The 138,748-nt window shown below is 41.8% G+C and overlaps 2 protein-coding genes across 2 annotated transcripts; one reads left to right on the top strand and one right to left on the bottom strand.

Moving 5' to 3' along the window:
• The first annotated feature begins 20,443 nt into the window (after window positions 1–20,443).
• Window positions 20,444–66,159, top strand: LYSMD2 (LysM domain containing 2). Its single transcript, XM_063445695.1, has 3 exons — window positions 20,444–20,783; window positions 39,662–40,005; window positions 65,195–66,159. Exons 1-3 carry the CDS (start codon window positions 20,547–20,549, stop codon window positions 65,235–65,237), a joined length of 624 nt encoding a protein of 207 aa, XP_063301765.1. The 5' UTR covers window positions 20,444–20,546; the 3' UTR covers window positions 65,238–66,159.
• An 18,103-nt stretch (window positions 66,160–84,262) lies between these two features.
• On the bottom strand, window positions 84,263–137,808 carry SCG3 (secretogranin III). The gene is made up of 12 exons (XM_063449042.1): window positions 137,276–137,808; window positions 136,573–136,625; window positions 135,775–135,814; window positions 135,459–135,674; window positions 132,169–132,311; window positions 127,841–128,002; window positions 126,716–126,887; window positions 125,694–125,810; window positions 99,415–99,495; window positions 96,141–96,272; window positions 92,370–92,450; window positions 84,263–85,970 (listed from the first exon to the last, which is right to left on the bottom strand). Exons 1-12 carry the CDS (start codon window positions 137,364–137,366, stop codon window positions 85,852–85,854), a joined length of 1,407 nt encoding a protein of 468 aa, XP_063305112.1. The 5' UTR covers window positions 137,367–137,808; the 3' UTR covers window positions 84,263–85,851.
• Window positions 137,809–138,748: the final 940 nt, after the last annotated feature.

Here is a 138,748-nt window from a genome sequence, read left to right as displayed (position 1 = left end):
TGGAATGCACATTTTTGTTATAGTAATCATGTTCATTACGTTTAGTTATATTAGCTGAGTTAGTGAACTTAATAAAAACAGTGAATAACGAACAGGCTATTTCAGGCTGGTCTTGCTTATCTGTCAGGGTGCTTATACTGAATCAGATACTGTGCAATCTATATTGTCAGTGACAGGTTATTATTATCCTTGTCCAAGGCTAGGTAGTTAAATGACAGACAAGAGGACATGCATGTAGGTGGCTGTGCAGACTGGTAGTAGGTGCTTACGACAAGGTATCACATCTGTCAATAGGAAATCAACTGAGGTATAATATGTGCACTTTGCTTCCTGACAGCAGGCATGAGAAGAGGAAGTGAAAACAAAAAAGGAAATCATAGTTAAAGTAGTTTAGGTGAGAAAGGCAAGTGTGCTAAGCAAAATGGCATGGCTAGTGTATGCATAAAAAAAACTGAGGAAATCATGCCACAGTGATTAAAGACCCCTGGGCCCCTGAACAGAGACTCTCTTCCCAGTGGGAAGGTGAATGTGACCCTGATATTTACTACTCTGTAGTCAGAGTGTAGGCAACCCCAGTCCTCGTGCAGAGAGCAACTAGCTCCCATCACTGGCAGGCCACAGTCATTTGCTTCTCAGCTCCATCTGCGAGTGGTTCCCTGATGCCGTGGTATGGCTTGTCAGGTGGTATCAGCCGTTTGCGGTTGGGAACTGGATATGTGCAGAGGCAGCTATCGGTTGTGTATCTCGGCATCGTGGGTCCGTACCAGCTTGCAGCCTGATCACCTCGGGAACTGCTTTGCCAGTCAGATGATCTCTGCACAAGGTACTCAGTGTCGATTGGTAGCACCCCAGGCCGGGTCTCAGGATAGGTAAGTTGCTCAGACGATTTCTTCCAGAGTTGCCCACTGTGAGCGCCAAGAGCCCTGAGAGGGGGTTGGTCACCTTCTCCACAGAGTGCCGGTCAGGCTCAGCCGCCATCTTATAGGTTAGGCGACGTCTCCGATCAGAGTAGAGCACCAGGGTAGGCCGGGATGACCCCCACCGGCCCAGAGGGGGGGAAGCAGGGCCATCACCCCATTGTATTAGGGGACCCCCATTTTGCAGTCAGGCAGGATAGCAGGGCGGCGGCCATCCACCCTACTCACCACCTGGGTGTCACGCCACTCCTTAGCTGATTTGCCCTTGTGCAGTACTCCTACTCACCACTGTTTCTGTTTGGCACTGTTCCTCATTTCTTTTCATTTAGCACTTCACCTGGTCCTTGTTTAGCACCTATTTAGTTTGGGTTCTCCCCTCACTCCTTGCCAGATTATTGTTTCTTGTCTCCTGTTTCCCTGGTTCCTGGTTTCCCATGATTCTGGCTCCTGCCTCCTGGCTCCTTGATCCTGCATACTGTTCTTTGTTCCTGTGTTCTCCTGGTCTTCATCCTGTGTCCTCCTGGTCCTTCGTTGCTGTGCCCTCCGATCCTGTGTCCTGGTTCTGTGATCTCTGCTTTATTTCCAGTGATCCTGACCCTGCAGCCTGGTTCATTTATTTTGCCTCTGGTCTTGCTTCCTGGTATATCTGCCTTGTGATCTTTGGATCTGTGTCCTACCTATTACTAGTGGTGCCTGCACAATCCTGCCTTCATACCAAAGGACTATTTAAGTATTCACTGCCAGCACTATTCATGCTTATCCTATATTGTTATATACATTTTGTTCTGTGACTTTGTATTATTTATTATGTTGTTTTGTTATCTTTTTGTACTTTGATTCACTATAATATATATTTCTTTATTTGCACTATTCATTGTGTCTTTTGCATTTATTCTTTGCTAAATTGGTTCCTACATTTAAAGGGATAGTGCTGTCTCTGGCAGCACCCCTTCATGCCCATGACACTGGGTAGGCTTGACTAGGCCTTGGTCACGGAGCTCAGTTTTCTCCCCTAAAGGGGCCAAGAATCGAGTCACTGGCTGATCTTCAGAGCTAGCACCTCAGCGCCAGAAATTGAGTTTTGGGACCAAAATGCCTGTAAATTGCAGGAGCTAGAGTACCATGCATCTACTCTGCTTGGCGGTCCGGCCCCGTCCCCGGTATGCAAACTTTTGAGCACAACTGTTCATTTTATTATAAAGAAGTCTTATAAATATAAACTTTGTCTATATGTTGACATGCCAAAAGTATAAGCGCATAGAACACAATCACATAAGGTATTGGGGGGGAAATATTGCAAAATCAAACAGGTAAAAGAAAATATAAGAAGTGAGCACTCATCTCCATTTTTTCTTTGTTTTGAATAATCAACAAAAGAGACCATATTATTAAAAATAATATCAATAGCAGGGTTATTTTCTAAAGTGAGAATTGTTGGGAAGTTAAAGTATAAGGCAAAAGTACCAAAACTGGAAAAATCTCAAGCCAGCTAGGAGCTTTTTTTCAGTAGCAACACATGGAGTCAGGGCCGGATTTACATAGGGGTGATGGAGCTGAAACAGTTAACTTTCTTTTTTTTTTTTTTTACTCCTCACATGCTCTTGCTTAAGTATGGAAACTTAAGAGGGATGTAGGGGAACAAAACTTGTGTTGACTGGCTGACAATGAAATTAGTAAAGGTAAAGCTGACTTTACCTACTATGCAAATGCTCTTGCTCCTTCAGTCTGTGGCATGTCCCCTTTCTTCTACACTCATCACATACACCTTTCCTCTGTCCCTGACTGTATAACAGAAGCTTTGCCTGCTAGTAAGAATGTAAGGAGAGCAGTGGACAAGTGTATGCTTGGGGACAGTCCTTAGAAAGCTGTAACAGCTGACTGAGGAAGCTCTTTTGAGAGTGAAACGCATATTGGCTATTTATTCAAGGACTTTTTTTATTATTACATATTTTATATTGTTATTTTATACATTCAAATACATTTTTATTTGAATTTTATTTTGTCCAAGAAATTTTATTCAAGCCCTTTTTGGAGCCTCCAGGAATCTTCACAGGGGCAGTGCCATCCCCAACAAAATTGGCACAGTACCTGCACACCTCAGAGCCGGGATTATTAGGCTAAGAACAAGGTGATCACCCCATTCATTTTCTATATTCTCACCCCCGGTTTCAACAGGCTACACATTGGTTTGTTTCTTTTATGTTTTATTTATGAGAACCATCCCACAACGAATTGAAGATGAGGTGCTGCCATAAAAGCACACCAGCTTGATTACGGAACTAGTGTCCTGACTGCAATATTATATACTATGTTCTATTTTAAGTACCATCTGCACTATTTTTTTGTATCCTTTGTTTTTTACTCTTTTACATGTACTTCATACCATACTTTTAATCAAGTAACGTGTGGTAAGTTTATTCCACATATATAAAAATTTGTTTGGCGCTCCACTTATAGCTGTAGGTTTCTCACTTACACCGGTTTATAATTCTTGTAATTGCCTTGTGGATAAGAGGATATTTCCACAGAAGTGTATAGAGCTGCTCTTATTTCATTCACGTTTTAGCACTTTTTTTTTGTTACACACACTCCTCTTTGAAAGAGGGATATCTTTGATTTGCACACAGAGAGTTCGTAGCGGCTAATTGTCCTTTTCACAGACTTGCGCTGTATAGAGTGTAGAGCCGTCATGCGACAAGGGAGACTCTGGCACAGGCCAGCAGTTCCATGCTTGGGTATGGTTCCCTTCTGGCCCCAGGCCTGTGAGAGAGTTTGCACTAGTCAAGGGGTTGAGCCCTGCGTGTGAGGTCGACCCTGGACGGACTGAGGCTCAGGTAAGTTGCGGCTACCAACAGTGTTGGGCCTCTGGGTTTGAGGTGCCCGCCGCTTCTTTTTCCGCCTCCTTCTTGCTCTCGGAGCCAAAACACGGCCATGTAAAGCAGGCTGTGGGTTGAGGACACTTCCAGTGAGTGTCAGTGTGGAGCATGCCAAAACTTCCTTCTCTGCTCTCTGGCTTATGACAGAATTCAGACAAAAAGGCGCTTGAAGGCCTGCTCTATCCACACCTCGTGGAAAGCCCAGGTTTTTGCAGCGTCTATATTGTAAGGCTTGTCACAGCAATTAGATCTCACAGATTTTGCAGCCTTTATTTGTTCTCCTCTGCTGTTTTCCACCAGTGGGGACTGGGATATCCCCCACCGGTCCAAAGGGGGAGGAAAATGACACAGAAACAAGCAGGAACTGTGTGAGGTGGAGGAGCGGCCATCCCCACCACTCCACTGCTGCAGACCTCGGACACTGGCAGTGCTGATATCGCGCAGCCTGTTTTCTCAGATGCATTCACCCTGCTTACCTCGCGCAGGATTGCTGTTGGGAATTGGGTTCAATACCCCTGAATTGTGGTCAGATTCAAGCTTTTCATCGAGGAGCTCTAGCTTCACACGTCTACCTCGGTCAGCTGTCAGGCTCCACCCCCCTCACCCCCCCATTAAACTGATTTTGATTCTTGCAACAGTTTTTTTTCTTCAATTTCTGCCATGTTATAAGAGAGGTCTCCTGAAGTTAACCATGCCTGAGACATGTTGAGGATGTATCTCTATAGTGTTCTCTTCTGAGGCTCTAATGTGGCCTACTAGCTTATGATCTTGCTTTCAGATAATAGATAGGCCCACTTGAATGAGCCATTTGATGTCTGCAAGGACTGTCCTGAGTATATCTGTATGGGTCATATCATGCACATGAGCCCTTTGTTATGAGGGGAGAAATAACATCACATCTCCAGGATGTGCAGTGGTAGGCAAACCCGATAGAGGAAGAAAAAACCTTTGGATCTGGATGTTGCTGCTTCCACTGGCTGTAGAAGAGATGGACCGTGGTACCAATGGCCAGTGACATAATACCAGTAATGGTCATGAGATGCTGCAAGTGCAGATGGGACCCAAAGTCACAACATTATCCTTCTGCTTCTGGTGGAGGCCGGATGGGTTATGGCAAGTTAATAAGTATATGTGAAAGCAAACAGTATATCCAATTATCATGCACTTGCCAACAACCTATTTTAGCCTCAGTTGAGATTACATATGAACATTAAAGGACCACTCTAGGCACACAGACCACTTCAGCTTAATGAAGTGGTCTGGGTGCCAGGTCCTTCTAGGGTTAACCCATTTTTTCATAAACATAGCAGTTTCAGAGGAACTGCTATGTTTATGAATGGGTTAAGCCTTCCCCCTATGTCCTCTAGTGGCTGTCTCACTGACAGCCGCTAGAGGCGCTTGCGTGCTTCTCACTGTGATTTTCACAGTGAGAGCACACCAGCGTCCATAGGAAAGCATTATGAATGCTTTCCTATGTGACCGGCTAAATGCGCGCGCAGCTCTTGCCGCGCGTGCGCATTCAGCCGACGGGGAGGAGAAGAGGAGGATCGGAGGAGGAGAGCAGGAGGAGATCTCTCCGCCCAGCGCTGGAAAAAGGTAAGATTTAACCCCTTTCCCCTTTCCAGAGCCGGGCGGGAGGGGGTCCCTGAGGGTGGGGGCACCCTCAGGGCACTCTAGTGCCAGGAAAACGAGTATGCTTTCCTGGCACTAGAGTGGTCCTTTAAGTAAACTTGCACATAATGGCTGTGTTCACTCCATAGACATGTAATGTAGAGTGTAACAATGTGTAGATAAAGCATACAATTGCTTTTGATAAAAGAGATATCTTTTCAGTGATTCTATCTATCTATATATCTATCTATCAATCATTTAGTTCACTGACATACTAAGCATTGACCCTAGGTATTGCGCCAATAAGCAAACAATGCTGATGTCTTCATGCATGTTACACATAAGGCTGGGAGCACTTTGGAACATCTGTGATTATTTTCACACATGAAATATTATTCAGATGTAATCTACCAAAACAGGAAGGATGCATTTCATGTTCATCTGTCAAATCAAATAGCTTCTAACAAGTCAATAGAGGGTACATGGTGCGTAATACCAGCTGGTCATTTATCAAGATAGGTTATTATCAGGTGTCCTGTCAATCAATGTGTTCCTTTGGGTACACAGTGTGGTGACTTAGATCATAGAAACATGCTTTAGATTTCATTTATAGTGGTGACACTGGTGAGAAACATGTGTGAACTTTTTTGATTTTTAATATAATACAATTGATATAATACAAATATAATACATTGATATTTACCTAAAATATAAGTACCCTCTAATCTATTAAATTTAAGCTTTATTCCTAGCCCTATGTATAGATAATTTCTGCTCATTCAGAAGAGCCTTAATCAGTGTACCCATGACATTTTTCACCCACCAAACGCTTTTCACAGAAACTACCACTCCCATCATTCGTGACCTTGGGCATTAGCTCTGTGCCTAGGCTATCACCCATACTGTTTGAGCCACATTTTGCTGCATTCCTGGATTGAGCATAACACATGCAATTATAATGCAAAGATGCACAGACACTTCGCGTATAATGTGCGGCTTCAAAAACGAAATGTGAAACATATTTGGTGCGTGAATAATTGTCTTGCAAACCTAAATCCTGAATTACAGTATAAAAGCAAAACACACATTGCAGGAACATTTCTCAGTCGTAAATAAGATTGTCGTTGTACAATATGGTTTTGTATTATGAGTTTCCCTCTTGGTTACCAAAACACTGAGCTAGATGGGACCAGAGTGTTCTGACCTGTATTCATTCAGGAACGAGGCGAAGATTAGAGCTCATTGTGATGGAACAAAAACAAAGAACTCTTCTGACTGCTGGCACATGACATTGCTACTCTGTTATTACTGTCACATTAGAGTGGCAATATCACGGGGAATAAAATGGTTTCACACAGTTCCTGTGTCTCTGAAAGTGGGAGAACAAAGCATTTCATTTCAATACTTCCAAATCTTCTTTGCGCATTTTAAAGCATATCAAGCCTGCAACAATACTTTATATTCAATAAAATGTCTTAAAATGTGTAGATGCCAATGGATGTCTACACAACTTTTTTAGCCTGTACTTTATCCCGTTGGGCATAGAGGTAAAAAACAAAAACATGGTCAGTGAAAGTAATCATCCACCAATCCCTTGATATACGTTTGTCTGCTTCCATTCAAAGCAACAGCTAAACCGCCAAGCTCAGTCCTACTTGGCGAATATAATGTTATTTTCAGAATGGCTGATTCTATACAGTGGGATGATTGATACCTTTTGAAGAAAAGTCATATGAGTTAGGCTCTGCAGGGCACTCCATCTAAAAAGTGTTCACCGACAACAGATAAAAGACTTTATTCAAACAACAGAAACAGGCAACATTATGGAGTGTAGGCAAACCCAGGACTCCAAACAGACCAGACGTCACTCAGTCCTTATTCATAGGCATCATCCTACACAGAAGAAAAGACTCCCTTTTGAACTGTGCATTTAGAGGTTGACAACTCCCTTGGTTTGCTTTAAAGGACATATGTGTGACAACCCACTGGGCTCTGTTTTTCTGGGATCTGGAACCCAAATGCAACAGAACAGCCGTCCCTTACAAGCACAACCAACACGATACTCTCGAGGTGGAGACAATGTATTGGTGGGTGTATGATGGCACGGGTGCTTTATTGAATAGGAGAATATCCAGGAATCAAATCCAAATGGGTAAGGTCAAAGACAGTCAGAAGGTCAGGGCAGGCAGCAGGAGGGGAAGTTAGAGAGAGCCATAATACTGGTAACCAGGAAATCACACGAAAGCTCTATGAACACAACGAGTACAGGCAACTGAGACTCGGCTACAGAACAACTGAGCAATGATTTGAGGGAGGGAGCAGAATTTAAAGGGATGAACTGTCACATGATTGGCCTCTCGCCTCTGTATATGGAGTCACATGACCCTATAAACTTGCATAATGCATAATATTGCAATAATATATTGCAAAAGAGAATTTTATTAATAATGTGGAAATACATTTGCTTCTTTCTAATTTAAATATAAATACAATAGTTCACATTAACAATGAAACAGAAAACAAAGGATAGGGTACAGTATTTGAACAGAGATAGAGTTACATAAATAATGACCAGGGACATGAAAGTTTAATCAATGTGGAGGCCCAGGGAGACAGTAACATAGCAGAAGGATGTTCTATGACATGAAGGAGTTTCCAAGAAGAACCTTATTCATATCCAAGGGGTTAATTCTAAAGAGGATTTGGAACATTTGGTAAAGAGTAAGTAACGGTTACCAGCATTAAAAATTTTTTTTTAATTTTGTAATATTCCAACCAGTCATTCTAAATGCAAAGGCTAGGAAAGGTGTAGCAATCTGAGAGTGAAAGCCTTATTATGTTATGGGGCCCATAACAGATAAATTACCCTAGGCTAGGGCCTAGAGGAAGCCAAAGTCATTGTATGGTACAATTTAACTTACAAACCAGAAGTGGATAGTGAGACAAACTGATCATCAAATTAGTGCAGGCAAGCCACTATAAATAGGGATGCACTCCCTGTATCCCTTAAACCACAAGTGCAAAAGAAAACGGTATATAAAATACAGAGAATAGGGCGCCACTTATCACCAAGTTTAAAAACTGGATATGATTACCCTCCAGCGAATGGGGTAGGAATATTCACATAGAAGATATAAAAGAAGAGAACATCATAGTGCAAACTTTTAATATTCAAGTGATAAAAGATACATAAATTAAAACACTCACAAACGGTGTGGCACAATTGAAAAAATCAATATGTGCTAAAATGCTGATGCCTTAAATAGGCTAAATCTCCCGGTCTGGCAGTCTGTAGAGGTCTGTGCAGAGGCTGCAACAAATATGGACCAGATGATGCACCATCCACTGCTTCAGGTTTCCGGGTTGATAACTGCTCGACGCGTTTCGTCTATTCCTGTTCAGACTTCCTCAAGAGCGTTTCCATGTTCTCCCCGGTTCGGCATTTAAATATGCCGATGGCGTCTTTACTGTGCAATTGCGCATGCGCGACCGGGCGCCGGCGTGATGACATACCATCCGTCGACTTCCGTCGCGCATGTGCGCTCCACCATGGAACGCACACAAAATAAACTTTATTATTCTAAGCACCAGGGACAATGTTCGGACTTTATAAAAAGAAACAATATGTGCCCCAATGCTACAATATCTTGGGTGCACATATAGGAGTGTCTTGATAGTTAAAAGAGAAAAATAAAAATAAAAAGAGGGAAAAAAAAATAAAAAATATATTTCTTCATTCTTTGTGTGTTATTAGTTTAAGCAGACTGTGATTGTCTATTGTTGTGACTTAGATGATGATCAGATCACATTTTATGACCAATTTGTGCAGAAATCCATATCATTCCAAAGGGTTCACATACTTTTTCTTGCAACTGTATATATATATATATATTTCATTAAGAGTAAGAAAATATATCCATCCTTTCATCGGTCAATCAGCTCTTTACAGAGAAGTTTCTTTGCAGAAAACGGAATGATGGGCAAAGCAGTAGATTTCGATTCTAGTTTTTTCTCCTGCAAGCAACTACTGTGCTTGTACTGGCATTGCTTTGATAGTCCTCGGGAGAGTACATCTTGCACTTTGCTAGAAGAATATAATAAAAAAATTATATACTCAATGCTTTGGTAGATATTATAATTTAGATTAATTTACTTAATTTAGTTATGATCAAGTAAAAAAAAAAAAAATATATATAACATTTATCTGTAATAAAAGGTTTGTTTTAAAAAGATCTGTTAATCGTGTGTTATGGATATATAAATGATATATACTTCAGCCAGTCAGTGAGTCAGCCTGGTTCTCCTGTCTGTTATCTGTTGGATCTATTTGCTCCACTGACTTACCATCTCTATGCTTCAGGCAATCCCTCCATCCCTTCAATGTATACATAATTGATAAACACATTTTCTCCAGCGTCCCACAAGCTTCCAGTTACTGCAGATTCAATTTGAGCACATGATCTAGCTGCACATTCTCAATTTACCAGCTGCAATCTGTCCCCATTAGCCACTAATATATTTGTCTGTCTTTTATTAGTTACTTTTTAATAAGGATATTTAAAGGTATAGTAGTTATATACATTTATAGCAATAATAACAGCGTATTGATCCAAGAAGAAATGTAATTGCCATTATGTTTTCCAGAAGGATAGGCCTTCTAACTGTCCCAATTTAGGCCTTTGTTCCTCTGTCAAAATTTAGTTCACTGGTTTCCTGCATCCAGGCAACTGTCCCTGGACAGCACAAAACAAGTGCATAAGTAGATGCACTAGTGCTATCCTATGGGCACTAGGGCCATGCAGAGAGTGCTTCTACATTGCGGGCTTGCCTGGAGCCGGGGGTCGCTTCGCAAATGTGCATCCTGCTGGATACTTTTGGTTCTTAGTCACGTCAAAACCATTGCTTTGTGAATCTTACTAATCATATACTGTGTGTAGAGTTCAGATGCAAAAGCATTGATTTGAATCCAGACACCAAATGCATCAGGGCGGTTGCAGCAGATTTGCTCGGACCGACCTAATTCCAACTGTATTGGCTTTAGTAAATATGAGAATTACCATTGTGGTCAGAATTTGGTAATTTTTACTGGATTTTTCCATCCAAACAAAATCCGGTGTTTAACTCCTTAACGACTGAGGACGGTTCAGGACGTTCATTGGCATTTTAGCGTTGCCGACCGCTGACGGTCCTGAACCGTCACAACGGTGATCGTTACTTACCCGGTCACCGTCGTTCCCCCGGCGGCGATTGACGGTGCTCCCGGTGTGGGGAGACTGCCTGCAGCCCAGGCAGTCTCCCCACGGCGAATTAGGACCCCTGGGGCCATGTGATCGCTAAACAGAGTGATAACATGGTCACAATAGGTGTCCTAGTGTCTGCCTGCAGGGGGACTGCCTGTGCTGACAGGCAGTCTCCCTGCTAGTGTAAAATAAAAATAAAATAAAAATGTAAATGTTAATAGAAAATATATAATTATATATGTGTATATAAATATGATATATAGACATATTATATATATATATATATATATATATATATAATATATGTCTATATATCATATATAATGGCATACTAAGTGTATTTTTATATTAATATAAAAATACACTTATAATTAAATTACACACGTATATATAATAACTTTATATTGTATATATATATATTATTAGAAAATACAAATAATAGGTAAATTGAATTAAATAAAAAATGTAAAATGTAAAAAAAATTATATATCTATATGAAATTTTATTGTAACTGTATTTTGATATTAATATATATTTATATCAAAATACACTTAGAATGAAATTGTATATATATCTATGTATATATAAATACATAAAAATAATATGAAATATACATATGTCCATTTACAAAATTACATAAATAATTATATAAATATACACATAGACTTCAAATATATAAATATGCATATATATTTAAATTCTATGTGCATATTGATGTAATATTTTTACATAATGAAGTAATTTTATTGATTGCAATTTGACGGACCTGTCTGACAACCCAGGCTGAAAGGCCAGAGAATTTAATTTGCTAGCACTGTATTTTACCCTGTAACTTTCTATGACACCCTAAAACCTGTACATGGGGGGTACTGTTGTACTCGGGAGACTATGCTGAACACAAATATTAGTGATTCAAAACAGTAAAACATATCACAGTGATGATATTGTCAGTGAAAGTGATTTCTTTGCATTTTTCACACACAAACAGCACTTTTACTGATTATATAATTGTTGTGATATGTTTTCCTGTTTTGAAACACTAAAATTCTATCCTAGGCACTAGGGCCATGCAGAGAGTGCTTCTACATTGCGGGCTTGCCTGGAGCCGGGGGTCGCTTCGCAAATGTGCATCCTGCTGGATACTTTTGGTTCTTAGTCACGTCAAAACCAATGCTTTGTGAATCTTACTAATCATATACTGTGTGTAGAGTTCAGATGCAAAAGCATTGATTTGAATCCAGACACCAAATGCATCAGGGCGGTTGCAGCAGATTTGCTCGGACCGACCTAATTCCAACTGTATTGGCTTTAGTAAATATGAGAATTACCATTGTGGTCAGAATTTGGTAATTTTTACTGGATTTTTCCATCCAAACAAAATCCGGTGTTTAACTCCTTAACGACTGAGGACGGTTCAGGACGTTCATTGGCATTTTAGCGTTGCCGACCGCTGACGGTCCTGAACCGTCACAACGGTGATCGTTACTTACCCGGTCACCGTCGTTCCCCCGGCGGCGATCGACGGTGCTCCCGGTGTGGGGAGACTGCCTGCAGCCCAGGCAGTCTCCCCACGGCGAATTAGGACCCCTGGGGCCATGTGATCGCTAAACAGAGTGATAACATGGTCACAATAGGTGTCCTAGTGTCTGCCTGCAGGGGGACTGCCTGTGCTGACAGGCAGTCTCCCTGCTAGTGTAAAATAAAAATAAAATAAAAATGTAAATGTTAATAGAAAATATATAATTATATATGTGTATATAAATATGATATATAGACATATTATATATATATATATATATATATATATATATATATAATATATGTCTATATATCATATATAATGGCATACTAAGTGTATTTTTATATTAATATAAAAATACACTTATAATTAAATTACACACGTATATATAATAACTTTATATTGTATATATATATATTATTAGAAAATACAAATAATAGGTAAATTGAATTAAATAAAAAATGTAAAATGTAAAAAAAATGATATATCTATATGAAATTTTATTGTAACTGTATTTTGATATTAATATATATTTATATCAAAATACACTTAGAATGAAATTGTATATATATCTATGTATATATAAATACATAAAAATAATATGAAATATACATATGTCCATTTACAAAATTACATAAATAATTATATAAATATACACATAGACTTCAAATATATAAATATGCATATATATTTAAATTCTATGTGCATATTGATGTAATATTTTTACATAATGAAGTAATTTTATTGATTGCAATTTGACGGACCTGTCTGACAACCCAGGCTGAAAGGCCAGAGAATTTAATTTGCTAGCACTGTATTTTACCCTGTAACTTTCTATGACACCCTAAAACCTGTACATGGGGGGTACTGTTGTACTCGGGAGACTATGCTGAACACAAATATTAGTGATTCAAAACAGTAAAACATATCACAGTGATGATATTGTCAGTGAAAGTGATTTCTTTGCATTTTTCACACACAAACAGCACTTTTACTGATTATATAATTGTTGTGATATGTTTTCCTGTTTTGAAACACTAAAATTTGTGTTCAGCAAAGTCTCCTGAGTATAACAGTACCCCTCATGTACAGGTTTTATACCATTTTTGAAAGTTACAGGGTCAAATATATGGGTCAAATATTTTTACATTGAAAATTGCCAGGTTGGTTACGTTGCCTTTGAGAGCGTATGGTAGCCCAGGAATGAGTGACCCCATGATGGCATACCTTTTGCAAAAGAAGACAACCCAAGGTATTGCAAATATACAGTCTTTTTTAGTAGCCACTTAGTCACAAACACTGGCCAAAATTAGCGTTCAATTTAGTTTTTTACTTTTTTCACACACAAACAAATATGAACGCTAACTTTGGCCTGTGTTTGTGACTAAGTGGCTACTAAAAAAGACTGGACATACCCCATATTAAATACCCTGGGTTGTCTACTTTAAAAAAAATATGTACATGTGGGGTGTTATTCAGAGATTTATGACAGATAATAGTGTTACAATGTCACTATTGATAAATTTAAAAAATTTATGTTTTGAAACCGCAATATCCTACTTGTACTTATAGCCCTATAACTTGCAAAAAAAGCAAAAAGCACGTAAACACTGGGTATTTTTAAACTCAGGACAAAATTGTGAATCTATTTAGCAGTTTTTTTCATTAGCTTTTGTAGACGAGTAAAAGAATTTTCAAGTAAAAGTAAAAAAACATGTATTTTTTTCAATTTTTCATCATATTTTTTCATTTTTTTAAATCAAATTACATGAGATTATATAAATAACAATATGTAAAGAAAGCCCTTTTTGTCCTGAAAAAAACAATATATAATTTGTATGGGAACAGTAAATGAGAGAGTGGAAAATTACAGTTAAACACAAACACCACATAAGTGTAAAAAGAAGCCTGGTCGTAAATGTACAACATCGCAAAAACAGTCCGGTCCTTAAGGGGTTAGAGAATAACCCCGTATGTCTGCCCAGCAAGCAGCAAATATAGATGGAAATATCTGAAGTTTTCCAGTCCAGGCAGACCGTGTCCCTGGAGTATATCAGAAAGATTAAAGAAAACTAGGACCATTTAATGCCAAGAATGGTAAACCCTCACAACTAAGTCCCTTAGCTTAATCTGGACTTTACAACAACTAAATTAAAGGGTTTGTGCAGGTTGTTTAATCATATTCATAACTAATAGAATACCAAATTGTTAGAGCAGCTCCAGTAAATGGGATTTGCAATAGTGAGATGGGAAGAGAGGATTTGTCTAGCCAGAGTGTAGAAGGTATGGGGATATCAGAGGCATTCTCTCACACTACTCAGCTAGCTCTTTTGTAAGTTAGGGACGCACCAATCAATAATCCTAAGTAAATGAGAAGCATAATGATATTTTGTTAAAAGAACACTATAGGGTCAGCAGCACAAACATGCATTCCTGATCCTATAGTGTTAAAAACACCATCTATCCCTCTTGACTCCCTAAATATAGTTTAATCTTTTTTTTTTTTTTTGTCATTCTTTGTTTTATTGAAGCAATGTGAGAGCATTACAGAAAGGAAGAAAATATCAGCGGATACATACTCAATTACAATAACCATTAACATTGATATATACTCTCCTGAGTGTCTGCTTCATTTTATATGTTATGGGTTGTCGCTATGTCTAGTAGATTAGGCATATATATTTGTGAATCATGTTTGTAGTGTGACAGTAGCTGCTTAATATATAATTATATAATTATAATTATATAATTATATATAGCTGCTTAATATATTAATGTATAAGTAAGTTGCGCTGCATGTATATAGGCTAGGAGGCATGGAATAACGGTTAACATTGCTGAATCTTGCCTATCACATAGGGTAACATTGCTGTGCTATCTGAATGTAGAGTAACATCGCTATTTGTTTTAAACACAAAATTAGGTTTACTTTGTATTAAACCACTGGGAACAGGTTTCAACGCAATTAACATTATTATAACAGGTGCTGGCATGGTAGCCTAAACTGTGTGGGATATGCATTAGATATCTGAGTCTGGGTGTCTAGTTGATGTGAGAGTTCGGGACAGTCCTGGCTAAAAATATCCTTGTGAAGCGGTGCGGCTGGTGGTTCAGCCTATACCCAACGCTGGTAAGTCCCGGGTGCTATTGCTGCTTGTCGTTCCGTTGTAGCCCCTGAACTGAACGTCTCTGCTTCGGAGATCTGCTCCGGTATTGCTTTGCGGGGTGTGTATCCGCTCTGCCACATGCGTTGCAGCGTTGGCTGGGAAGATTTGAAACTTGCTGCGTTGGATGCCGGGGTTTTGGTCGGTGAGGATACTCGTGTGCTTGGATTGTTTGGTAATCCCGGTGTCATTTGATTGCGAGTTGCAGCGTGCGCCCCAGAGGTATGGCACCATTTCCCGCCTCGAGGCCCGCTGGAGTCTGCGTTGCCGGACGGCCTCCCTGGAGGCTCGTGGTACTTGCATGTAGTGGCTGCGTCTCGTTGCCGGTCTTATCCACAAGACCACCATGGTATCCGCTTGGCGGGGGGTTGCTCCACGGCTTTGCAGAGCATCCCTGAAGCTTGCGCAGAGCCGGTGGAAAATCTCCAGTGGGGACATGGGTGGCTGGATGCGGGTGTTCCGCTCTCTAGGTTTGTGCCGAGCGGCCATTTTGTCTGTGCCCTGTGGGCCTGGTGCTTCAGCGTGTCGTGTAGCTGGCGTTTCCAGTCTGGTCGGTATGTCCAGTGGGGACCGGGATAACCCCCACCGGTCCGGGGGGGGGTAGGCTGAGGTAAATTTGCTTGAGGGCTCTTGCGCCGAGGAGAGCGGCCATCTCCCCCCGGCTTCAGCCCCAGTAGGCCGCATTTGGGTCTCTGCTTTCCTGGTCTTGACGGGCCCCGGGATGGTATCGTTAGGTTCAGTGGGGCACCCCCGACGTGGGTGGTGCACCCTCGGGTGTCTTTGGGCTATATAACCGCCGCTTATGTCCCGGATTCTGCCCGCCAGGCAGGAGCTCGTGTCAGACACTTCTGCACGGCTCAGCGGTCAGGCTCCACCCCCCTATAGTATAATCTTACCTTTTATTATTATTATTATTAAGATATTTATATAGCGCCGTCAAATTCCGCAGGGCTTTACAATGGGTGGACGAACAGACATGTAGTTGTAACCAGACAAGTTGGACACACAGGAACAGAGGGGTTGAGGGCTCTACTCAATGAGCTTACATGCTAGAGGGAGTGGGGTAAAATGACACAAAAAGCTAAGAATAGTATTAGACTAGTGACAGTTGCAGAAGAGGAATCAGTTGGGAGCTATTAACAGTTTAATTGATACGCTTTTATGAAGAAGTGGGTTTTTAACGATTTTTTTAAGGAGTGGAGACTGGGTGAGCATCTAACAGAGGAGGGAAGCGAGTTCCACAGGAACGGTGCAGCCCTCGAGAAATCTTGAAGACGAGCATCAGAGGTGGGAGTACGGACAGAAGATAGACGTAAGTCTTCAGCAGATCGTAAGGGCCTAGGCGGGACATACTTCTGTATAAGGGAGGATAGATAGGTGGGAGCAGCAGGGATTTGAAAGCAAGAACCAGAATTTTAAATTGAGCTCTATATTTTATAGGAAGCGAATGTAGGGACTGACAGAAGGGTGAGGCATGGGAGGTGCGGGCGGGCGGACAGGAAAATGAGCCTCGCCGCCGCATTCATTATGGACTGTAACGGCCCAAGTTGGGAGCACGTAAGACCACTGAGAAGCGGATTACAGTAGTCAAGGCGAGAAAGGACAGTGGAATGGACCAACACCTTAATCGCATCTGGCGTTAAGTAGGGGCGGATGCGCGCAATGTTTTTGAGATGGAAATGACAGGTGACAGATTGAACATGAGGCTTGCAGGAGAGGTCGGAGTCAAAGAGAACACCTAGGCAGCGAGCCTGCATGGTGGAGCTGATGGTAGCACCGTTGACTTGGAGGGAGACAGACACAGGAGTAACAACACTTGAGGGAGGAAAGACCAGAATTTCAGTTTTGGCCAAGTTTAGTTTAAGGAAGTGGGCAGCCATCCAGTTAGAAACAGCAGAGAGGCAGTCAGAGAAACTAGTCAAGAGGGACAGGGAGAGATCAGGAGAGGACAGGTAGATTTGCGTGTCATCTGCACAGAAATGATATTGGAAGCCAAAGGAGCTAATGAGTTTACCAAGGGAGGCAGTATAGATAGAGAACCAAGGACTGAACCTTGGGGGACACCAACAGAGAGGAGTTGGGGAGAAGAAGCAGAGCCAGAGAAAGAAACACTGAAAGAGCGCTGGGAGAGGTAGGAGGAGCACCAGGAGAGAGCAATATCTTGTAGACCGATATTGCGGAGGATGAGAAGAAGCTGTTGATGATCAACAGTATCAACCTTTATTTCAGTCTGCTGCTGCTGCCTCTGCCTGCTTGGCTGACATCATCAGAAGTGGTGATCTAAGCTAATCCCAATGTTTCCTATAGGAAAGCATTGGATTGGCTGAGCTTGTCAAGGAGACAGATCATGAATTTGACTGGAACACTTCTCAAAGGCAGGTAATATTCAGTCCGGCCACATTGGCCTTATATTTTAAATGAACACTATAGGGTCAGGAACACAAACATGTATTGCTGACCATATAGTTTTAAAAAACACCATCTATCCCCTCCTTGCCCCCCTCTACCCAGACTGATAGAAAGCTGTTCAGTTTTATCACTGAGCACTTCCTGTCAGACTGGATGGAGAATAAATATCCGCTACAATGGTGCGTTCCGCTCGGCCACGCTACATGAAGTGACCGTCAGGAGACAGAGCACTGTGCGCTCTCCACCTGCCGACCTCTCCACTTTCTCATTCACAGACACACACATTGCCTAATACACACACTGCCTAATGCACAGACACCCTTCCTAATACACATATATGCTGCCTAATACACAGAAACACACACTGACTAATGCACAGACAAACAAAAAATAAATAATAATAAGTGTAGACCGAATAAAAAGGACGTTGCACTTTAATAGGTTACACTTACAAAATTGTGGTGGTATCAAGGCACATCAAGTCTGGTCTTGGCACTTCAACCCCTTGCTATTCCAGGCAGAATCCATTTTAAAGAAGACAATTGTAAACCATATAGTATTCTTGATTGTATAATATTGTGATATTTTTTACTATTATTCTGATATCTGTTTAAGTTCCTTTATATCTCCTTAAATATTTTTTTTGAGTTATATTTGGGACTTTTAGATGACTTCGAAAATTCTCGGCACGCAGCGCTGGCAATGAAACGCAATTGCTGTGCCCTACAATGGAACGCATATACATCACGTGAACGGGGAGCCGGAAAAACGTCATACGAGAACGAAGCCTGAAACACACTCACATTCGGATGGAAGACAACTGTACTAACACACACACTGTCTAATGCACATACACCCAGCCTAATAAACAGATACACTGCCTAATACACACAGACACACACGGTCTAATACATAGACACACTGCACACACATACACAGCAAGCAGCCTCCCTTACATCCACAGGTGGGGGTTGGAGGCACTCAAAGCAGCCCATTATAATCAGTAGCCTTTCTGGGTGCAGGAAAGCTGTGGCTTTGCGGTACCCTGTTTTTCAGCAGTTGTGCCTGGATGCCTGGCGGGCGGTAGATGAGCAAGGTAAAATACCGCCCCTGTCAAAGTGCCTCCTGGAGCCATGGACCTGCCTCTACCAGTCCTTCTCTTATCTTTGGGGACTTTAATATCCCAATCAACAACCCATACAGCTCTGATGACTCGCAACTGCTCTCTGTAACCTCCTCCTCTGTAACCTCTAACTCGGCAAAAAAGGGAAATACTCCAGAACTCATCTTCACCAATCTGTACTGCCTCTAATCTCCCCAATGTTCAATTTCCTATATATGACCACCATTTCCTGACCATTGTCATCAGCATACTCCGTACCCAAATGATACCACCCCCGATACATCAATCAATCAATCTTGCACAAACCTCCACTGTCTCGACCTACAGCGATTCTCCATCAACCTCCAAACTCAACTTTTTCCTATCTCAAACCTCACCTGCCCTAACTCTGCAACCTCTCCTCTGAACCAGATATCATGGCACCTCCTGCATTTAAACATGATAAGTGACCCAGTTACAACCTTCTCACAACAATTAATCGGATACCTAAAAAAAGGTTCCAGAATTGCTGAACACGAATGCTGCTGGAGAACGTCTCATTCTGCATCTGACTTCCACCACTATATGCTTGAAAAGTTTGGCTCTTTCCTCTGCAAAAGAAAACTACATCAATCACATTTTCTCTCTTTTTTTGTTGCTGCTTCTCCTCCAACTAACTTGACCTCTACAAACTTTGCAACTCTCTGCGATCTCTCTCCTACTCCTACCAACACTTCCCATAATCCCACTCTCTCCTGTATGCTCTGCTTCATTCCTCCCACCCCACCACCTCAATCCCATTCCCTTACATCTCATTCGCTCCATTAGATTCTCACTTAGTCTCCGTTCTTATAAACAAATGATTGAAAACTAACCTCTTTAGCATTCCTTCCTGCACCTTGGTAACGCACCATGCATCCTCTCCTGCAACTGTGCCATCAAAAAAAAAGGAACAAAAAACTATGCCTTTCTTGTAAATTATTCTAGCAACCTGCTTTTTCCGCACATGAAATACATCCTACACTTACCCATACCTCCTGAGAACTGGCATGCCAGTGGAAGTGGGGTAAGGGGGGCAGGCCAGCTACATGATTGCGTCACTAGCTTTGCCCAAGTTTATGGCAGTCAGCCTGGTGTCCATCAGGCCCACTGAGTGGAAAACATGCACTGAGCACTGAAACCGTGCTCCCTGCAGAGTCCTAGTGCCCTGGACACAGCTCAAGCCCGTCTAATGATGCGCTCATGCTATGATTGTTGGGGACAGTTTGTTCCCAAAAGCAGAGCAGCAGGAAACTAAGGTGCACAAGTCATGATAAAGACATGAAATTAGGACTGTCCCGCCGATATCAGGCACAGTTGGGAAGCATGCTTACGTCTTGTGCCGATTTACCCATTTGCCCTAAAATGTAAGCTCCTTTGAGCAGGGCCCTCAACCCCCTCTGTACCAGTGCCTCCAACTCGTCTGGTTACAAATACGCGTCTGTTAGTGTACACGTTGTACAGCGCTGCGGAATCTGTTGGCGCTATATAAATAATAATCAGCCCCTGGGGTCACAGTTCTATGAAAGCACACACACAGTGACTGGCAGGGCTAGCTCCCAGCATGCAGTGTGGCGCCCTCTGGCGGTGAGTGGCTGCGATGCACACAGGGGGCTCCGGGCTGATCGCGTTGTCCTTCCCATAGCCCGAGCTCTCTCCGCAGCAGAAGATGGCGGACCCTTCGCCGGTGCTGCCGCCGCACAGGGAGGGGGGCGGTCGGTGCGGTTACAGCATGTTCCCGGAGTGCGAGTCTGAGGCCGAGCTGTCGCAGAGCCTGGCCCGGACCAAGACCCGCTCGTACGGCAGCACGGCCACGGTGAGCGCTCCCTGGGCGGAGAGACACATCGAGCACCGGCTGAGCCCCACCGATACCCTGCAGGGCATCGCTCTCAAATACGGCGTGACGGTGAGCGGGGCCCGGGGGGGACTTACCGGGGGATGGGGGGACTTACCTGGATAGGGAGGGGGGCATGGCCGGGGCCCTGTATTATCTATCCCGTTAGTTAGAGGGAGCATGACCCACCCCGGGGTATTCATCATCACACGGGGTGTATCACAGGATATGGCTGGCAATGACATATGCTGGGGAGAAGGGGTCACCCCAGAGTGGCTAGCATTGGGGGATTGTGGGAGGGGGACTGGTCCCAGAGTGGCTGGTATGGGGGTTTGTGGGAGGGGGACTGGCCCCAGAGTGGCTGGCATGGGGGGGATTGTGGGAGGGGGACTGTCCCCAGAGTGGCTGGCATGGGGGGGATTGTGGGAGGGGGACTGTCCCCAGAGTGGCTGGCATGGGGGGATTGTGGGAGGGGGACTGGCCCCAGAGTGGCTGGCATGGGGGGATTGTGGGAGGGGGACTGGCCCCAGAGTGGCTGGCATGGGGGATTGTGGGAGGGGGACTGGCCCCAGAGTGGCTGGCATGGGGGGATTGTGGGAGGGGGACTGGTCCCAGAGTGGCTGGCATGGGGGGATTGTGGGAGGGGGACTGGTCCCAGAGTGGCTGGCATGGGGGGATTGTGGGAGGGGGACTGGTCCCAGAGTGGCTGGCATTGGGTGAAGGGGACTGGTCCCAGAGTGACTGGCATGGGGGGATTGTGGGAGGGCGAGTGGCTGGCATCGGGGGATTGTGGGAGGGGGACTGGTCCCAGAGTGGCTGGCTCTGGAGGATTGTGGGAGGGGGACTGGTCCCAGAGTGGCTGGCTCTGGAGGATTGTGGGAGGGGGACTGGTCCCAGAGTGGCTGGCAAGGGGGACTGGCCCCAGAGTGGCTGGCATGGGGGGATTGTGGGAGGGGGGCTGGTCCCAGAGTGGCTGGCAAGGGGGATTGTGGGAGGGGGACTGGTCCCAGAGTGGCTGGCATGGGGGGATTGTGGGAGGGGGACTGGTCCCAGAGTGGCTAGCATGGGGGGATTGTGGGAGGGGGACTGGCCCCAGAGTGGCTGGCATGGTGAGACTGACTGGCTGGCATGTGAGGGGGAATGACCCCAGACTGACTGGCATGGTTGAGGGGGAAGGGGTGTGGGGCGTGGCGAGAATTACACTGACCCTATATTGTCTGGCATGTAGGGGGAAAACTGTCCTGTATGGGACAGCAGAGAATGGTCTTTTAATTATTGGTGTAAAATGTGGTCACCATCACACATGCATATCTGGTGTCCATCTAATTATCTGCAGTTTTATATCTAATGTCTGTCCACTGCCTTTCAACTGTATACTATCTTCTGTTGAGTCTGTCTAGGCCTGTCTAGCTATATATAATATATAAAATTTTATGCAACACTAACCTGAATTAAAGGGACAATATAGTCACCAGAAGGTGCCTATAGCCCATCCCTGCAGGCTATTTGCTGTAAAAACTGCCTTTTCAGAGAAAAAGCAGTGTTTACATTGCTGCCTAGGGACACCTCCAGTGGCAGTCACTCAGATGGCCTGTAGAGGTTCTTCCTGTGTCAGTGCTGCACAGTGTGCAGCACTGGCGTTTAGCACCTCAACGCTCTGCATGGGGGCACTGAACATTCCTCAAAGAGATGTATTGATTCAATTCATCTTTATGAGGAGATGCTGATTGGCCAGCGTGATGTTTTGGCTCTGTCCCGCCTCGCTTCCTAGGCTGAGAACATTAGAATTGACACACTCAGCCTATTCAATGCTTTCTTATAGGATCATCAATACTGGATGTATGAGGTATGTTTTTGACCAAATGTAAACATTGCTCTTTTCATAAACAGCAATGTTTTAAACTGTCTAAAAAAAGACTGCATCTATGCATCAAAACCACTACATAAGTGGTTGCCACCTAGACCATCTCTTTACTTAATAATAATCCCTGTGCCGCTGAAGATCTCAAACTAATCCTTGAGAACAAAGATTGTGCCTTTATAAATGTCTTGGAACTCTGCATTATTTTCTCCTAATGTGCACTTCAGAGTTCCCTATAAATCTATTTTATTATAAATGGTTTAGGTTAGACTTTAATCACAGTACAGATTAAGGAACAGCATACACATAAAAATACAGTTTTACATTTTATAAGGCTACTTGCCTATCTCACTTGCACCATTCCTGCAAAATGCATCTTCTGGGTGTGCCCCCGATTCCCTTTATAGGCTTTGATCATAGCACAGTAGTTGGTATACATTCTTACAAGAGACCCTGCACACTGGTTCCTCGCTACGATCCGACCATTAAACCAAGAGGGGCTCCATACCAAAATGTATACCGCAACTCCAGACAATCACAAGAGGAAAAAAAGAAGAGTATATGCAACACTTCTTAATACATGCACGATTAAGGCTCATTTGAGCCAAAACGTCGCATTATTTTAGTAGGTTAACTTACCCTTAAATAAAGCTTGCACCATCAGTATCCAGGAGTGTTTCCTGTACTCTTCTTTTTCTTTTTTTTTTTCTCTAGTAGTTGTACATGTGTCTTGGTCTGCCTGAGAATGGGATTTGCTGTCCCAGGCAGAAGCTGCTACTTGTGGCTGCTGTCATTTATTCAGCTCCTCTTCCCTTAGTGATATGCCAGGAAAGTATCTAGGTGTAGAGAATAACTATCTTCAATTGTCTCCCCAGCTGTTCTCCTAGCATATAGGAACACTGCTTGCTGAAGTTTTTCAGTGTCTGGAGTTTGTCTATTTATTTAATACTGTTCAAAAAGTGCTGATTTCAGTAGTAGTCAGCTCTTTTTAAAGTCCACACTGGAATGGTTTTCCTGCTGTCAATCCACAGAGTTTACTGAAGTGGCAGGGGCACTATGCTGGAGCACGCCTGCGTTCAACATTTCTACAGCTCACTGTAAAGCGATAGGAAGCTGTGCTCGTGGCTCCAGCACAGTGCTTTCTCGATGAGAAGCCTCTTACTGGTCCGTTTACTGGCACAGACTGAAAGTTAGTGCTGGGGATGAAGTGGAAGGCTTACAAAGAGTGCAGAAACAGGTCTGCAGCGGTTGCAAGATGTTTTTCATGTAACCCTGTAGAAGTAATGCAGACAAAATAGTTCCATGTTTTCATTGGGGGTACATCTAATAAATGGTGAAAAATGTTTTCAGTGACATGTTCATTTTCATGGTGACAATTGCAGCCTGGGAGTGCAAATCTCACTAATCTTGGCCTGCCAGTGGCATGCATGTCCTGGTGCAGCTGAGAAATCTGTATTCATAACACTATAGTTACCTCTGCCCCCAATCCCCGGCATTGCAAGGGTTAAAAAAAAACACCTTGTAACACTTACCAGATTCCAGCTTCGAGGTCCGTCGGCCTTCTGACATCATCCGATGAGGGGACTAATGCACATGCGCGACGAGTGCATTAGGCCATCCCTAACGCATTAGGCAATAACTCAATGCTTTCCTAAGCTAATTTAATGGACAATGGCAATGTTTTAGATTGCAGGACTACGTGTGACAGGGACACAGTGCCCAGTACACATAGTTACATAATTACATAGCTGAAAAGAGACTTGCGTCCATCAAGTTCAGCCTTCCTCACATTTGTTTTTTTGCTGTTGATCCAAAAGAAGGCAAAAAAAACCCAGTTTGAAGCACAATTTTGCAACAAGCTAGGAAAAAAATTCCTTCTTGACCGCAGAATGGCAGTCAGATTTATCCTTGGATCAAGCAGTTATTACCCTACATTGAAAGATTATATCCTTGAATATTCTGTTTTTGCAAGTATGCATCTAATAGCTGTTTGAACATCTGTATGGACTCTGATAAAACCACTTCTTCAGGCAGAGAATTCCACATCCTGATTGTTCTTACAGTAAAAAAACAAAAACAAAAAAACCTTTCCTTTGCCTTAGACGAAATCTTCTTTCTTCCAGTCTAAACGCATGGCCTCGTGTCCTATGTAAAGTCCGGTTTGTGAATAGATTTCCACACAGTGGTTTGTATTGGCCCCGAATATATTTGTATAATGTTATCATATCCCCTCTCAGGTGACGTTTTTCTAAACTAAATAGGTTTAAATTTGTTAACCTTTCTTCATAGCTGATATGTTCCATTCCTTTTATTAATTTTGTAGCCCGCCTCTGCACTTTTTCTAGTGCCATAATATCCTTCTTTAGAACAGGTGCCCAAAATTGCACAGCATATTCAATATGTGGTCTTACCAGTGATTTATAAAGAGGCAAAATGATATTCTCATCCCGAGAATGAATGCCCGTTTTCATGAATGACAATACCTTGCTGGCCTTAGCCACTGCTGATTGACATTGCACATTGTTGCATAGTTTGTTGTCTATAACAATTCCCAAGTCCTTTTCGTGTGCTGCTATTCCTAATTCGCTCCCACATCAATGAGATAAAGTGGTCTGAGTGCCTATAGTGTCCCTGTAAGGGATACACACTGAGTAGTATCAGCATATTGTGCATAGCACTGTCACCATGTGGGCACTTGGCATAATTTGGTGGCTGGTGGGGAGCAGGCAATGGTAAATTTAACTTACCTGAATCTGTACCTCACGGGTGCTGCCATTTTATTCTTGCTGATCCTCTTCTGCTCCTGGCACAGAATCATGCGCAAGAGTACCACATTGAGGTCTATGTAGGGTCCCGCGGGATCCTCCATGGACAGATCCAGCTCCCTGCAGCTGTCACTGGTGATGATTGGGTGATTGGGGTATTAACGATTCTAGACAGCAGTAGCCCAGTGTCTAGAAATGTCAGGTGTAGGAAAAATGCTGGGACAAATTAGTACCTACTTTGCCTTAGTATATATCTTTTAATTTGGTTGAAATTTCAGTGAAATTCCAACACAGTCTATGTGTATTTCATAAAGATTCCATCTCTATGAAATGTTCATTTTGCAGAGGTATGAGGGGGAGAATGGGATTGTGACACTGCTGCTTTACTGCCACAGTGTGTTTCACCTTCCATGCAGTATTGCCTTTTTGTGTATTTTTTTTTCTTTTTTTTTTTTTTTATATATTTGTATTTTTCAGTCTGTGCTTTTTGTATTGTGTCTCTTAATAGTTTAACATTCATGCTGCACCATACTCTCTCTAGTTACCGAATGAGCTCTTAGCTTTGGGGAGGTTGTCTGTCCTTAGTGGTTACAATCTGACTATTGGTGTGTTAAAACCACAAATAAACATGTGTCAAAGGGAATTCGTTTATGAAGAAAAATGTCATATAAACTCTGTAAGTAAAACCTGCTACTTTTTATTACTGCAAGATAATACTCTGACAGCGTTTTCAACCAAAATGAATGTCTGTTCTTTGTGATTTGACAATTAGCTTGTAAAAATATTGGGCGCAATAGACAAATTGAAACAATAACTCTCCCCCCAGCCCAACTCTGTTATGGCCTGCATCTTTTACATGTCCGCACGGAACTCCCTGTTTATATTGTATAGACCCTTGAGTTGGAATGTAGTTGTTGTTGTATGTGGTTTTGTGGTTTTGTGTGTTTGCAGGTCGGATGTTTCGCAGTTCCTAGCTTGATTTAAAAAAACAAACAAAAAAAAAAAAAACCTCCCAGTATCTGGAGGTGTACTTGGTAACAAATGCTAATGTGGAGATAAGGATCTGAGCTGAAAGTGCAATTCACCCACAATGGCCCGTACATTGGTGTTTATTACTTAAAGGGATACATTGTACACCAAAGCATTACCTTAATGAAGCAATTTTAGTGTATAGATCAGGGCTTGACAAATTTGCTTTTAATATTGGAGCCGTTTTTTTTTTTTTTAACTAGCAAAGCTTTATTTTCAGGTACCTAAATAACCGATCTTGAATTTACAGATAAAGATGACTAGAACCAAACATAATGGGCATTTCACTTCTGCAGATAATGTATTCTGATGTGACACACCAGATGTTTTATGAAATGTATCATTTTTTTTTCAGTTGGCTTTTTGTGGCTATGAACATGCCTTGTATTTTTAGAATTAGACTAATACTCTCTGATAGACACTCACACTTACTCACTGATTTTTCACATACTGACAGACAGAGCTGAAGTGGATATTTTCCCTGCAGTCCATTGGATCTGCTATGATCCTGTAATCTTCAGGCAATTCTTGCTCTACTCCTTCGTGCGCCATTTAGTGGTGCCTTACCCATTCATATCCTGACCTCACAGGAGGGTGCGCAAGGGAGCAGAGCGGGAAGATCGCAGCTCCCTCGAACGACTGCCTCCATTGCCCACAGCTGCCCGCCTTAGGAAAGCCTCAAAGTGGCCAGCCGGCCAGCTCATGGGCCCTCGGTGATGAACACAAAGGGCCCAAGAGAAACCTCAGCGACCCCTGTAGTTCCGCCACTGCATGTTACTTCAGGGCTCGTCAAATCCCAGGTCGCCACAGCGACTAGAAATCTTGCCCTGGTGCTTGGGATTTGCCAGCTCTGCCGCCCTGAGGAACATGGAGACGGCCAGCTGAGGCAGCATAGAGCTGGCCACCTGCAGGGGGCATTGTAGGCGGCGTGCGAGGGAGCAGTACTCTGTCTGCAGCCCCTTTCTGATCCCTTGCTCTGTTTAATGATGCCGGGAGCTGGAATATGACATCACTTCGTCCCCGGCATCATTACAGAGAGCGTGAGGGAGCAGAGAGAAGCTGCAGTAAGATTAATGCTCCCTCGCACGCAGAATGATAACAGCCCCACTGGACTCCAGGGAAAGACCCACTCTGCTCTCCCAAAGGTAGGTTTTCAATTAAAACAAAATTGTGAGAGAGAGTGTGTGTGTGTGTGTGTGTGTGTGTGTCTGTCTGTCAGAGTGAGTGTGTGTGTGAGCCTGCTGTCAGTGTACATGCAAGCCTGCTGTCAGAGTTAGTGTGTGTGCGCATGTGCGTGTTTAGGCACCTACCCCCTCTGATAGCATGAGGAAGGTGTTTTTACTTACAGGTTTTCCTACGCCGTGCCAGTTTCGCTGCGGCTGATCCCACCTCCATGGCAGAGATTATCAATCTTTATGATCTCAACTAAGCCAATGCTTTCCCTCAGCAAATGTGCCAATCCGCATCTCCTCATAGAGATGCATTGAATTAATGAATCTCCATAATGAACATTCAGCGCCTCCATGGAGTGCTTGGAGACCCTGAACATGGGTGCCGCACATGGTGCAGCAGTGACCCAGAACTCTCTAGTGGCACACTGAGTGACTGTCACTAGAAGTGTCACTAAACCGCAATGTAAACACTGCCTTTTTGTTGAAAAGGCAGTGTTTACACTGAAAAGCATGCAGGTACAGGCTATAGACACCAGGACAACTACATCAAGCTGCAGTGGTTCTGGTGACTATAGTGTCCCTATTGCTTTTTTCCCATTGAAAATGACTGGATCCTAGATTCCAAACAAATTTGTCAAGCACTTTGTAACTTCACAGGCATTGGTGCAAACAGTATTCAACAGGCCATGTGCCAGGCTAAAATTCCTAGTTGCCATGACAACCTGGCGCCTGGGATTTGTCGAGCCCTGGTATAGATCATGTCACTGCTAAGGTCTTTGCAGTTTTAGGAAGTAAAGGAATACTTCTAGTAACCTAACCACTACAGCTCATGGCTGTAGTGGTTATGGTACTATGAGTATTCCTTTAACTTAGCACACACAGCTGTAGCTGGTGTGTAGGCAGGGAGCAGTGAAAGGCAGACTCAGATAAGAAGTCAAACTGTCCTAAAACTTTTGATTTATTAATTAAGAGAAGAAAGCCAGGGCACTCCTGGTACCATTATCAGTAGTTTGTTGTGGTTATGGAGCATAGAATGTTCCTTTAAAACACTGTGTGCAAACCCCCTCATTCTGTGGCTCACAAAACCTTCCAAAAATAAATGTAATCTTCAAATTGATCTTGAAGCAGTGTATTTACTCTAGAAGTTATTTATTCTGCTCTGATAATTGAACTACAACAGGATACTGCTGCAGGCATTTAGCAGAGCAGGAGATAACCTCTCAATAAGCACACTATGAAATAAGTTATTGAGACGGGAACTACCCTGGTCTGGAAATACGGGGTTCCAGATTTACTGTTGGAATTTGTGGGTGTTACGGTTACCTCCTGAGAATGGGGTAGGTTTGAGATTGGGAGGGGGCCGTGGCAGATTCAGGGGAACTCCCTTTCTCAGCTTCCCAGTCCCCACTTATATCTAAGGCACCCTGTACTAACTAGGGGCACAGGAAACCCAGTCTGGCCTACCCAAACCGGACTTCCACTATGAGAGCCCCATGCGCCTGACCGGGACAAACCTAGAAACTGTGGAATTGCTGAGCGGATAGGAACTTTGGCACAACCCTCTGGAACTTTAACTAGATTGAGCTCGGACCCTGTGTAACGGATCGTGTCATATTTTGAAAAGAGGGTCTGGAGCTTTCAAATTACACCTTACTTGTGGAGGAGTTCCACAGGAAACCCAGGGGCAAAGCATTCATATGCCCCAGAACTCCTCACTGGATATTTTTCCTACTTCTGGAATTGAAACTGACCTTTGGTCCATTATCTCTACGCTGGACACCCTCACACTCTGCATGACCTCCAGCGTTAGATTTTTTTCCCCATAGGAAAGCATTGAATAATGTGAGTGCGGTCATTGCCCAGCTGACAGCGGGAGAGGAGTGTGGGGGCGGGGCCTAACCCAGCGACGAGTGACATTAGTGCTGGATTCAGGTGAGTTACTGATCAGGTTCTAACCCCCTTCATCCACGCGGAGAGGAGGGGGGGTTGTGAGGGAGGGTGCACTGTAGGATTCTAATGTGCCATGAAAAGGGGGGGAGGCTGAATGCTGCGTTAGGACTTCCCCCATAGGAAAGCATTGTATAATGCTTTCCTGTGGGATTTGAACACTGGATGTCCTCATGCGTAATGTGCGGACGTCCAGCGTCAGGCAACCGGAAGTCCCTCTAGTGGCTGACTGGTAGACCGCCACTAGAGGTGCAGTTAACCCTGCAATGTAATTATTGCAGTTTAGGGCTAAGGTGCTTGGGACACTGCACCCAAACCACTTCAGTGATCTGACGTAGTCTGGGTGCCTATAATGTGCATTTAATTGGAGAAGCTGTAGTTAGTGCGGTTATTGGATGTTAGACTGTGTGTGGCTGTCAAAGATAGTGAGGTAATGTTTAATTGAGAGCTTGTACATATGTCTGTGTCTGTGCATATTAACATAATTTAGAGAAGACTGTGGAACAAAGCCTGTAAGAAACCTGTGTCTTCATTCCATTCTTATGAAAAATAACCTGGTAAGTATATATCCTGGCATACACATGTGTTAGTCTAACTAGGATCCAGTCCTTCAATATGAAAGAAGTGCTGATAGATTCAGCAGAGATCCTGGAAACATTCACAGGGTTATTTACTGAAGTGGAAATTCAAAGTGAATTTAAAATTTGAATAACCAAACTAAAAGCACAGCTGACATGGAGAATTTTTCCAGGTTGGCTATGATCTTTAAAATTAAATTTGAAATTCACTTTGAATTCTCATTTAGTGAATAGCCCTGTCACTGTGTTTGACCTGAATATTTACCGGAGCCTCTCCTGCAGCCTTTCTATAAAGAGTAGGGTTTCTTGCAGTGGTTAAATGCAAAACTTGCAAGTCCCATGACCTATAAAATACACGTGCTAACTTGTCTCATTATGTTCTTAAGTCAAATCACCAGAGCGTTGCAGCTTCAGAAAATAATTTCTTTCTTCATTTGATTATTTATTTTCTTCTTTGGAAAACTTGCATTTTAAAGATATAATCTGGGGACTTGAAGCTGAGCTTCTCCATTTTTTAAGGAACACTATAGTGTTACCAATACAAACATGTATTCCTAACACTATAGTGTTAGATTAACACTTTAATATTATTCCCGCCCCTCCACCACTATCCCAATGAATAGAATAAAGTTTTGTACTCGCCACTCAACTTTCTCGCTGCACCGGTCTCTTTGCTGAGACCATCAATGCTGATAATCTCAGTCAATCCAATGGTTGTTCATAGGGAAGGAATGGGAGGCTATTGCTTATATGTGGTAAATCACCTTGCTGTTTTAGGAGCAGCATTTAATTGAGAACGGAGTTTGACTAATCAACGAGAAGCCCTCTTTAGTGGCTGGAAATCAGAGTGACAACCTCTAGAGACAGCTTAGACCGCAATGTAAACACTGCCTTTTCTCTGAAAAAGACATAATTTACTATGCTCAGCCTGCAGGAACAGGGTCCAGAACCATACATTATAGAAACACTCTCTGGCATTCGGAATACGAACCCTTCTAGTGCATTAAAATTGTAGATTTACTTGCTTTTTCACCACCACCGTGGTGCCCTCTCTGCGGCCCACCCAGGCTCATTGACTGAGATGATCAAACCATATGATTTCAGCCAATAAAACGCCTCCCCATGGGGAAGCATTGGGAGACTAGTGCGCATGCATGGCAAATTGCCACAGTGCTCTAGTAGTAGTGTTTTATTGAGAACTGAGTGACTCGGTTCTAACCACGGATGCTCCTCTAGTAGCTTTCAGGAAGACAAGCCACTAGAAGTGTTTAACTGCAAAACCCCAGATTTGTATTTCTAAAACTACAGATTCCCTTTTATACTAAAGTTGTTTTGGTGCTAAGAGTATGCCTTTAAATGTAAAGTGTCATGTTTTAGTTAAATAGCCTCAAGGATAAACTTTCTACAAGTATTTACTTTTGTGTTGTAGTTTTGGATTCTTTCAGTACTATTAAAATTGCAATCTCAGCATGCCAATTTCCTAGTTTCAAAACCGTATTTGTTCTATAACCTCTAAAAGGAAAGGAGTATTAATTTCATTACATTTTTCATTTTTTAAACTATATAGTACATCTACTTGCTCAAGGGACTAAAGTGGTAGCCCTATCTATTTGCCCGCATGAGAATCTACTTGTCCAGACACAAAATAATTTCAAATGCCAAGATCCCATAGCACTGACAGAGGTATTTGGTGAGCTGCAGTGTCCCGGTAAGACATTTCTGAGTGAGTAGTCTGACTCTCCTTCTGCCGGAGATGCACTCCCTGCCCAGCACCATCTCCCTCAAGGCAGCCCTGATGCTGCAGGGCTAAAAGAATAAAAATAATCTGTCCTGAGTGTCTGGCAATATAAATTTCACATCCCTGTAGTAGGTATGCCCTCAAAGAAAATGTGTTTTGCATGCTTTGTTTGGGAGGGGAAAAAAGACCTCCTGTCTGCTGGTTTTGGAAGCCCTTCCTTTTCCCAGGCACAGTCTTCCACTCCCTGTTAGAGAAATTACCAGTCATAAGCATCTTATTGACAAGCCACTGTGCTGCAGACGCAAAGGGCTTTCCAGTGCTTCTCTATGAGCTGTAGTACATTGAGAAGGGGAAAAGGCATGTGCGTTCTAGGCCAATGTTCTTGCCACTTCTATTAAATCTGTGGACCTAGCAGAAGCTTATGATAGTCTCCCTGGCAAAAATACCCCCAATTAGAAAAGTTCTGATTTCTATTGAAATCATCACTTGAATAAACTGTTGGAAAAAATTAGAATCCAGACACACAAAGCACATTGTCTGGAGTGTTCCTTTAACTGAAAGCCTAGACATATTGACCATTTTTATTATTCGGGATTATTTAGTGAATATATTTGACTACTTTTTCTAGCATGTAGGTCCTGATGCAGGTACCATCAACTTGAAGGCAGAGCAAAAGAGTGGGATCAGTATTATGAAGAAGATAAATAACAAGCTCTGTTTTAGAGGGATTGAGTTTCAGAAAGCGGGGGGGGGGGGGACATGCAATCAGAGATGGAAGCAAGGGAACCAGTGATGCGTTGTAGGACAGTGGGTGAGAGATCAGGGGACGAGAGATATATTGCTTGTTGTATAGACATTATTAAATGTAAAACCGAGAAAACATATTTTTTTCTCCAATATTCAATGTTGTGTGTATTTTTATATACAAATAAGGTATTTAAAAAAAAAAAAAAAGAATAACCAATGTGACTGACACAGAAAAGATGTGCATCATGTAATCCGATAATGTTTCTCTGCTAATAATATGCTTAGCAATACTACAAATGTAAGGCAAGTCAAATAAAAACAGCACTGCCACAATTCAGAGAAAATGCAACATAAAGTAATATTAACCCAAGCCCCTGCAACCGTTTACATCTACTTACTCTTATTCTGATACAGGAAGCATGTTGTGCCGCCAGGCAGGGAAACCAAGAGAGGCCAGCTGACGCTCTAAGCCAGCTTTCATAAAGAAAATGTACATTTTAATGAATGGGGAGCAACTCTTCGGTTTTGAGTATTTATGAAGGTCACTGGCGGCAGGCCTTGCTTCCTGGGGAAAAAAATTATAGTTCTAAAGGGTTGGGTTAACTTTGCAATGCATTTTCTTTGGATTGTGGCAGTGCTGTTTGTATTTGTTTTACCTTACATTTTTAGTATTGCTAAACATATTCTTAGCAGAGAAATATATAATCTAATTACATGCTGCCGATCTGTTCTGAGTGGCAGTCACTGCGGTTGGTAGGTTTGTATGTAACTTGCAGATAGTGAAAGGTTTTATTGTTTATGTGGGAGGCAAACAAACCAAAAATAACTAGAGGGTAGAAAGCATCACTGATATAAGAAAAACACACACATAATTAGATTTGTGTGGGCCATGCAGCTCACAAAGACTTTAAGGCAGGGCTTCACAAATTTGCTTTAAATCTATTAGCCAGGTTTTTTTTTTTTTTTTGGTTTTATTTTAAACTAACAAAGCTTTTCAACGACAAAAACAACATATCTTAAAGGGACACTATAGTCACCAGAACCACTACAGGTTGTTGAAGTCATTCTGGCGTCTATAGTCTGCCCCTCCAGACTTTTCAATGTAAACACTGCCTTTTTCAGAGACATAGCAGTGTTTACATTGCGGCCTAGTAACACCTCTAGCGGTCATCACTCAGACGGACGCTAGAGGTGCTTCCTAGTCCAGTGCTGCACAGTGTGCAGCACCTACTTTCAGCATCTTCACTTTGTACATGGAGGCGCTGACATTCCCCTTAGATATGTATTGTTTCAATGCATTTCTGTGATGGGATGCTGAATGGCCCAGAGCAGCATTTTGACACACATTTGTCTCCCAATATTTTCCTAAGGGAAAGCATTGGATTGGCTGAGATCGTCAAGATAGATCTTAGCCATGAATCAGGGCAAGCTGCGTCAAGAGCGGGGCAACATAGGGAAAAAAGGTGAGTAAAACCACCTGATCAGAGTGGGGCAATCACTTAAACACATTTGTTTTTTTGTAACCATGAACATACCTTGTATTTTTAGAATTAAAGTACCAATACTTGCACATACTCACTGGCAGGCACTCACTAACATTGTTGTTGTTATTATTTTTGGCATTTTTATAACATCAACTTATTCCAAAGTACATTACAATATTAAAAAAGGGGAAAACAATAGATGTTCCTGTAACATTTTGAAAAGGTCTTAATAGGTTGTTGAGGATCCTGCTCAATTGAGCTTACAGTCTAGGGGAGGTGGGGAGAGATAGAAACCAAACGATAAAGTGGGAAAGTAGCAGAACTTAAAGGTGAGAGTGGAGTGTGTCCCTTTATGAGATAGCAAGAGACGGGTTTGTGAATTAGAAGTTACTCGGCGAGGCCATAAGCTTTTCTGAAGAGGTGGGTTTTAAGGGACTTTTTTTTTTTTTTTTAATTCTTTATTTAATAGATAGACATAATAGTTCAAACAAGCGCCACAACAGCGTAATACAAGTTGCTTTCACTATATGTAGTGGCTTGATAATTTGCACAAATTTTATATTAAACAGAGTATTGAAACGGTTAATAAGTCCAAGTAAGACAAATTTAAGTAAAGAAAGCGTGAGTAGACATTGCTTTGTTCGTCACATTGAAAGTTACATGTTACAAGGTGAGTCTACACTAAGTCATCAGCTTTAGCGAAATGATATTATGAGTCACATACAGTGAAGCAAAGAAATTCAAAAGGAGACCAAATTTTACGCTCAGTAGTGTTGGACTAAGTATATCAGTGATGTTAAAACAGCTGTAGTGCGATAGTGCGCCGTGCTGCGTGGTCCAGGTGGCCTGCATGCGAGGTATATACCGGGCGTGTTGCTTCAGTGTGGACTAATTGAGACCTGCGCATCATAATTGTGGTGGGAGTGAGACTTAAGTTTGGTTCGGCATGGCATGCTAACCGTGGGTTGTGATTAGACATACTATGTGTGTCGTGGTGTGAATTGGCTAGGTCAGGCTAGTATAGATCGTATATGCAACTTAACACGACATGCCAGTGGGATTAGGCGTGATTAGGAGTAACAAAAATGAAATGCAATATTAAAAACAAACTAAATTAGAAATAAGCTGGGCCCAGGTTTATCATGTTTACTGCAGTGCGGTTCAGGGAGGGCAGGCTATCACAGACCGTTTGTTTAACATAATACATCCCGTCTGTGGCACTAGGTGTGTCGAAAATCAGACGTAAACTAGATAAAATATACAAGTTAGAAAAAAGAGCGCGTATGCTGTACATCAGCCGAAAGTGTGACCGATATAAGATCTACACGGGGCATTGCCTTGAAACAGGTGCTCTAGTGGCCCCGATCAGTAAGCCTCTATAAGCCAACATGTTAACTTCCACTCTTGTGTGGTAACTTTTGGACATACAACAGATAACTATTGGGTCATTGTGATCCAGAGTAAGACATCCCATATTATGATACATGCTAGGTAAATGAGGTGAGCGGTAACATTTTAAAAAACAGTCTAAGCTAGGTCCACGGTCATATAATGTGCAAGGCAGTTTAATAGTGTTGCCTCAATAGGTGTACACGTTGGAACACAGTGTATTGCCACAGGGTCACCTCCTAGCGCCGCGCACTGCTAACATTCAGACATGTTTCGCTCTAGAATAAACAATTTTAAGCTCATTAAAGTCCGGGGACCACCAAAATGAACCATAGGAAAAACAGGCGGTAGGTAGCTCAGTAAAATAAAATAATGAGGTGAGAGACAACATTGGAAAATTAAAATACACTGGTAACTAGAAACGGTTACGTGAGTCCAACAGGAGCTTGTCAACGATCTCTGGCGTTGGGGGGCTTGCAACTTGTATAGCAGAGCTGCAGTGAGTTGTTCTGCCGTTATCAAAGTCGTACTCCCCATTGTGAGGTGACAGAGCCGTTCAACTGTGATTAAGTCCAGTTATGGAACTTCAGTGTCTCTATTAGATGGGGTGTCCAAGGATCTCCCAGAGAGCCACCAGAGATGTCCGCAGCGCTTAGGTGGTTACCATTGCATAGGAGTCCGGTGTTGCGCCCGTGGGGAAGAATGGTGTGATGCTCGCCGGGTCCCAGCTGCAGGTGATAGGAGTGGGGGTAGGTGGTCCCCCCTGTAAGAGTGAGTCCTGCGGTAGGCCCAGAGTCTTTAGCAGGGTTGCGGCCTCCTGGATGTTGTGGAGTTGATGTGTGTCTGCCCCCTGTTGAATTAGGAGAGCTCTGGGGAATCGCCAGCGGTACTCGACCTTGTGGCGTTGAAGCAAGGTGGTGAGCGGTCGGAGTGACCGGCGCCATGCTAAGGTGCCACTGGATAGGTCCGCGAAGAACGTCAGCTCCATGGATTCAAACTGGAGAGGCGTCTTCCCTCGCAGGGCCGCGAGTACTGCAGCTTTGTCTCGGCCATTTCGGAACGCTAGTATGACGTCCCTGGAGGCTGTGGCTGGTGCCTTTGCAGGCTTGGGGATCCGAAAGAGGTCTGCAGGGTTAATCTCTTTGGTTTGTCTGGTCGGTAGGATGGTTGTTAAGATGCGTTTTATGACTTGTGGTAGCTCATTTTCTGGCACTGCCTCAGAGACCCCTCTGATTTTCAGGTTGTGTCTCCGTCTGGAGTCCTCTTGTGCCGCGGAGCGGCTTTCTAGTATCTGGGTCTGCAGTTGGATGTCGTGTACTGCCTGCTGTAACGTGGCAATGCTCTGTGCATGAGCTTGTGTGGACCCCTCCAGCGTGCCGATGCGGCCTGTCAGGCCCTGTAGGTCGTTTCGAAGCGCCTTACATCCGCTAGGATATTTCTCTGCAGGTCCGCTAATAGTGTCTTGAGGATCGCCGTGGTGACCGGCTCAGAGTCTGTGCTCTTATTGCAACGTTTAGGCATTTGTGTTAGGGCAGGAGCAGGTAGGTGTTCGTCTTATGCATCCTCAGACAAGTCCTCCGAGAAGTCGGAGCAGCCGCCATGTTGGGCCCACAGGCATAGCTTGCTTGCCGCCACATTTCCCCGATCGTTGGCCCTGGGGTGGGCTTGCCCGGTATAGTTTTTTTAGTTTTTCGTCCCATGTAAGCTCGGGGACCTTTTCTGCAGATTAAGGGTGAAGGGGTGAGGGTCAGTCGTTGATTTCCCCGGGTGAAGCACGGAGCTACAAGCACATGCGACTGTTCACATCGGCGTTCAGCAAAAAATATCTTAAGGGACTTTTTAAATGATTGAAGACTAGGGGAGAGTCTGATGGGATAGGCCAAAAGAAAGGAAACGCTTGTGAGTCCCGCAAGGGCGAGTTAGCAGTAAGGGTGTAAGTAGCAGACAGGAGATGGTCACTGGCAGAGAGGAGAGACAGGTGGCATACCTACAAATTAGTCATGCAATGTAACAGGGGCTAGAGTTTTTTACAGCTTTGTAAGTAAAGGTTAGTATTTTGAATGGACTCTTATAGGAAACATTAGTGGCCTTTAGATTTGCCAGCGATTTTGATAATTACTTTAATCAGTGGTCTCAGTAGAGTGGAGGGGGCGTAAGCCAGATTGAAGTTGGTCGAGGAGAATGTTGGAATTGAGAAAGCAAGCCAAACTGATAAGCACAAGTCGTTCTAGAACCTTTTGAGGAAAAAGGGAGCAGGGATATGGGATAATAGTTTGAAAGGAAAGAAGAGTCAAGAGATGTTTTTTTTTTTTAAGGATGGGTACGACAATAGCATGTTAAGGGAAGCAGGGACAATGCCTGAAGAGGGAGAGCAAATGAACATAGGCATTAGGGAGAGCTTGATCTTCCAGAAATGTTGCCTTTGCATAACCTTTGGCTGCATGTCTTAACAGCAAACTTATGAATGCTGTTGTTTGTTTTATGGGACACTGTAGTCTCTATAATCATTTAATCACTTTGAATTGGCTTTACTGCCTGGAGTCCACTGGCATTGTCCCTCCATTCAACGTGAAACCATTTTTAGAGCAGTTTAACACTAAAACATGGTCCTTGGTTACAGAGTCTGGCCTTTACTGTAGGTGTGGCTAGGGCAGACATCGCACACTTCCTTATAGTCATACCATTCATACTGGCAGTTTGAGCTGTAATAACCTAAAAGCAGTCAGCTGACTTTCTCAGCCAATCCATCTGCCTATTACTGCTACGGCTAATACTTCCTCATTACACAAAGCACCACAGAGAATATAGGCTGGCTCTCATTTAGCGTTAAAACTTTAAATACTGTTTAATGCTGAATGAAATGATGGCACTAGGGACTTCAGATACTATAACCATGTAAAGAGATGTAGCAGATACAGTGTCCCTTTAAAGGACATATGTCCCCTTAAAACGTTGTTTTAATATAATGATCCTTTCATCAGCTTTTGAAAGGATATCAATTCGTTGTTACATTAAGTATATGAGAGAAACTCAATCCTTTAGCATTTTATGTGATGATCCTGTGGCCATATGCATGCACCTTGGGTCAGATGGTGTTTGAAAACCTATGTTTAGTCTCTGCATTTAGTCTCTTCACATGCAGCTGAAGGACCCTGTCATATACTATAGGTAGGGATTAGCTTCTCTTCAACCTTCTAGAAACACTACAGTTTCTAGTTTACTGTGTTGTGTGAGTTTTACCTGCCTTTCTTCAATTGATGCGCTGTTGGGATAGCTCCGCATCCTTCGCTGAGATAATTGAGAACATTGATCTCAATCAATCCAATATTTTCCCTAGGAAAGCATTGAGAGGCAAGAACACATGCACTGTAAAAAGTCACGCTGCACCAATCAGTAGCTCTCTGAGACCATCTGATAGAAATATCAGTTTTACAATGTCTTTACTTGCAGTGGAAAACAACTGAGAGACATGGCACCCAGATCCCTGAGATGAAGTGGTAAAGGTGCCTGTAGAGTCCCTTTAAAGACAGGATGTTTTTTTTTTTTATGAACCTAGCGCTTTGGGCTATGGTGAAATAAAATTGATAGCTAAAGCAGTTTTACAAAAATATTGTTTAAAGTCTGTCAATGCTTCCTACTGCATTGCTTGGATTTTAACAGGATTTATTACTTTGTCCAAATGTATATAATTATTAAATATATATATGTGTAGATGCTTTCTGTAATGTTATAGTGTTGTGTTTTTGTATTGGAGTGGCACTATCCCTAATGATTTCAGTGGAATAGGTCCAATCTGTCAGCTCAATAGTTAGAGGTTGTGTAACATTACGTGTGGAAGGAGTTTGTGATTGCAGCACTTCAGTTCTTTTTTTCATGTTCTTCCTCTGCCGAGAGCAGACGATCTTTACATCCAGTGGCATGGTTCCATCTTCCTTGTTACTGTTTTTGCCGCCATCTACCAGTACACTGATTTATGATAAGCAATGATTGCACATCCACACTCTGCAAAGTATGCTGCTGCCGTAGGCAAAATAGATTGTTACTAAAGCTCTTTTAGTTTGAAACCACAAACGGCTTTTTCTCAGATACTGCACTTTCAACTACAAGGCTGCAGGGGCAGCATCTATGGCCCAAATTCACTTCATGTGATATGCTGTGATTGTGTTACTTGGCTTGTCCTTTTAACTTTCATGTTTAACACACTAATATTCTTGTTCTTGTCCCCATCCCTTCCTTCCAGATGGAACAAATTAAAAGGGCCAACAAATTATTTTCTACTGATTGTATCTTCCTGCGGAAGTCCCTGAGTATTCCAGTTATACCGGAGAAGTCAAGCTTGTTTAATGGACTTGAACTGTTGGACTCTCCAGAAAATGAATCCATTGATAGTTGCACTTCTCAGACTCAAGAAGCTTTGGTTGCACAGGCAGACAGTGGTTTATCACCCAGCTCTCCTGAAACAAAGCGGCCTGTGGTAAGACTTGATGAAGAGCTATCTGCTAAAGATTTCCTACATAGACTGGATTTGCAGATCAAGATGTCTACTCAGGCTGCTAAGAAACTAAAAGAAGAAGATGATCACAGGTAACTAAACTCAAATGAAAGTCTGTCTGCTGAAATGTAGTTACTGATTTTTTTTATTGTTTTAAAAATATTTATATAATATGAAAATGTTAATCTCAAATTACTGTTTTTTAAATTTATTTTTTTATTTTCACTAATCTCACCAATTTCCCTATTTATTTACGTTTTATTTCTCTTTTCGCCCTCGAGTGTATATGATTATACTCTGCCTACCGTCACACTAATATCTTTTCTTTCTTGCTCTGAATATCTGTATGCAAACACTGCCATTTTTTCCATGATGTCTGCAGATTGCCCTTTTGTGGCATTCTTATGACTAGTGGGTTGTGGGTAAATCTGATTGGCAACTGAGACAGAAGCTTGCATAAAGGAACACTATAGGGTCAGGAACACAAACATGTATTCCTGACCCTATAGTGTTAAAAATACCATCTGGCCCCCTTGCCTCCCTAAATATAGTAAAATCTTACTTTTATTCCAGTATGCTGCTGGCTATGCCCATGATCTGCCTGCTTGGCTGACCTCATCTGAAGTGATTCTCTCAGCCAATCACAATGCTTTCCCATAGGAGAGCATTTGATTGACTGAGCCTGTCAAGGAGGCAGATCAGGGGCAGAGCCAGCACAAGCCAAACACAGTCCTGGCCTATCAGCATCTCCTCATAGAAATGCATCTCTATGAGGAAAGTTCAGTGTCTCCATGCAGAGCCATCTGAGAAGTGGCCAGTGGAGATATCCATAGGCTGTGATGTTAACACTGGCTTTTCTCTGAAAATACAGGGTTTTTAATGCAAAAAGCCTAACACAACTGATTATGCTCACCAGAACAATTACAAAAAAGCTGTAATTGTTTGGGTGCTATAGTGTCCCTTTAATTTTTTTTATAACAATTTTAATAGATATAATGAAAAAATGCATGAATGTTTTAATTGGAGGTATATCTAAAAAACTTGTCTGGTGAAGATCTCTTGTCTGGAGCCTTTGCAAGCCCTCCCCTTCTAAACTCGTCCAAACTTTCTGTGGATATCCAATCACAGACTTTCCAATGTACCTCAATGAGTCTTTGCAAAGCAGGTGCTCTTCAGCAATATCTCGTGTTGAGCTCTTCTGAGATAAACTACCAGGAAGTAACAGGACCAGTTGTGTGATTAATATCCAATGAGTATAACAAAGTTAATTTGTAGGTGGGCCGATTTCTATTGAAATATGAACTTTGTAAAATGATTTAAAAGGTCCTACTCTTCAGAAAGCTAAAATGCTTCAGGTGTTTGCAGTGTTCCTTTAAGATCAAACCATTTCATACTCCCCATAGCAATGATTAGTCCCTATATTTTCTTATGTGTATGGGGGAAATATGGATTTCATAAAATCTTTATGAAATTCTCATACTGAAAGTGTTGGAATTATAATAACGTTACATGGCACCTGTTGTATGCTGTGTTGTTTGTAGAGCTATAAGATGCTATGAAGGTGCCTGTCATGGAAGGTTGAGACGTGTATAATATGTGCTTCCTACTGCCATTGTTAAATATCCAACCATGGGCAGACCTTCTTTTTTTTTTTCCCTATTATTATTTTTATTATTATTAATGTTTTTAAAGTTATACATAAGGGGGAAGTATGGACTACTTCCCCGTATGTATAATCTGCAGGTTGATGTCTTCTTACCTCCCACATTGTGCCACTTCCAGCAATGTTGCGTAATCATCGGTCTGTGTATACTGGACATGCACATGATTTTACGCACATGCCTTTGGAAAGGAAGATACATTGATTACCATTGACAGTCATCTTGGAAATGCTAACAGTGGTGCCATGAAACAAGATCTGGCAGGCCAGAAATGTCTCTTAGGACTAATAAATGATATGAGTGGTTGAGGATCTTGAAAGGTGGATACATGGTTGGTGGACTGGGGGGAAGGAAACTAAGCAACTTTAAGGGAATATGTATTGTAGGAAAGAAGAATGGATTAAAAAAAAAAAAAAAATACAATTTACAAAAAGCAGTATTACTATTTGCAATGCCCACTGATACCTTGATGTGGTTTCCTAATGTGCAGTGATCCAACCATGTTTGTGGAGCTATAATCTAAAGCTAAAGATTGTCACTATGGCTTTATGTAGAACGGTATTTCAGAATGCTGCACTGTAAGCCTACCTTCTCAGCTACACCTCATCCCTCATCAAAAATACTTCCTTATGATTTGTGCGTACACAGCTCAACAACTGACCACTCTGAGTGAGTGATCTGAACTACAATGCAACCTGCATTAGTAGCAGGACACCGTGGGAGACGATTTCTGAATGTCTGCAACCAGTTGTGAATAAAAAGCAGTTCAGTTAGTGCTGATAAGCTGATAAGAACGTCTTTCTGGCATGTGGAGGCATAGCAAAGGTAAAACGCCTGTTTCTGCAAAACATTTATTTATTTGTGTAAAAACTATAAAGATTTGATCATTCAAAACAAAACTGCATATTTGGACAGTGGGTAGTTGAGGGGGGTAAACTGTTAGAATCTCCTACAACTAATACATCTCCCATGTTGGGCAATGGTGTTTTACGGTTCTGATTCCTGGCGCTGTGTCTGAAGAGGAGTCAGTGGTGGATTGACTATTATCAGTTTAAACAGAGTGGTGCATAGGATAGGATACTGTATTTTCGTACTAATCACCCCTGGAGGGTGAATACACATTGTTTTTCACCCTTCATCATCCCTTGACTGATGTTTTGGAAACTGCTAAATAGGCTATACTCACTCTGGACGTTTTATAGAGAATAATCGAGGTATTCTGGCTGAGTACATGTGGGCTGTTACAGACTCAAACCATTTTTTAACAGTTTTGACTTCTTACTTGGGTTTTGTCGCGCTCTGCTCCCTGCCTTCATTACCATCTCCTGAAAGCCAGAGGTTCTTAAGTAGGAACTTCCGTTAGCTCTCTTCAGTTAAGCCCTACAATACAGGTTGTAGTGGTTATAGTCCTTGGAGTATTCTTTTTAATGAGACCGAAACCACATATATTAAAGTTGAATTGGTACTTGGAGTGCCCCTTTTAATTGCATTAAGTGACAGAAACATATAATACTGTAATCTTGCTTCTAAGAATGGTTAAAAGACAAATGCTCTTTATTTAGTCCCCCCCCCCCCCCCCCCAATAGCCTCTTCTCTGAATCCTTCATTTCTTTCACTATCTGGCAGATTGTCAAATAATGCGTTCATGTGTAAATGTTTCCGTATTGTGGGCACTTGTCCCTATAAATGTGTCAAGACCGTTTTTGGTTTTATGCATTATTCTGCTGTCAGGGAATCAACCTAGATTTATTTATTTTTGTTTTGCCCAAACCAAAATATCTTTTTTTTTTTTTACATTTTAACACGCCACTAATTTGAGCGCTAATATAATCGTGATGTACGATGTCGAGGCATCGTACAATACCCCCCCTCACTGCCGAGCACCCGAGCGATCACTTCTGGGTTGCCGCATGTGGTGCCCGGCAGTGTAGAGCAGAGCATCAGAAGCCATCATGCAGTCTTCTGATGCTTTGCCTGTACTGAGTGCCTTAAAGGGGTTGAGGCACTCAGTAAAAGGAAAATAAATAAATAAATGACATATTTTTTAAAAAAAAAAAATTAACCCCTTCCCTCCCTCCCCATGTACTTACCGATCGCCGCCGGCGATCGGTTGTCTTCTGATGATCCTTTATATATAGTAAAGTAATTTAATTTGGAGCGCTCTTTAAAAATTTCATATACCTAGAGTTGGTATGAAATGCTGCTGACACACTCAATGTGTTATACCCCTAACACATAAAACAGAATCAAAACAGGAAGAAATATAGAAAAGAGTGGAGCAGTATGAAATGGATGTTTAGGTGATAAACCCACAACCAAATGTTAATTATAAAGGTATGGCAGTAATACTCAATGTTCAGTAAATGGCTGCCAGTTAACACAGCTCATGCACATGTAAAGGGAATACATAAAAACACATAATTGTGCAGATAGTTTAAAACAAAAAAAAATGCTTTCAACGCCATCACTACTGTAGATAGAGATTCCCATAAAATTCCCCCAATTGTTAAAGTAAGGAGATCAGGTATCTGTCATACAGTGATGGAACTCTGATATTGGCAAAGTATAAACTAATTTATTTAAAAAAACTGTGTTTAAAAAAAATCAACAAACTGTCTCTTACAAGAGAAAGTGGTGAGCAGGCTTGGCATACGCCGTTACTCACGGCCCAGCTTTGTAAAATATGGAGGCGTTGGAGACACTGGCTCTGCAAGGCTGGAGTGTAGTCTCTGTAGTCTCCTCCCACTTGATGCCGTCAATGCGTTTCTCCGGTCTGTCAGGCTTCCTCAGGAAGTGGCCATCACATCCTGAGAAAGCCAGACAGACTGGAGAAACGCGTTGATGTCATCAAGGTGGCGAAGACTATGGATACCCGGAAGCACCACGCTTGTACTACTCGGGGTGCACGTGTGTATGTGTGTGTGTGTATGTGTGTGTATGTATGTATGTATGTATATACACATAATATATAAATAAAAAAATGGAAAAAAAAGAAACATTTATTAAATAACAAATGAAAACGCTAAGTTTGTGACTAAGTCGCTATCTAGACAACACATATGAGGATGTTCTTTGGCAGTAATATTTAACAGGAGCTGAGAAAATAACACAAAAACTTACCACCCCTTAAGTTTGACAAAGACTGGTGGTAGAATTAGTGCATGGAAAGTGTTAAAATACCACCATTTGAAATACCCTAGGGTGTCTACTTTTCAAAAATATATGGTTTGATGGGGGTAAATTACATTGGCAGGCTTCAAAAATGTCCCAAATAGGACATGGGTGCATGATGACTGGCTGTGAAAATTCCAAGTTGGAAAACTGGAATGCACACCCTCCAAATAAGGTATTTTTGCCCCCAGAGAACCCGACACACCTATACTAGTGGTATTACTGTACTCAGGAGATGTTGCTGAACATATATTGGGGTGTTCTTTGGCAGGCCAATAAAGTTCCCTTAACACCTTAAGGACACATGACATGTGTGACATGTCATGATTACCTTTTATTCCAGAAGTTTGGTCCTTAAGGGGTTAAAGTTCTCAGTACATGTATTCTTAAATTGCTATGTGTGTCAAAAAAAAAATCACCAATTTTTTTTTTTTTTTATTTGGCATAGATTGGTGGTAAAATGGTTGCATGAAAAGAGTCAAAATACCTTAAGTTCAATACCTTTGGTTGTCTTGTTTTAAAAAAAAATACATACATGTGAAGGGTTATTCAGGGATTCCTGACAAAAATCAGTGTTAACTTGCGTTCATTTTGAAAAAAAAAGGTTTGGGAATAGCAAAGTGCTACTTGTACTTATTGCCCTATAATGTTCCAAAAAAAGCTAAGAACATGGGTATTGCTAAACTCAGGACAAAATTTTAAAACTATTTAGCACGGGTGTTTTTTGGCGGTTGTAGATGCTTAACAGATTTTGGGGGTCTATGTTTGAAAAAGTGTGTTTTTGTACATATTTTTAAATTATATTTTATAAATGTTTTTATAATAAATGATATGATGAAAATAATGGTATCTTTAGAAAGACCTTTTAATGACGAGAAAAACAGTATATACTATGTGTGGGTACAGTGAATGAGTAAGAGGAAAATTACAGCTAAACACAAACACCGCAGAAACGTAAAAACAGCCCTGGTTCCAAACGGTAAGAACATTGAAAAGTGGTATGGTCACTAAGGGGTTAAAAAAATGAAAACCCCAGGCACAACAGACATTATCAAGTAAATAAATCCAATATCTGCAAACACTATAGTACTTGTATGTGCCAAAAAGAAAGCGTCTTCAAACTGTCTGTATATGAACTAATTAGTTGTCTTGGTGACAGAGCAGATTGACATAATCCATAATGTACATTAAGAATGTCTGTCTGTTTTGTAACTAGGTAAGCTGCTAATGTTTCATGAGTGTTTCATTATCCAGCTATTGCTTTGTGATGGTGGAGCCTCATTTTCACAATCAGAGCTGCGATATTAATATTATTCATTAATTTAATTTACATTACATAAAAGGTGATTTAAATGTCATCTCTCATTTCTTCCTTTTATCTATCAAACTACATTTACTGAAGTGATACGTCTATAAAATGGACTTAAGGTGGTCTTAACACTTTGGCTGCATTGCCGCTAGTTCTGCTGATGTTCAGTGTACCTGCAAAGGGACTCCAGAAGGTTTGGGGGCCCTGCCTCTGCTCGTTGGAGTGAGCAGACAGGGCTGGTAATTCTGCTGCTCTGACTTAACTGCTGATTCCGCGCATCCTGCAATAAACAGCTCCTGCAGTCACAGAAATACAGGGAATGGGAGGCAGGGCCACACACAGGGAGACTTTTTGGAGCCTCCACACTAATTACTGTGCTGCAGCCCACACGTGACTGTTAAAGATGCAGCCACAAGACTTCTGAAGGAAGATGAGCCAGAGCCTGGCTGGAGGAATAATGGAGATTGAATATGCTGTGTGTGGTGCTGAGTTTAGGAATAGCTGGCTGGGTGTCACAACTGGGGAGAAGTTATTTATTATTCATTACTGAAATGGGCTTGGAGGTAGAATGAGTCTTGGGCCAGAAACTGTGGGGGACAGAGTAGAGAATAATAGGAACTACTGCTGTGTATGTATACAACGGTGCATTAAGAAGCCAACACTGTATACAAATGCACACCTACATTTAAACACAAACACTACACACAACTGCATTCAAACGCCAGCACTACATACAAGTTCACCCTAACATTTAAATACACTACACAAAAACGCACCCCTGCATTTAAACGTCAACATTATAGGCATTCAAACACAGACACCGGTCACAAAAACAACCCAGCACGCATGTGGGAGATGTACAACAGTTGAGGATTGTAGAATATTGCATATTTTATATGTTCCTATTCAAATACATATTAAGGTGTGGCTGTCTAATGGGTTAAACAGAACAGATGGTGTTTGCTCTTCTGTACCATGAGGTCTCTGGAATTTGCTGTATAAGAGATTTGGGGTGGTCTTTATATGGGGAATTTCCTTATATGGCCAGAGTCTAAACGTTATGACATAATTTGGGCTATATAGGGCAGAGGACAATGGACCACGGTCTCTTCCTTCTACCATACGTTTTGCTCTCCTCTCTGATGTCCTGAGTTGCTGATACAAAGACGACTCTCTGTAACGTCGTTAAGAAATACCATCTGTTAATTAAAGTATATTATTGTTTGCTGTTGAAGTAGAATAAATATTTTTTATAAAGAACGTCAGATTGCATATTAGTACTTTTCATTAATATAGACATATATTAATGTGGCGAGCAAACATTATTCAACTGAATAAACACACAGCCAGTTATTACAAGGATCATCTTTTGGCCACCCTTGCGCTAGAGCAGGATCCAAAATATATTCTTGCACCAGGTCCCTTTTTACATTAGTTATACCACTTCCCCTGAATTATATGCTTGGGAGCACAAGCAAGATTCTGAAAAATTTATAAATAAATTCTATCTTCACAGTCCTGACATGTGTGACATGTCATGATTCCCTTTTATTCCAGAAGTTTGGTCCTTAAGGGGTTAATTGTTTTAGGCCAAATGGGCATAGTGAGGAGACTGTAATCTAGTCTCATTTTTTAATACCCTAGCGTTACATATTTTGTTTTGACTCTGCAGTATTACTTTTAAAGCTTTTGTGATGTGTTGCCTTAAACACAGACTGTTAAACAAATTTGTAAAGGACTTCTACTAAAGATGGTGAAAAATGGAAGTTTATGAAACTGCTGGAAAATCCGCACTATATAAGCTATGTGCAAATGTCACATCTATCTGCTCCTGTACAGTTTCAGTCTGTGTTCATAGGATTAGATTAGTTTTCCCCTTATCATTTTTTTTTCTTTTTTTTTAAGAAACATGCTCTACTTCACTGTGTATATTTTATTACTAGACAAATGTAATAATTACATATTTTGTTTTTTTTCTGGTTTGATACTAAAGTAAAAATCCAGAGTGAATTTACCTGTAAATTAATTCAATCAACATTAAAAGAATAATCCAAGCAGCATAACAGTGTTCTTTGCACAGGTGCATAGATTTTATGGTACATGGAAGTTTGTTGCAAATGTTGGTAAATTCCTGCCTTTAGTGTTATGTTTGTTGGGTTTTTTTGTTTTGTTTTATGGGAAAATGTCTCTTTCTCATAGAAAGTTATAGTAAATATATTCTGAGTTTGCATCTTTCATTGTACTTGAAGTGGGGATCACGGAGACGCAGCCATTATTGCATCTACACTTTCTGGAGTATCCCGTTAAATATAATTAAATGTATGTTATGCAGGAGAGGAAAATATTTGTAGTGAAAAATCCAGATACATTTTTGAGTTTTTGACAATGCAACATAAGTTAAACTTTAAATCAATATTTTGTTTCTGGAAATTGACCTTCCATAGAGGTTAGTAACCACCTCTAAATCCCTTTGGCAGAAGATAAATGTGATGAGCAGACATCTGTCATAACCTTTGAAACTGCACTTTTAGCAGAATGACTCTGACTTGATCCTTGGTGAAAAATCTTTAAATTGCTTCACAACTTGGTCTATAATTAAGTGTTCTTGCATAGCAAGACCACTTAATGTTATCTCACATATATATTATTATTATTATTATAGCCAAATTTGCCACCCTAACTCCTCCCACAGTTTTTACACTACATAGACAGTAATATACCGAAACGTGCGGATTGTTCCCGATTGGTGTGCTATTACTTTGTGGAACGTTTCGCCGAATGGTTCTCGAAATATCGTCGTTCTTGTGGCGAAATTGGTCCCATAGGAATGAATGGCAAAATGTTCAAAGCTAGAGTGGTAGCTGGCAAAAGCTGAAAAATCAGGATATGATTTCTAAACTGCCACCACTCCCTCACTTTCAAGCCCACCTACACAAATCTTATATCAAAACGTTCAGCTATCCCTGCTGTCACTAAAAATGTCTACGGCTAAGCCGGGGGCTATTTTCACAATATGACCATTTGTTTGCAACTCACGCCGTCCATTGACATTCATTGAAACTTCACTCTAGCCAGCTCAAACTTGAAGGGCAATTTCTAAACTGCGACTGTGCATTTATTTTTAATACTTCAGAGACATACTATACATCATGTAGGTCTGGGTCTTGTGATTATAAAGCTCTTCGCTGTAGGATTTATAGTTTTTAAAATACGACCATTTGAAGATGGCAACCGCCAAAATACTCTGACCTGTGCCAGGCTGGAACAGCAAGTGATAGACAGGGCCTTTTGCACCTGCTAATGTTTTTTTTTTTTTGTAAATATGTTTTTATTGAAAGCATATCATCATTTTAGGTATTTTCCACAATGAACAATGTGAGACTCGCAGGTCTCTCGAATCACCTGAAATTGCATGGACGCGCAGGTCCAGCTGTCGGTTTACATATAAGCAGATAAACAATTGAAACCAGCCGTATGGCTTTGAACAAAAGTCTAATTCGGCATATTTATATCCCCATCGTAATTACTAAGAGAGAGTGAATGAATCGAGGGTTAAACATACAGGTTCTAGGTCTACGCGGTGCACTCTGGATTGTAGGCCTAGTGCCGTTCCGTTTGTATATGGAACGAAGGCTTAAATACCTGGGAGGCAGGATTACGGATACTATTGTTTAATACTAGACTAAAGTATTTGTATTTGTATGAATGGATTTTCGGGGGAAGGGGCAGCATAATCATCCATTAGTCTGGATACCGAGTGGGCCGAATGAGTGGATAAACAAACCCCCAATACAACGAAACAAGAACCGTTCAGAACTTCTACTGGCCTGTACCCTGTCTGAGTCACAGGCACTTGTTTTCGGCCACAGTACCTAAAAATGGTGCATTCTATATATGTTCTGATAGAGCAAACAAGTTGCAGAAAGTACGAGCAACTAGCATTTAGCATTCTAAGATATCATTTATAGCTAGTTCAAAAGTACACGGATACTGGCGCACTTCCACCCCCTACCCCCGTGAGGCCGTAGGCTGTTTTGGGTACCGCATAAGGCCGCACCCCATCAGGCGTCGCAGCCCCACTTACGCCCCCGTGGGGCTGGTCCCCGCCCAGCTCCCCGGGCCCCCGATCCCTCGCTCCGCCTGGACCGGACATGGGGTGGGGTGGGTGGGATAGGGTGTGGGAAGGAAGTACTGAGTTTTGAGCCGAGTGTGGATTATCCCGTTAGTCTCCTAGTGTCTCCTCCTGGGGATCGTCAGTTCCTCCCCCCATTTGTAAATGCACAGTCCGAAATGCCTCTGTACCCACCCGTGTCAACCAGGGTGCCCATGTGTCTAAGTATGTCTGCATTCGGTCTTGGGCTGAATACCAGCTTTCCTCTGTCACTCGTAACTCCTCCATTCTAGTAAACCACAGGGAGAGCGGTGGGGTTGTGTCTTTTTTCCAGTGTAAAGGAATTAGGTGCTTTGCGACATTAAGAATTCGGATGGTCAGGGAGCGTTTGTATCGTGGCGTGGGGGTTGTCGTGTGGTGTAGGAGATACGGGGCGGGCTGGAAGGGTGGGGCGTTGTCCGTGAACAGGGCCACTATGGCAGCTATTTTCTCCCAGAACGGTACTATGAGTGAGCATTCCCACCATATGTGGAGGAAGGATCCAACCCCTCTCCTGCACCTCCAACATAGGCCGTCCGTGTCTAAGTGCATTCTCTGTAAACGTTCTGGTGTCAGGTACCATTGCGTGAGGACCTTGTAGGCCGTTTCCTGTGTTTTGCTAGCTATTGCGCAGTGGTGTACTAGGTCACAGATCTTGTGCCACTGGGTCTCGGTGAGTATTTCTCCTATGGCGGTCTCCCATTGGGACATGAAAGGGGGTGGGGGGTGTCCCTGTTGTCGTTGTAGCATAGAGTAAAGGGAGGATACGCTATGGGGCAGGGGCTCCGGGTCCTGGCACAACTGTTCGAATGGTGTAAGGTCCCTGTATACGTCGGGGTGTTGTGGTATGGCGGTGATGTAGTTCTTAATTTGGGTGTATCTGAATGTCGTCATGAAGGGGTGGGTGGGTGTGCCCGTTAGCGTCTGTAGGGGCAAGATTTTCCCATTGGCCGTCATGTCTCGGAGTCTGGGTAAGTTTTGTGGGAGGACGCAGCGGAGGTTTCCTGGTCTTGCCCCCGGTTCAAAGTCCGGGTTGTATACCAAAGGTAGCAGTGGGGATGGGAAGGAGGAGAGGCGTAGTTTCCTCGCTTGTGAGTGCCATAAGGTTAGAGTGGCGGCGATGAAGGGTTGTTGGTGCACTGACCGCCTACCAATCGAGGGGTCCAACCACAGAAGGGCCGCGAGGGGCCTGCCTGCGTGATGTGTTTCGATGGCCTTCCAGGGTTTGCTGATTCCCTCCTTTGCCCATTCCAGGGCCCGTTGCATGTGGCATGCTTGGTAATACAGTTTGAGGTCAGGAACTGCCAGGCCACCTGCCGTTTTGGGGAGTGTGAGTTGTGTGTACTTGAGTCTGGGTTTAGTGCCTTTCCAGATAAATTTAATGAGGAGGGTTCGGAGTGCTGAGAAGGTGGTAGGAAGTGAGATTGGTATTGTCTGAAATAGGTACAGTACCCGTGGGAGAATGTTCATTTTGGCGATGGCAACCCTGCCAAGCCAGGAAAAGTGAGGTGTGGCCCATTCTGTCAGATTCTTCCGTATGGTTCCCAGCAGTGGGGTGAAGTTAGTATGGTAAAGTTTGGAGAGGTCGGCCGTGAGCCTCACGCCCAGGTATTTAATAGCGGTGTCTTGCCATTGGAAGGGGAAGTTTCGTCGGATTTGGTCTGCCCTCCCCCTGGGGGAGCCAATGTTGAGGATAGAGGATTTAGCATAATTAATCTTGAGGTTGGCGATTTGGCCGTATGTCTTAAACTCAGCCATGAGGTTTGGGAGGGAGATTTCTGGGTTAGTGATGAAGAAAAGCATATCATCCGCGTATGCTGCGATTTTGTGGTGGTCTGCCCCCACCGTCACCCCCGAGATATCTGGGTTGTCCCTTACTGCTTGTAGGAACGGCTCCAGGGCCAGGATGAATAAGAGTGGCGATAGGGGGCAGCCCTGCCTAGTTCCGTTCCTAACCGGGAATGCATCTGTATAGACCCCGTTTATGCACACCCTGGCCGTGGGGGAAGAGTAAAGAGATTCTATCCACTGGCGCATATGGGTCCCCAGGCCGACGTGTTTCAGTACCGAGAATAGGTAGTCCCACGCCACCCTGTCGAAGGCCTTCTCCGCGTCCGTAGAGAGGAGGAGAAGGCTCTCCGGAGTGCGCTGCGCGTGGTGGATCAGAGAAAGGGCCCGGACCGTATTATCCCTGGCTTCCCTGTGGGGGACGAATCCTACTTGGTCGGGAGAGATTAAGTCTGGTATGTGTGGGGTCAACCTCCTAGCTAGTATTTTAGCGAACAGGCGTAGGTCGCAGTTAAGTAGCGATATCGGTCGGTAGCCCGTACACCGTTCGGTATCCCCCCCCTCCTTTGGCAATAGGACAATGTTGGCCGCCAGTGTTTGCTGGGGGATGGCATTTCCCTCTGTTATGGAGTTGAAGGCCGAGACATATTGGCGGGACAGTGTGTCCAGGAAGGTTTTATAGTATTTGAGGGGGAGGCCATCTGGGCCCGGGCTTTTTCCTATCTTTGAGGTTTTGATGGCCATGGCCAGTTCCCCCTCCGTCAGGGGCGCCTCCAGGGCCTCCGCTGCGTCTGGGGAGAGTTTTGTCTTAGTGTATTTAGTGAGGTATGCGTTCATGCGGGTCTTTCCCAGTTTCGGGTCTGCTCGAGGGGCGTGGGGAGGGATCGCGTAAAGGTCCGTGTAGAAACGGGTTACAGCTGTCGCGATTTGGTCTGGCATGTGGTGCAATTGGCCTGTGGCGTCGCGCATTCGTGCAATATATGTCATGGACCGTTTTTTATTCATCATTCTGGCTAGCAACCTGCCGCACTTGTCTCCTTCCATGTGGAAAAGAGATTTAGTGCGCTGGAGGGCCCTAGTGTACGATTGCCGCAGGACCCGTGCTAGTTCTTCACGGGCTGTTGTGAGTTCCTGGAGAAGCGTGTTGTCTAGTGTCCGTTTATGGGCCTGTGTTAGGGTCCCTATCTTGGCGGTTAGTTCTCGGATCGTATGTTCCCGTGCCTTTTTCAGGGCAGAGGAGTGTGAGATAAGGATCCCTCTAATCACACACTTGTGGGCCTCCCATGTCTAGAGGGGGGACGTGTCTTGTGGTAGGTTCTCGGCGGAGTAATTCGTCAGGGCTTGTTGTACGTCTTGGGCCACCTGCGGGTTGGATAGAAGATTTTCGTGGAGCCGCCATGTCGTGGTTTTGGGTTTGTGCAGTGGCGATGTGAGTTGAATCGTGAGTGGTGCGTGGTCGGACCACATTGTCCCCCCTATGGCGGAGTCCCGCAATCTGGGTAGATAGTAATATGGAAGGAAGAAGTAGTCGATGCGTGTGTAACAGTCATTCGGGGTCGAGTAGAAAGTGTAGTCCCTAGCCGTCGGGTGGGTCGCCCTCCAGCAATCTGTAAGTCTGTAATGGTGGAGAAGTGTACGAATTTTGAGCAGTGTGTGGGGGGGTGTCGATGAGTGGCCCCTGGATGCGTCCATCGTCGGGTGTAAGGCGATGTTGAAGTCCCCTCCCAGGACCAGACAGCCTGTCGCAAAGTCGTGGAGGGCCCGGAGTGTGACCCGAAGGAATTTGTCCTGTCGCGTGTTTGGGGCATAGATGTTGGCAAACGTATAGGTTTCGTCCAGGATTTTACCCCTAACAAATACGTATCTGCCCGAGTTATCCGTCATGGTCGCGTCGGTTATGAAGGGTATGGATTTGTGTAGGAGTATTGCTGTGCCCTTAGATTTCCCGTCCGGGTTATTGCTGTAGAAGCCTTGGGTGTATATGTGGTTACAGAGTTTCGGAGCAGAGTCAGTTTTAAAGTGGGTTTCTTGGAAATAGACCACATGGGCTCTGGTTTTTTGGCAGAGGCGTAGTGCGTGTGACCTTTTTTCGGGGGAGTTTAGGCCCTTTGCATTCAGGGATAGGAAGTTAAGTGGGGCCGGTGCGTATTTGGGTGCGGGTGTAGCCATATTGTCAAGTCCCACGAGTGTCTGATACGCCCCGGTCTGTGGGGGCAGGTGAGGGCCCAGGTAGGTAGAGCTCGGTCCGGGGCAGGCAGAGCGGAGCAGGGTGGTGGGTACCCCTGTATGGTGGGGCACAGAGGGGGCCGCCCCAATAATGGAGCAGAGGCACCGGTGTCAGGGGGGTAGAAATCCCTGGCCCGGGGACCGGAGCGGGGGACAGCCTCCCTATACAGATGACACCGACCTCACGGGGCGTGGAAGGCACCTTATCGACCAGCCAACAGAGGTGGCTGCGGATCGCAGCAAACACTAGCAACTGTAACCCAAACCTGGGAACACTTCTGTCGTGTCCCCGGTGTGAGTCCCCCAGAGTATGGTCAGGTTCCAGCCGGAACTGTGACCTCTCGTTGGTACTTTTGTGTGTCTGCGGGAACTCACCCCCGGGTCCCGACCTTGTCTAGGCTGAAGGGAAGGTGTACGAGCCGACCCAGGGCCGGACCCCCCTTCGACAGCTCATACGCCTAGGATGTTGACAACCCCCCCCCCTCCCCCCAACCCGCTCCCCCATGTGCACCAGTGTAGCCCCGTGGCACCATCCCTCCGTCCCCAGAAGTGGTATGGAAAGCCTGTGTCCCCCCTGAGGGTAGCCCGGTCACTGTGTCCCCTTCTGGGTTCCCCCATCTTTTTGGAAGTGGGTTGTATCGTCCTGGGGTCAGCGTGTGCAGGTGTTAATACAATGGTAAATATACAGCTGTACCCTAGAGTAGTATATTCTGACACCTGTGTTGCAAACTAGCCAATAGACATTTTGGACTTGCGTACGTGCCTAATCTGTGGTGTAGATAGTGGACAAGTTTAGTATGTGCAGGGGCATAGACCATGTTATACACAGTACCGTGGACAATTGTAACATGCACAGGAGTGTATGTAGGGTGATTTACGGACCAGGGGGTACTGGTAGCATGTGTAGGCACATATACCCAGTGGTCCGTGCAACGTAGTAAGCCATTCTAGCATAAGCAGGCGTATGCACCGAATGATATAGAAGTAAAGCAATTAGAGAGAGTACAGAAGCGAGTCAAAAGAAACCCTATAAATAGGGGGACCAGCTCTTAGCTCCTAAACAAGATATACCATGCAATTGACAATGTTAGCGTGCGCGGGCGTGTGTGCAGGGTTATACACCCACCTAGGAGCATCTGGAGCGTGCGCAGGCGTGTATATAGCGGCCGGTACAATGCAGTAGACAGTTTTGGTATGTGTGGGCGCCTATGCCATGTTACGTGCCCTGCAGTGGGCGGTTGTAGTGTGTGCGGGCGTATGTGCAGTGGTTTGCAGCGTAGAGGGTGATTGTAACCTGTGCGTGCGGGTATATGTGGGATGTACCATGCCGCCAATAACTATAGCATGCGCTAGCACATGTGAGGGTAAATACAATGCAGCGGACAGTTTCAGCATGTACATGCGTGGGTGCCATACGAGACACAGCGCAGTAGGCGCTCCCAGTGGGCCAGTGCCAGCCTTTGTGAGCACTTCCAGGTACCACAGTCCCTTGGGTCACGTCCCCCAACCCACCCCTTCCCAACGGGGTAGCCGGGGCCCTCATGTCCATGGTGACACTTTTGTAAGTGAGGGCTGTAGGTGGAATGTGGCCCAGCCTCTGTTCATGCAGCCCGTCAGGGGGTGCTGCGCTGAGGGGTGTAGGGGCAGAGTGCCATTATGGAGTGTCCAATCCGTGGGTTGGCCAAGTTTGTAATTGGGGATAGTGTCCAAGTCCTGTAGCGGGGCTATTTGTGCCTTATAGAGGGCCAAACCGGTGCAAGGCGGCCAGGCGGGTGCAGCGTGGGGGGAAAGGGGGAAAAGTCATGCCCTCTAACGGGCGGTACCTGTAGGCCTAGTGGCCTCCTGGCGTCCCCCTCGAGTGCGTTGCGGCAGCGCCGGTCTCGGATAGGGGTTTCTTGCTGTGGTATAGATGTCCAATGGGTCAGGCCATCTCATGTTGATGGCGGGCAGTTGGAGCTCCGTGCCCAGTGCTATGTAGTCGCTGTGTGTGCGGACCAGGAATGGGCCTCTTGGCGTGTGGACAAGTAGTCCTGTGGGCATCTGCCATCTGTACCGGATCTGTTGTGCCACCAATACTCTCGTGAGTGGTTTCAGAGCGCGTCGGTAGGTCAGAGTAGCCGGTGATAAATCTGGAAAGAGTTGCAGGTCTTGATTCCGGTAGGTGAGCGTTTGCTGGCCTCGTGCGTGTTTAAGGATAGTCTCCTTTAAGGCAAAATTCGCCAGGCAGCAAATTACATCCCTGGGTGGGCTATCCGGCGGGCCCTTAGTGCCTGGTGGTCACGGCCTAGGATCTCATTAAATATTTCCAGGAGCCAGTCCTGCAACTGCTGGGGGGAGTCCTCAGTCTCAGGGAGGCCGCGCAGCCTTAGGTTATTGCGGCGCCCCCTGTTGTCCAAGTCCTCAATATGCAGGGCCATGCCACGTACCTGTTCAGATGAGGTTTCTGCAGCCTCAGCTAGTGTGGTCTGAGCCTCTCTCAGGCTGTCACAGGCTGCCTCCACGTGGCTCACACGGTCTTGCAGGCCTTGTATGTCAGCCCTCAGTGCCTGGATGTCTTGCCTTATGTTAATTCCCAGCTCCGAGGTGGCCGAGCGGAGGTCTTCTTTGGTGGGCAGAGCTCTTAGGAGGTCCAACCATGGGGGTTTTTCCTGACCTCCCATGTGCAGGTCGGATGCCGGCGATGAGGGCGCGGAATCTTCCGACGCCATTGAGCTGTCGGCGCCATGCGGCTGCGTCGCGAGGTCCGCGGGGGTCACCAGGAACTGGCGCAGGGACGAGGTGAGCTGCCCCTTCTTCGGCTCTGGGGTCTTCCCGGTCTGTGGGGCCCTGTTAGTTCTCCCCATGTCGGCAGCGTAGCAGGTAATCGTGCTGGTAAGTCGGGACCCGGGCGGAGAGGGAAAGTTTAAGCGGCCATGTTCGTCGGCTGCCACGCCCTGTCCTGCTAATGTTTTTATAACTGTATGTTTTAATGTAACTGTGAAGCACTTTGGGCAACAACATTGCAATTAAATGTGCTATATAAATAAATAATAACAGTTACTCCGCCCACTCCAGTTGTAGACTACTGGTGGAGGCAAGAACACTTCACACAATTTCCCCAGAAATTGTAGCTTTTCTAGTTCAGGCTGCTTTTATCTTAAATAAATATATTTGCTCTCCTACGAGACATTTTATTGTGGTTAGCATTGTAAATGAATTCATTATTAAAGGTATCCTGATTATTCTGTTGGCTTTAGAACATGTTTGCAGCTCTTCAAATGGACAAAGAGGGACACTTTAATTTTAGGGGTGTGAGATGGCAGGGCTGTTGTGAAACATTTTAGGGGCGGGGCTTAACTGCATCCCAGAGCAGACCCCATTTCCCACAGCTTCCAAGGCAAACTGCCAGAATCCCTCGAAAATCATGGGCATCATTTCTCACCCGACTGCCACGACCCACGTACTCACCCTGGAGTGGTACATGGAAACGGCACATACCATTCTTCTAGCAATCTCGGTTGAAACCATGAAAGAAAAGGCTGCCTACCACCTTCCCCAAGCCTTGGACTCGAGGAATAGCGGAGCCCACCCCAAACCCTGTACACGAGGGTCGATATCATGAACACCACTACGCCAGACCTACTACCTAAAATGGGGAAGCGATCTCAGAAACCACTTCCAGGTACACCTTGTGACTCCCGAGATATCGGGTACCTGCTCCAGAGACAGGCCAAAAAGCAAGATGGCGGCCCAAGATGCCTACACGGCCATAACTGAACCTCAGGCCGACACCCAGGAGGAAACTCCATCTCGGCGCAAGCAGCAGGGCTGCAAGCACACACCTCCAATCTACCCAGACTTCTCAACCCTGGCATCTAAGCAGAACATTAAGACCCTCCTAGCTGACTTTACGCAGACCTTAGCAGCTGATACAGCAGTGATCGAGACTGACTTACAGATGGTGACTGACCGGGTCTGTGCCACTGAAAAGAACATCATAGTTGTGAAGCAGGCAGTGTCAACTATGAGAGACTCGCAAGTACAGAAAGCCCAACAAGCATTCTCCACACAACACTCAATGCTGGATGCTTGATCCAGACGCAACAACCTTAAAATCAGAGGTGTACCTGAAGCGGTCACAATGGAAGAACTGCCACAGTACCTGAGGTGTCTGGTGGCCTTGTCTGCTATCCTCTACACAAGCCAAAAAGGTCATGATCAACGGTTTGTTCCACCTTCTGAAATTACCAAGGGCCCCAGCTTTGGCTGTAAGTGACATCCTAATGCACTGCACCCTCACAACTCACAATCTATCCTCCGTAGACAAGGCTCCAGTCCTGTTCAGGTCACTGGGACTGCCTGCACCCACTTGAGATCGAGACCGTCACGACAGTGCCCACTGTAGTCCCCTTCATTCCACAGCACCAACCAGTGATGCAAACTGGAACATGACTGAGAACCCGTAATACAAACCTGTATTCCTCATGCTATAATGTTCCTGTCTACTTTTATTAAGGACCCCGCCCCTGTGTGCATTAAAGAAATGTTACAAATGTAAATACATTTCTACTCTCCTTATTCTAGAAACTGCAATGTTTTAATTTGCAAGATTAAAAGGACAGACACGCTGTACCCAGACAACTTTACTGAGAAGAAGTAGATTGGGTGACTTTATTGAGAAAACATCCCTTCCCACTGTCTTTCTACCAGATTGATTGATTGCTATTACTGAGCTCACTAAGGCTGATCTTGCTTTTTTCATTGTCTTAAAGGACCATTATAGTCACCCAGACCACTTCAGCTCAATGAAGTGGTCTGGGTGCCAGGTCCCCCAGGTTTTAATCCTTCAGATTTAAACAGAGCAGTTTCAGAGAAACTGCTATGTTTACATATGGGTTAATCCAGCCCCTAGTGGCTGTCTTCCTGACCGCCGCTAGAGGCACTTCCCCGACGCTCAATGCGAAAATCGTATTGTGCACGCAGAACGCTCTGGCCGCGCATGCACATTCGGCTGACGTCGGAGGGGGAGGAAAGGTCACCAGCGCCGAGGGAGCCCGGCGCTGGATAAAGGTAAGTGGCTGAAGGGGTTTTAACCCCTTCAGACTAGCGAGAGGGGGGCCCTGAGGGTGGGGGGGACCTAAGGACTATATAGTGCCAGGAAAATGTTTGTTTTGGGGTTAATCCAGCCTCTAGTGGCTGTCTTCCGGAGAGCCACTAGAGGCGCATCTGCAACGCTGGAGGCGAATTTCGCCTCCATCGCGCAGAGCATCCATAGGAATGCGTTGAGCTCCAGTGATGTCGGATGGGGGAGCTGACGTCTGACGGGGAGGAGAGGCCACCAGCGCCGAGGGAGCCCGGTGGGGGCACCCTCAGGGCACACTAGTGTCAGGAAAACCGCTTTGTTTCCTGACATTATAGTGATCCTTTAAAGTTGATTTTGAGACCACAAATGAATTTGCTGTTTCTCTGAGTTTTGATTTTCCAACCTTGTGATTGCTTTACTAGCATTGAACCTTAATTTATACGTGTGCATTGTGTTGCGACAACAGCAATAGACTTCTAATACAAACTGAATCTAATTTATTCTTTTTTAGTAGCTCTTTTAAACATGAGCTAACAATGGTACCTGCTTTAGGCAGCATAACAATTTAATTTCATTGAATTGGTTATAGTGTTTGGTGTCCTATGGTGCTGTTACTCCATTCAGCGTCCAAACAATTTTCATCAGCTAAACACTAAATATGGGTCCCTGACCACCCACAGCCCAGTTCCCACAGGAGATAGGGCTAAGGCAGAGATTACACACTTTCTTCATGCCATACCAATTCTTACCAACAATTGGCTCTGTGATAAGCTGAAAGTGGTCTGCTGACACTTTCACATAATCACAGTCACTCAGTGCAGCTCATGCTTATGCTTCCTCGTTAGCCCAAGCAGCACAGGGGGGAGGAGATACTGGGGACTCAAAAAACTTTTTTTGACACCGAATGTAAGGGCGGCGTCAAGGTTCTCCAAACACTATAACCACTTTAATGAGAGAATGCGGTTTCGCTGCCTAAAATAGTCCTTTGCAGAGTATAAAACACTTTTTTTTTCTCTCTTATTTCAGATCTAATGTTCTGTATTAGGATTTATTTGGACACATTTCTCCCCTGTGTAATATTAAGTAAATAGTAGTAGTGGTTTTGCTATACATGATTATAGTTGCCAACAAGAGTATGTTGCCAACATTAGTCAACAAGATAAAATTCATACTAGGTGCTATTTTAAACCAACAGATGGTAACAGCTACGTGCATAAGACCAGCTGCCATCACCAGCCCTGGCTGAGAGGAATAACTAAAAGTCAACTAATTAGAGTCAAACGTAACTGTTCTATACCTCAAGAATTTCAAACACAGGCAGGATATATTAAACAAAAATTAATGAGACGTGGCTACAACAAAAATAGTATAGAAAAAGAGATGAGAATTATTGGTGTTGGGGAGAGGGATGAGTTACTCAAAGACATGGATAAATCTAAGAATAATTCAATATCCAAATTTAATTTTGCATTCAAGACAAGATTCAATACCCAACATAATGAGATTAGGAAAGTGTTCAAAAAACATTGGTCTATCTTACAAAGTGACCCTGTTATGGGACAATTATTGCCGAATAATCCACAAATGATTTATAGGAAGAACAAAAATTTGAAGAATATGTTAGCACCAAGTTATATCAAACCCATTAATAAATCTATCCCTAGTAATAGCATTAAGGGTTTTAGAGGCTGTAGAGGATGTGTGGCATGTGGTACAGCCTCTTTATTAGATTCTGACTCTTTTCAAAGTACCACCACAGGGATTTCATTTCCCATTAGGTCGCTGATTGGCTGCCGCACGGATTTTGTAGTATATTTACTGCAGTGTCCGTGCGGCAGGCAATATGTGGGACGCACCAAGAGATTACTGAAAGTCAGATTCATGGAACATTTGAATAATATTAAAAAACGTCTCACAACCCACTCGGTTCCATTACACTGTCAGTCATGTCCTGCATTCAATTTTAAAGATTTTTTGTGTAAAGGTATTGAATATATCCCGCCCCATTGGAGAGGAGGGGATAGGTTAAAACGACTTCGACAGAAAGAAACTTATTGGATACACTGCTTACAGACACTGGAGCCGAAGGGGTTAAATGTGGACATTGACTTGATTTGTTTTCTTGATGATTAGATGTTTGTAATATTACAATTATCTGTCTGAGATATATGGAGTATTTTCGTTTAATCTTATGGGAATTATTATCAGTTTTATTTATAATCTTCTTTCACGTAAAACTGATTATTCAGAGTGCATTTTTATTATACATATATAATTTTTTTAATATGTTTAAATATCATGTATTGGATTAAAGGGTATAAATTAATTAAAAATAGACATTATATGAACTAAAATTTGAAGCAATAATTGCACTTGATAAAGTTTTATGATTTGATATTGATACACTCTTTTCTTTTTTTCCAATGGGCTATGTTATTAGCAGTCACTGATCATAATTTTTTCTAAGTTCGGCTTTTCGCCGACCACGCATGTGTATACATAACTATAGAGACTCACGAGGACCACACTTCACGCGGATGCGAAATCAGAGATGGAACGCACGGAAGTGGTATTTTGGAACGCAGATGTCACTTCCGGCGACACTTCTGAAACCCGGGAAGCGGGAAAAGAAGTTGACGATCAGCTGTGAGTCGGCAAGTGATTGAGGAATCCGGAACCAAGCTCGAACACACCCACCACACCACCAATGGGATTAGTAGCTGCCTTATATATTGGGACTGTGGGATAAGGGAGGGTACAGCGGGAATTTGTATGTATGGTATATGTATTATTAATTTTAACTTGAAAGGTCCCTGAAGAAGTTCTGTTTGAACGAAACGCGTTGGACCAGTGCCTTTTATTGTATTTATGAATAAATACCTTTTCTACCATACTTTGTTCCTGCTCTACTTTTGGTTCCGGATTTTAATATCTACAAGATCCAGCATATCCTCAGTGTGACCCCCCTACAGGAGTAGGTGGTGGCTATTTCAGAGCGATTTTCCTTCCTACATCTTTCTTCACTATGTCTTATTAATTTTTATAGGTCCAGACAGCGTTTTCCCTGATATTTATATCCATGATTATAGTTGCACCTGAATGCAAATTTACATAACTGGAATTTACCTTTAAGGAATAGGAGCTGTGTAAATTCATGGCTTAGTCGCTTTAGCTTCTGTACATGCATTAAATCCTATGTTGGAAGAAGGAAACAATAGTTTAGGGGAGGGGGGGGGGGGAGGAGAGAACACTATGGGACGGGGGGAGGAGAGAACACTATGGGACGGGGGGGAGGAGAGAACACTATGGGACGGGGGGAGGAGAGAACACTATGGGACGGGGGGAGGAGAGAACACTATGGGACAGGGGGGAGGAGAGAACACTATGGGACAGGGGGGAGGAGAGAACACTATGGGACAGGGGGGAGGAGAGAACACTATGGGACAGGGGAGGGGGGAAGAAAGAACACTATGGGACAGGGGAGGGGGGAAGAAAGAACACTATGGGACAGGGGAGGGGGGAAGAAAGAACACTATGGGACAGGGGAGGGGGGAAGAAAGAACACTATGGGACAGGGGAGGGGGGAAGAAAGAACACTATGGGACAGGGGAGGGGGGAAGAAAGAACACTATGGGACAGGGGAGGGGGGAAGAAAGAACACTATGGGACAGGGGAGGGGGGAGGAAAGAACACTATGGGACAGGGGAGGGGGGAGGAAAGAACACTATGGGACAGGGGAGGGGGGAGGAAAGAACACTATGGGACAGGGGAGGGGGGAGGAAAGAACACTATGGGACAGGGGAGGGGGGACTAAGGTACAGAGAAGGGAAAAGGAACACTGTGGTAGGGGGGACCACGAAGGTAGAAGGGAAGTCTTTCATATTTAATTAAATTCATTAAAATGTCATATTAAATATAGAAGAAAACATTTGGGGAAAAAAATCCGTTTCGGTTTCAGATTTCGGCCAAGGGCACTTTTAATTTTCCATTTCGGTGCACCCCTAGTTGTTTCGCGTCGCTGTTCTAAAGAGGGTAATGATTCCAAAAGCGTGCACAAGAGCTGCGTTTTAAGTCTCTTTTTGACAGTTGCCAGTCGTATGAGAGTCCCCCTAATAACTGCTTTGTGAGCAGTCCATACGGTGCCTGGGGTAAGGTCCTCCGCGTTGTTCCTGAGAAAATATTCCTGTATTTCCCTGCAGACCGTCGTAACTATATCGGGGTCCTGCAGTAAAGAGGTGTTCAGCCTCCCCTACTGTGAGCATACCATGCAACAGGGTTTGAATTTTGGTAGCCATATCCTCCCAGAATCCTGAGTCTGGAGTGTTTGGAGCGTAAACATTGACGAAATGAATGACGTGCGAATAAAGGGTCACCGACAGGATAACATATCTCTCCTGCGGGTCTATATCAGAACTAGTAAAACGAAAAGGGCATCTGGCATGAATAAGAATAGCAACTCCCTTCATTTTACGGTGGGACCTGGCTTCATAGACCATTCTGTAGGAATGTTCTTGTAAGGGAAAATTAGCATGTCGGGGCAGGTGCATCTCCTAAAGAAAGGCTATATCTGAGTACAGACGCTTCAGTTCCCTAAACAAGAGGCACTTAACATTCAGAGATACAATCTTCAACTCCATGGGTCTAAGCAAGTAGGCTTGCTGTCACCCACTGTCAAAAGGGTAGCGCTCCCAAGGAGCACACCAAATCAGGCCACCGACCCCCGAACTCCTCAACAATTGATGAGAAGGAAAAGGAATAGAAAGAAAACAGAGAGAATAAGAAAAATATTACATAAACCGACTGGTCTTACAAATCGCCATACCTCTTCAGGGTAAATGAGTCAGCACCTCCAGCTCCGACTGTACGCGCAGGAGATGCGGACTCATAGACCGAAATCTGAAAAACCGCCACCATAACTTGTAATAAATTTGACTTTATTAGTTCTGCATGGTATTTTAGCTGTGAATGTCATAATACTGTTTTACAGCAATAATATTTTTGTTCGGCGATGTCTCACAAGTACAACAGTTACCCCCATGTACAGGTTTTATGGGATTTGGGAAAATTTGAGAAAGGACTTTTCCTTTTCCAGTTTTTACAGATTTAAATTTGCCAGATTGGTTATGTTGCCCTTGAGACTGAATGGCAACCCTGTAATGAGAATTACATCCATCATAGCATACCATTGGCAAAAGTAGACAACCCAGGGTATTCAAAATGGGGCATGTCCAGTCTTTTTTAGTAGCCACTTAGTCACAAACCACTGCCAAAGTTAGCGTTCGTATTGTTTTTTTTTGCATTTTTCACACACAAACTGCCCTTTCACTGATGATATTGTCATGATACTTGTTACTGTTTTGAAACACTAACATTTGTGTTCAGCGAGTCTACTGAGTGCAACAGTACTCCCCATGTACAGTAATATTTTCCTTATTATTTTCATATAAAAAAATGTATTTGCTATATGTACATTTGCCATATGATTTGTGGACCCAGGACATACTTGAAAACGAGAGAAATCTCAATGTATCTTTCCTGGTAAAATATTTTATAAAAAATAAAATAATAATAATTTCTTCCACTAAATTTCAGCATTTAGGGAACTGGCTGATAATCCAGGCAGACCCCCTGCAGGCAGCTATTGAGGCCATGTGATAGTGATTACATTACGATAACATGGCCTGGGATGGCCGGATTGGCCGCAGGGAGACTGCCTGGGTTGTCACTGCCGCGTTAAGTTGTTAAGTTGTTTTGGTGAGTATAGTGTACCTGTAAATGTTAAAATTAAATTACCGGTAGGTGCATTTTGTTGTGTGTGGGTGGTGGTTTCTGCACGTGTCACTATTTCACTGTAGAACAAAAACTGCATAATCTTTTTAACACATTTTTTATTCCCATTTATTTTTTTTCCTAGACACGATGAGGACTCCTATGCAACTTCCTCCTATCAACATTGAATAATAATTGTTATTCCTATGTGAAAGTCAATGACTGGGGATGGAATATACAATTGAAAAGGCTTCCTATTCGATAAATTAATCTGTAGTCGACATTTTGACTCTAATTGCACTGAAATTGATTTTTTTTTTCCCTTCATGTTTTTTGCAATCATTCAGTGTCCTTATAATGTTGCCTTGAAAAACCAAGTGGCAGCCTTCACGTTATCTGTATAAACTGCAGTTTTTGTGCAGACATTTATGGAGTCCTCTTGTTTGCAATATTCTTTTTGATTTGTTTGTGTTTTTAATTAGCAGAATTCATGGCATAGCTCTGCCCTTATGACTGTTTCAGTGACCTGACTGCAGAGCGAGCAGTATTTACTTTGCAATACAGTGTGTCTCCATTCTATTATTTCTTTTATCTTTCTTTGTACTTAATGATCTGCTTTTTTAATTATGATGTTGATAAGGATTTCGTAAGGGTGGTTTTTTTTTGGTTTTTTTGTGTTATGTGTGTGTGTATGATGCAGTTGATTAAAATATAAAACTTTTTAAATTTTCAAGTGTTTTTTTTATTTACATTTCTTTTTATTGTGAGTTTCTAAAACTTGTTGAATATTGTCGGAATCCAATGAAATACTGTTAGAAATAGGAGGGAGAGAAGGGAGAGAGTCAGGATTCCATACATCTCTCTCCCCTCTGTTCTACTTTCTTTATGCCACCCATGTATATTACATCCAGCACAACTTACTTTTTCCTCTGATATGCCTTTTTTGCTGGATGAAGCCAATATCAGAAGAGAAAACCTGTCTCGTGTGCACATATTGGGAGCATACTTTACATGTCATGCTATTTGAGTGCTGCCTCAAAAAAGATAGAAAATGGAGCGTGGCCTACATGATATTCTTTTCACTCCACCTATGGCAGTGAAGTAAAGAGCATGAATATTAGGCATGACAGCCTATTGTAAAGGGACATTTTAAGCAATAGTAGCACTACTATGTCTCATTGAATTTCTTCTGGTGCCTTGTGTTCTCTAGTGCCGTCCCACAATTCAGTTTTAAACCATTTTTAGCAGTTTAATACTAAATAAGGGTTTCTGGCCACCGACAGAGAAGAATGGCTAAGGCAGAGATTTAACATTTCCTTCTAGCCATACCAATTCATACCTGAAATGGGTGCTGTGATAGGCTGAAAGTGTCACGATTCGGGGAACCCAACACGCTAACACACACACAGAAAAGGTGCAGTACCGGACCTTAGAGTGGCCGGGCTAAGCACACACAGAATAGTCAGGAGACAAGCCGAGTAAGGGGAACCAGAAGACAGAATAACGAGAAACAAGCCGAGGTCAAAGGGTAGGAGAAAGTCACAAAGTCAGATTAACAAGCCAGAGAGTACGTAACCAGAAACACAAGTTCAGTATCAATACTAGTAAGCAAACACCACAACAGGGCACTGAGAGACAGAAAAGGTAAGTATTTATATCCTTATCTTAATTCTGATTGGATAACTTCCAATCAGAATTAACAATCACACGTGGGAAATATCTATACCCCCCACTGTAATTGTTGCCCTGTAGCTTTAACGCCAGGTCACGATATCAGTGCCGGCTCCCAGCGTGCAGTGTTAGACATGCTGCCGCTGGGAGGAGTAGAGGACGCGAGCGGCGTGTCAAGGGGAGAGGACGCCGCTCGCTGACCGGTAAGGGGAGAGGGGAACGCGGGCGGCGACGGGCCGGTTCTGTGTGGCGGGGACTGGGTTAACCCCCACCGGTCCAAAGGGGGGGATGATTTGTGCTGGTCTGCGGCTAGCGGGATGCGGCCGTCTTCCCAGCCCGTCCTCTCTTGTAGGCCGCTTTGGATTCCGGGCGGCAAGTCAGGTATCTGCGGGTGTGCACTGGGTTCCCCAAGTTGATTAGCCTCGTTTTGCGGGTTTTCCAGGGTTGCACCCCCCGATTTCTGGCGGTTATGTCGCCGTCCGGCGGGAGCTCGAGCAGAGCACGTCTTACTCGCTTGCTAGTCAGGCTCCGCCCTCTCCCTGGTATTTTTTAACTTATAACATAAAAGGAAAATCAGATAAAACATGAAGAAGAAACAGAAAACCATACAGACATTTCTTTGGTCGGCAGGACATGCCCCTTCTTTTCCCATGCAGTAATGTGTGGATCCTATATACCTGTATCTTAATCACTTATAAATCGCTATCCGTTTGTTCCTGTGAGCACAGGTCCATATCCTTGCGAAATGCAAGTTAGTGACATATTGTATGGTTTTGTTGCAACAATCGTGAGTATGTCTCACGGTAAAAAGAAAGATAGTAAGAGGGGTAAGTAGGGATTCAGTAAGTGAGAGAATCAGGAAAGGGGTGGAGTGGTGAGGTGCGGGGGAAGTCAGGGCTGCCTGTATCCTATTGATTAAATCCCATCCTGGGAGGTCTCTTTTGTGTACGCATCAAGCACTTGCTGCGCTGGCCATCCAAGGGCCCCAAACTTTTTCGAATTTTTTCGTCGTGTCTCTAACCCGGGACGTGAGGTCATCCATGAGATAATTATCTTTAACCTTCCGGATTACCACAGCAATTTCCGGAGCCTCGCTCCGCAGCCACACCTGTGCCAAAGCTCTCCTAGCGGCCAGGTTCACCTTATGCAATAGGGTCTGTTCCGCTTTTGTCCAGTTTTCCATAGATCTAGCTAGCAAGAACACCCATGGGTCTAGCTTAACCTCTCTCTCGAATATGTCTCGCAATAACTGCGCAATTCGCCGCCAAAAGACTTGTGCTATTGGGCATTCCCACCACATGTGAACATATGTGCCTTTGAGACCGCACCCCCGCCAACATAGGTCATTAGTAGTTTGATTTATACGGCTTAATTTTACCGGTGTAATATACAATCGAAATAGCGTCTTATATGATTGTTCCTGCAGCGAGACACACATAGAGGACTGCGTGGCCGCCTCCCATATTTCCTGCCACTCTACCCCTTCCAGCGTCTCTCCCAAATCCGCCTCCCATTGGTCTATATATGTAAGTCCTCCCCATTCTAAAGTGTTATTGCACAACTGTGAATAAAGAAGTGAAATCAGTCTGCTCGGGAATTGTTCCTTCGCACACATTCTTTCGAAGAACGTCATCGGTGTTTCTGCGACTCATTTAACCTGAGTGTCTTGGGCATAAGCTCTAATCTGGAGGTATCTAAAAAAAATCAAAGGGTCGCAAAGGCGTTTTGTTTTGCAAATCCTCAAATAGCTGGTGCAATCTCTGTAGCCCTGCCCGTTCTATACCTCTAAAAGCCTGGGCCGTCATTCCTGGCAGGAATGCCTTGTTCCTCAGCTGGGGGGTCATTGGAGAGGGGGAGGACGCCAGGCCGTACTTAGGGGTGGCCATGTCCCATATCCTCAAGGAGTTGAGAATCGCTGGACAGGGCACTTCGATGTTTGGCCTGTGCTCTTTAGGGGTCCACATATAGAACTGAGGCATATCCATCCCCATAAGGGACGCTTCCAGGTCCACCCATCTCCTTTCCTCCGGCGGAGAGTGCCACAGTGCCACCTGGGCCAGTTGGGCTGCCTCATAATAAAAATGTAAGTGTGGAAGGCCTAGGCCGCCCCTGTCTTTAGCTCGGTAAAGAATGTTGCGTGAGACCCTATGTTTCTTGTTCTGCCAAATAAATTTGCCTATTGTTTGTTGAAGTGGACCCAAGTCAGATCTGGTTACTCTAATCGGGAGTGCCTGAAACAAGAACAATATTCTAGGGAGCACATTCATTTTCACGGAATGAATCCTCCCTATCCAGGAAATTGCCTTATCTGTTCATTGCTCCATATCCGTCATCAATGTCCTAATCAGCAGGGTATAATTCTGTTGAAACAATTTAGTTGGGTCTGCCGTTAGTTGTATGCCTAAGTATTTTATGTGATCGTTTGCTATTCGTAAGTTATACGTTGCCCCTATGTGAGCGACGTCCCGCTCAGGCATACCTAAAGGCAACACGCTGGACTTGTCCATATTTACCTTGTATCCGGCCAATTCTCCAAAGTCCTTCAATACATCTGTTAGCGCCACCATAGATTCCCGTGGCTCAGTCAGAGTCAGCAGTATGTCGTCTGCGAACGCCGACACCACATATCTTTGCCCTCCGACGTCTACTCCTTTAATGTCCGAGGCCGCGCGTATTGCCTGAAGGAGTGGTTCTAATGATAAAGCGAACAACAAGGGTGACAGCGGGCAGCCCTGTCTAGTGCCGTTACTCAGATCGAATGGATAGATCCTTGCACCCGAAATGCAAATTTGCGCCCTGACGTTGGTATACATGGCTCGTACCGCCATCGTAAACTGAGCTGGGAAGCCAAAATGATCCAGCATTGTAAATAAGTAAGGCCATTTAACCCTGTCGAACGCCTTTTCGGGGTCCAACGACAGTAACATCGTTGGTATAAACCCCACTTGGTCCGGGTGGACCAATCGAGGTATTTTGGAATTGTGGTTGATTAAGAATATCGGGCGGAAGTTTTCTGGGAACGACAGAGCCCGTCCCGGTTTCGGTAATAAGACAATATCAGCTAGTGACATGTCCCTATTAGGGGGACCTCCATCTATCAATTCGTTAAACCAAGCTTCCAGATACGAAACCAGTTCTTCCCGAAAAGTTTTATAATAGGAGCCATCGAAGCTACTCTTCAATGCAGAGATCGCCACATCTACTTCCTCTGACGAGATCGGTTTCCTCAAGCCATCAACCTCCGCCCCACTTAGTTTTGGTAAGTCCAGCCCAGCAAGGAAAGTACGTGTTCTATCGCTTTCACTTTGCATTCCGTCTGGGTCTGTTGTGGAATGATTGTACAGTTTAGTAAAAAATTCTGTAACTACCTTTGCTATGTCTGTAGGATCTGTATGGCATTGTCCCGAAGCATCTTTGATTTTGGTGATGTGGGTTCTATGCTGTGGTGGTCGCAGCGACCTCGCCAGTAGGGTGTCCATCTTGTTAGCTTTTTCAAAGAAAGTCCGTTTAGACCCTATGATTGCCCATGCCGTATCGTCTAGCAGCGTTTCTCTTACCGAAGCCCTCAGTACCTGAACCGCCTGTAAATTAGCGGGTGTAGCGTCTTATGTCTTTGTTCAGCCTTACGCAAAGACTCCAGAAGGGATGACAATAATAGGGCTTTACGTTTTTTCTTTAAAGGGAAACTCCAGTGCCAGGAAAACGATCCGTTTTCCTGGCACTGGAGGGTCCCTCTCCCTCCCACCCCCCAATCCCCGGTTACTGAAGGGGTGAAAACCCCTTCAGTGACTCACCTGAGGCAGCGGCGATGTCCATCGTCGCTGTCTCCGCCTCCGCGACGCTCCTCCTCTTCATTGCGTCGGCCGGTGGGCGAGACTGATCTCGCCCACCGGCCGAGGGGACCTAATGCGCATGCACAGCAATGCCGCGCATGCGCATTACGTCTCCCCATAGGAAAGCATTGAAAAATTATTTCAATGCTTTCCTATGGGGTTTTGAGTGACGCTGGAGGTCCTCACACAGCGTGAGGACGTCCAGCGACGCTCTAGCACAGGTTTCCTGTGCTAAAACCCAGGAAGTGACCTCTAGTGGCTGTCTAATAGACAGCCACTAGAGGTGGAGTTAACCCTGCAATGTAATTATTGCCGTTTATAGAAAACTGCAATAATTACACTTGCAGGGTTAAGAGTAGTGGGAGTTGGCACCCAGACCACTCCAATGAGCAGAAGTGGTCTGGGTGCCTAGAGTGTCCCTTTAATGTAGCTTCACGAATCAAAATGCCTCTGATCACTGTTTTATGAGCCGACCACACCGTCACCCTTGACAGGTCCGATTCGGCTTCTCTAACAAAATAGTCAGTTAATTCCTTCTTCACCGTCTCGACGATCGCAGGATCACGGAGCAAAGACGTATTCAATTTCCAGGACCACGGGGACGCCACACTTGGTTTATCCAGTGTTAGGGAAACGTCTGCGTGGTCCAACCAAGTGATGCAGCCCACATCCGATTCCGAAACTTTGGGGACTGAGGAGGGGCTAACCAAAAACAGATCAATTCTCGAATAAGTGTCATGGGGTGCCGAATAGAATGTAAAATCGTTATCATCCGGGTTTTGCGCCCTCCAGACATCAACGAGGCCTGTATCTTGCATGAAAATATGTAACAATTTGTCCTGCCCGCCCCTTTTATGTGACCTAGGGAGACCTTTACCAGGTCCCCTATCTCTCGCTGGGCATGGAACTGCATTTAAATCGTCCCCTACTATTATCATTCCATGTGGCAATGTATTGATTACCTGGGTCAACGCTGCCCAGAACTCCTTAGAAGGGTCATTCGGGCCATAAAGATTTAGGATGGGAGTACAGCGTTCCTGACAGGAGTACAAAGCAGCCTCCCGAGTCTATGTGTACCTTTGAAACATTGAGTGGGCATCTGTGATGTATTAAAATAGCTACCCCATTTCTCTTATTGAGAGCTCTAGACTCATATGTGGTGCGGTATGCATGGTCCCTAAGCGCAAACTTCGCCGACGCCCGAATGTGTGTCTCCTGCAGGAAAGCTATATCGGGGTTTAATCTTTTGAGGTCCCTAAACATGAGGCGCCGTTTTTTGGGTGCATTGAGTCCTTTAACATTCAATGACAATATCTTCACCGGCATGGATCCGCCCTGTGGGTTTCGCTATAATAAGGCAAAGTGTTAAGCATGCGCTCTAAATTGACCTCATTTACCTTTCTCGCGGGTGGGAGGAGTATTGTTAGCCAGCGCTTTCTAGTCTGTTTAGTGCCAGTGGGACCAAGCAATGTAATCTAACCAGTCGTCCCGCTCCTCCTCCTCGATTGAACTCGTCCATCCCTCGGGTGCACCTCAGGAAGTCTCCGGCTGATCCTTAGGGGTACCGCCCCCACGTCCCCCTCCATGGAAAAGTAGGGTAGAAAATGTAAAATGGAAGAAAAGGGATAGAGTAAGGTATAAAAAAGGGAAAAAAGAAACGAGAAACATATTATGTACAACTGGTGCCTGGTCTTACCGATAGCCAGGCCTACGTGGGGTGTGAGTCCCTGTCCCTCCAGTATTCCTTAGAGGTCCCACAGGGCCAGGGACCCAGACCAACCCAAATCTGAAATGAGACCGCATCCGATCATAAATCATCTTAAGCCTCCGTTACCGGTACAATTGCCTAGTAGAGACATCCTTCATCAGTTTGCCAAGGGTCATTGTACTTGCATTCCTTACCGGGCTTCCCCCGTCCCCCATCAATTCACCCGTCCCATGATTCCCTCACCGTCCTGATCCCCCAGTGAGCTTAATGGTTCCACCAAAGATGACATTAGAGTTAGAAACACCTAAGTAGGCCTGGTCAGTAGAACCATGGTGCGTACGGCATAGCATGATCTCTCACCTAGTGAGTATTTTGAAGTCCACAAAGTATGGGAAGTTCCCCGTAGTCGGAGCTGGGAAGTAGGACGGTAAAAGACTCAAAAGACCACTCCCTCCCTCGCATAATCGCAAAACCCACGCCCTTCCCGTGCTTGAGGTGCTCTCTAAGTTACTGTCAGGATCGGGACAGGGATCCAACACGCAGAGTACAAAGAGTGGAAAAGTACGTATACCGGGCCTAAGAATGGCCGGACTAACGTACCGAGAGTAATAGAGAATAGTCAGAGACAAGCCGAGGTCGAGGGAACGAGAAGACAGATAAGCGAGGGACAAGCCGGGTCAAGGGATAACAGAGAAGCAGGAAAGTACAACAAGCCGAGTCAAAACCAAATAGAGCAAACGAGAATACCAGAGCACTGAGTGACTAGACAAGCTAGAACCACGACAGGGCAATGAGCTGAAGGGAGAAGTAAGCTTAAATACCCTGGCTCCGGATGGTAAGCACGCCTCTGACAAGTACCGATTGGATATCGGACACTTGAGTGACAGGTCGCTCGTGATAGCGTCATGACGTCACGTATTGAGCGTCCTGCTAGAAAAGGACGTGGATTCCTCGCGGCCGGTGTTTAAGTGACTGGATGAACCGCGAGGAACGGAGGGAGCAGCTCGCCTGGACGGATAAACCACCAAGTCTCTACCTCCCTTAGAGGTAGAGGCCTCAGGTACCCTGACAGTACCCCCCCTCTCAGATACGCCCACCGGGCGGAAGGAACCGGGGCGAGATGGGAAGCGGAGGTGAAATGCTCTGCGAAGGCGAGAAGCATGAACGTCCTCCTGAGGTACCCAACTCCTCTCCTCAGGACCATATCCCCTCCAGTTGACCAGATATTGCAATTTTCCCCTCGAAATTCTGGAATCAATGATGGAGCTGACCTCGTACTCCTCCCGACCCTCCACCTGAACAGGACGAGGTGAGGAAACCTTAGAGGAGAATTTGTTGCAAATAAGAGGTTTCAACAAGGAGACATGAAAAGAGTTAGGAATGCGTAAGGCAGGTGGCAGAGCCAGGCGATACGCAACCGGATTGATACGAGTGAGAACCCTGTAAGGGCCTATGTAGCGAGGAGCAAATTTCATAGATGGAACTTTTAGGCGAACATTCTTAGTACTTAACCATACCCTATCCCCAGGGACAAAAACAGGAGCCGCTCTTCTATGCTTGTCAGCGTGTTTCTTGAACAACGAGGAACTATGTAACAGAATTTGCCGAGTCTGATCCCATAATTTCTTCAGGTTGGCGACATGATCATCAACCGACGGTATCCCCTGAGAAGAGGAAACCGAAGGAAAAATCGAAGGATGAAAGCCATAGTTCATGAAGAAAGGGCTAGAGCGAGTTGAATCGCAAACAAGGTTATTGTGTGCGAACTCCGCCCAAGGAATCAGACCGACCCAATCGTCCTGGTGTTCGGAAACAAAGCAACGCAGATATTGTTCGATCTTTTGATTGGTACGTTCAGCAGCTCCGTTAGACTGAGGGTGATAGGCAGAGGAAAAGTTCAATTTGATGCCCATTTGAGAACAAAAGGATCTCCAGAAACGTGAGACAAATTGAGAGCCTCTATCAGAAACAATCTCCGAAGGAATCCCATGTAGACGAAAAACCTCTCTCGCAAAAATCTCCGCCAATTCAGGAGAAGTCGGAAGTTTAGGTAATGGCACGAAATGAGCCATCTTAGTAAATCTATCCACCACCGTGAGAATAACAGTCTGTCTCTTGGAAGCAGGCAAATCAACGATAAAGTCTATGGACAAGCAGGACCAAGGTCTCTCAGGAATGTCCAAGGGGTGTAACAGGCCACATGGAGAAGCATGAGGTAGTTTAGTCTTGGCACAAGTTTCACAAGCTGCGACGAACTCCTCAATATCTTTTCGAAGTGAAGGCCACCAGAAATCCTTGGATATCAGAGAGTATGTCTTGCGAATACCAGGATGACCAGCTACTTTACTTTCGTGAAAACATTGTAAGAGCTCCAGTTGAAGTTCAGGAGGAACAAAGTTTCTTCCCTCAGGAGTGTTTCCGGGAGCTAGATGTTGCGACTTCAAGATCTGGTCAAGTAGCGGGGAATGAATTTTGAGACTGGTATTAGCAATAATATTGCATTTGGGTACAATGGAGGACATAAGTGGTTCAACTGAAGCAGAGGGCTCATATTGGCGAGATAGCGCATCGGCTTTAGAATTCTTTGACCCAGGTCTGTAAGTCAGAACGTAATTGAAATGGGTAAGAAACAACGACCAACGAGCCTGCCTGGAGGACAAACGCTTGGCCTCTCCGATATAAGACAAATTTTTGTGGTCAGTTAGAATGGTAACAGGATGTAGTGTACCTTCCAATAAATGTCTCCACTCTTTCAAAGCCTTGATAACCGCTAGTAATTCTCTGTCACCAATGTCATATCTGCTTTCAGTACCGGTCAATTTCTTAGAGAAAAATCCACATGGATGTAATGGTTTATCAACACCCAACCTTTGAGATAGGACAGCACCTAACCCAGTCTCCGATGCGTCTACCTCAAGTAGAAAAGGCAGAGAAGTGTCGGGGTGAACTAAAATTGGAGCGGAAGCGAAAAGCTCCTTGAGAGTTTTGAACGCAAGGAGAGCTTCAGTAGTCCAATTCTTAGTATCAGCCCCCTGTTTGGTCATATTAGTGATAGGTGCGATAATGGAAGAATAGCCCTTAATAAAGCGCCTATAATAATTAGAAAAACCAATAAATCTCTGTACGGCTTTAAGACCTTTGGGTAAAGGCCACTCTAGAATGGATTGGAGCTTATCCGGATCCATCTTAAATCCCTCCCCAGAGATCACATAGCCGAGAAAGGTTACCTGGGTTTGATCAAAGCTACATTTCTCCAACTTGCAGTACAAGCCATGCTGGAGAAGCTTGTGCAAAACCCTCCTGACTTGCTTGTGATGAGTCTCAATTTCACTAGAATGAATGAGTATATCATCTAGGTATACAATGACGCAATCTTGCTGAAATTCCCTAAGAACCTCATTTATCAGATCCTGGAATACAGCTGGCGCATTGCATAACCCAAAAGGCATAACAGTATATTCATAGTGACCATATCGAGTATTGAATGCCGTCATCCACTCATGTCCCTGCTGGATTCTCACCAAGTTATATGCCCCTCTGAGGTCTAACTTGGTGAAAATTGTAGAGCCCTTCAAACGATCGAAGAGTTCGGTGATCAAGGGAATCGGGTAGGCATTTTTAATGGTTATCTTATTTAGGCCTCGATAGTCAATACAAGGTCTCAAAGAACCATCCTTCTTTTTAACAAAAAAAAATCCAGCCCCGGCAGGAGAGGAGGACCTTCTAATGAATCCCTTGTCTAAATTTTCGTGAATATACTCCTCTAGAACTGAGTTCTCTTTCGTAGATAACGGGTATACATGACCTCTGGGCGGCATGGTACCAGGAAGTAAGTTAATTTTGCAATCAAAGGACCTGTGTGGGGGTAAGGTATCGGCTTTCTTTTTGTCAAATACAGCCTTTAAATCTAGATACTGAGACGGAATTTGTGTCTCTGTAGGATTGTCAGAGTTAGCCGATGTGTTGGTCAAGCCGAGAGGTGAGACCTTCCGCAAGCATTTCTCTTGACAATTCTGTCCCCACGAAACTATCTCCCCTGACTCCCAATTAATAATAGGGTTATGTCTCCTCAACCAGGAGTACCCCAGAACTATGGGAATAGACGGAGAAGAAATGAGCAGTAAGGATATGTCCTCTCTATGTAGGATGCCAACAGTTAAGTTAATCGGTATGGTCTCATGGAAAATAACAGGCTCAAGTAACGGTCTACCATCGATGGCCTCAACAGCCAGTGGTGTCTCTTTTAACTGGGATGGAATAGCATGCTTGGCAGCAAAACCCTGATCTATAAAGCTCTCAGCAGCTCCAGAATCGATTAGTGCCATAGTCTTAACTACTCCCTTTTCCCACTTTAAAGAAACGGGTAACAGAAGCCTGAGCTCTTTGTAGTTGTGAATAGAGGACAAAGTAGAAACACCCAAGGCCTGTCCTCTAGAGGAACTTAGGTGCGAGCGTTTCCCGAACGATTGGGACAATTTAGGCGTAAATGACCTCTGACTCCACAATACATACATAAACCCTCCCTTCTCCTGTACTGTCTCTCCCTCTCTGTGAGATGAGTACTGCCTATCTGCATAGGTTCAGGAATACGTAAGTCCTCGAACTCAGAATTTTGAAAGGTAGGCGCTAGTTTAAAGGAGGGTCTACGGGTCCTATCTCGAGTGTTCTGCCTCTCTCTTAAGCGTTCATCAATACGAGATATAAAAGAGATTAAATCCTCCAAATTTTCAGGGAGTTCTCTAGTAGCGACCTCGTCAAGAATTACATCTGATAACCCATTCAGAAACACATCTATATAAGCCTGTTCGTTCCACTTAACTTCTGCCGCCAAGGACCTGAACTCTAGTGCATAATCCACAAGTGTTCGATTGTCCTGTCTAAGGCGCAACAGTAATCTAGCTGCATTGACCTTTCTACCAGGAGGATCAAAAGTTCTTCTAAACGCAGCTACAAAGGCATTATAATTATAGACTAGTGGATTATCATTCTCCCATAAAGGATTGGCCCATCTCAAAGCTTTTTCAATGAGTAAAGTAATAACAAATCCAACCTTCGCTCTATCTGTAGGATAAGAGCGGGGTTGTAATTCGAAATGGATGCTAATCTGGTTCAGAAAGCCACGACACCTCTCCGGTGACCCGCCATAACGTACTGGTGGGGTAATACGGGAAGAAGCACCTACAGTGGCTACCTCTAGACCTGAGACTGCAGGAGAAATAGACGGAGTACGTGTCTCCTCAGGTGGATTACTAGCACGAGACAAAAGTGCCTGTAGTGCCAAAGCCATCTGATCCATCCTATGCTCCATGGCGTCAAACCTGGGATCCGAAGAACCAAGCTGACTGTTTGCACCTGCAGGATCCATTGGCCCTGTCGTAATGTCAGGATCGGGACAGGGATCCAACACGCAGAGTACAAAGAGTGGAAAAGTACGTATACCGGGCCTAAGAATGGCCGGACTAACGTACCGAGAGTAATAGAGAATAGTCAGAGACAAGCCGAGGTCGAGGGAACGAGAAGACAGATAAGCGAGGGACAAGCCGGGTCAAGGGATAACAGAGAAGCAGGAAAGTACAACAAGCCGAGTCAAAACCAAATAGAGCAAACGAGAATACCAGAGCACTGAGTGACTAGACAAGCTAGAACCACGACAGGGCAATGAGCTGAAGGGAGAAGTAAGCTTAAATACCCTGGCTCCGGATGGTAAGCACGCCTCTGACAAGTACCGATTGGATATCGGACACTTGAGTGACAGGTCGCTCGTGATAGCGTCATGACGTCACGTATTGAGCGTCCTGCTAGAAAAGGACGTGGATTCCTCGCGGCCGGTGTTTAAGTGACTGGATGAACCGCGAGGAACGGAGGGAGCAGCTCGCCTGGACGGATAAACCACCAAGTCTCTACCTCCCTTAGAGGTAGAGGCCTCAGGTACCCTGACAGTTACAGCTTTACTAGGTGCCACGAGTGGTGCTTACAAAAAAAACTAGCGAACGATAGCGTCATCCCCCAGCCACCCACCGCCACGCATCTTAACAGCGAACCTCAGCCTACACTCAATGGTAAAAACTCAAAAAATAGATACATTTAGGGCAATAAAATTAGACCATACATTGAATATAACAATAGTTGTGAAACCCGCTGCAAGCCCCCCGCCGCCCATTACAACCTTCCCTCCACCCGTCAGCCAGTTTGTAAGACTAAAGTCCATGCCCCGGTTCAAAATACTAAGCGTCCATATAGAATTTAGTATCTACACCGTGCTTCGGTTACAATCTGGGCTTGGGCATGGAGAAGCGCTGTGAACGTGACCCCAAAGGGGACCAAAAATAGGGGTACCATCCCACTCCGTATTGCAAGGAGTCACCGCAGGGAGTCACAAGCCCTAACCCGCCCCACAACAAATCGGATCCCCCGAAAGAGAGCCTCTCGCCAAAAATAGAAAAACGTGCCCGCCAAGAAAAAGAAAACCCCTCCTCCCAAAATCAGGATGCATAGCACCCCCCAGCCAGCCAGCTGATTTGGGGGCTATCCCCACGAGAAACTGGCCCCTAAACGGAAGAAAATTCCCTTCTGACCTCACTCGCCCGCCGTCTACCAATCTCGGTGGAGGGGATGTACCGTCGCCGTCGCTGCATCAGAAACCGAGATTTCCCCCGTGTCTCGCACCCCCAGCTCATGTAGAAATTACACCAGAACGCCGCCCGGGTGCAGGATCCTGGAGCGCCCTTCCTTAAAGGCCATCAGACGAAACGGATGGTCCCACGCATAGTTAATGGAATGCCGCTGAAGCAATTCCGTTATAGGCCGCCATTCCCGCCGTTGCCGCAGGGTGTCCGGCGTTAGGTCTTGATACAAGGCCAGTTCAGTCCTTTATACTTAATTTGGCCTTCTCTTCCGTATCTCATCAAAGCTTCCTTCGTTTGGAAAAATAGAAACTTGATGATGACATCTCTGGGCCTGCTATCATTAGCCCGGCGGGCTCACAGTGCACGGTGTGCTCTTTCAATGTGCCAGTGGCTTTCCGGTATATTTGGGAGGAGCGGTTTAAATATGGAGGAGACCACCTCAATCAGGGAGCCGTCCCCCTCCTGTTCTGGCAGACCCCGCAGCCTGATGTTATTCCTTCGCGAGCAGTTGCCCAGGTCATCCAACGCTGATTCAGCCGCCGCTAACCTGGACGTTACTAGGTTAATCTGAGCAGCAGCCGCGTTGTGAGCTTCCACCGTGGACTCCACTCGCTGTTCCAGGACTGCAGTTCTGTTCCCCAGCGTATGAATCTCCGCTTTGACTTCGGCGGTATTCCTGGCTATTTCCGTCGCCAGGTAGGATCTCACCAGGTAGGACCTCACCTCATCTAAGGTTGCCAGTATCTGTTTGGCATCCGGCTCCTGGGGTCTAAGTGCCGCGCCGGAGCCCGGGCTAGGAGGAGATCGGGGCCCTCCCGTGCTCTCCCGTCCGCCATCTTGGGTGGTATTTCTCATAACGCGGGAGGCAGCGAAAAGATCTGTCACCGTGGTGCCCTGATCAGTGAGCTTTTTCGATTGTTTTTTCGGGGCCCGTTTGTCCATCTCGGGTTCCCCAGTAGTTAGTTAGTAATAAACTCACGGTCTGTGGCTATTATCGGCTGTTGGTCCGGCGATCCCGGCGGAGCTTCACACGGACACGTCCAGCTCGCTCCTACCGCAGACCACGCCCCCTCTTTGTCATTTTTTATTGAAGAATAAAGAACTAGTTTTTAAACGTTTTCAGTTCTTTTTAACTTGTCTTTTAATTAAAATACGCGTTGCATGCTGCTTGTTCTCTGCATGCACCTGGTTCTTGCTCCTTTTACTTTACATTTACTGTGTTTTAATCTGTAATATTAAAGCTGATAACATTCCTGTCTCGTTTATTTCCAGCAGTCTCGTTACAAGAGGAATTTTGCAGTGGCAAGTAACGTTTAGCTCTGGGTAGTAGTCATATCGACTTGCCCTGGTAACAGAATTAGTATAGAAAGCGAGAAATTCCACAGTGAAGTCTACATTTTTATAGAGAAACCAGGTAGTAATGATATAATCAACATCAACATTCTTATAAAAATGGATAGTTGAGCATTCTTTCCAGATATTTTAATTTAACAAAATGTTGTGTCCGTTTTAGCAGTTACAAATATCAAACAAAGACTAAACAGTTTAGCAAAAATGTTTAATAAAATATAAAGCAGGATATGGAATGCCTACAGAAAATACAGCATATTTATTACATTTTCCATTTCAATAAATGACACATTTAGTGAAATGTAGTAAACGAAAATCCTTGACTGTTATACACATATAATGACATGCAACTTATGGTATGGAATTATTTAAATATAAATTATACTCCTTTCAGGTTTTTGGTTTGGTAACTGAGTTACCAGGGGTTCTTGCGGTTTTCTTTGAATTTAATATTTTTGCTGTTTTATACCGTCGCGAAATGAGTCACTCAATATACAAATTCTAAAACCATCTTATGAACCAACCCTGAAAATTCAAAATAGTGTTAAATTTGCACTGTTACAAAATGCTTACATTTCTCATTTTAAAACCTATGTAGATGTGAGATTCTTAAAGTGACTCTGTAAAATATGCAGTCCCTAGAAGGTGACAAAGAACCCGGATGGTGACATTGCTGCTTCGTGTGAGATGGCCCTGGGGAGCAACGGTGGTGAGTTAAACTTATTTGATGCTGTGCCCCCATTTTCAATCTTCAGCGGTTCCGCCAGGAGCCTGTTTTATTGCTGTTCTTTTGCACATGTGAGTACAGCACTGATGTTTGTGTAGGATCTGCTAGATTGTTGTTGCCACCGTAGATATTGTCTTGCGATGAGCTAGACACTACCTTATTCTCACAGCTATCTCGAAAGAAGGCTGCGGAACAGACAAAACTTGACAGTGGTAGCTCTGCCTTTTGTCAAAGTTTGTTTAGCCCCCTATTTTGTCTTATGTTATCTTTTTACTGTGATTTCAGATAAAATCTTACTTTTGGTGGAGTAGGGACACAAGGCTGTAACAGAGACTTTTCAAAGATGCGTCGAGGTCAAAAGTGGGGTTCATTTGCTTATTACGTTGCCTTTTTTACTTCTTTCATACAATTTCATGACCATTTCAAATAAAGTTGGAGAATATGATCAATGTCATCATTGCATTTTTGCAGGTGTTACTTGACTTGCTTTACATATAATTCTCATCTCATTTTTCTTTTCTTACATGTAGAATTCAAGAACTGATTTTTATTCACTGATCTTTACATTCAAACTGTGTTTTGAACATACTTCGTTAGGAGCCTTTCTTTGTTAGGTTTGGAATTCATTAACTTACATCATCTATTATTAATAGATTAATCTATTATTTATTAAATAATAGATCCTTGAGAGCTAAATGATGGAATTTTTATATCTGCATACCGTTACTCAGCATTTAGAAAAATTACCTGAATGAACATACTGTTACTGTCACATTTTTAAGTTGTTTTCTGGTCCAGCAATGTAACAGTTTGTTCACTGATGTAATTTTGTTAGTCTATTTTTGCATGTTTCTCAAGAAATGTTTAGCGTGGGTGTTAAATCAACTAGAGTAATATGTGGATATGACCTAATTAAGATTGGCAGAGCTACCCAATTGTATATGCTGCTATATTTAGTCAGGGAATCTATATAACTGTGTAATACAAAATACAGAACGGGATCCTCAAATAAAATTTAGAGAGAGAGATATCAACTACTTCATGTATCTGGAGGAACATGGGAGCCACTGGTGCGTGTCCAGTGTAGAATGAGTGATGAAAGTGCTGTAAAGATCAACAAATCTCTTGTTCCCTTAAATGAGAGAGCATTTATTTAGCAATTCACTTACTGTAAATTTTGCAGAAATTAGAAGATAATAGTTCATAAACATGACATCAAGACTATTTTTTTTTAAATTTGATAACCGACTAATTGCTTATAATTTACTAGGAAGAACCATAGGTGTAGTCCTACTAAAAAAAAAAAAAAAAAAGAAAAGATTCATGCTTTGGTATAGACGGAGTTTAAACTGTTGCAGAACACATAACTCATTAATTCCTTTGCCTTTATTTTTGACTTATTGCTAAACCTCAGACTGAAAAGATGGTTAAAATCTGTGGAACTTACGTTACAACGATCAAACCTAAAGACATGAAGTCTTTGGTTCTGGGAGTTCACATCAAGCACCTGTTTGCACTGAAAATCAGGTATAAAAATGTAAACTTATTGACAAACTTGCTCTGTTGGCACTGACATAGCTCACACTTACTTGGTAGTTTTCACAATTACTATTGAATGCAGTGAAAAAGTTGCAGATATATATGTTCACATCTACATGGAAATGCTTCAGCTTGTGAACCTCGCACACTCCGCGCACTGCTGAAAGATTTGGGACAAGTGCACCAATCAAAACAGAACCATAATAAAATGACTTTGTGCAATGTGAACACTTTGATTAACACCTTGAGAATGTCTAGGTTGTGGTTGATCAAGAAAATTGGAATGGTCCAGGTTCTCTAGGTATAGAATCAAGCCGCTTTATTGGAAAAATGGAACAAGAAATGCAAGGTTACAGCCTTCATATAGGCCTTGTTCAAGCTGAAACTGTGTAGGTAGAAACGTTGCATTTCTTGTTCTGTATTTCCAATAAAGCTACATGATGCTATGCCTGAACCATTTCAATTTTCCTGATTTGCTGCAATAGGGGTTTGCCAAACTCTGGTCTGGTGGGACATCCTCTCTATGTCTAGATTGTGGTTGAGCTGAGCACTGTTCTTTGTATAAATGAGAGCCAAATTGTCATGATGCCAGGATATATTTATGAAATGTATATTTTCTGCCATTATAGAACATTTCAAAAAGTGGAAGCCACCAAGAAGACCTTCATACATGATATGATTTTTGAACTGGATAGAAAACCAGCGTTTATATAGTAGAAGACAAATCTATCCATACCAGAGTCCTTTAACCCCTTAAGGACCAAACTTCTGGAATAAAATGGAATCATGACATGTCACACATGTCATGTGTCCTTAAGGGGTTAATGGAACCTTTGCATATTACTAACCCAGGTAGAACATTTGATATGAGGGGTTTGAAGATTAATTTGTTGCAGCAACACTAATGAGTCCTCTATCCTTATATTTAGACAAACTGCAAAAATTAGTAGATTTTTGTCCAGTGTATTCTATTTGTATATTTATTATTAAGTTTGTTAATGTTACAATGAGCACATAAACATTTGCTCCTTCAGTAGGAGCTGTATGATTTCAGAAACATCACGTGTGTGTGTGTGTATATGTCCCAGACAGGGACTAATATGTGTGAAATATTATAAATACGTTTTTTGCACTAAAGCCGAAGGAATTACAAAGCAAAAGTCTTTTAATACTGATAGCCCTTGGGAAAAACTAAATATAAAGAAACTCAAGAACAATGATACTGGGAACTTGTAGCTTATGTTTAATCAATTTATGTTATGATTATTACAGTGTAATACAAAAATTATAAGTTATTTATAAGGCAGGTAAAATTCTTAATTTTGTTTTAAAATACTGATTTCCCCATCACTTTGAAATATTTGAAACATCATCATTTTTGATGTAATACACTCTGTCATTACTTGCATTTTTACCTGTCTGATTTTATACCACATAGTCCAATATTTGAAGCAGGTCAATTAAGCAGTGAGTTCTGCAAAAAATAGTTAATTTCTTTAATTTACTATATTTTCCCCAAATATGTGACCAACAGTTTATGGCCAAATTATGAGCCTTTACTCTGCTGCTGATGCATCTTTGCATTTTAGAAAAAGTAGCCAGAGCCTTTTGTAGAACACTTGGGTACCTGCTTAGCCACTTTCTGATTGGTCTACTTGAAATTATTTCAAATCAGATGATAGTAGAGTACTTCACTTGGCAACATAATCCACCCTAGTGCCTATCAATAGCAGGAACCATGTCGTGGTTTTTTTTCCGGTTTTCCTTTCCTTATACCCCTTGCATCTTAATGATTACACCCCACCATCACCACCACGTGCCTTTATTTAGATTTATTTTCTTACTTGTACTGGATCTCTATACCTGAGCACCTCCATTTTGTTTTCCATTGTCCATGATGTCTGCCGTTTGAGCAACTGTGGGATTCTTTTGACTGGTGGATTGTGGCTTAAGTTACTTAGCAACTGAAATGAAACTTTGCTCAAATTCTGTCTATTCCCAAAAAATTACAAAGATCATGCTCCCCATAAAAAAAGGTAATTCCTACATTTGCCTATGCATAACTAAAAAACTAAGGTGAATTAAAAAAAACAAGAAGAAATAGAGGGACAGAAGATGATTGATTTAAAAACAGAATCTGCAACGTGACAGAGCACAAACTATTACACTGTAGATGAGAGGTGCTAAACGTTGGAAGCTGCAATGACCATGAGCCTGATAATGACATCCAAAATTTAGATTTGTATGAAAATGTTTCACCATGAAAGCAACTCTTATCTCCTATTTGAACTGCAAAATATCTGAAATAGGCCACAAGTATGGCACATCTACTCTCAGTAAGTTAAGGTTCCACATAAAACATTATGGGCATGTGCTTATGACACCTCTAAGTGGTTTCCATGTGTGCGAGCTTGGTGGGTATTCATAGAATAAACACTAATAAAAATCTATTCTACATAATATAGAACCTGCATAATGCTACACTATGCCAGCTGGGAGGTTTTTCTTTAATGGAAAGGTCAATGGATAGATGAAGTCAGAAGTTCTGTACTGAGGAGAGCCTGCAAGTAAGAATGTAAGCCTGACCCACTGTCAACGTCATCAATGTCTTTTAAATGGAGCTTCAATACCAATAAGTGGAAACATATTCACATTAAGGAAATTCTTATACCGCATCCAGGAAAACCAAGTGTATTCAATTCTTTCATTAATATACCATATAAGCATAAGCTCCAACGGGTGCCATCTAAGATAAAGCTGCAGTCTTTCGAGAAAATCTTATCTCTGTCCATAAGCTCTACAACATTTCAGTGGGAGGTAGAATTAGTTTAGAAGCCCATACTAAATACCCGTGGGGTTACATTTCCTTTTGTTGGCTATTGTCAGTTTCCTTTTTGTCTTTTTATTTCAATGATCACAAGAGTACACGGATGTTGCCATTCATTGACTGCCTTGACTTATCTGTCTCTTGGGAAGAAAGAGAGGCTGACATATATTACTATGGCTTATTTATCTTCTATATAATAGCTGAGAGATATCAATAATGTGAAATTACAGTAACTGGTCAAAGGCTTATCAGTGACACCTTCTTGAGAAGAAGGCCTATTATCCTTAAATTCTCTCCTTAATGTTGAGATTGTACACATAAAAACACAAAAAGGGCAACTATGGCCACTGCACTGGTCTAACAGGCCCTTGCACCTAAACATTAGGTTGACGTACTGGGAGCGGAGTATTCTCTAATGACACACTGGAAAGAGTTGATTTCTGATCATGGTGGAATATTCTAAATCTAAAGCATATTTGTCCACAGTAGGAAAAAGTTGCCTTTTTTTCCTTTTTTTCTTTTTAAAGGCTGCTGTAAATACGTTTAATGACTTCAGCTTCTTCCTTATCCAGAATTCCTTTTTGTAAGTAGACATCAGCTTGCTGGTTAATGAAGTCTCTCAATTTGGAAAGATCATAATCTGAAACATAAAGAGACAATAATAAATGCATTTTAATTAAGGGTAACTTCTGCTATAGAATATGTCAAGTTAAAGGTTAGCCTATGGGCTCCTGAGAACCATTGGTTTGTGCCAAAAATGGCACCACTTTCTAAAACAGGACACATTGATAAATCACCCCTATTTACTCCCTTCCACTATAGCTTAGCAAAAGATTTATTGAGTTCTTGTAACTTCATCGAAAACACGTTTGTTAGACAGCACATCTTCAAATCTGTCAGCCCTTTCGGCGTTTATTAAAATATATAATAATTGCAATATCTTTTAGATTGTAAGCTCACGGGCTATCTAGTTAAGCACTTTGTATAAAAGAGCTTCAATGGCTAGATCCGCAGGGCCCTCTCTATGTTTTGTATTTGTGTGTGCATATTGTATGTTCTCCCCTAATTGTACAGCGCTGCGGAATATGCTGATGCTTTATAAATACCAGTAATAAATACATATAGGGGGCACTCTATAAACAATCACTCTAGCTCGTAGTAGAGGTCATAATGCAAAGAGCTTTTGATTGCCAACCGCCCTGTTTGTTTTCACAGAATTTTGAGCATTTTGATATAATGCTGATATAATCAATGTCTCCCAGAATGCCTACTGCTCTGTCCTACAGCTGAGACTCCGTTAATGAAGAAGTGAACTTCTGCATTTGCCCATTTAACTTTGAGTGGAAAGAAATGGTAGCATGGGAGCGCCCCAGCCTTCTGCCTATCATTGACATCCAATTTAAAAAAGGTTCCTTTAACAGTGAGTTGGAATGCTTTAACAAACAGATTGCAACATTTAATTATAATATACACAGTATTACATGTCTTTTGACCAATTTGACACAATTCACCAATCTGTAGCAATGTACAGACAACCATTCATATAATTTAGATTAATTAGATCTATTTCTCCTTTTCAACACCAGTAGTATAAACCAGCAGACCTCAAAGACATACTTTTGCAGTAATAAGATTCATATAAGTTGCCCCTATTAGCATGCAATATGATTAATTACTAGAATTCAGCCTGATTGATTACTAGAAGGCATGTGACAAGAAGAATTAGAGCATGATAGATCTTGCCATCACATCATCATGGCATGTTAAGTTAATTTATTAAGCTAATGAACTTCAAACCCAATTTAAATTGAGTGGAATCGTTTTTCTAATTGTCAGTGTACATACGTTGTAAGCAATGCTTTACATGATCATTAAACAATTTATATTACTATTTTACACTCTAAAATGACCTTTCCTGATTAATTCATGGCAGTATTAAAGGACCACTCCAAGCACTAAAAGCGCTATATTACACTACAGTGGTTATGGTGGCAAGACTGCCTTGCTGCCCCTATTTTAAGTAGTCATACTGTTTTAGAACAGTTTGGCTTCTTATCTGTGGTCTGCCAGGCACCACTCCGTGCCTTTACTACTTCTGACAGACAGCCGTAAGCTTGCTTTCTGAGCTAAGCATGGCAGTGCAGGGCTTAACTCATTGGCTGAGAGTGAATAGCGGACACTCTCAGCCAATAAGCTAGCCGCGCACTGCTGCATTTTGTTTTGGAGCGCTTGAAGAAGCTCCTGTTTGCTAGTGCTTGGGCGCTCTTGGCACCATAACCTCTACATCATTTGTGGTTAGTGGTTATGGTGCTTTGAGTTTTCCTTTATTTTTACCAATGAATTAGTTTCTCTCCTCCCAGCAGAAAAGGCAAGACAAATAAATCTGAAATTAGTATACATTAAACTACTTCCTACCTATCAAGAAGTCTTTTTTTTATGTTCTTCAAAGCAGAAGGAGCCTTTTTAGCATTCCATGGTTTTATTTTATTTTATACTTTTTTGGCCAAAATTTTTTGTTGCAGGGTTCAGCTTTTTTTCTCTAAAGGCCCAGGACAGGACACAGCACAAATGCAAGAATTGCTGCTTGGGTGTACCCCTTTTTTGTTACCAGGGGTCTGACCTAAATTCTCTCCTTGAGAAGATGACCGTGCTACATAGGATCCATAAAGCCACAAAAGAGTTTGTGTATGGCGCATCATTTTTGTTCAGACAAATCATTTTGTCAGAAAAAAATAAATAAATAAAATCTTTCAACCAAATATTGCCTATGTGTCTGGTTTGCTGGTCTGAATTTTGTCCATGTAAATGGTTTGGAAAAATAGTTCAAGGGTGCAAAAATGGGCCATTCAGTGTACAGCAAAATATATACATAATATTATTATTACTCTAAATATTATACAGATATTTTCCAATGCACTGATAAGTGCGTTTTCCCACCATTTGGTTCACAGATCATGTGAGAAGTAGTAATCTATAGAGGCGAAAAAGGACGAGCTATAAAAGATCTATAATTCTATTTTATACAATTATTAAATTTATCATGTATAAGAATATAAATATAGATTTTGTTCCCCCCTCTACTGGTATCTTCTCATTTAATCTGTGAATAAAGTCAGTATTTAGTGAATGTTGGCACTATCTAAATAATTGTAATTAGAATTATATGACAGTTCATAATTACACAATTGCGATGAACCGTCTATAGTATAAAATGCTAACAAAATTGCAGTTTGGGACAAAATGAATTCACAAGTCTAATAAACAGCACTTATATAAGGTGACTACCTGGGCATTCCAGTTTTAATCATGAGGAATCTCTTTTGACTCTCTCCCTATGGTGATGATAATACAGAAGCCTCTAGTTTAGGCAGATTTGGCAATGTGTCCTGCAAGGGAGCAAAGTTGGTTTGTATCTGTCCTGCAGAATGCAATTATTGTCTCTGATGTGCATTGCTCCTGGTGTGTACTCGTGCTTCCTGGGTAAGACCTATAATGATATCTCTGATCTATGATACAGTGGCATATGTCTACAGAGGAAAAACATTACCATTTCCAAAATAAATAGGGGGTAACCAATATGCATACAAATAATATAAAAAAAAAAAAACAATTTGTTCTCCCAAGACATGTTTTGCTATCACAGACTTTATTAATTGCTATGACACTCTTAAAGTTTGGTACCACCTGTTAAATGCTACTCCCTACAATTACATCCAGAACCAGGATAAGTAGGCTCTGGAGCATGTGAAGACATTTAACATTCTATACCATTCCCACTTTCATATTCCAGGTTTGGTGTTATTGCTTCCCCTTGTACGTACATTGACATTGGCCATTGATGACATTGGTCATCAAGGAAACAACACCATCAAGAACATAACAGGTGTATAGAGGAAGGATGTCATCTAAAAGGGCACCGATATTTGTAAATGACAAAAATTGGCTCTGAAAATTAAAGGACCAGTTTGAGCAGCATAACAACTTCATAGAAAGGTCTCTTCTGCTGGCTCACCATTCACGAACATTTTAACCTCAAAGTCTGTGCACCAGCGTGGGATTGCTCTAACCTGCTTTCTGAAATCCTAGATAGCGGGCAGCATCAGACTAAGGCACCACATTCATAAGAGCGGTATAATTCACACAAGTATGGTAACAACCAGACTGGGCTGGGGGGCAACCTGTGCCTATCGGATGCCCACAATAAATGGCCGATACTGTGGCCCTCATGCTGAATGTGGTTTGCGAGTAAGCAATGGAGAGCAGTGGTGCTGATGTAAGTAGGCAGTAGGGATGACCCAGGTAGCAAATATCTCAGAAAACTGTGTGTAACGTTGAACAATGCTGCAAACAGAGGAAGCACAGAGCATGGACACAGATAAGAAAAACAGTGGTACATAGTTGTGGGTGTATTGGCTCAGGTGGCCCCTCAAACAGACACACCACCCTCACCAAATCACACATGATACCATGCAACAAAAGCAATACGGCGTGTGTCATTTGGTGCAGTGTGATGTGAGTGTTAGTGAGCAGAGGAGGGGGTGGGGTGACCATTCAGGGAACTGCCATTGGCCTGAGTAGCGTGATGCCATTTACAGAGTTACTCCGAGGCTGCACTTGGAGGAAGTTCTAGAACTTGTCACCTTCTCTCAGCGCTCTGTTGGAGGCTACCATTACATCCTCTGGCCCTGCGCCTGGGTTCTGTGCAGCCTCCAGCAGACTCAGCTTAGTACACATGCCACGGACTGCCTTGCCCATGGTTGGAGAAATGTAGTGCAGCTAAACATGGAATTGTAGTGTAGAGGAAATGTAGTCCTGCGCAACTTTCGATTTATCCACAGTAGATGCGATAGCTACAACAAAATGTAATCATTGCAATGCTTATCCTTAGATATATCAATTAAACCAAAATTATTACTTATGACTTATTATTAATTACTGAAGATAAGCATTTGACCTAGGGTCAATATGTTTGCTGAAGTGTCTAATAGGTTTAACATTAGGAAAATTACGGTAAGTGAGAAAGTCATTGTAACGGAGCTCCAGTACTCCGACGAGTACCTCCGCCAAGTCTGCTTCCTTGTAGCTATCAGGGACCCTGAAACACTTCAGACCCAGACGCCGAGGCTTGACTGGGATCACTTAAGGCCTTTTCCACCCTGGACCAAACACCAGACGACACATGGTGAAGGTTAAACAGCAACTCTTTAATAAATAAGCCCCCAACAGCCTAATTTACATACAATAGGTTACATAGATTACTATAGTACAAGGAAGGGTGGGGTCTCTGATGGGAGATTGAGGAGGGACAGAGCAGCTAGATTAAACTGGTCTGGCAGTGTCCCTGGGACAACGTCCTGCTGGGGAAACAAAAGGACAGGAAAAAGGGGGGAGGGGGAGATGCACAGACCAGCAATACATTCAACATATCCTGCACAAATAATAGGCACAATGTGACAAAACACAAAAGGAATTTGGGAGCCCACCCATAGTGTCTATCTTCCATCCCCAGTGATGGTGGCTACCGTCACAGTCATGGCCTTTCTATCTGCACATTAGGGTTTGTTATAAGAATAATCGAGTTAGAGACACATTTAATGTGAGTCCATGTCGTGGTAAATTCGGACTCTCCAGCTGGTTTGGACAATAATTTAAATTACATTTCAAAGTATCCAGGTAGCTAAGCCTAAGGTGGGTTTTTCTTTATTGGAGTACACACTTTATTGAAAACATTCATAATGTGCTCATTTTCACTGAAATGTAAATTGCAATAACAGTGGCATTTAACCCTTCTTTGTTAATTGAATATTGGCATCTCCAGACCAGGGCCTGGCTAATAGTAGTCTACCCTACGCATTTAGCTGATATCCATTCTAACATCCCAGAAGCACAACTATAATTTGGCAGTATAAAAACTTAAGTAAGTAAAAATAAGAGTCTTTTTAGTAGCATTTAATATTATCGCACCTGTAAATGCTCTGAATAAATGTGTTGGGCAGAATACAACTGCCTAACCTGCACAAAATTGTTTGGAACATGGTGAGGTGAAACAAAAAATACATTGCTAAAACACCGAGGTATCTGTATTTTAGGAAATGCAACTTTGTACTGTAATGTGTAAGCAATACCACTTTTTTAATTTTATTTTTGCCCTCATCCCTGTATAAACGTCATAGAGAGCAATTTGACAAAATATGAGAACCCGTATCTTGATACTTACAGTCCTGTGATATACCTGTAATGTATTACATTTATATATATGTGTGTGTATATATATAGTTTGTATATTGTATTTTTGTAATATTGTATCCTATTGTAACAATGCAATGTTTTGTGGACAAAGACCCAGGACATACTTGAAAACGAGAGAAATCTCAATGTATCAATCCTGGTAAAATATTTTATAAATACATAAGTAAATACATATGCAGTGCTCTGCTCTGTGTCAGTGGAAACATCAGTGCATTGCTTTGGAATAATTATTTATTTAATTAAACAAGGGCCAAGTTGCTGCACTATGGGCCAGTGAGACCCTAGTAACAACCCAAACATATGTGTATACAAATGATACATATGTATATACAATCACACATCGCACGAGCATTGCACTACGCAATGCAATGCATCCTTCCTTCGGCAAGGCCCATTCTAGAAACCTAATGCCTACCCTTATGAGACTAACCAACTTACTTGGGAAATCCGTCCTCCATCGCATATTGTATCTGAATCCCCATTATTTTTGCTTAAATCAGGAGGTTTTAAAAAGAACTATTACATTTTGAGAACTTAGAAGCTGGTGCTTAGTGATTCTGTGTGCTGTATTAATTGGCCCCAACGGCGCTCTTGTAGTGTATGCATGTTTGACTGAGTGTGTGTATGAGTGTATATATATTTATATACAAACACACATTATACTAACTGTATTGTATCAAATTATTTTTCCGTAAAGTACTTTGTTTTCGCAATCTGTTTCTATTTTCTGGTTTCCACAGCTTGTTTACATGAACATTGTTCCATCTACTCCTACGATTTCTCTATTTACCTTCTTTGCTCCCTTGTTTGTTATGCGTCTTCAGCCATTCGATATTCTTTCGGATTGCTTCTAAATATGTGTCCGCCTTACCTGATGAAAAACATTACAGAGCGTTAGTGACTGACGGGTGACATAATAGGCAGTTTGGAATGACAGCGCTATTTTGAGGGTGTTTTTAGAGAACAACGCAATTCATCTGGGAAATAAGAAACCCTTCTGCCACGTCTATAAAACAGTATGCTATTTGCTGGCTCGGAAAGATTATGATTCATTTATAGCTCTGTTATTGTCTCATACAGTTACAGTTTGTTTCCTTCACTGCCAGCAATGTTTTATTTAAACATCCATTCTCTTTTCTCTAAAGCTTCTCTGTTTATTTGAATTATTAGATGTTTAAAGATAGAGAACTGAAACACACTGTTTATTCCAGAGATGACACTAGTACATTTCCTGTGCGTTTTACAGCCCTTTTTTTTTGTTGCCTTCACCCTTTGATAACCATATAATCCAGTAAGATAATTTTTTGAGTGTTTAATAAATTATGAAAAGCAGATGATCCTAGTGAAAAAAACAGGGGTGGGGTGGGGGGAGGGTTAACTGCAGAGAATCATTATAGCAGTCATTGGAATAAAAACAATTCTAGCTTTCTTTTAACTCAAAGTATCTCCTGAGTTTAAAGAGGAACTGTCACCATCTGGGGACTTTCTGTAGTTTGCAAAGACCACCAATGATGATAGAGCTGCTGATGGTCCAGTGGCTGGGGGGCAAGCAGAAGTTGGTTTAACTTACCTGAACCCATCCTCTTCTGGCCGGTCTTCTTCTACTTTTATGCCGTACTCTTGTGCATACTCCGTAGATAGAACCAATTTCCTGCAGCTGTAACTGGTGACGGCTGGGGGATTGACACTTCTTGATGGCGGTAGCTCCGTCCAGTGTCAAGAAGTGTCAGACAGGAAAAATACTGAGACAAAGTAGTCCTTACTTTGTCTCTGTATATATTTTGTCACACTAGTGACAGCTGCAGGGGATTGACTCTGTCTGTCTATGGAAGATCCCACGGTCTGGCAGGATCCTTTGTAGACCTCAATGCTGTACTCTCGTGCATGCATGACAGTACAGCAGTGACCTGGACTCCTGGCGCAGAAGCGCTAGGAGCTGAAGAAGACCTACCAGAGGAAGAAGGTGGAGCCCGCAAGGGACAGGTTTGGGTCACCTTTCCTGCCCCCCACCCAAGCCACCATACCCCAGCGGCGCTGTCACCATTGGGGAGTCGTGGAAAATTCTGCAAAGTCCTCAGATGGTGACAGTGCCGCTTTAAATGGATCGCAGAATTATTTTTCAGAAACATCATGATGGGGAATGTGGTTATTGAGGGTTATTCAGGTTTAATCTGTACTAATTAATGTTTTTGGGTATTTTTTTAAATATTGAAAATTGTAACCATACTGTATTATTTGAATGCCCTAGTCTATAACATAGAGAAACAAGAGAATATAATTTTTATCCGTATAATATTCCTTTTAACTAAATAAAGGAAATTGCGAGAACTTGGTATAATCAATAGAGGAGCACATTTCTTTTTTTCAGGACAGTTTGATTAGTAACTTTATTCTAGATATCCTGTTTAACAATATCGAATTAGAGAAGCGGTCATGTAATTGTCTTGATGCATAGTATATTGTCACGCATGTAAAGAAACATTTGCTTCCCTATTTTGCAAATAACCCAAATTAAATATAATTGCAACCCAATAAGCTTTTATTATGTCTATACATAAAATGATCTAGCTACAGCTGTAGTGGAATTACATCATTTAATTATTTATTCCTCGTTATATTTGGTCAAGAATTGGCACTCTTGGTAATACTAGCTTTATTCCACTATAGAGGTGAGAACAACTATGTTAGCCCTGGATTGTATCTGTATAATAAAAGGCAATTTTGATTTACTAAACTTTACTTAAAATGAAATTCGACACAGACAGGGTAACTAATGTTAATTTAAAGAGACCAGAAAGGCTGATGCACGCATAGCTGACTTGGAAATTATTTTAGCCTTAAATTTGAAATTGTCTCTGTTTTCTAACAATTCTCACTTTTAGAAAATAACCCTGAGATTAGAATTCACTTTCCTCTAATGAGAAGTCGATATCCACAAAGATACAGAGATTTTTTTTTTATGGTGCTTACATTAACCAGGTAATGAGTTTACCCAAATAAACTAAAATAGAGTGAGGTTGCTCTGCTTAGAGCTCTCGGTCTAGGTTTACTTTTGTCATATTTATCCCTTAGGACTACTGTCTAAAGTAAAACTCTCCTGTGACTCTCTATACATCGCATTTCCGTACCATACCGGAAGATGAATGTGAAAAACTAATGCAGAACTAAAATGCAGTGATATACGAGAACTATGGAAAATAAACACTATACAGATGTGCCCACAGAATATAAATGAGGTTATATTAGAGTACAATCTGACACGGCTTCCCACAGGTAGTTTCCATATGATAAGGGAAGGCTTTTGTGAGCTGATCACATTGTAGCAGCCTCAGGGCATCAGTCAGCTATTTGTATATCGGAATGTGTAGTGAGAGCATCAGTCAGGTCATTCTGCAACTTATCCCCACCCTGCAATCACTAATGGAACTAATCTGGCTTTATTTTACTGTATAGCCCATGGCTCTCCATCTCTTTGCTAATCACTATAGAAGTGCTACAAATGCAACATTTTAGGGCAGATAAAGATTAAGAACACATGGTGCTCTAAGCAGGTTGGAAGCGCGGGACTCTTCCCATCATACTTCACATAAGGATGATTAATTGGGCCAGAAGAAATATTAATTGTTCTGGGGCCCCTGTCTAACCCCTGGGCCATCAGTGGCTGCCTAGGGCCACCTTATGGTTAATCCTGCTTTAATTCTTATTATAGTTTATCTTCACCACAGGAGTATTAAGCTGTTTTTGAGCAGGAGTAAGTTAACTTAGTCTTCACAGCCTATCAAAGCTGCCAAATGTTGGAGAGATTTATACATTAGTTCACTCCACCTTAGCCAAGCTGCAGCAGATGGGCTGGGCTATTCCCTCTCCTATCCCCCAAAATACATTATTTCACTAATTAGAAGGCTTGGAAGCGTAGCTTCAAGCCATGCCGCCAAGCCCTCTAGGAACAAGAGCCATGTGATGTCATGCGTACATGTGCAATGCCCTCATGGCCATAGAGAATCATTGTTTAATCTTAGGTGCATCACGGCGAACACCGCACATGTGCCTAAGGCATCCAGTTCTCCTCTATGAGGAGCATCATACTGTACCGTCATCCTGGAGGCACTCCACCAAGATGACGTCACTCAAGAAGAAGGTTGCAGCAATGCTAAGGGAGACTCAGTGAGAAAAGGTGAGTAATTCATTTTATTAATTTTTTTTTTTGGGGGGGGGTTTAATACCTGGAGGGGAGGGGGGTGCATTAACTAAACAGCCTCATCAAGACTGTAGCCTTAGGAATACAAATATATGTATGTATTCCCTATGCTATGGTGTTCTCTTAAAGAACCTGCTGTTAATTTATTGGTGCCAGATACCACAGGACATGTTCAGAGGTCATGTGGAGTCCATGCCTTGAAGCATCAGAGCTGTTTTGGCAGCACGATAAGGACCTACACGATATAAGGCCAATGGTTTTAATGTTGTGGCTGATCAATGTTTAAAATACTCTGTAATGTCTATAGTTTCATTTTTAATTCACCACATTTATTTTTAGACGTGGGACAATATTTAGTGTTACCTTCTGGCTTCTCATTGTCCGTAGAGTCTTCTGTTTCTTCTAATTTTGTGGAATCCATTGCTGTCTTGTATGCCTTTTCCATCCTGGCAGCTTCTTCTTTAGTGCTATCAGACTCTTCGTCAGGTCTATCCGCTGTGTTAAGAAACATCCCAGAGCCTTATTACATGGTCAGGCCTTAACTGGCTGCTAGTTGATGAATAATTAATTCTTGCTTTTGGCAAAAAAACAATTTCATTTGCTTCTAGATGTTACCTGAACTTGCATTTCATTCAGAAATGAACAGCCTGCTATTTAACGACATATTTTATTAATATTTTTTGCTCTTCAAATTACATCAGCAATTGCGTAACAAAGAATAAATAGAGTTCAAGAAGACACTAACACCTAAGCAGGATTTACAGCAAGGCGTAATTAGAAAACTGAGGCCACATTACACACTTATCATTTGATCTGAGATTGTCAAAGAGAAAGATCTGGGGTGAGTTTCATGTGATTTAATACAGGGATTAGGAGATCAGTGCGATGGTGGGACTACTCGTTTTCCATTTCACTTTCAAGCACTGTAAATTACAAATAGAGGGTATCATGATGATGTATATCTGATTATCTGTCCTTTAATCTCCCAGCAATACAGTATGCACAGACGGGTCTCCTGCTCACTATAAAGAGGGGTAATAGGGTAACTGTGGAGTTCCTAATCCCCAAGGCCCACACCTCAAGTTAGAGGAGAGTTATCAAGGCATACTGATGATATAGTGAGTGTAGTGTACTAAATATTGGGAAATTATATTGGTTTCCATGGTGATTGCTTATTTTTTAGCACTTGACCCAGAATAACACCTGATTTTGTCTTAACGAATCTCCCTCATTGCTATTCCACTGGTTTACAGGATAATGCATGGATATTCCAGGGCAAAAAACACATTTTTTTCCCCCCAATCTTGTGATGCCCAAAATATAAAACCAGTGGATCTGCAAATATCTTGATCATCTGGTTTATTTTTTTTTATGGCTAATGAATCTATTTCATATCCTTATTATGCTTCCACGATGTTTGTACTGACACTGTCTTATTGTAGCCTGTGTTGAATTGCCTGTACTGAATGGGTTAACACCGATTTAGCACAGCTGAAGCTCATTAAACCGCGCAAAACTTTTGGACGCATAATGTGGTGTGTGAAATGTTGAAACACTCTGCAATCACTATGCGCTGATTTAAAAAATAAATAAAAACGGGGTACTGCAGTGCACCCATAGAAGACTTGCACCATAATCACTACAATAACCTGTATTGGTTAAGGTGCTTATATTAGCCCAGTAAATTATTTTTTTTATAACATAATATAATTGCAATCATTACTAAATATGAATAGTAGGTTAGGTTTATCCTTTATGAACTATTTTTTCCTAGAATCCCTTCTCATAAAAACCCATTTGCCAGCTGTTATTGAATACAAGCACAACATTGAGGTATTGTTCGATAATTGCCCTCTATATATTATCTCTGCGTCAAGCAACCCTTTAGTATGCACCACAGCTACATATTGGATTTATGATATTTAAACCCTCAGTACAGCCAAATAAAGCTTCAGGAAATGCTGTTCCCCACATTACAATGTAACTGCTATAATAGCTGGTCCTTTGAGGTTGCTCTTTCACAAGCTAACAAAAGGACCGAAGAGAACAGACATTAGTTTGTACTTGAATGCTTTGAGAGTTGTGTACATAGCTTATGGCACAGGATAGTGTTTTAAATCTTACGTAAGAGATGGACTGACATTCAGATATGCATCGCTGAACTCTAAAGAGCTGATGAGTATGTTATCAAAACAGGTGCGACTCCTGAAAATGGTCTCTTTTTTAATGTCACCTGTAATCAAAATTTAAAGGGACTCTGTGGGCACTAAGGCCACTTAATTTCAATGAAGTGGTCTTGGCGCCCAGTGTTTTAAAATATAACTTTTCTGTAGAAATGGCAATTTTTTTTATTAAAGGGCTAATCTGTCTCTATTGACTGTAATACTGACAGCCACTAAAGGCGCTTCGATGATATAGTGAAGTAAAACTCCACTATTACAATCAGACGGTCTCCGAGAGACCATCTGATTGGTGCAATTTCCTATGGGAAAGCATTGGATTGGCTAAGATTATCGATCTTGATTATCTCAGCCAAAGAGGTGGAGCTTACCCAAGGAGATCGGTGCTGTGAGGGAGAAAAAGTAAGTAAACTCACCTTTTTAACTCTGGCATCGGGGCCCGGTCACCTAAATGGTGACTAGGCACTATAGCATTAGGAATATACATTTGTATTCATAACACTTTAGTGTTCATTTAAATATTTTAAAGGGATTTATATCGGAATGATATGATGGTACTAACTATTCAGCTGTGTGCAGCCTCAAATGTGTGATAACTAAAATCAGCAGTAATCTTGTTTTTTCCATTAATCTACAGGTGAGTTACCTTGAACACATTTATGGCAAGTTAAAAAGAAAAAAGTGGTTCAGTCCAAGCTGTCTTAAAAGTACGTTTTAAGAAGGAATCAGCATGATCACAAGGGCCTTTCAGTTTATTTATGATTTAGCTAGCAACTTCAAGTAATATTTTCTGCTCTGTTCACCAAAATAGCAGTGATACTGACTGCTTAGAATTTACTAGCAAATGAATAGATTAAACATATACTCTACCTCCCTGCAGTCTTCCTACAAAAACAGCACGGAACCCTGGACTAGATGGGGTGATTGCAGCCGTCCCAAATTATATGGAACACATCCCACAATTCCTAATGAGCAGGTGTGTCGTTTTAGGTTGATTCCATAGCAGTAAAGCCCAGGAAGGTGAAGTTCAATAAAGTACAACATAACATTCCATCTATACATTTGGTAACAATTTAACATTTTAAATTTGTAATGTTTATTAACCTCTATTTACTATATTGTGGAATATGTCTAACCCCTTTATGACAGATGAGTTACCAGGACTCTTATGGCATAAAGAATTAGGGTATCTTGCTGATACAAGCTAACTCTTTCAAACTAAGCTTATTCCTAATAAAAATGTTAAGAGTACAATCTTATATCTGTTTATACTCAACTAAAAACCATATTAAAACTGAATATTTAGCTCTATGCGGGGTCTTTAAGACCAGACAATATAAAATAAGCATTGTTTTCTAATCATGAAACATTTTCTTCTGGAAACAAATTAATCAAGGTTCTATTACACGTAAATATCAGTACACTGTACAGAGACAATATACAATGAGATAAAGTACCTGCAAAGTTGTTTTTCTGAAGTACTGAGATTTTTCCAAGTTTATTCTTGGTTTGTACAGCAATCATGGTATCGAGGTTCTCTAAAAGAAAAAAATGTAAAGTAATAAATGTTGGTCATTTTGTTATGGCTTTAAAAACATAAAATATTAATTTTAAAGGCAGTTGAAAAGCTTATTTCTCTTCTGTGACCTACACATCTTTCCGCAAAAGAAAAAAAAAAGAAAAGAAAAAACAATCATGTTTTATGATATAAATACAAAAAAACAAGTCCTGCGCTCACTCCCATAACTCCTGGGCGGCAGCAACGACCACAGTACACATCAGCCGCAATACATACAGAAACAACCAAAAAAGTTACCTGCGCTCTCTCCTAAATCCCTATGTATATTTAAACAAATGGAGGTAATTTAGTTACTCCAATGGCCACTGGAGGGAATGCCCGCCTGCCAACGTCAAGGCAAACCCCCCCTAGGTGGGTCCTACACTGACCCTTCACGTTAGTTACATAGCTGAAAAGAGGCTTGCGTCCATCAAGTTCAGCCTTCGTCACATTTGTTTTTTGCTGTTGATCCAAAAGAAGGCAAAAAAAACCCAGTTTGTAACACTTCTAATTTTGCAACAAGCTAGGAAAAAAATTCCTTCTTGACCCCAGAATGGCAGTCAGATTTATCCTTGGATCAAGCAGTTATTACCCTACATTGACATCTTGCTTCCTTGAGCTTCTGGCAAAGGTATCTCTAATGAGACCGAAATGGGTGTTTTTTATATACACCCCTATATACTTATTAACGCTTAATAGCGAACACATGGGATGGGCGGATATAAATTCTTCCCTCTTCAATTTCAAGTTATGTATTTTTCCTATAGCTAAGAAAAAATATAAACTTGAATAGGGGTAACCTCTAAGGTCTCAAGTCAGTATTTTTGGATAAGCTTTACAATGATTTAATATTTTTGGATAAACATTTAAAAAATATTAAAATATATTTTAAAAAAAGGCTATATATAATTTTTTTTAAAAATAGTTTTCTAAATATTAATTCATTTTAAACGCTTATACAAAAATATTAAATCTAGGCCTATATCAGAAGATATACTGTATGTTTTAGTACTTTTAAAACCATGATAACTTGTGTATATATGTGATTGTGGTAGGTTTTTAGTCTAAAACAAAAACATAAAAAAAACTTTTTATCGAAAGGTTTTCTAATAATCCAATATTACAAAATAGGATATAGTGATACATAAGTGGAGTTGTACAAAGTAATATGTATAACATAAAAATAACAATCAATGAACCAGTCTACAAACACCCTAAATTCGAATAATACAGGCAAATCAACTAATATGATGAACTGGGTTGTTTGTTAACTGATATCTACAACATGGCAGCTATCCCATAAACCTAAACCTCTTCTGGGCAAATGGTTGATGGGGTAAGAAAAGGACCCATAGATGAAAATGTTATTCCTACACAGAAATGACTTTAATGGTATTTTATTTCCTGTATTATTTGTCTTTATTTTTATATACTATCAAGATATTGTATTAAAATGAGTTAATCCCTGCCTATTACGTCTCATGAAAGATAGCCTAGTCAAACAATACCTAACATACAAAGTGCTGTCTAGCTTTCAATATGAATAGTACAAAAAGATCATATCTATTGCCACTAGTGATGTCGCGAACATAAAATTTTCAGTTCACGAACGGCGAACATAAACTTCCGCAAATGTTCGCGAACGGGCGAAACCGGGCGAACCGCCATAGACTTCAATAGGCAGGCGAATTTTAAAACCCACAGGGACTCTTTCTGGCTACAATAGTGATGGAAAAGTTGTTTCAAGGGGACTAACACCTGGACTGTGGCATGCCGGAGGGGGATCCATGGCAAAACTCCCATGGAAAATTACATAGTGGATGCAGAGTCTGGTTTTAATCCATAAAGGGCATAAATCACCTAACATTCCTAAATTGTTTGGAATAACGTGCTTTACAACATCAGGTATGATGTTGTAGCGATCAGGTAGTGTAAGGGTTACGCCCGCTTCACAGTGACAGACCAAACTCCCCGTTTAACGCACCGCAAACAACCGCAAACAGTCCATTTGCACAACCGCAAACTCCCCATTTGCACAAGGTTGGATACTAAGCTTGCCATGTCCCGTTCCTTGTCTTCACTGATGTCATTGAAGGTCTCTCTTGCTCCACCCAGCCACGTACAACACCAAGGGTCCCCGAAAGGTGACAACAAGCCCCCTGGGACGCCTGCTGTGTTTGGTCTTCCACCTCCTCAAAGCCACCTTCCTCCTCTGACTCCTCTTCTTCAGACTCTTCTCTCTGCATTGCCTCTCTCTGCATTATTATAAGGTGTGTTAAGTAGTACTATTACTATCAGTTTAATCCCTGTTACGTCCCCTATCAGGGGACGTGTATATAAGGCATCGATTTTAGGAACCAGGAGATGGAAAAAGATGCTTGGTCGGTCCTCCTACTTCAAATTTGGGGCACTGCGCGTGCAATCTAATGTGCCACCAGATAGGAGTGGTGTGTTAAGTAGTACTATTCTTATCAGTTTAATCCCAATGTCACGACTACTAGTGTGGTCCAGCATGCAGAAACTATGTAAACATATACATAGGCAAAAAAAAGGAAAATAAAAGGACAGAGCGTAAACCAGACCTTAGAATGGCCGGACTAATACGCTAGAGACAGAGAATGGTCAAAGGGAAAGCCGAGGTCAAGGAAGCCAGAAAATACACAATACCGTTTACACAAGCCAAGTCAGGGAAACCAGAATTCAGAATAACCAAGGAAAAGTCAAGATCAGGATACCAGGAAATCAGATTCACAATGATAAAGCACTCTCAGGAAACCAGGAACAGGAAACCACGACAGGGCAAGGTACTGGAGTGAGCTATGGATTTAAATATCACGCGGCGGGCCGGCAGCCGCGACACCCTGTTACGTCCCCCTCATCAGGCCTTTTTTAGTCGAATGTATCGCCCACTGTCAGTCCCTTCGGGATCCATCCCTCATTCATCTTAATAAAGGTGAGGTAATCTAGACTTTTTTGACCTAGGCGACTTCTCTTCTCAGTGACAATACCTCCTGCTGCACTGAAGGTCCTTTCTGACAGGACACTTGAAGCGGGGCAGGTCAGAAGTTCTATCGCAAATTGGGACAGCTAAGGCCACAGGTCAAGCCTGCACACCCAGTAGTCAAGGGGTTCATAGCTCCTCAGAGTGTCGATATCTGCAGTTAAGGCGAGGTAGTCTGGTACCTGTCGGTCGAGTCGTTCTCTCAGGGTGGACCCCAAAGGGCTGTGGCGATGCGTAGGACTTAAAAAGCTCCGCATGTCCTCCATCAACAATACGTCTGTAAAGCGTCCTGTCCTTGCCGGCGTGGTCATGGGAGGAGGAGGATTACTTTCACCGCTTCCCCTGTTAGATTCCCGTTGTGCTGTGACATCACCCTTATACGCTGTGTAAAGCATACTTTTTAATTGATTTTGGAACTGCTACATCCTTTCCGACTTGCCGTAATTCGGTAACATTTCAGGCACTTTCTGCTTATACCGAGGGGTCTAGTAGCGTGGACACCCAGTACAGGTCGTTCTCCTTCAGCCTTTTTATACGAGGGTCCCTCAACAGGCACGACAGCATGAAAGATCCCATTTGCACAAGGTTGGATGCCGAGCTACTCATGTCCTGTTCCTCATCCTCCGTGATCTCTCTGAAGGTATGTTCTTCCCCCCAGCCACGTACAACACCACGGGTACCAGATAGGTGACAACGAGCACCCTGGGATGCCTGTTGTGGTTGGTCTCCTCAAAGCCACATTCCTCCTCTGACTCCTCTTCCTCACAATCGTCTTCCAGCGTTGCCGCAGGTCCAGCAAGCAATGCTGATAAGGCTGTTTCTGGTGGTGATGGTGACCACAACTCTTCCTCTTCACACTCATCTATGGCCTGATCCAGCACTCTTCGCAGGGCATGCTCCAGGAAGAAAACAAATGGTATGATGTCGCTGATGGTGCCTTTGGTGCGACTGACTAGGTTTGTCACCTCCTCAAAAGGACGCATGACCCTACAGGCATTGCGCATGAGCGTCCAGTAACGTGGCAAAAAAAATTCCAGCTCCGCAGAGGCTGTCCTAGCACCCCGGTCATACAAATACTCGTTAACGGCTTTTTCTTGTTGGAGCAGGCGGTCGAACATTAGGAGTGTTGAATTCCAACGTGTCGGGCTGTCGCAAATCAAGCGCCTCACTGGCATGTTGTTTCGCCACTGGATATCGGAAAAGTGCGCCATGGCCGTGTAGGAATGCCTGAAATGGCCACACACCTTCCTGGCCTGCTTAAGGACGTCCTGTAAGCCTGGGTACTTATGCACAAAGTGTTGTACGATCAGATTACACACATGTGCCATGCACGGCACATGTGTCAACTTGCCCAAATGCAATGCCGCCAACAAATTTCTTCCATTGTCATAAACCACTTTGCCGATCTCCAGTTGGTGCGGAGTCAGCCACTGATCCACCTGTGCGATCAGGGCGGACAGGAGTGCTGGTCCGGTGTGACTCTCTGCTTTCAGGCAAGTCAACCCCAAGACGGCGTGACACTGCCGTATCCGGGATGTGGAACAGTACCTGGGAGCTGGGGGGGTGCCGTTGATGTTGAGCAAGACGCAGCAGCAGAAGAGGACTCAGCCAAGGAGGAGGCAGCAGGCCTGCCTGCAAGTATTGGCGGTGTCACCAACTCCTCTGCAGAGCCACGCATTCCATGCTTGGCAGCCGTCAGCAGGTTTACCCAATGCGCAGTGTAGGTGATACACCTGCCCTGACCATGCTTTGCAGACCAGGTATCAGTGGTCAGATGGACCCTTGCCCCAACACTGTGTGCCAGACATGCCATTACTTCCTTTTGCACAATCGAGTACAGGTTGGGGATTGCCTTTTGTGCAAAGAAATTTCGTCCGGGTACCTTCCACTGCGGTGTCCCAATAGCTAAAAACTTTTTGAACGCCTCAGACTCCACCAGCTTGTATGGTAAAAGCTGGCGGGCTAAGAGTTCAGTCAAGCCAGCTGTCAGACGCCGGGCAAGGGGGTGACTTTGTGACATTGGCTTCTTACGCTCAAACATGTCTTTGAAAGACACCTGACTGTGGGCAGATGAGCAGCAACTGCTCAAGGCAAGAGACGGAAGGGCGGATTGTTGAGAGGGGGCAAGGAGGACAGCAGTGGTTACCGTGGCTGAAGATGCTGGACCAGGAGGAGGATGGCGGCTCTGAGTTTGTGTGCTGCTTGTACTCATGTGTTGATCCCATAGGCGTTTGTGATGTGTGATCATGTGCCTTTGCAAAGCAGTTGTACCTAGGTGGGTGTTGGACTTCTTTTGGCACAGGTTGCAAATGGCATCGCTGTTGTCAGAGGCAGACACACAAAAAAGATGCCACACTGCTGAGCTCTGCAATGACGGCATTCTGGTGGTGGCAACAGCATGCGTTAATTGGCGTGCTGTCTGGCTGACCCCGGGTGCCGATGCATGCTGTCTGACTGTGCCACTAGCTCCTTGCGATGACCTCCCCCTGCTTCCAACTCGTCTCCTCCTCCTCCTCTCTGTCTCCCCATCTGAACTTTCCCCCTGTTCTTCTTCTCTTCTAGCGGGCACCCACGTGACATCCACGGACGCATCGTCATCATCAACCGCTTCACTTGTACCTGACAACTCAGCAAAGGAAGCAGCAGCGGGTGCAACATCATCATCATCACACCGTACGTGTGTAATGCTGCCTGACTGAGACATATACCTGTTATCTACATCCAATAATGCAATAATGGTTGCACATCACTCATTTCTTCCAACTGATGTGTAAATAACTCCTCTGACAGATCAAGTGAAGCGGCTGTGGTGCTAGTGTTGGTGCTGGCGGCAGGCGGGCGAGTGGTAACTTGAGAGGTGCCCGAAGCTAAGTTGGAGGAGGATGGTGCGTCAAGGTTCCGAGCGGAAGCTGTAGAAGATTGGGAGTCCTGTGTTAGCCAGTCAACTATGTCCTAAGAACTTTTCAAGTTCAGGGTACATGGCCTCTGAACACTGGGCATTATTCTAGCGCCAAAGGGAATCACAGCACCACGACCACGACGGCCCCTGCAGGGTGGCCTGCCTCTGCCTGTCATTTTTTTTTCGATTAGTGGTACTATGCGTGCAAGCTACTGTGACAACAGATATGAGTGGCACTGTGCAGTGGCAGAAGTTGGCAGAGTAGACGCTGTAGGCCTGACACACACGCTTGCAGACAACTAACTGCTATTCAGTCTATTACAGTCAAAAAAAAATTAAATGCAAGCTATTGGGACACCAGATATGAGTGAGTGGTGGCACTGGGCAGGCCCTGAAATGCACACTCGTGAAGGAAACTGACTGCTATTATATTACAGTCCGAAAAGTTTCGTTTTTTTTAAATGCAAGCTATTGGGACACCAGATATGAGTGGTGGCACTGGGCAAGTGGGCACAGTATACGCTGTGAGCCTGACACACACGCTGGCAGACAACTAACTGCTATTCAATCTATTACAGTCAAAATTGTATTTTTTTTTTTTAAATGTACACTACTGTTACACCAGATATGAGTTGCACTGGTGTGACACTGTGCCCTGGCAGGCCCTGAAACGCACACGTGTGAAGGAAACTGACTGCTATTATATTACAGTCCAAAAAGTGTTTTTTTTGTTAAATGCAAGCTATTGTGACACCAGATATGAGTGGTGGCACTGGGCAAGTGGGCACAGTATACGCTGTGAGCCTGACACACACGCTGGCAGACAACTAACTGCTATTCAATCTATTACAGTCAAAATTGTTTTGTTTTTTTTTAAATGTACACTACTGTTACACCAGATATGAGTTGCACTGGTGTGACACTGTGCCCTGGCAGGCCCTGAAACGCACACTCGTGAAGGAAACTGACTGCTATTATATTACAGTCGAAAAAGTTTTTTTTTTTTTAAATGCAAGCTATTGGGACACCAGTGAGTGAGTGGTGGCACTGGGCAAGTGGGCACAGTATATGCTGTGAGCCTGACACACAGGCTGGCAGGCAGGCAACTGCAATTACATTACACAGAAAAAAAAAAGCAGACTGATGTTCTAGCCCTAAAAAGGGCTTTTTGGGGTGCTGTCCTTACAGCAGAGATCAGATGAGTCCTTCAGGACTGTAGTGGACACTGAGTACACTAGCCTAGCTATCAATTTCCCTATCAAATAAGCAGCAGCTAAACTGTCCCTCCTCTCACTAAGAATGCAGCTTCACAATGAATGTAAAATGGATGCTGTCCAGGAGGTGGGAGGGTCTGGGAGGGAGGGTCTGCTGCTGATTGACTGGAATGTGTCTGCTGACTGTGAGGTACAGGCAGGGTCAAAGTTTACTCAATGATGACGAATAGGGGGCGGACTGAACAGCGCATGTGTTCGCCATCCGTGGCGAACGCGAACAAGCGATGTTCACCGGCAACTATTCGCCTGCGAACAGTTCGGGACATCACTAATTGCCACAAATAAAGTGCCAAGGATTTTGGCCTTATAAAATTAACAAACAAATAGCAGAACAAATCCTGCTAACATGCAATATACATAAATAAATAGTGCTATCAGATTACATATTACAACAACAAACGATTCTCAAACAGCATTCAGCAATTTAATATCAAATATACAACTTAAAATTAGCCTAGCCATCTCTATAAATGCCAAGGGTATTTTACGGGCGAGAGACTAACGTGATATCCTGAAGAGGATGCAATGAAGAAGATGGTGGTGGCTGCGCCCCACCTTTCCCTGCGCCCCACAACCATCTCACTGCAAGTGACAAAGGCATCATCGGCGTCTTTGTAAAATATGCAAAGACCCCAGAAGAAGACAGGGTTGCTTTAACAGCCGCTACTTGTAGTGACAGGTACTTCAGCAAGTAGCGGTTGGCTTGTGAAATGCAATAGCAGTAAGGGAGATATGCCAGTCTTATCTTCACTAGTGAGATACTTACTCTATCTAATAAATGCCATTCCCATTGCTATTTTTCTTTCTCTATGCAGGTTTTTTGACTTGTTTAGAGAGTTATAAATTAGGTTCAGACACTAGTAAATGCCAATTTCATGTATCTTTTATCTGATGATAAAGAATTTTTAACACCTCTAATAAATCGAGAAGACAGTAATGATGTCACTGTCTGCTTGTCTATTACTGTCAATGTTATCCCCCTGTTAATTATACAGACCATATAAAACTGCCATGGCTAAGGCCCCGTTAAACCCAATTTTAGACTTCTGCTACAGATCCTCAGTTTGAAGACTATAAATAACCAAGTAAATTTACAACTCATATTATTTAGTTCAACAAGCACATAGGCTCTCTACTTCCAAATTATTCAATGGTGGTTTAACTACATTTTATTAAACCTGAATTATTAATGTAGCATTTTTTTATTTTTTTTTACTTTGCCACAAACTCACGTTTTCTTTTACTGACGTCATAACTGAGTAACCAAACGATCTATTAGATATTATAATGGTTGCCTGGATTTTGAAGAACATTTCCGTGTTGGAGCTACAGAAACAGTTCACTTGTCGTTCACATAACATAATAAGATCACAGCCATCTGTGCACAGGTGGACAATATTTGCTTTGAGGAACATTGAGGGAAAACGGGAAATGAGTCATCAATGCTCCATGCATGCGTGCATGAGTGGTTTCCAGGCAACTATTTGTCCTAATAGCTTAACAGGATCTTATCACCCTGACATTCTATGTTACTTAGATATTTTTAATTTGATGGACAATGACGAATTGTAGAAACCTGCTTTTGTATATTTTCCTGTTATCTGTGGAATCGTACTAAATGGTATTTGCTCTTTCAAATCGTCTTCCCTCTTCGTCTATTTTCAAAATATATATTTTTTTTTTCTTTAAAAACAACCCCAAATCTGTTAATTATTTCCTTGTTGGTACTTCTTTAGAAATTAAAAGATATACATGGCAAATATTAAGATATTTAAATTGCCAGGTGCAAAATATTCACATTACACAAAAATAAAATCACATTAATTGTGAACATTTTATTTTGTACAGTGTCACAGTGTACAGGGAATGTGTGTTCTTGGGTTAAAATTATAATATACTGCAGAGTGATTAAATATAGGGGACACTTATGAATAATAATAGTTATGAATATTAAAGAGAATAGGCAGCAAAACAATTTTACTAATTCACCATACTGTACAATCACTATTTTATACCAAAACAACTTTAGGTTAATGAAGCAGTTTTGGTGTATAGATTATGCCCCTGCAGTCTCGCTGCCATTTGACACTTGCCAGTGGACACTTAATAATCTTTTTGATGATTATCTTGATGTATTATTTTTAGTTTTACAAACTCATATCTTTCCATTTAGTGAGTATACAGATATCTATTTCAAAATCATAAAATTAAATTCCTTCTCATATATATGTATATATATATGAGAAGGAATTTAATTTTATGATTTTTTATGATTAAAAAAAAATATATATATATATATATTTTATTATTATTATTTGCTTTTAACATTTTTACATATTATCTAAGGCTTTTATATATTGTATACAAGTGTGAATCCTGCTATATTGTGTCTTGGGTTTGGATCTACAAGTTACCTGTTATATACCATGTGACTATACCATAACACGCAATCTTTTGTGTATATGTAATTCCCTTGATTTATCCGTTTTCAGGATTACTCACTAATGTGAGAATTCAAGGTGAATTTATGGTACCGTATATACTCGAGTATAAGTCGGCCCGAATATAAGCCGAGGCCCCTAATTTTACCACAAAAAAATGGGAAAACGTATTGACTCGTGTATAAGCCTAGGGTGGGAAATGCAGCAGCTACTGGTAAATTTCTTTTTTTTTTTTTTTTTATAATCATCTTTATTTAATAATTTTGTTTTGTACAGTCAGCCAGTATATTAAATGATATTCGTTAAACGTAACAAAAGCATTTGTGGATTTTAGTTTTAGTTTACATCGTATTCAAATCACAAATATATTGTCCTGATATAAAGAATATCGTAAAAAAAATACATCGTAAAGCGTACTTTGACTGACTTAGTAAAAAAAAAAAATACATCTTTCACACATTCATTCATACTTTCAGACTGAAAGATAGATCGTTCCCAGCTAATATTCATCAGTCAGGAGTAAAGAAGAAAAAAAGAACATAGTGATTGTGCATATTGTTCCTTCAGTATGGGCAGGGATTTAGTAAACGGGGAGGCCTTATTGTTTAGGATGAACATCATTGAGTCTTGTATTGTTTTGCATTGATATCGATAACTATCTCTGGTTGTTCCTTTAGATCAATTAAGTATTATAGTCCTATCTAATAAAACATCTTGGTGAGGGACAACTAATGATCGTCCGAGACTACATCAATGTTTCTATACATAGAAGTAGTAGATAATAGTAGGTCAGACCCAAAGTTCCCTTTCCTCTTGACATTAGGGTATAAAAGTGTAATAAAATTACCAGTTTTTTCACCACCTTTGGATCGTTACAATACTGTTATAATTAACAAATAGTGGGGGGTTACCCATTTTCATGCATAGATTGACATTGGATTATACAAATGTAGAAGGATTGCCCGTTTTTTCACCACCTTTAGATCATTACAATACTATTATAGTTAGCAAGTGATAGGGGGCTGCCCATTTTCATTGATAGATTGATATCACATTGTTTAACCACAATTTGTAAATACCTTTTTTAAGAGTTGAGCTCGATATATTATTAGTGAGATTATTTTCCATCGTGAGTTGGTATTTGATTTGATTAATAAGATGTATTTTTTGGAAGGGAATAGATGATTTCCAGTTTCTAGCAATTATAATTTTGGCAGCCACAAAACAATGAGATGCTATGCATTTAATTTCTTGTGTGTCCAAATTCCAGTTATAATGTAAAATCGCTACAGCTGGATTTTGTTCCAATCTTTTATGAGACAACTCATACAAAACATCGTAGGTCCATGACCATAGTATCTTTACAATCGGACATTCCCACCAGGTATGTATATATGTCCCAGCAGATGACCCACACCTCCAACATATATTCTGTAAATGTGGGTACATCTTTGATAGTCTAGATGGAGTGTAGTACCATTTATATATTAATTTAAAATGGCATTCTACCAAATTTATACCATGTATATATTTTGTTAAGTAAGAAATAGATGAGCACCATTGTTTTTCTGATATTGATATGTCTAATTCTTTTTCCCAATAATCTATGATTTTTAAAGGTATCTGACCCATTTCTTTTAACAGGACATTCGCCAATGATGTGACTTTTTTCTTGGATCTATTACAGAATATGATTTCCAATTGGTTAGAAATTGTAGATATATTATCAATAATAGAGGAGTGTAAGTAATGTTTAATCCTTAAATAGGTAAAGATTTCTCTAGATGGTAATTTATAGGAATCTACGATGTGTTGAAATGATATCAATCTATTGTCAATCATAATGTCAGAAACAGTATCTATACCGTGTTCAAACCAAATATTCAAGGATAAGTCAGTTACATTCTGCTCAATTACCGCTATAGAACAAGTCTTTGGTATCTTGTTTACATAACCCAACAATTTTTTGATTTCTTGCCAGGTGTTTAACGATTGGCTGAGTATAAATGATTCAATCTGCGTAAAAAATTGGGATTTACCCGGTAGTTCCTTCCATATCAAGAGTTCCAATTTATTGGGCATCACAACCTGTGACTCCAAAATATGCCAGGGTTCATCTAAAAATTGTGGGTCTTGAAGACAGAATATATGTCTTATCATATTTGCATAATAAGTGGTGAGAATATTAGGAAAATTTAAGCCCCCATTCGTTATTCTCTTAGACAAGATTTTAGAACTAATTCTCGTTTTTTTGTTTTTCCATATGAACTTGGAAAAATATGATTGAATCATATTTAGCCAAGACCTTGGAATTTTCATAGGTATCATGGAAAATAAGTAGGACCACTTTGGCAATATATATGAATTTATAGTGTTAATTCTGCCGATCCAAGTAGTCTCCAAATTTTTCCACTTTTGTAATTTATAATTCATTTCTTTGATCATTCTAAGAATATTAATCTCCATTATATCCTCAATATCTGAAAAGAGGAGTGTATACCGCGCCTAGAGGTATTAGTATATAAAAAAATTATACATACATATAGTCGATGGAAATTTTGACAATGGGTGGTAACAGGGGTCAAGTCCTGGAGAAAAAAGTGTGGGAACTCACCCATGATTCCCCCCCCCCCCCCCCCTAAAAAAAAAATTACACTCCTATGCATATAGTGCAGTTCAGGGTGTGTATAATGAATGTACTGTGTTTGTAGTGAGTGCAGTCTGTATAATAAATGTAGTGTTTTTGTAGTGAGTGCAGAATGTGTATAATGAATTTAGTGTCTGTAGTGAGTGCAGAATGTGTATAATGAATTTAGTGTTTGTAGTGACTGCAGAGTGTGTATAGTGAATGTAGTGAGTTTGTAGTGAGTGCAGAGTGTGTATAATGAATGTAGTGTGTTTGTAGTGAGTGCAGAGTGTGTATAATGAATGTAGTGTGTTTGTAGTGAGTGCAGAGTGTGTATAATGAATGCAGTGTGTTTGTAGTGAGTGCAGAGTGTGTATAATGAATGCAGTGTGTTTGTAGTGAGTGCAGAGTGTGTATAATGAATGTAGTGTGTTTGTAGTGAGTGCAGAGTGTTTATAATGAATGCAGTGTGTCTGTAGTGAGTGCAGAGTGTGTATAATGAATGCAGTGTGTTTGTAGCGAGTGCAGAATGTGTATAATTAATGTAGTGTGTCTGGTGAGTGCAGTGTGTATAATGAATGCAGTGTGTTTGTAGTGAGTGCAGAGTGTGTATAATGAATGTAGTGAGTGCAGTGTGTATAATAAATGTAGTGTGTTTGTAGTGAGTGCAGAGTGTGTATAATGAATGTAGTGTTTGTAGTGAGTGCAGTGTGTGTATAATGAATGCAGTGTGTTTGTAGTGAGTGCAGAGTGTGTATAATGAATGTAGTGAGTGCAGTGTGTATAATAAATGTAGTGTGTTTGTAGTGAGTGCAAAGTGTGTATAATAAATGTAGTGTGTTTGTAGTGAGTGCAGAATGTGTATAATGAATGTAGTGTGTCTAGTGAGTGCAGTGTGTATAATGAATGCAGTGTGTTTGTAGTGAGTGCAGAGTGTGTATAATGAATGTAGTGAGTGCAGTGTGTATAATAAATGTAGTGTGTTTGTAGTGAGTGCAGAGTGTGTATAATGAGTGCAGTGTGTTTGTAGTGAGTGCAGAGTGTGTATAATGAATGTAGTGTGTTTGTAGTAAGTGCAGAGTATGTATAATGAATGTAGTCTGTTTGTAGTGAGTGCATAGTGTGTATAATGAATGCAGTGTGTGCAGTGAATACAGTGTGTATAATTAATGTAGTGTATTTGTAGTGAGTTCAGAGTGTGTATAATGAATGTAGTGTGTTTGAAGTAAGTTCCGAGTGTGTATAGTGAATGTAGTGTGATTGTAGTGAGTGCAGAGTGTGTATAGTGAATGTGATGTGTTTGTAGTGAGTGTAGAGTGTGTATAATGAATGTAGTGTGTTTGTAGTGAGTGCAGTGTGTATAATAAATGTAGTGTGTTTGTAGTGAGTGCAGAGTGTGTATAATGAATGTAGTGTGTTTGTAGTGAGTGCAGTGTGTATAATAAATGTAGTGTGTTTGTAGTGAGTGCAGGGTGTGTATAATGAATGCAGTGTGTGTGTGTGCTGGAAGATGTGCGTGCGTGCGTGCGTGCTGGATGATGTGGGTGTGTGCTGAATGATGTGTGTGTGTGCTGGATGATGTGGGTGTGCGCTGGATGATGTGGGTGTGCGCTGGATGATGTGGGTGTGTGCTGGATGATGTGGGTGTGTGCTGGATGATGTGTGTGTGTGTGTGCTGGATGATGTGTGTGTGTGTGTGCTGGATGATGTGTGTGTGTGTGTGCTGGATGATGTGTGTGTGTGTGTGTGCTGGATGATGTGTGTGTGTGTGTGTGCTGGATGATCTCTGTGTGTGTGTGTGCTGGATGATCTCTGTGTGTGTGTGTGCTGGATGATCTCTGTGTGTGTGTGCAGTGGCGTACACACGATCCATGGGGCCCCGGTGCGAAAATTGATCTGTGGACCCCCCCCCCCACACGCTTACTCTGCACGGGCCTGGGCCGCAACACATGGTGCGACCCCTGTGACCGCGTGATGTAAGCCAGTGCATGCAGATACACATAGACTTAAAGGACCACTATAGGCACTCTGATCACTTCAGCTCAATGAAGTGGTCTGGGTGCCAGTTCCCTCTAGTTTTAACCCTGCAGCTGAAAACATAGCAGTTTCAGAGAAACTGCTATGTTTCACTAAGGGTTAATCCAGCCTCTAGTAGCTGTCTCACTGACAGCCGCTAGAGGAGCTTCCGCGATTCTCACTGTGAAAAATCACAGTGAGAAGACGCTGGACGTCCATAGGAAAGCATTGAGTAATGCTTTCCTATGGGCAGTTTCAATGCGTTCCCGGCTTCGCTGCGCATGCGCATTCGGAGCTGAGAGGCGGATCAGGGCGGAGAGATCCCCAGCGCAAAGGGAGCCCGGTGCTGGAGAAAGGTAAGTGCTGAAGGGGTTTTTACCACACACACACTCTTACGAACAGACACATACACACTAGCTAACAGACACACACATTTACTGACAGACACACTTAGTGACAGACATACATACACTCTCACTGACAAACACACACTCACTAACAGACACACACAAATTAACACACTCAGTAAGACACACACAGTAACACACTCACTGACACACAAACACACACACTGACACTCACTAGCAGACACACACAACTAACACACACACTAACAAACACACAAAAACTAACACTCACTGACACTCACTAGCAGACACACACAAACTAACACACTCAGTAACAGACACACACACTAACACACACACTGAGGGCTGCACACAGATGGTGCTGCACACAGAGGGCAAGGGGGCTGCACAGAGAAGGGGGAATGAACTGCACAGAGGGGGAAGGGGAATTCACACAGGGGGTGGGGGCTGCACACAGAGAGGGAAAGGGGGCTGCACAAAGGGGGGAAAGGGAGATTCACACAAAGGGGAATTAACTGCACAGAGGGGGAGAGGGGGAAATTAACTGCACAGAGGGAAAAAGGGGGATTCATACAAGGGGGAGAGGGCTGCACAGAGAGGGGGAAGGGGGCTGCACAAAGTGGGGGAAGGAGGCTGCACAAAGGGGGGAATGAACTGCACAGAAGGGGGAATCACAGAGGGGGTAAAGGGGTTCAAACAGGAGGAAAGGATGCACAAAGGGGGATGGGCAGCACACAGGATTGCCAAGGGACTCACTGTGGTGGGGATTAAGGACTTTAAAATATGCAATGCAAAAAAAAAAACAACAACAATACACCTTCCTATTTGTTGTCCCCCTCACTTTGGCTTACCTTGGGTCGAAGAGGGGAGACACAATGATCTGGACCTGGCCTGACTGGGGGGATGCACAGCAACACTCAGTGTCTGCTACTTCCTGCTGTCAGACAGTGGCAGTGCTGAAGGGCTGCTGCCTGCTGGAGAGGCAGTGAGGGAGATCTGATTTCCTGCGGAGCAGGAGGAGAAGGTTCCTTCCTGGCTGCCTTACCACCTCCACGTTCCCCCCCTGGGCTCCACCCCCACCCCCTGCACTACACGCCCCAGTCAGACAGCATACCGGCCCCAGCTTACCTGCTGCATCAGTCACTGAGTCTGAGACTCAGAGCAGCCAGCCAGCTATCTGCCGAGGCCGCCCACAGCACCAGGAAGAATGTTATTATCCCCCCCGCTTCTTACCTTGTCAGGGAGGGGGGAGATCGCCTGGTGGTCCGGTGGAGGGAAGCAGCCGCTGCACACAGGTCCCATCACACGCTGTGTTTCCTCTCCAGCTCTAACTCTCGCGAGACTCGCCTGTGCGGAGCGTTGCCATGGTAACCCGTGGTCTCGCGAGAGTTGGAGCCGGAGAGGGAACACAGCGTGTTATGGCCCCTGTGTGCAGGTAGCAGGGCAGGTCCTGCAGGACTGGGAACGGGAACGGCGTTCCTGCTTTGGAAAAAGTGCAGGAACGCCGTTCCCATGCGTTCCTGCAGGACTCGAGCCCTGGGTGGTAACCTCAAAATAAAAAGCAAAACATAATAGTGCAATACAGTAAATAAACAAGAAAGGTCGAATAAAGCTATACACAGTCCACTCACATGGGGATGAGCTATAACAGAGCTCAGCTGTGATGCGCCTGGACGGTATAATCCCCGTCTCGGGATATATGGTGGTATTGCTTCAGGGATTTTCCAAGGTGCAGTGGTGCGTAGATCATAAAATCCAAAAGTAAAAATATGGCAGCATATGGTGAAGTACGTACTGATATAGTAGTAACAAGTATAAAAGGTATTATACTTACAATTTCTAGAGCATCTAACCTGCTCTAGTATAGACAGCCTAGGTGGTATAATCCCCACCAGGGATATGCAGGATCCAGGGAGTAGAAGGTAATAATAATAAAAATATATATATATAAAGTAGGCTAAAAGAAGTACTTTAATATATAAAACAAACAGGTATAATTACAAGTATAAATAAAAGTCCACTTTACGCGTTTCGCCTCACAGGGCTTCTTCAGAAGTACACTTCTGAAGAAGCCCTGTGAGGCGAAACGCGTAAAGTGGACTTTTATTTATACTTGTAATTATACCTGTTTGTTTTATATATTAAAGTACTTCTTTTAGCCTACTTTATATATATATATTTTTATTATTATTACCTTCTACTCCCTGGATCCTGCATATCCCTGGTGGGGATTATACCACCTAGGCTGTCTATACTAGAGCAGGTTAGATGCTCTAGAAATTGTAAGTATAATACCTTTTATACTTGTTACTACTATATCAGTACGTACTTCACCATATGCTGCCATATTTTTACTTTTGGATTTTATGATCTATGCACCACTGCACCTTGGAAAATCCCTGAAGCAATACCACCATATATCCCGAGACGGGGATTATACCGTCCAGGCGCATCACAGCTGAGCTCTGTTATAGCTCATCCCCATGTGAGTGGACTGTGTATAGCTTTATTCGACCTTTCTTGTTTATTTACTGTATTGCACTATTATGTTTTGCTTTTTATTTTGAGGTTACCACCCATTGTCAAAATTTCCATCGACTATATGTATGTATAATTTTTTTATATACTAATACCTCTAGGCGCGGTATACACTCCTCTTTTCCGATTTCTATTTCACATACAAGGTTTTGGGAATCCTTGTTTTGTACACTGCTGCCTGCCCATCACTTACTATAGCGAGCGCCTATTACCCTCTGCTTTGTATCCTCAATATCTGCTGATATAGTAATCCCAAGATATTCTATTTCCTTATTAGACCAGATGAAATTATATAGATCCGATAATCTCTTAACCGCATTCTGTGATAAATTGGTATACAGGGCAGTGGATTTCGAGATATTAAGCTTGAAATTGGAAATCAAACTGTAAGATTCTATTTCTTGCATAAGAAAAGGCAAAGATGATTCTGGTGAGGTCAATGATATCAATGCGTCATCCGCATATAACGATATTTTTAATTCGGTGTGCGCAATAGGGAATCCTTTAATATTATAATTATTCCTTATAGCGATAGCCAAAGGTTCCAGAGTTAAAATATATAAAAGTGGGGATAATGGGCATCCCTGTCTGGTACCATTTCGGAGTGGGAACCATCCAGCTAAGATGTTAGTTAGGGCCCACTGTCCTAGCTGAGGGGTTGGAATACAGTGCCATAATTGCATTACAAATTCTGCCCTGGAAACCAAACGCAGTTAGTGTCTCCCTAAGGTATCCCCACCCGACCCTGTCGAACGCTTTCTCAGCGTCTAGAGACAGGGTCAGGAGGGGAATATTGGATCTATTAGTGATATCCAATATGTCTATTATTCTTCTAGTATTATTGGAGGACATACGTTACTGGTAAATTTCTAAATAAAATTAGATCCCAATAAATTACATTAACCCCTTAAGGACACATGACATGTCTGACACGTCATGATTCCCTTTTATTCCAGAAGTTTGGTCCTTAAGGGGTTAAAGGGACACTATAGTCACCTGAACAACTTTAGCTTAATGAAGCAGTTTTGGTGTATAGAACATGCCCCTGCAGCCTCACTGCTCAATCCTCTGCCATTTAGGAGTTAAATCCCTTTGTTTATGAACCCTAGTCACACCTCCCTGCATGTGACTTGCACAGCCTTCCATAAACACTTCCTGTAAAGAGAGCCCTATTTAGGCTTTCTTTATTGCAAGTTCTGTTTAATTAAGATTTTCTTATCCCCTGCTATGTTAAAAGCTTGCTAGACCCTGCAAGAGCCTCCTGTATGTGATTAAAGTTCAATTTAGAGATTGAGATACAATTATTTAAGGTAAATTACATCTGTTTGAAAGTGAAACCAGTTTTTTTTTTCATGCAGGCTCTGTCAATCAGAGTCAGGGAAGGTGTGGCTAGGGATGCATAAAGTGATTTAACTCCTAAATGACAGTGAATTGAGCAGTGAAATTGCAGGGGAATGATCTATACACTAAAACTGCTTTATTTAGCTAAAGTAATTTAGGTGACTATAGTGTTCCTTTAATTTAATATTTATTTACAGAGTGTGTATATAATGAATGCAGTGTGTGTGTTTGTGTAGTGTGTGTATATAATGAATGCAGAGTGTGTGTTTGTTTGTGTGTGTGTATATAATGAATGCAGAATGTGTGTGTTTGTGTGTTTGTATATAATGAATGCAAAATGTGTGTGTTTGTGTGAATGCACTGTGTGTGTATATATTGAATGCAGTGTGTGTTTGTATGAATGCAGAGTGTGTGTATATAATGCAGAGTGTGTGTTTGTATGAGTGTGTGTACAGGGAGTGCAGAATTATTAGGCAAGTTGTATTTTTGAGGATTAATTTTATTATTGAACAACAACCATGTTCTCAATGAACCCAAAAAACTCATTAATATCAAAGCTGAATATTTTTGGAAGTAGTTTTTAGTTTGTTTTTAGTTATAGCTATTTTAGGGGGATATCTGTGTGTGCAGGTGACTATTACTGTGCATAATTATTAGGCAACTTAACAAAAAACAAATATATACCCATTTCAATTATTTATTTTTACCAGTGAAACCAATATAACATCTCAACATTCACAAATATACATTTCTGACATTCAAAAACATAACAAAAACAAATCAGTGACCAATATAGCCACCTTTCTTTGCAAGGACACTCAAAAGCCTGCCATCCATGGATTCTGTCAGTGTTTTAATCTGTTCACCATCAACATTGCGTGCAGCAGCAACCACAGCCTCCCAGACACTGTTCAGAGAGGTGTACTGTTTTCCCTCCTTGTAAATCTCACATTTGATGATGGACCACAGGTTCTCAATGGGGTTCAGATCAGGTGAACAAGGAGGCCATATCATTAGATTTTCTTCTTTTATACCCTTTCTTGCCAGCCACGCTGTGGAGTACTTGGATGCGTGTGATGGAGCATTGTCCTGCATGAAAATCATGTTTTTCTTGAAGGATGCAGACTTCTTCCTGTACCACTGCTTGAAGAAGGTGTCTTCCAGAAACTGGTAGTTGAGCTTGACTCCATCCTCAACCCGAAAAGGCCCCACAAGCTCATCTTTGATGATACCAGCCCAAACCAGTACTCCACCTCCACCTTGCTGGCGTCTGAGTCGGACTGGAGCTCTCTGCCCTTTACCAATCCATCCATCTGGCCCATCAAGACTCACTCTCATTTCATCAGTCCATAAAACCTTAGAAAAATCAGTCTTGAGATATTTCTTGGCCCAGTCTTGACGTTTCAGCTTGTGTGTTGTTCAGTGGTGGTCGTCTTTCAGCCTTTCTTACCTTGGCCATGTCTCTGAGTATTGCACACCTTGTGCTTTCGGGCACTCCAGTGATGTTGCAGCTCTGAAATATGGCCAAACTGGTGGCAAGTGGCATCTTGGCAGCTGCACGCTTGACTTTTCTCAGTTCATGGGCAGTTATTTTGCGCCTTGGTTTCTCCACACGCTTCTTGCGACCCTGTTGACTATTTTGAATGAAACGCTTGATTGTTCGATGATCACGCTTCAGAAGCTTTGCAATTTTAAGAGTGCTGCATCCCTCTGCAAGATATCTCACTATTTTTTACTTTTCTGAGCCTGTCAAGTCCTTCTTTTGACCCATTTTGCCAAAGGAAAGGAAGTTGCCTAATAATTATGCACACCTGATATAGGGTGTTGATGTCATTAGACCACACCCCTTCTCATTACAGAGATGCACATCACCTAATATGCTTAATTGGTAGTAGGCTTTCGAGCCTATACAGCTTGAAGTAAGACAACATGCATAAAGAGGATGATGTGGTCAAAATACTCATTTGCCTAATAATTCTGCACACAGTGTATATAATGCAGAGTGTGTGTTTTTATAAATGCAGTGTGTGTATATAATGAATGCAGTGTGTGTTTGTAATGAATGCAGTGTGTGTATATAATGAATGCAGTGTGTGTTTGTATGGATGCAGTGTGTGTATATAATGAATGCAGTGTGTGTGTTTGTATGGATGCAGTGTGTGTATATAATGAATGCAGTGTGTGTGTTTGTGTAGTGTGTGTAAACTAGGTGGGGGAGGGCATTTTTTATTTTAATATTTTATTTTTATTTTAATATTATTATTTTTTTAATATTATTTTATTTTTATTTTAATATTATAAAATGTAATTGTTTAATGTTTTTTGTCCCCCCTCCCTGCTAGTTGCCTGGCCAGGGAGGGGGGGCTATATGATTCCCTGGTGGTCCAGTGGTGTGTACTGTGCGGGGGGCGGCAGCAAGCTGTTACTTACCTTTGTAGTAGCTCCGGTCAGCTCCCTTCATCTCCGTTCCCTTCCGCTCACGGTGTAAGTCTTGCGGTCTGCGTGCCGCGCAGAGCGTTGCCACGGTAACCCATGGCAACGCTCTGACGCCCGCGGGTCTCGCGAGACTTACATTGTGAGCGGAAGGGAACGGAGGTGAAGGGAGCTGATCAGAGCTGCTACAAAGGTAAGTAAGAGCTTGCTGCCGGTCCCCAACAGGACCGCCGGGCTTGTAATGAGCCCGGCGGTCCTGGTCTGTATTATGGCAGTGTAAGTTGCCATAATACAGACACTGACTCAAGTATAAGCCGGCTTATACTCGAGTATATACTGTATGTAAAATAGCCAAACTAGAAAAATTCTCTAAGTCAGTGATGCTTTTAATTTCTCGACTGTTTTAAATAACCTTTTTTGTTTTTCTCTATTTAACTTGTGACCACATTGTTTCTGTATGATCCTCGTTTCTATAAAATATTTATATCCCGAAAGAGAAAATAACTTACTCTTGTAGTTCACCTTGGCAATATCTACGTCCTAATCCTTTCTCCTTGAATTATTTTTAGATGTGATACATTGTGTTCCAGTTTCAGCTAGGCTGTAGCTGTTGCCAAATTTTTAGGGTTTCTCTGCTTATCTTAATTTTTGTTAGTTCTTAACAGGTACATTTTAAATGTATTTGATTTAACTATTAGCCATTTTCCTTATTGTAAAAAATATCCTTAAAGGGACACTATAGTCACCAAAACAACTTTAGCTTAAGGAAGCATTTTTGGTGTATAGATCATGATCCCTCAGTCTCATTGCTCAAATCTCTGCAATTCAGGAGTTAAATCCCTTTTGTTTCTGTCTATGCAGCCCTGGTCACAGCTCCCCTGGCTATGACTCACACACCATGCATGAACAAAATGGTTTCATTTTCAATTAGATGAAACTTACTTTAAAAGTTCTTATAGCCTGCTCTCTAAAGTGAACTTTAATCATACACAGAATGCTTCTGTGGGGTCTAGCACGCTATTAACAGTGCAGGGGATATTACATTTTAAATTAAATAGAATTTGCAATGAAGGAAGTATAAACATTAGCTGACTCTTTACAGGAAGTGTTTAGAAAAGCTCTGCAAGTTACATGCAAGGAGGTGTGACTAGGGTTCATAAACAAAGGGATTTAACTCCTAAAGGGCAGAGGATTGAGCAGTGAGGCTGCAGGGGCATGTTCTATACACCAAAACTGCTTCATTAAGATAAAGTTGTTCAGGTGACTATAGTGTCCCTTTAAATAACAGAATGCATCTTGACTAATCAGTAAAAAAACATATAAAATTAGTTTATCTTATACCTTTTTGTTTTAATATATTACATATAAGACATTTTGTAGACTAAGCACATAAACAGGGTTGTGATCGTATGGGATTTTTTAAAAAATAGAATGCATTTGATTTCTATGAAAAGGTTATGTTTTAGGTTCTAATCTGTTTAACTAGTTTACCTCTACAATATGATTCCGTCTAGTGTTATTTTCATACATTTGATTCTTGGTCACCAAGTCATCCTATAAATCAGTTTATTCTTCAGTGGAAACCTGTTCATCGTAAAAGTTAAACCTTGCCAAGAGCGTTTCAGAGAATTAATGTCATTTAGACCTTACAGAGGTGCACTGTCCCAAGCTATAATCTAGATGAAATGTGAATATAATGAGAGACGAAGACATGGAGTAGACATTTAGCACTAATAATATTAAACCCTAGTTTTCGGAGAGCTTGATACCGTTAATGTGACATTATCTAGCGGAAAGGTCACGATGCTACTGCAGTTTCCATTGCTGCTTCTCTCTGTGTAATGTTGACTTAGCCAAAGAACAGCTTGACGTCATTGAAAGCAGTTAGAAATATAAATAGACTGTACGATGGAGACTGACGTGGCCAAAGTGTCCATTACTGTAATAATCTTAACTATTTTAATGCCATCATTCCTGTCTTTTGCTTCCCCAAAGACACAAGGTTAATGTTTCCACATCGTAATTGTCAACATATGTCTTTTAAATGAAGCACTATATTAATGAACAAAAATAATTTCACATGTTTAACCCCTTAAGGACCAAACTTCTGGAATAAAAGGAAATCATGACATGTCACACATGTGATGTGTCCTTAAGGGGTTAAACCCCTATGGTAGACAGCACTTCCGCCTCCTCTGCAACTGTCTACATGTATCTCAGTACCTTCCATACTAGGGATTGATGGACTAAGATACACTATGCATTACATCCCCATATTATAATGTCTGTATTTTCACCCTCTACTGTGTTGTTTCCTGTAAAGAGTTATTATTTATTCAAATTCTCCTCATAGAGATGCTTTGAATTAATGCATCTCTATGGGAAAAGTTCAGCATCTCGATGCAGAGCGTGGAGACGCTGGATGTTTTGTGCTGCACACTGTTTTGCTCTTGAAATTGCTGTGTTTGAGTTGGACCAATAACACAAGATTAAAGATTCCCTCTCAAGAAGTTCCTTCAACTTGTTAACAAAGGATATTGTGTGGAAAACAAGAGCACATCCTCGGAGCTCTCTCCTCGTTGGAGCTTACAGCAGCTGCAGGGTTAATGCACAACATCAGTCCAGCAATTAGTAAGAGCTTGTCTCACATGTTCTGCACCACGTGAATTTGCAGTTTAGACTCAGGCAGGTGAATTGCAGCTAACAAACAGCTCAAAACAAAACCAGCAATAAAACAAAACCAAACCAAAGTAGCATCACGAAGATATAATAAACATTCGAAATTAGTATAAAAGAAAAATCACAATGTACATATAGTAATGAAAACATAGAACCTAACAAACCCATTTAAATATGTGGTTTACTTATGGATTTCAACTTCAACACAATACAACAATTCAGCACTTCCAATGTAAACTACACATATCCATAAAAAAACACGCCATTAATGATAGAGTCAAATTAGTTACATCAAATCTCATAATTGAATGAGAACATCTGATTTAATAGATGCTAATAGAATATTATATACAGTGTGATATCCAGTACACATGGAAAAAATAAAATAAGCAATCTAATAACATGTCACACACTGTAGGAGAACTACAATTTAGAGATTAAAGTGTAATAACCAACAGGGCAGTCAACGTTAGCTACGTCTGATGCTTTATAATATGTATCAGCCGAGTGCTTGGTTTAGATTGGCAATCTAATCAGGAAATATTTCATTTAAATAGCACTGGATGGTTCGGTCAACATACAGTATTTGCTATAGGTATATGGCAAATTCATGGCTTGATTTTTGATGTTTAGGCCTGTTACAGAGCTGGGATGAGGAACTGGCAACTGTCACGTATATGTCTGCATAGCTTGCTATAAAAATAAACAAAAAAATAAACAAAAGACCACGACCAACTCTTAAGTGAAAATTCGGGTGATGTAGCCTACTGTTGGTGAGGTTATCCATCTCAGTCATTGAACATTTCTTGACTGTTTCTTACAGACCTATGATTGGTGTTGCTAGTATCAGCCAATGATAATGCAGCAAGAAGGGTAACATTGGCTACACCAATCATTGCGTTCTGAGACCGTATAAAAAAAATCTTAAAGCACAATTTCAAGCAACATAAATAGTTTGTATCCTTTATAAAATTAAGATATACCTTTAACAGTCACATCCTTCCTTAACTAACCACTAGCCACAAAATACCTCTCTTTAGGGTGACTTTGTAACTACTGTAATCTGGAGACCTCTAGCTAAATGCATAGCTCTGGGCTGCCATCTATATTTTTTATTTAACTGATCTATCCCATCAAATTATTAGCCATATTGGCTGTAATAATGACACCATATTTGGAACTATTAATGGACCTCAAACCATGCATTATAATGAACGGTGCCATATTTCATTGCATTCTTTGTCTTGGATATTCCTAATGTAATATTGTCCCCAGCCAACCATGTTTGAATATTTATATAACTGATTTGCAGTTGTTTTGCTGAGTTTGTTTAGGTGCAAATGCATATTCATCGTTAAATCCTCCATGTGGAAACAAAGGTTAAACAGCCCAACGAGATATATGTACATACTATCTTTGCTGTCATTCACCCAGCATGACAAGCATGTCATGGGATAGATTGCAATTTTCTATCTGAAACTGATGAGGAGTCCAACGGTGACCTTGAATTATAGAATAGAATTTAAATATTGCTGTGCAGCTAAAAACTGAAATAGTTTTCTTATTGATATTCAGATCCATATTGCAGATAAAATGCTTTGCTGCGAAGCATTGTAGAATTGTGAGCATTGCTCACATGGTTTCAGATTGCATTTATCTGATCTATTCACAGAAGTAAGAAATCAATAACAACATTGTACAATCATCTGGACCATAGCAGTATGAATTATTTAGGTTCTATAGGCGATCAAAATTAAAAATATTTAACACTGTGACAAGATTATGAAGTCTGGAGACCACTCTTCCTCCAGCACTCGAACGAATTATGTTTCTAATAAACATATCAATTTCATCTCCTTTCTTAAAAAAAAAGCTGATGAGTTACAATATCGGTCCCACAAAAACACAAGCTTAATTTCTTGTGAAACAAGTTTAATCAGAGTGGTTGGCATCTCCTAGTCACAGAACATTTTTTTTAAAAGAAATCATAATTACCGTACATGGTTAGCAAGAGTCTGGCTGTCCTACTGAAGAAGATTATGGGTTTAGAATGACTATGAATGAGCCTATGCTTTGTAATACTAGAAAATATTCTTTAATATCCCACCACTGACATTTTGTGCATGGCTACATGCATCTTGGCAATCAAAGAGTACTAAAGAAATGAAGATTCTAACTTATGTGAGCATAAAGGATGCCCTTTATCGTAGGGGTGGCAAATTACAGATATGCGAAACTAAAACTAATGACTAAACTAAAACTACCAAAAATGCTCCACCATCTAATGACTGGCTAAACTGGGAGTTGCAGTTCAAACTATATGGAGGAGGGCAGCTGTTTGGCAACCTTTGAGGGAAAAATTCTGTTGCAACATGATCAAAGACGTGCACCATCTGAGACGTTGAAGTTATCAATCAATCGTTGTACAACATGGTCATATTTCAGACTGCGTGGCCCCTGAATATATTACCACTCACTTAGCAACTCAATCATACTCTGTGAGTTTCATTACATCCCAAAATGCACATGTCAGTTTAAAAAAAAATAAAAAAATTTTCTTACCCAAATATTTGACTCCTTCTTCTGGTGTGATTGTTCCATATTTCACCATCATTTTCACAAAGTCGATGAGCGTTTTCATTATCGTTATCAATGTTTCTTTCTCTTTGGCGTCATTTTCTGTCAAATAAGGCAAATAAAAAAAACATTATTCAACCTGTAGGAACAAGTGAAGCTTCAACATGTCCAACCATTTTGTTTTGCTACCTGATTGTGTGTCGCTGTCTGTTATTCATGATTTGTTTTTAAAAACAGTCTACTTACATGTATATTGCTAAGTGTCCTTCTGTCTGTAGTTCCCGAGACTACTTGTTCTACAATCTACTCATTCTAATAGCTCTTTCATAGAAATGGTTATTGATTGGAAGGAAATAATCATAATCAATGTAAATATATACATTTTAAAAAATCGAAAACCTTGTAAATGAGACCTATACTATACACACGTCATCTGACTGCTCTGCAGTCTTCTATGTCATATGGACCATATAAGTCAGCAAACACAATATTCTCCCTTGCTATTTGCTTTTCCTATTTTAGTTTTATTTAGTTTTTGTTTTGCCCTATATTTGCATGGAAGGTAGTACTAAATTGTACTTAAAATTGTCTGGTAGTGCAAGAAAATAGCTATGTGTCGGGCCGCTTTCACTACAGGAAAAAACAAATCTTGCTGTAATCTGATTTCTCACTTACGACAAGAATAAAGTGTGATTAACAGTATAGTAATTTTATTATGCATTGGCTCAGCCTTCTTGTGGAGTTATACAAATGAGCTGAACTGCTGGTTCACAATGAGCGCTACTAATGTTATCATTAAAAAAAATTAAGTTAAAAAAAAATTCAATGGTAGGGGACTAAAAAAATTAATTAGAAAAAATATATATGTATCATAACCAGAATAAACTAAAAATTGTGTGTGTAACCTCTCTGCATGATGCATAATTTCACACAACACTGTATAAGGCTATATGAAAATTAAATGTATTTATTCACATATTTGAATTTGAAAATAAATGTTAATATACCTGAGTTCAAACTTTTAATAAGTCGATAAAAGTTTGGGAAGTATTGGAGATCATCGAAATTGTCCTCTGCTGATAACTCGTTTCTTCTTTCTAAGGTAGCAGAAGGTGTCAAGGATCTCTCTTCTTCGTCATTATCTCCTTTTCGCAGTTCTGCATCCTCGTCTTGTGTTTTCTGTATTAAATGTGATATCATGAACATATAAAAAAAAAAAGGGCCAGATATACGTTTTACCACTTTCTTTATTAAATAGCTAACCTTTATCCAGGTCTAATAAGATGCCAATTAAATCAAAATTATTTAATGCCCCACATTTGTAATAAGCTGGCACGTAGATTCACAAGAACCCAGCAAATTGTCAATACGATGACGAATACGATGTAGATATAGTAAACCAGATATCTGTATATCAAAGAAACAGTATACAGCTATCACTGCCTACACATTTGCTCCTAGAACAAGCCTACCTCATTCTTCCTCGTCAGTGTCAGAAGGCATTTATCCATGCATGATCCTTTAAAATGGGGAATGGTGACTCTAATTTCTGGGATTTTTAACTGAATTCAAATTTAATTTCACATTTGAGGCCAGAGCAGCTGATTTGGAATCATAGTTGATTTGGAGAATTTTTACAATTCAGCTATTTCGGAGAAAAAAACATAAATTGCCCAAAATGTGGGCAAATGACAATTTGTTTCAAACAAAATGTACGAGTCTAATGTGTATGATGTTGGTGGTAATGGGGTTAATAACTAAACTAGACCTATTGATTCCCTTCCCTGTTCATTTGCTGTTTTTGCGGTGTTTGGATGGTTTTTACAGATAGCTATATTTTTCAGAGCATATTTAATGTCCTAATAAAAAGTGAATTATAAAAAAAAAAATAAGTGCAGAGCAAATGTCCTGATAGCACAAAGCGTAGCTCTACGAAATAGGCCGACAAGATGGGTTATGATTAGAGCAAATGTCTACATTTATTTCTAGCATTTAATTGAATTTCTGGCCTCTATCACATACCATTATATTAAACATCTCGTATAGCATTCTGCAGTAAAATAATTATTACTCCAGGCTGTGGCTGCACAGTGCTCTGCATTTATCATCTGAGATTGTTTAAAGGAAATTACCGTTATACCCTCCTGTTTTTCATCTGCATCGACGTCTCCTCTGACTTCTGGATAATTCAGATTTTCTGATACCTTTTCATGATTTTTAGCCTCATTAGCAATTAGTTGCTGTAATACTTCAGCCACTTCATCTTCTAATGTGTAGGCCTGGCTTTGAGTAATCTGTAACAGTAGATTGTGCTCATTAAACTATAGTTAGTTCATGACATCATTCTGTCCATCTAAGCCAATGTTGATTTCACTCGGAATATTGCCAATAGCCGAATCAATCTGACCACACAATCTATCCAGAACCCTCGTGCAAATGACGGTAGAAGCTACTGGAAAATATGCAATTCTCCAGTTATATTAAACGTTAAACAAGGAGAGGTAAACCACACACACAAAGGTTCACTCCTCAAAGAAGATTACATTTATTAGTTAATTAATCACTTTATAGTATATATAATTGATCAAATCATAGGCACTGTGTGAAAATCAACATGTGAAAACTACATAATTAAAAAAATATTTACAAAATCTTAAGGTGCTATATATCAACCCAAGCCAATCCCTAAGCTTTATACCTTCAATACAAGAGTCATGTATTAGCTGTAAGCAAAATACTTATGACAAAGGAGCTGTTACTTAAATTTGCAGTTACCAAGCTGTAGCAGTACTTACCTGGTCCTCGTGCCGGTCGTGGTCACTCTTGCCTCCAGGCAAGCTGCCTCAAACACTCCTGGCTTCTGGTGGGCCACGCACGCCAAATGGTCTTATCGGTTGCGCGGCCTGTACAGTATTAAGATAGCTGCTCGTATTGCGAGCATGTTCTTAAAGGGGAAATGGGAGCCTAACCTTGTGGTTGGCCCCCATTGGCCCACGTCATTCCGGCACCCCCATTCACGCACGTTTTGGGGCGCTGGCATGATGTGGACCAATCAAATAAAACACAGGATTATTCAAACTTACCTGGCAGTAGATATTGCGCCCTATTGTGGTTTCTGTTACCAGTTCCCTTTAGTGCGTTCCTTGAGTTATTGTAGTGTATTCTGGTATTGACCTTGGCTTTGTTTCCTGACTCTGAGTTTCTCTTTAACCCTTGCCTGTCTTGTTTGCCCATCTCATTATTACCGTGTTCCTGACTTTAGCTAATTCTCATTTTTGCCGTCTCTTCATTATCCAGCTTGTATTTCGATCACCGCTTTACTCTGTCTAAAGTTAAGTCCGGTCACTCTAACGCCCGGTAAGACGTTTATATTTCCTTTCTCCGTTCATTGCTATCCTAAACTCTTTCATGTTAGGGTTATCTGTATTCTCTCATTATCATTTCCATATCTCTATCATGGTATTTGTCATTATCATCCTATCAATAGCATGTGGCTAACAAGTAAAAAACTAACGATTTATTTTAAGCAAAACATGAAAATTCTACTACATTCCCAACATGGAATATAAATAATATATAACAGCATTTCTTTTGGTTATGGGGGACAATTAAACTAGATTTGTTCAAGTGCCTAAAGTAGGGTTTGCAATATCGACACATTCGCGGTACCTGTAGGTGTCACAAGTATTTGCATTCTATCACATTGATTTCAGGGGGCTAAAGTTGATACAAGTTTACTTTATTCAGGTAACTATTGCCTTGACTGCCATGGCAACCTATACCTTAATGAAGTAACATTAAATTAATTCAAGTACTTGATGTTTTTTAAAGCCATATCCAACAAATCTTTAAATTCGTCTTGATGCTCACTGTATACTGAGTATTGCTTACTCACAGCTGACCTGAAAAGTCAGAAAGCATGTAAGAGACAATATATAATATATATATATATATAACCATTACAAACACCAGTAGACACCCATCAAAAGTCATGCAGCTGACTGCTACCCAACAAATGCACACAGTGATGAGGGGACTATGGGAGTCTCCCAGGTTACTCCAAACCAGATATCAGTAGATAACAGCCTTGCTATGCATGTGTTTAGTTAATCTCCTTTTAACCTTCAAGTGAAAAACACATAAGAAAGGACATTCCTGAGGAAAATATTGGTCGCTCTTAATTTCCAATAAATTAGACTATTATTTAAATGCCTCATTAAAGAAAAAAACAAAACAACAAATTGGTTAGGAGTTCTTTAACCATGTCCAACTTGTACTGACTTGGATAGTGTGTCACGGCTGCATTTAGGTGACTTGAAATTAAAAAAATATATAAAATATATATTTCCTGGTAAAATATATTAACAATAATATTGCGTAGTATTTATATTATTCGGTGTTAATATAATGTAAAGGTGGCATCTATGACAGGTTCTATTAGTTTTCTCTACTGTACCTCTCTCGAAGCATGGAGAAAATATTGGGATTGTAGTGTAGCAGCAAGTTACATATCAAACCCTAATATCTCTGCTCGCCAGCAGATGAAACTAACAGTGCTGCTAATACTAACAATATATCTAAGTCTAAGGCAAACTATATTTTTTTCTGAGATTGTATATCTTAAAAATGATCTCCTGTCTCCGACACTTGAGTCGCAAATATGGTACATTTTAAACTATAGTAACATATTGCCAGTGGCTTATTACCAATGTAATGTATTTTTCTGATGTGTTTTGCTATTGCTATGCTGACAGTAAAGAAAGGACTCCTAAAATGAGTCACAATTACAATGCTTCCAGTTTGTTATCTAGTTGTGAGACATTAGTTTGGCTTAGATTTTGTATGTTACAATCAGTGCTGCCGTTATCTTTCATACTCCCACTTGGTTGAATTGATTTATTAGAGCTAGAGGCGTCTAATTTCTTCCGTTACTATCTCTAGATCCCCCTGAGACAAGCCTGTGGGTTGGCTTCCTTTCCTCTTCTCACCAGAATCGTGCATTGACTGTAACATAAACTGTCGGCATGTAATCCTGAAAAACGATATGGCATTTCACTTTCATTTTCAAGACACACCCGTACCAGTGCTCGACTCGCCTACAGTTTAAAAAGGTTATTTCGCAAAGTCTCACTGCGTCAAAACCACATGACAATAAACAAAGAAAAATGGTTTAGAGATTTACACGGGAAAAAAATGAGCTTTTATTGGAAATTTTCACTATGAGTAGAATATTTGGGTAAAATTACTAGTCACAAGAACAGCTCTTCACATCCCCTGTATTGCTCCAACACTTGACAGGCCCTCTCCCTAAATCTAAGAACTCCCTAACTATATACCTACTAAGTGCAACTAAGTCCTTCCAGAATAGAATGTGATACCTTCCAGAATAGAACTTGTGCCATGCTGATGAGACCAACAAGACCAAAATGTGCAGTCCCTGGTTTTTTTTTTTAATGCGTTTAAAACAGCATGCATTGCTAAGGATATTTGCTGAATGCAATATTAAGTTTGAAACACGATGACTGTCTGTGCTCATTTACATGTCAAGCTAAGAACTATTGGATAGTTGTGGAACCATGATTTCTTGAGCTGCAGTGCCCAAGAAGGACTTCTCAATATTTTAAGTTCAGGTGATGCATTACAGTAATTTTTTTATTTGCACTGTGGGGATTTTTATCATGTTTGGTCTCACCACAATCTTTTTATGGTATGTAGATATATACCCTCTTTTGGGAAATGAGTATCACAAAATCTGTTCTTCTTGGTTGGAATGGACCACACATTTTTTTCAGATTTTTATAAGTTCAAAGGTGCCAAATATCCCCCATTCTTAACTGCCTCTCTCCTCAACCACTCCTACAGTGCTTTGTTTGTCTGGTACATGCAACACAACTACTCTAGATACCAGTATATTTTCTTGTTTGCCTTGTCATATAACATTTACTAGTCATCTTTTTAGATTGGGTTTATTAAATTAATGTATGTGGATTTGTTTGTCTGTCATTATAATTTGTTTTTACAGCATTTTCATAATAGAAGTGACAGAGTACAATACTGCTTGCCATTTGCCATTTTATACAGCATTTTGATCTTAGTCTAATAGTGATTCATATTAGTGATAATGCTCTTCTCTATCATACGGAATTTTACACCTCATCAGGACTGTTACTAAAACGTGTCTCATTGGATATATGAGCTGCACTCTATGAATCAGCTGCTTTTAGTTGACCCTTCAGATAAAAGATTTTTATTTGCTTACTCTGTTGCCTGGCAGTTGATAGCTTGATAGCCTGATAACGGTGTGTCACCCAGTGAATACATTGTAATAGATACAGGCAGATTAATTCCCAAACCATTAATTAATTACACTGTCCCACTATCTGACATTTTGAAAGTTTCCAAAAGTTCTAATTAATACGCAAAACTTCTTTGTTCTTCTTCGTAATATCATGTTACATACCAGGCCAAGGTTAAGAAGTTTGGAAACGATCTTATCAAAAACTGCTCTGTCATTCTCTTCATATATCCGCGCTGCAATTTTTTGAACAATATCTTCTGCTGTTAAAGGAGTCCCATCTAACTGATGAAGGCCGTCAGGATCATCTGAAAGAATAAGCAGTTTAGATCAGAGACGCGCTGCATCGATCTCTTCCGACTTATTTTTTGCCAACACTTATAGAGTGAGCAAATAGTAAAGTGTGGGGCTTGTATACTAAACTCAGAATTGTGAAGACTTGAAATCCAATAACGATTTAGCTAAAATTGAGTGAGAAAAAAAAAAATCAACCTTGCTTCTTTTACCAACTAGGAGATTTTTACCTAGGTTTTTTTAAGCTAGATTATCAGCTTGAATGGCAGAAATCAACTCCATATGTGTTTAGATGTTCTATGTGAGAAAATATAAGGTTGACAATATTTTCATGTGCTAGCAAACACCTATCCATCAGAGATGACAAGGGAGCCAACATGAATTGACATAATAAACCAGTAATTGGTATATAGGAACAGAAGCATTTTTATTTAGTGTGCAAATATTCCATTATATAATACCCCCCTACACACACACACACACACACACACACACACAGTGCTCTTAATCTGTCCCTGATCCTCATCTCAGCATATATTTGATGGATGTCAATGTACTTTTATATAAATTGAAAGAAGACATATGGCTTGAGGCTTAAGACATACGAAGGTGCCACTATAGCACCGAAACGCACGTCAGGAATTTTCTTCATATAGCACTATGCACTGATTGACCACATTTTGTTTCACTTTGATTTTTATTTAATCTGTAATGAGGAAGAGCTATATGGGAGTGTGGGGACTTGTTAATACAGCGGCAGTAGCCTGGAGCTTTTTCCATTCACAGCTATAGGGAGAACTAGTCTCTCAAATAATCTGTTGAGGGGCTCAGAGAATCTCTAGCCGAGGTAGCTGCAAATAGTATTTAGATATTACTCTTAGAACCATGTATAGCTAGGGGGAATTTAGCCTAACTAACATCCATGAAGATGTCTAAGGGAATATCTAGTCTTCTTAGCTGATACTAGATAGCACTATAGTAGCAATCCAGTATACTCTAGAGTAAATCCTTATTAGAGACTCTAGGCTCATTTGTAGAAGGTGTTCAATACTACCGGCCATGTTTGAGCAATGCTTGAAGGATGTTTTTTTTACTCTATGATGTAGTAGTATCTTCATATTTATGATATAATACTTAGGTCATAACCCGGACCACCCCATATAGACTCATACTAAGTAACTGCTTAGTCAATCTCTCCCCATTCCCTCTAAAATTAACGTCTGTGAAAGTTAAGACATATTATTTGCCACAATGTATCTATTTAGAGATTCATCTCTTTAGACCTTTTTGTATCCACTCTTTTGGAATTGAGAGTTTTTCTATCTGCCTCTGCTATATCAGCTTGCACTCCTTATTTATATAGTTGGGATAATTTGTGGCGAATACATTTCTGGCAATTATAATAAAGCCTATTGGTTTATCCACTTCAATGAAATTCTGTGCCTTGATATACATGATAGATACTTTCCTCGTTATGTTTTAACTATTGGACTTATTTACTTCAGCCTCTCATACATCAGTACCCTAGAGGAATTTCCTTGATAAGGATTTCCTCACTTTGCTTAGGAAATATATTGTAGTGAGTCGATTTAACCCCTTAAGGACACAACTTCTGGAATAAAAGGGAATTATGACGGAATATTTCTATCATGTGTCCTTAAGGGGTTAAAGGGGAGCTATCACGTCCGATGATTTGTAATATGATGTTTACTTATCTCTATATCTTACAAATATGTATTTGTGAGGTGTGAAAAATTAAATTAAATGTAGAAATATACACCTCTTCATCCTGCAACTGGGTGCCTCCATCATAGCTCCTTGACAATCACTGTTCTAAGTTCTGTCCTTTGCACCTTACAGTCAGCATAGAGAAAGCATGCACAAAAGAGGAGAAATGAAACAATATTTCTGTTTGTTCTCTTTTTTTGCTCTGTTTGCCCTGGCTTTGTCTTGCCTGAACTGAATTATGATGTTATTTACTAAATTGTTAATATAGATTTAAGGGAACATGGTGTAAATTTTAGGGAAGAGACAGTTCCCAGTTACAAAGACATTCAATAAGCAGTTTAACTCCTTAAGGACCAAACTTCGGGAATAAAAGGGAATCATGACATCTCACACACGTCATGTGTCCTTAAGGGGTTAAATAGAAAATGTAACTATTAGAGACGTTTGAATATTTTTTAGAAAAGGTTACATATTTTGCCTATTTGTAATGTTGTTTTTTTTTGTATCAGATAGTGTGCGTTTCAAAGCAGACACAGTATTGTCTGTAATTCTCACATGCACATTTTGTGGTAGCTACAGTCAATACTGTATTCTGATTGGACGAAAAGCAAACAATAGCAACGCAGATTTTCTTTCCAATCTCTTTCTAAATCTCTTCATTCAACCTTGCTCCTTTTACCAACTAGGAGATTTTTACCTCAGATTTTTCAGCTAGATTATCAGCTTGACTATCAGATACCCCGACTAACTGCTAACTAAAAAAATATCCTATGCTAATGAATTATTCAGTCTATCCTAAACAATAATGGTACACTCAGAATCAGTGTGCACACTTTATTCATTCCCCCTCCTAAAACCACAACTTCCTGCCACATGTACGCAATTGTGCTCAAGTAGGCAGATATAGCATGGTGAAAAATGGATTATGTTTACTGCATTGGGCCTCACTTAAACAAATGATTGGGTTTTGACTTTCTTCAGACTATACATTATTATCCAGAAGTGTCAAACTAATGCTAAAACACCATATCCAATCCAGTGAATATGTTATTTTGGTGTAATTACTTGACAAAGTCTGGGCACGCTGCCATTGGTCGTCCATTTGATGAAAATGCAATGGGAGAATCTGATGTTTGAGGTAATTAAGGGATTCAGCAAATAACTGGGCAGCTATAAATACACTACAAATAGCAGCAAAATGTAAGGCCACAAGATTGGCTCCTATTGAATATATAAGATGTGCTGATGCATTGCGTTGTTGCTAGATAAATGAAACTGGACCCACGTCAGTAATGACAAACATACATTGACACAATCTAGGTCAAAGTGCCTTTATACATAATTTATTTCTATACTTTGTATGTAATTTATTTCTATACTATGTTCATTTGGCACACTACGTTGACACAGCTAATCTGTCATTAATCACATACCTTCAAATTTATAATCCAATCCACTTTTTGTGGAATCAAAATACTCCACTGGTTTCAGGTTCTTTGTCGAATCTGCGTCTTCCGGAGATGTTTTATGATGACCGGCCAAATTCTTTGTAAAAATGCTTCTTTTTACATTTTTGTCTTTTGCTGCTTCGGACAATAGAGAGTTTAAATCATCCACAAAGGAATCATTTTGCAAGTTCTCTCTGTTTTCTGCAAAGTGGGTAAAAGAACAATAAAAATGCAGGTATTGTTACGTCTGCTTGGTTTTTTTTTTCAAGAGCTATGCTCCCTGTATAGTCATCAATCTTACCTTTGCTGGGTTCTTTGCTCACAGTGTCCGCCTCTGCTATCTAGTGGGGAAACACAGGGAAGAAGCAATATGTTACGACTTGGATTCTGTAACGGAACCTATAAACATATATCATTAAAACCTGGACAATACTTTAAAATATTTAAGGATTTACTTACTCAAAAGTAAAATTTTAACAAAAATAACTGACAAAATATTAGTTAATTTGGCTATTTGCCAATTTCTCCTAATCTGGCCTTAAACTTGCAATTTACAATTTTGTGAATAAGCCCTTATGTGTTCCATGACTCGTATACTAAGTTTATACTACTGTAACACACTGAATTCAAGAGGCATGTGAAGCTTTCTTTAAAGCAATATTTCTCTTGTCTATTGTAGACTCAAATGATGAAACATGCATGTTTTGCAATGAGTTTCTTTTTCAGTTTAAATGAGATAAACTACTTACACAAACATATGTTCCCTTTTATATTGGACCACTGTCCAAATACTAAAATCAGTTTTTATTCCCTAGATTATTGTTATTATTTATAAAGCGCCAACAAATTCCATAGAGCTGTACATTCATTGATGTATTTATCCTAAATATAATGACTTTTGTTTTGGTTTTTGTCTTACCATCATTAGATAATGATTATTTTCTGTTCACTGTATTGTCTGTTGAAAACATGTTCTATTTATAGACAATATTAAAGTGATCTATCCCACTGTCATCATACTTAAATTAATTTATTACTAAGATATGCAATATAAATTCAAAAAATAAAAACAACCCAAAATGTATTGTTTACAACTTACCTGTTCTTCCAAAGGTCTTTCTACACTCAATTCCCTATTGTGCACAGCTTTATCTAGAATATAAAAAAAAAAAACCAATTACAACATTATTCATGACAAAACATCCAGGACAACTTAAGCTTCCAGTTATTCCTTAACTAAGTGAAATGTATTATTTGTTAATTATATCAACATCTTATTTTTTTTATTGACAGCATTGCATCTGCAAAATGTTGACTTTCTGAGACAGATGAAGAAGGGATGCGAGCCGGACATAAAAGGCGTAATCGGATTTCGTTAATAAGGAGATTAAAAGGAACATCTTCTAGACTATAAATACCCAGCACAAACCACAATATCCACCTCTCAACGTTCATATCTCTTTAAATTCTATATGTATAGAATTTAAAAATAAATAAATCTATTTTAAATACTATGCAGGTAATACTGAAAACATTTACTCAACATGATCTAATGTGATAAGAAATAATATATACTTTTAAATGTTATTTTTACTATTATATATGATATAGAAGATATAATAATAATTATTATTATTATTATTATTAGATATAATAATAATAATAATTATTATTATTATTATATAATAACAGTTTGAAGCTTTCACAGTTCATGCAAACATATAATTATCTATTAAACCTTTCCTGAGCAAAACACTGTAAATATTGCCAATGCCATTAGTCATGGAAAATCATTGCCTTACCTTGGTTAATGCTGGGGTTTGGAAAGCCATGCGTTTGACACACAAGCCCAAAGGTAGCAAGCAAGATGGTAAACTGCTGTTTAAGACCCATTTGTCACAGCGCTGTCTGTCCCTGATCAACCTTTTTTTGTGTGATTCTGAAATTGCTCAGAAAGAGAGGGATTCCCTGGACCAGCTCTTGTCACAGATCAAGGGAGCCCTGGCTTGTCCTGATACAGATGCAATATGTAAAGGATGGACTAGCAGAGAGCCTCCTGCAATTGATAAAGATGATGATGGGCAGAGGGCTATTCTCTGAGGCTGGTGAGGAGCTGTCCAGGAGTTTAGTGCTGAACCTGCAATAAGCTCTGTGTAAAGGGCTGCAGTTATCTGCTTAGTTGTGTCTGATATTCCTATTGTTCAGCCCCAGATACCATCATCAGATGGTGTGTGTGTGTGCTCTTTGTATCCAGCTGCCTGCTGAAGGCAAAGGAGTGGGAGATCAAGAATCAATTCTCCAGCCTGCGTCACCTGGGAGCTCATCAGATCCTGGCACAGAGCTGCTTGGAGCACCAATGGCTGTGTGTATAACATCTAGACCTTTACAATGGTTCTAAAACCTGGAATGTAAGGCTTCATGTGATTGGAGGATGGTGGGCTGTAAACACGCCTCGTTCTGTGCTCTATCAGACAATTCTTTCTACCTTCACGTTGCTTGTTAACTTGTATCTGGATTCTTTGTCTGCAGTACTTTTACTGTAATGGCTTTGTTACAGTTGCTGTAGCTATCGAAGGTTGTGGCATGACAGCTTTTTATATTTTTGTGCTAAAATGATGATATTTAACTTGTGAGCCAATTTATTATTATTATTATTATTATTATTAAATCTGTTCATCTGAGATGTAAAATACGGGAAATGATTATGTAACAGTGGTCCATATTTTGGGATGAGAGATAAAATGTTCTAAATGGAATCAGCTTTGTAACTCATTCTTTAGTTGTAAAAATGTCCTAAGTGACCCATTCTTGGTTTGAATATCATAAAATAAATTATATTAAAGAAACCTTTCTTAGGTCCTTTCCACACAGTTGATAGGGTCTCCAATGCTCTTGAGATGGCAGTAAGTGTATTGTGAACATTTGACTGGGGGTTGATAAATATGGTGTCCTGTTAGAACCAATAAGAACCTTCTAAAATAGATTGGATAATCAGTCTTTATCCCCAGCACATGGGTTGAAAACTACTGTTACAAAGTTAATTACATCCCAATAATTTATTTGATCATTGAGATACTTATATTCACTATAATCTTTTTAGACCTACCTTTTTTCACTGAAACACTTTTTAAGCTCCAGCTCCAGCTTTTCAAACGTGGCCGTGACCACTGCACCTCAGCACTTTTATCATCATCATCATTTTGCACTTTGAACTTGCACTCTGCCCAGGCGGGGAAGACCGCGGGCATCACTGCTTATATTTGCATAAACCACCT

This window comes from Pelobates fuscus, chromosome 3 (genome assembly GCF_036172605.1).
Source record: "Pelobates fuscus isolate aPelFus1 chromosome 3, aPelFus1.pri, whole genome shotgun sequence".
Taxonomy (NCBI): Eukaryota; Metazoa; Chordata; class Amphibia; order Anura; family Pelobatidae; genus Pelobates; species Pelobates fuscus.
The sequence above is the reverse complement of the archived record's forward strand: the minus strand, read 5'-3'. Positions and strand labels throughout refer to the sequence as shown.

Bases quoted from the DNA above. Each gene is read 5' to 3' on its own strand.
- SCG3 (XM_063449042.1), bottom strand. From the start codon at position 137,366: ATGGGTCTTAAACAGCAGTTTACCATCTTGCTTGCTACCTTTGGGCTT. The intron at 99,496-125,693 runs GTAAGAAAATTT...TTTTTCTTTTAG, and splicing joins AGAAGGAGTCAAATATTTGG to AGAACCTCGATACCATGATT. The intron at 92,451-96,140 runs GTAACACTAAAT...GTTTTTCATCAG, and splicing joins GGACAATGAGAAGCCAGAAG to GTAAGGCGGACACATATTTA.
- LYSMD2 (XM_063445695.1), top strand. From the start codon at position 20,547: ATGGCGGACCCTTCGCCGGTGCTGCCGCCGCACAGGGAGGGGGGCGGT. The intron at 20,784-39,661 runs GTGAGCGGGGCC...CCTTCCTTCCAG, and splicing joins CTCTCAAATACGGCGTGACG to ATGGAACAAATTAAAAGGGC. The intron at 40,006-65,194 runs GTAACTAAACTC...TTTTTTTCCTAG, and splicing joins AAAGAAGAAGATGATCACAG to ACACGATGAGGACTCCTATG.